Consider the following 144,179-nt stretch of genomic DNA (forward strand, 5'->3'; position numbering starts at 1 on the left):
CACATTAACTGCCATCTCGGAGATAGCCGGGTATTCACTGTTTATTGACAACCAAAATGTATCCAAAGGCACTTCGAAAAATTTTAATTTCAATATTCTGTCTGCTTTCAAATCTCCCAGTTCCTCTTGTAAGCGTAAATTTTTTGGAAGATATTTCGAATCCATACTGAATGGATCACGAACCCAGTCAAAATCTTCAACGGTCTCTCCAAAATATTTTTTGAAAGTCTGCTGCAAGAGTACTAAATGTTTTTTTTAATTAAGTCCATCATCACCTTGTTATCGTCAGCAAGGGGCCATACAGTTTGGAACATCTCACACGATCCATTTTCAATTGCCTGTATCCACAAGTTCATCTTGTTAATAAATCCTTGAATCTTATCCATACTAGTCAGAATATTTTCGTTTCTACCTTGCATTTTTCTGTTTAGTTCATTCAAGTGTACGCAAATATCGGAAAGATATGCCAACTTAGATACCAATTAATCATCTGCAAATAAATCCGCATACTCATGCCCCTCACTAGTCAAAAATGAAAGTACTTCCTCTTTAAGTTCAAACATTCGCGTTAACACTTTACCTCGAGATAACCATCGTACTTCTGTATGTAGCAGAAGTGTAGTGTGCTCTGATCCCATTTCTTGACACAAAACGTTTAAAAGCCGCATATTTAGGGGCCACGACTTGATGAAGTTCACGACCTTTACTACTTCGTCCATCACAATTTTCAGAGGAGATGGCAAAGACTTAGCAACAATGGCTTCGCGGTGAATGATACAATGGTCGGTTCGTAAGTTAGGATTTACTTCGCGTACTTTACCCACGAACCATTTCACTCGGCCTGTCATAGAAGCGACTCCGTCTGTACAAACTCTAACGCAGTCCTCCTATGTTGATTCATTACGGACCACATATTCATTAGTCCTACGAAATATTTCTTCTCGCTCGGGTAGTTCTTTCCAAAAAAAGAAATTACTTGCAATTACATCCCCATCAACATACCTTACGTAGGAAAGAAGTTGTGCGTGACCGCCAATATCAGTAGACTCGTCGATCTGAAGTGAGAACTTTCGACTGCTCTTTATTTTCTCCTTCATAATGTCTTCGATGTCACTAACTCGGCGGCTGATTGTGTCAGCATAGAGAGGAATTTTTGAAATTTCAGTAGCAGCTTCTGAACCCAGGACTATTTTTACCATTTCTTTGCACGCGGACATTAACAACATTTCTGCTATTGTGTGTGGTTTTTTGGCCTGTACTTTTTGCGAAACACATACCGACGTAGTCATGAGCGTCACTTGTTTTTTATTTTGTTCCAACAACCGACGAAAATAATTTACATCTTTGCTTAACAAAGAGGAATGTTTTGTTGACAAATGTAGTTTTAATTTGCTGGGAACCATAGCAGCATTACTGAGTTTTTAACCACACACAACACACTCAGGGATTGGGCATGTTTTGTCACCACACCAAAAAAAAAACAACCTTAAGATAAATAGTTATCACTATATTCCCGGTGAACTACTTTCTGTTTCTTTTTTTCGGGCTCGATGGTTTCACTACTTGCACTCGAGGATGGACCACTCCGTACAAGGAACTTATCCATATCGAAAAAAGAAAATAGTAAGACTGGTGTAGCAATCCAATATTCGCACTACTGCAGAGCACAGATGTGATAGAACTGAACTGAAATACAGTAATTGTTGTCTGACAATGTGTGGATCCTTCGGCGAAGGAAAAGAGCAATAAAGTTTAAGAAGCGCAGACAAACAGGCACAAAACAGCCAGCCGTACACAAAAGATGCAGTGTTACAAACAAAGAACTCGTTTGAATAGCTCTATTGTATGATTGGTGCGGGCCGCTAAAAGGCTTGCTAAATGTCTTACGCGGCTTTCTATGATGTGAACACAAAGCTTGCTGCCTGTAACCCATCAAACCGGCCCAATATTACAGGCGAGAATACATATAAGATGATCAAACTATAACAATATTGAGTAAATAAATTAAATTTAATTTCTATGAAAATATGTTATCAGCAAGAATAAACAAACACCTTCTTACTTAAAATCGACAATTAATTTCTTACAATATTCCAATAGTAGGTAAAAGTTCGCGTCACACCTTTCACCTTAGGACGGCACACCTGTTGCGGAACACTGCTCTAGAAAATATCACAGCCCCATCTGCATCTCCACTCGCCCCCTCCCCTTTCATTTTCTTGGTTGTTCTTCTGTTCCTCTCTATCTCTTTCACCGCTATATCTTTTCTATTTCATTCTTTCTATGTCCTTTTTTCTATTTCTTTCACCTTTTCTCGTAGTTTTATCTATTCTCTCTCTTCTAGCTTTTTCTCTTTTCCATTTAATTCTCTTTCTATGTTCTCTTTCTCTACCTATATCTTTCTTTTCAATTTCCTTCCGTTCCCCATCTCTCTGACTCTCTTTCCTATGTCCTTCCCTCTCCCCTCTCTCATTTCTATGTTCTTATTCTTTCTTTCCATCTCTTCATCGTATCACTTTTTCCTTTGTCTTTCTCGTTTTTTATCCTCTCTTTTCTCTTTTTATGTTTTTTTTACCACTTCTCTTTCTATCTCTCTCTCTATCTCTATTCATTTGTTTGCATAGTTTTGTGTTCTTTCTCCTGCCCTCTTTCCTGTCCATGTTTCGCCCTCTCTCCGTTTTCTTTTTCTAGATTTATTTCCTTCTCCGCTTTATTCTGTCCATTTCTTCCAACTCTTTCTACTCATTTTTTTTATCTGTGTCAAAAACGACCAGTGTAGAAGGGTGCAAGAATTCTCGCCCGAAGCTAAATAATATTGAGGAGAACAGTTGTGTATTGAAATTTCATTCGTAATGTTTTTTGATATCTAAATCGGTTTCGAAATGTTCCTGCGGTGTCAGAATGTAATGTTATAATTGTTTGTTTGACCATTTTCTTAATTTTTTATATTTTGTTCAAAACGGGCATTATTTTTTAAAACTTGACCGTTTAAAAATGGGGGCCATTTTTGTTCCAAGACAGTTGGCCTTTGTAGACAGTTGCAATAATTATGATAACTCAGCTAAGAAAAATGATAGAAGGCTGTAGTAAAAAACATTGTTTTCAATACATTTCAAGCTACATTTTATGTTCTGTACCTTTTTCACCATCTCTAATGCAAATGGCTGAAATTTATGGCCAAATCCGATTTGTTCAGTTTTTAACAAAAATAAAAGTTTAGGATTTTTTTTTTTAGTAGGGAAGTAATGTAATATCAGGGCTATAATTTTCTTTGCAGGGAACATATACATCGAAAGTTTTAGCAGAAAATATTTCATCTCTGTTATTGGTTTCCTCTTTGAGTTATAGCACTTTTAAAAGTTCTCATTTTTTTCTTCAAAATTTGTGCCCCAATAAGACTAATAAGAATGTGATATTTACAGCGTAAAGAGTACTCTAGCCTGCCAGCAGCCAAGGTGCAGTATACATGTGCCCTAAGTGCTGGGCACTCTACTGCATGTAGTGGTCCCGGGTTCGAATCCTGGCCTGGGCATGTATGTTTCTGAGTGTCCATTCAACAATTTCATCATATCATCCCTCATTCACATCTTCACAAATTAGCCCCAAGTGACACAAACAGCGAGGTAAAATAAAGCAGAATCAAATCAAATCAAACTGTACTGCATGTAATGCAGAGGTCGTGGGTTCGATTTACAGCTCGTTGCATTTCAGTGATCTGGACCCCCGCCCCTTTGTAGGACCAGTTTAGTGACTCCACCAGAGTGGGGACAGGAGGCTGAGACCCTAGTCAACACGTTCATTTCTCTACCTCCCCGCCAAACAAACAATAACATAAGCGTAACTTGGCGGGGGCAAGGGGGCACTTGACCCCCCCATTTCATGTTTATGAAAATATGTGGAACCTGAGGAGCAAATTAACGAGTAATTTTTATGACTTTGCAAATATAGGGTGCCGCAAAAAGAACGCATGTTTTTGTAACAAGTGTAGCGACGTTGATTTTCAAGATACAAACGTTTTATTAACACCAAAACCATCGGTAAGAAATGCAGTTTGGATAGGTATACAGTGATGATTTAAGTATGAAAGATGACATCATTGTTGCCCACCACGTAATCTCACGTTTCGGCGATGTATCTTGGCCCCCACGCTCCCCAGATTTATCTGTCTGCGACTTCTTTCTGTGGGCTTACCTCAAGTCGAAAACCTCGTTCAGTCGACGAGCTGCCATTCGTGAAGGAATTACCGCTGTGCCGGACGAAATGTTGGGAAGGGCAATGCGGAACTTTGAGGAGAGGCTCCGGATGTGTGCAGCAACAGTGACGTCATCTTTCCGACATCATCTCCCATACTTAATCATCGCTGTATACCTATCCAAACGACATTTCTTACCGATGGTTTTGATGTTAATAAAACGTTGGTATGTTATTCCAAAAACATACGTCACCCTGTATAACAGTTGTCCTTCTTCGTGGGCGTGTGGTTAGGCGCTGTGCTTTGGACTCCGCCTGATGGACGCCATGGGTTCGAGTCCGCCTGGGTTCAGTCTCTGGGCTCTCTGCCTGTGTATAGGACCGGTGGTAATGCACCATCGTGAGGCAACTGGGGAGCTACGAGTGAGTAGCGTAATCCGGTATGGGAAATCTCTTTTAACGGCTGAGGGTTAGACGTGCTGAATAACAGTTATTTATCGAAATAGTCCTGTATGATATTTTTATGGGCTTGAAAACTTTTTGATTCCAAAGTTAAGTCCAAAGCTACGCCAAACGTTTACTTCAAAACAGTTACATCCCGTTGATCCATCATCCATGTTGGCATATGATGACTGTTTTAAGTAATATTTTTATATTATTTTATTATTCCACTTTTTGTAAGGAAATTTTTAGTGTCTCGTTGCCTTAAAAATGTGTTGTTTTGTCCTGTGCAGGACACTTTAGGGCCTTACACTTTTAATGTGTCTGAAAGTGCCTTTTGGAGTCGCGGTGATCTATACCCTGTCTCGGCTATCTATGTACGTAGCAAGGCCGCGCGGTAGCTGCTCGAAGGCTGGTAACTGCAGTCGTTTTCCCTCTCCACGCTATCCCGTTCCCTCTCGCATGTATATTGGTGGAACCGTTCTCAGAGACTTCTTTTCGTTCGCTTGCTCCAGAGAAAATCGAGACAGGGCATAGTCGGTAGGGTGTCTGGGTAGACCCGAGTTCGATTCTCGGGGTGGGTGGTCGAAGATCCAACTTTTTCCGACCTTGTCCCCGTATAAAGCGGCTCTGGGTCTCACCCAGCCTCAAATCAGTGGGTACCTGGAGGCAACCCTGGGGAATAAAGGCGACCGGAGCGTGGTGTGGATCACATCACCTAAACATTTTCCGAGATCGAGAATGTGTGGGGCCCCACACCTTTAACCAAGTTTTTTTACTCCCCTTTTAAACTTAGATAAGGGGATTTCCCCTATATATTGAAGGTGAAACATGGCCATACGTGCCTGCAGAACTAAAAAAAGTAACTCATTCATTCGAACGAGTTGCAAATCAATTAGGGTACCTAAAGCTTATTTTGCAAACATTTGGAGAGAGTGAGAGAATATTCTGGTAGAATTTTCATTCTTTGTTATTTGTGCAAGGAAATTGACTTCTGATTGCCTCTTCAAACGGAAGTAGCTACCAAACAGGATGGTTGGGTTTCCTTTTGAAATCCACAGGAATTCAAGGTTTTTTCCCGTTTTCCTATTTCTATTTCCGCGATGTAGCGCGTGTCTGACACATGAAGAAGATGGCGCTTGTTGAGGAATAACGCAGAACGCTCGTTTAAAAAGATTATCGAATGCATTAATTTTCTTTCCAAGGTAAAATAACTTTCGAACGTAGTTATTTTTTGTGCAATTTCCTTTGCGTTCCTTTCTGTTTTGCTGTAGAAAAATATATATTAATCTACGAGGCCAGTTCAGTAAGTTATAGAAATCATATCACTGCAGTCGTGCGCATGCGTAAGCTGGACGAGTCCAGTTGCAAAATAAGGGTGAAGGCTACAAGTGGAATACTCTAGGTTTACTAAAAATCGACTTTGCTTCATTTCGAAATGGCTTGTTACGTGTTGCGCAACAGCCATCACAAATCACAAACAAAAAAATCGAACGGTAATAAACAACTGATCAAATAGAAGCGAAATGCCTAGCCCGAATTCACAGGGTTGTTTCGATTTGTTCATTTGAACTGAGCGTTTCTTTCGCGGTCGAATGTACACTTGGCTATTTGTTCCATCACATAACTATCTACAAACTAAATGGATTAGAAATTATCTTCTTTTAATTTCATGTGACCTATTTATTTAAACCCGTTGTGAACGGAAGATGAAAAAAATGGATGGTTTGAATTTTTAGAATTTAAACTGAATTTTGTTGCTACTTTCAGAGAATGTGAACAGATAGAAACGGGAACTGTTGCAATGTTACTTCTCGTGGAGGAAAAACCCGATTGTTTCCGGTTTGTTTGGTAAATTCTGCTTCCTTGTGTGTAGTTTTTTTTTTTGTTTTCTTTTTGCAGCTTTCGGAAATGCTTCTTCCTTGTTTACTTCTTGGTTTGCGAAGGATAAGAAAACTTGTCGGGTCTATTTTCGACAGAAATGAGGGGAAGAAATCAATCATTACATGTTGTTTCTTCAGTTTCAACAATTGGTAGAAAGACTCACAACGTGAAGAGTGGTGCGCCAATATGTAGGAATGATATACGAAACAATCGTTTAAAAAAACTTAGTTTGTTAATCATAGAGGGAGCTGTCTCTTTGGTCTTATAATTTTGCCCTTGCTCCAATAGGGTGGTTCAAGGAGGGTTACTTCTATACTCTCAGGAATAAGGAAATATTGCGTGCTTATTCTTCCATGTTATTTTTGTTTGTTACTATTTTCTTCTTTTATTTACCACTGTATTATTTCTAGCTTCCCTTCTCACTTTCTTAGACTTGGTATCTATTTATAGCTGCTTACTCGCTGCCTGGATCATTACATTTTCTGTGATTTGTCTTCATTTATGTTATTCGGTTTTTATTCTCTCTCTGCGTGTGTGTGTCTTAACTTATTTCTCTTTCTTCCTCTCATTTTCTATTACTATCTATTTTTCTATCTCCCTTAAAAATATTTCTTTCTCGTGATGACAAGTATGTCAATTGTATACTATACACCTTAAGGACAAAACCTTTCTATTTTGACCCTCTCTTAGGAAACCTTCTGGCGACTATAGTTTTTGCCTATGCTCAGGATCCTAACCCCCTACCATTGGTTTAGCAAACATTTTGCATTAATTGTGTAATCAAATAAACATCTGAAATTTGTTCACTGGTTGAAAAGATTTTGAAAGTTTATTTATTTATTTATTTATTTATTGCGTCTTGTTTATCATGGCGAAGTTAAGGCTTTGTAGCCTTTTCTACCACTTAACCATGTTTACAACAACATTTAAACCATTACATAGAAAGGTAAATTTTAAAATATAAAAAGAGAAATATAAAATTACAAAGAAAAAATTACAGAAAAAATATGATAAGAAAAAAAATACATACGGGAATAAAAACCTAACCTATACACACGAACATACAACAAAACACACACACACACACACACAATCAGATATTCATGACAGTAGTCAGGGATTTGAAATATTAAGGTGAATAAGGATTTTCAGTGTTGTTCTGCGCTTAACTGTATGCAATTTATCACTAAAATATAATGTGCTAACTATTTGTGCCCAATAAAAAATGTTTTAATTGCGTCTTAAAGACATATACTGAAGATGAGTTTCGGATTTCGATGGGCAGTGAGTTCCAAAGACGAGAAGTAGAAACGGTGAAAGATTTTGAATAAAAATTTGAGTTATGAAGGGGGATGAGTAGTTGAGTTCTCCCTCGCGATCTGGTGTCAAGGCTGTGTGATTCGGAAAGCATTGAGAATCTGCTCGAGAGATAAGCCGGTTCCTTTGAACTGATTGCCCTATAGAGAAGGGTGAGGTTGTGTACCTTTCGCCGATCAATTAATTTGAGCCAATTTAGCTTTGTAAAGAAAACGGATAAATGGTCCCTATATTTCAGATCGAAAATAAAGCGGACGCAGGTGTTTTGTACTCGTTGAAGACGTTGAGCGAGATCATCTGGTAATTCGGAATAGACAGAATCGCAGTAATCGAAGTGTGGAAAAACAAGTGCTTGCACCAGTTTGATTTTAATGCTAACGGGTAGAAAATGTTTAAGCCGAACAAGAGCGTGTAATGCAGCGAAGGCTCTTTTACTAGTTAAATTTACGTGATCTGACCATGAGAGATGCTGATTAAACATTACGCCCAGATTTTTGGCTGTTTTACTTAATTTAATAGCTTTCCCTAAGGCCATTATGGGCGGGAGGGAAGAAATTTCAAATGCGGAAAGCATTTTTTGTGAACCTATAATAATAGTTTGGGTTTTCGAAGGATTAATTAGTAGCCCATGATTAGCTGACCAAGTACTGATTTTGTTCAGATCATAATTTATATCGCGAATTGAATTTTCAATATTATTTGGAGGAAAGGACAAATACAGCTGAACATCATCTGCATAGATGTGATATTTACAGTGTTCGAGTGCGTCAGGAATATGGTTAATGTACAGAGAGAAGAGGAGTGGACCGAGGACGGTTCCCTGGGGGACACCGGCGCTGATTGATCGCCACGACGATTTCTCACCAGAGTTGAAGACGCATTGTTGGCGTTCATTAATATACGAGCGGAACCAAGCTACGGTTGGGTCAGATAAGTTGTACAGGAAGGATAGCTTGGATAGCAGGATGTCGTGGTCAATAGTCTGAAAAGCTTTACTAAAGTCCAGAAGTACAAGAATAGTTACTTCTTTAATGTCCATGGCGTGTCTTATGTCGTCCGTCACGTTGATGAGCGCCGTGCAGGTGCTATGGTTGCGCCGGAATCCCGATTGGAGGGGATTCATTAGATTGTTTCGTGATAAGAAATTACGCGTTTGGTTACTGACAACGTGTTCGAGAGCTTTGGACAGAGCCGGAAGAATACTTATCGGCCGGTGGTCGCCGAGGCTGAGAACTTTGTTTGTTTTCGGCAGAGGGCGAACCTTAGCCAGTTTCCAAATCGACGGGAATATGCCGAAGGACAGGGAGAAATTAAAAATGCCTGTTATAGGAACGAGAACGTACGGGAGAATTTTTTTAATCATTAGAACAGAGATTTCGTCTTTTCCCACAGCAGTGGATTTTATTTTATTGAGAGCTGACTGAACGTGTTCTGGCCGAATGGGCGAGAAGAAAAATTTTTGTGCGGTGCCGTGAACGGTGGTCGAAATCGTTCGTATTGTTTCTTCCCTTACATTATTGTCCAGTGTTTGAACTTCGCTGAAATATTCGTTCAACATTTCTATGGAGAAGTTTAATTGATCGTTCCTTTTTTGTTTACCAACCCCTAAAGTTTTCAGTTTTTTCCAAATAACATCCGACTTTTTCTCATAATTCAGAAGATCGTTCGCGAATCGACGCTTTGCTTTCCTGACCTCTTGGTTACAACGATTTCGTAATATTCTGAAACTTTCGAAACTGCCACTTGCCGACTGACCGCGCTTTACGTCCCTCCGATGTTTGCCGTAGGCGCGATCCCTGGCTGCCATGAGCTGCCGCAGGTCGTCCGTCAACCACGGACAAGGGGGGCGAGAGACGCGTTTCTTTTTCACCGGGGCGTGCTTGTTGTACAGCTGGAGAATGAAAGTGTTAAGGAGATTCACCTGTTGGTCGAGAGTGGGCAACGTGCTGATTACGTGCCATGGGAGAAGGGCGGCGTCGGCAGATAATTGCGCATCGTTTATGTTTTTAATGTCTCTGTAACATACAAGTTTGGCTTTGTACTTGGGAACGCGCAGCTCATAAGATAAAAATATCATGTCATGGTAAGAGATTCCGGGTACTGGGGTTTGTCCGTGACTTACTACGCGTGATGGGCTGGAAACAAGAATTAAGTCGATCCACGATTCAGAGGTTGGAGTGTGGTGAGTTGGGTCGAGAGGACAGATGGAAAGGTTCAGAGCAGACACCGTGTCCCGGAACGACGTGACTTCTTTCTTTGTGCTGCAGAGATCGATATTAAAGTCCCCCAAAATTATCGAATGTTCATAGTTGGGCAAGAAATTCCCGATTTCATTTTCGAAGTTGACGAGGGAAGTGCAAGGAGGTCGGTACACTACGGACAAAAGAACCTTTTGTTGTCTTACTTCTTGTCTTATTATCACACACACACACACACACACACAAATGTAGGTTTTTAAAAATAATAGCCAAAATTTAGTGAAGTTATGCATAGAAACAATATTGTTATTGGTTATAATTGAAAATTGTTTATTGATAATAAACTGTACCATCCTTGGTCTGCCGTAAGTTGTACCTCAAAGTGAATTTTGTAGAGTGTCAAGCGTTTGGAACAATAAATCATGACGTAATTACTTTAGCAGTAAGGTTTCAAGTAAATCTCCAACAGAAAGTAACTGGCACTTAGTTTCAAAGTAACAGTATCCGCAACTGATATATACTTTTCAAACTTACGTGATGTAAGTCGACTAATTATTTAAAAATATAAAGAAAGTTGCCGAACGCTAATACAAGCCACAAGGAGAAGAGGCGAAGAGGCTGGATGATATTTTCTTCGCGCCTTACGAAATATCCCGTTCTTCTCTTTTCCTGAAAGCATATCCGAGAGAGAGGCAGAGAGTTCCTTCGTTAGGTGGTATCCATGGCAACACACGGAAGTCGCTCTTAAATGCGAAGCTTCCGTGGGCCCACCTCGTGTGTTTATGTCATTGAGATATCCCCTTCTCCCTTATTTTTCTATTTTTCCTGGAAATAAAATTCGCAATATCGACGAGGGGAGAAAGGATTGAAAAGAAGCTCACAGCTCAATACTAATATTTCGCAACCTTTCGTTTCATACGCCTCGAGAAATCCGTGGAAACATCGTATTAGGAAAGGGTTATTCTAGAGTTTCCCTTCTCGAGGCGGAGGTAGGGGGAGGGTAAAGTTCTTTTTAGCAATCTCGGAAAGTAATGAGCTACATATGAAGTAACAATTACTTATTTTCGAGTAACTCTTTAACTAGTTACTTTTTAAACGAGTAACTGTAACTGGAGATCAATTTCTACTTCTTTTACATGTAAATAGTAACAAAGTTAACAGTTACTTTCACTGGCGTCGTTAGCTGGGGTGGGGGACTAGTCCCCCTTCAAGAATCCGGGAAGATGTATTGTGTTTATGGAAGATATTGGTGCATTATACATCGTGTCACACCCTCCTGCAATAACTCAAAAGTAACGTCGCTTATTGTTACTTTCCCTTACGTTTTTTCATGGATGGAAAATTTCCACTGCCATGAACCAGACAATCACCTGAAAGAATGGCGAGTTGATGGTTACCGAAATCGTGAGGAAAGCTTTAGACATGTCACAGCTTGTTGGCTTGGCTCAAAAGTAATTATCCAAATTATGATTTAGTAATAAATAAATAAAATGTTATGTTCATTTTCAAGTGTAAACCAAAACTTTTAATTTTTCTACACGCACACAAATGAATGAGTGTAACTGATTTAGTTTTCCAAATGAGCAACTGTAATAATTAAAAAGTACAATCAGTGGTGTGCCAAGGATTTTAGTAAAGGGGGGTTATGTATATATTTTAGTAGTCAGCCCCTCTCGCTCTTCAGTGCTCTCTTCCCGGTGTCCTATTAACTCGTAAAAACAATTACCTCGGGCGCGTGCCCCAGTTGCCCCTCCTAAGGCCAGCTCTGGATACAAAAACTAAGCCATTTTACCAACATTACATGTAATAAATCTCATTCCCTAAATGCATTTGCACCATGAGGACAAAATGATCTTATGGGTAGAATTTAAGGCGGTGGAGAAAAAAAGCATGGGTTTATCCAGAATTTTGCAAAAGTAAATTTAAGGGGGGAAGGGACAATTTCCCCTAGGCCCTTCTCTCTTCGGCAGCTGCCGATCACTGTTGCCAGCTTCGCTCTTTTGGATCCAGATCTGGCTCTTTCGTGCACTCGTTTGGCTGTGAACTATGGCACCTTCCCCCTGCCCCCTGCCCCACTATGATGCCATCACTGGCTTCGGCTTGCATAGACAACTTCTGTCGTAAGTATACATTTTGCACGTGACGTGATTTTGTTATATTGGCTGCGTCGCTCCACCCCATCTTACATCCCCAGCCACTTTTTCTTTATAGCGCCTTGGCTGACGTAAAGAGAACGTAATATTGTTATCCGGGAATACTTTATTTTCGATTTCATACGACCATCGCTGGATTATTGAGATGGGTGATGCCGCCGGATCTAGAAGGTGAAAACTTAGAATAAATTGCCATGACTTTAAAGCTAACGGTAATATCAGCGCCCCCTCACCCAGTGGCGTCGCTAGGCCCTTTTGGAGGGGGCTTCAGCCCCCCTAATCCCTCGATAAGCCCCCCCAATTTTTAGCTATTATAACATACAGTATTTCGGGAAAACATATTTGAACAATTGTTAATTCAGGAACATACCTCTAGATACATATTCTGGGAAAGACTCGTTTCGTTGTGACAGTTTTTTTAAACCACGATCTTACATCTGACACGTCACGTCTTTAGCTGGCAACAGTGCAAACGATCGCCGTCATTTGTTCTATTTTCACAACGGTTGCTACGCGAGGAAACGGTAGTGGTGCGTTTTGTGTTACGGAGTTTGTGATATTGTGTGTTTGTTATCAAAGCTTTTTGTGACATTTACTGTTGTTCATACAACAATGGACAAATTTATTATTCGAAGTAAGTGCCTGAAATCGAAAATCGGAAAAGGAAGAGTGTCATGAATTGTGCGCAGAGAACAGCTGATACATAAAGACATAGTTCACCAGCATTAGAAAAACAGAACAAGAATATCCATCTGTTTTCATAAAAAATAATGCAGTAAGTCTATGTTAGTTTTAATTCCTTATCCTTGTTATATATTATTGTCTTATTAATCACTTTGCTATTTTCAAACATTAAAAATATTTACAATAGTAGTAAGTCATGTATCTGGTTGTAGCACCCCCAAAGCAGATGGCCTAGCGACGCCACTGCCCTCACCCACACCCCCACTCATTTGACACGTAAAATTACCCCAGCAGGCACTTTATCCAGTTTCGTAAATCTAGCTCCTTGAAAGTTTTTCCTCCGTTTACGGTGAAATTTAGCTCTTTTATGTGCATCAGGTTTGGCAACACTGCCAGGATGGCCGTAGGAGACAAGGAGAAATACATTGCTCTTATGGAAGTATATTATTTTATTTGTTCTCTTGGGAATATCAAACTTCCGATGACATATAAAAATATATCAACGGAAAAAGGACAGAATGGAGTAGTAATTAACAGACGGAAATGTCGAAACTTCCATTTGATTAGCCTTAATTTTAAGTTGAAGTTGATTCCCTATAAGGAATACATGGGTTTCTGAAAATTCTTATTAATCATATTTTTCAACCATCGTATTTAGCTTAATAATCAACTTTAAAAAACACTCTCACTTGCAATGAATGGAGAAATTCATACTCTATTGAACGCCTGGTTTTTTCCTCAGTAGCACTTCCCATTCGGACGATATTGAAATAAATGCACAACTGGTGCGAAATTGTCCTTCATCCCCTTTAAATATAATGTCCCCCCCCACAATTGTTGGCGCCTCTGATTAATCACCCAGTGAAAGAACATTTTGGAACTTTTTTCTTCCATGGAAAAGATGGAGCGAGACAGGAAATTTCGTTTTAAAGAGTGCACATAACTTTTAGCTGACACACCCATCTCATTGTAACATACAAATCTAAGGAATTTTTACGATTGCAAACTTTTCCACATGTCCTTTCAAACGGGAGGCGTTCATATCGCGAGTTTAACCAGCGAGTTCCAACCTTTGCCACTACGTGGCGCTCCCCGTGAAGATGAGGTGAGCTGCCATCTATCAGGCAATGCATGAACTATTACGATTCACGTAATTTTTGTGTTCGTGGGGGAAGATAAATATTTTTTTTGATGCGCCTGGGAATAACAGAAAATCGAAAAATTATGTCTAGAAGTAGAATGCTGCGAATGCACACGTAAATACATACATACGTATAGAGGGAGGGAGAGAGAGAGAGAAAGTGAGATAGAGAGGGACGAGGAGAGCCAGTGTGAAAGATAGTGAAAATGAAACTAAGCCCCGCGACAGGTTAACCTTGCAGCAACTTTTCGCATATATAGACCCAAACGTGCGCGCAGAAAATAGTTCCGCTTCAATACTGCGGATTTTCTCACTGTCTGTGATATGAACAGTTCAGCGGTTAAGGTGAGACTGGCACGGGGATGCTGAATGTCGCTCTAGAGTGGATTGATACATACAACCTGCTGCAAACTTAACCTGTCGCGGGGCTTAGACAACGGTATGGAGGTAGCGAAATAACTAATGAACTCGGGAAATGGATTTTTTTACGAGAAGAAAGGAGAGAGAAAATCAGAAAATACAAGCTTGTTTTAATTCCAATTTTCGTGGTTACAAGAACAATTTTGACCAATTGATTCCCTTCAAACATGAAATATCAACACAAATATACACTCATAACATGTGTTTATATTTACATTAAAAACTGATGAGGTCTCACAGATACAGTATGTAACATTGTTATTCGTACACATAGAATTTCCGAGGAAAAAATGTCATATCTACTAGTAAATATAATCATTTTCATATGTACCTGGAAATTAATGTTAATGAAGGTTTCAAAAACAAATGTCAATAAATATGTGTGTTCAAAGTATATAAACAGAGCACATAATTTGTGTGAAAAGAGAAAAACACGCTGTTTCATGCAACATTGTTATTCGTACAGTCAAGAGTTTCAATCTTCCTCGCATACAACGCCACCGCTATTCGGGCGATTTCATGCAGTTTGCAACTTCGTAACAAGTTTGAACATGCAGGCGCGCTCCCCGTCAAGCTGAATGTTGGCGTAGGTATTGTTGTAGGCCTATCGTCTATCTATCAGCGTGTTCGAAATGGGCAAGGTGAAGGAATTTAGTTCCGATCTGAAGGATGTTATTATAAATTTGGCCCTTAGAGGTTATTCGTTAAGAAAAAATTGGACAAACAGTCAATAAATCACACTCCACAGTTCAATACAAAGTAAACAAATTTAGAGAGGAAGATTCAACACAGAATGTGCCGAGAAAACCAAAAGAGAGACGGTTGAATAAACGTGATGAACGCTTTATTTTAAAAAGAGTGCGAGAAAACCACCGACTAAGTGTTCCTCAGTTACGACCGTTAGTAGAAAATGTTGCTGGCAAGATGATGTCCGATCAAACTGCCCGACGTGCCTTGTGGAAGCATGGATATCATGGCAGAATACCACGAAAGAGGCCGTATGTAAATAAGGTGAATCGCAGAAATAGACTTTCATTCGCGAAAGAGCACATCCACAAGGACCAGGAATTTTGGGATAGTGTCATATGGTCAGACGAGTCCAATATTAATATATACGGGTCAGATGGGATAAATAGGGTCTGGAGAAAATCAAATATAGACAATGATCACATTAGCACAGATCCAACAGTTAAACACGGTGGTGGGTCATTAATGATTTGGGGCTGTATGTCGTCCAAAGGTGTTGGTTTATTGATGGTATCATGGATGCATATGTCTAATTGGACATATCGAAGAACAATGTAAAGCAGAGTGCCCAAAAAATGGACATTCCGCCCATCTACAGATTCCAACAAGTTAATGACAGTAAGCATAAGGCGCGAGTTAACATGAATTGACTAATATGGAATGTGCCCAAACTACTACAAACACCAGCTCAAAGTCCAGACTTAAATCCCATTCAGCATTTATGGGCTATTTTGAAAAGGCGAGTCCATAAAGCAGGCGCCAAGTCCAAACAAGAGTTGAAAATTGTTGTGAAAGCCGAGCGGAATAAAATAAGCTCTGAAACATGTCGGAAACTGGTTAATTCTATGAAGAACAGGTGTCAAGCAGTAATTAAAGCCCAAGGATACGCTTCAAAGTATTAGAACTGTTAGTCAATTTGCTCTGAATATACTTTTTTCTTTTACATTATTAAGTGTACGAATAGAAAAGTTGTACAAAAAATGGCATGTTTCTCTTTCAGTTTCATTTAATTTATTATTGTCATTGGTTATACAGAATGTGGGTAAGATTTTATGTTCCTAATGATATTAGTTATTGAATTGTAAAGAAACAATTTCGATAGAGTGTATTTACTTTCAGATATTAAAGCATTTTCTTTGAAAATCCGGGTGTACGAATAAGAATGTTACATACTGTACACCCCTACGACAAACAACAAGTAAATTATGTGTAATAACTTAGTCGATTTACCATCAATTTGAGTCTGAAACAGTTTCATTATTTTTGCAATCTTTTGTTGAAGTACACATAGAACACACCCAGGACCGTTTCAAATTAAGACTGAGTCAATACTGATATTGCAGTACAATATTTATGAACTTCGCAATGCCATTTCGTTGTCGTGTATTAGATGCTAATATGGACACCAGAGGGTATCTTTCTGATGCTCAACTGTCTCTTGTTCCCATGTATTGTCTATCGAAGCTCATGAGTACAATGCCGCTTTCAGTAAAAAACACACGTGGCATATACTGTCTTCAATGGTCATGGCTAAGTTTCTTACATTTCGTCGTTCACTTACTTGCCTTATTTTCGTTTATTTTGTACCTATTACTGTACGAATTCTCTCGTGTATTGGCAATGAGAAATGTACAGAATACAATGAAATTTGTCTTTGCTTGTTCTATGGCATTTGTGTTCTTTGTGTCGATGTTGTCATTGTGCGTTGTCAACCTCAAAGCCAAGCTTCTCTTGAAACTTGTTGGTCGAGTTTCAGCAGTGAACATGGATCTTGCTTTACCAACGACATTTCACCGTACGCTTCTTAAACGGAATGTTATTCAGATGTGTACAAGGCTTCTCATTTTTACAGGAGCTGTTGTTTTTGGTTGCTTGGAGACATTTATACACAATACATTTGTACCCCAATTTTGTATTTGGATGTATCTGACTTACTTCAGTATTTCTTGTCAGTTCTGCAGCGTTTGTTGTTTACTGAAAGAGTTCTTTTATAATCTAAATAAGCAAATAGAATCACTAACTGATCCTATCACTGTTTACTCGAACACAATATCACAACAGCAACATACAGGTGAAAGTTCTCAGCATATCAGTTTGTCTAATTTGAGAAATATTCATGGAAACTTATGTGACATCATTACGCGAGTAAGCTCATTTTATGGTTTTAATATGTTGTGCCTAATAACGACCTACGTTGCTGGAAATCTGTCAAGTCTCTATTTTGCTATTTTTGGGTTCCTTGGTCCACAAAACAAGAGAATAGTTATTGATATGTTGAACATAATCACGTGGGTTTCTTTCGTGGCAACTGAATTATTCACAGCAGCAGCAATTTCGTCTACAGTTGTTAAAGAGGTAAGGTATACTGACGGTCTCAGCTCGTCCTTCCGTGGATTGTGTTTGTATTTATTTTTTTTTGTTTTATTGTTCACTTAATATTGATTATTTAATATATATTCCTTTACGTGTATGTTTTATTTTATGTGCAGCTTACTGTTCTATACGAAGCTTATTATTGTATATGTAGACAACAGTGGCGGCGATATTGGGGGCGAGGGCATTTGCCCCCCATTTTTTGCCACGTTTGCCTCCGCAGTATGCTAAACCTTATCCACAATAATAATAATAATAATAATCCGTGGCTCTACAGCCCTGGAAGGGCCTCGGCCTATCTCCCGACTGCTAGTCTCCCTCCCACAATCCTACGTAGACCAAGTTAATTTCATTGCCTGTGCATTTTTTAGGATAATTTTGCACACACTCTAAATTAACTTCATCTCTTATGGCTATTCTGCCTTATGGAGATGGTTAACATACAGACATACCATAAAAATGCCGCGGTAATTTTGTGGAGCTAAAAATGTATTTTGAATTTAAATAGAAAACGTTTTTTTACTTGCACCTACCAGGAGCAATATGCCTTTAACAAAGAGGTCAGATGCACCACAAAAGACACCTGTCAGTATGACCAAACCAAAGATATTTTTCATCCAATAATCAAGGAAGTAAGCATTCAGGTGTCTTGAATTCAAAGTGAAAATATCATTATTGGGACTCAGCACTTTATTCATAGCCTATGACGTAACTTTTATCGCACTCCTAATACAATTGATTTTTATCTGTTACAGGCCAAACGTACTGGAGCACTCCTATGTCAACTAGCTGACATTTCTCTAGATGCAGAGACAAAAGAAGAGGTAAGGTTTGTTATGTTTCAAGTCAAACATACGCAGTGGCGGATTACCAACTAGGCCCACTAGGCACGTGCCTAGGGGCGGCAACTCTTGGGGGCGGCAAATCTTTTTTCCAGAATATCAAGAATAATAAAAAGTGTCTTACGTACACAGTGACAATTTAGACCTATGAAACCAATGTTTCAAATCAACGGTTTGCAACACTTACGCTTCATACGAAAGAAACCTTGATGAATCGGATTTATGTGTTATCAAGTAATGTTTCGTTGCTCTGCCTCCTTCAGGCGCCAATCAATTTGTTTTTAACCCGTGCTGTGGCTTTTATCGCTTACAATGACAATGCAAGCCTTTGTTGATTTGTTTTTGTAAATACATATCCCTCGATCTTCCACTAAGCGTTTGTTAATGGCCAGGCAGGAAAGAAGACTGATTGTTTGAAACTCGCATCTGTAACAATGCCAGTCTTAAAAAAAAAATAAACACATAAACACTGCTGTGAGTGAGTGAGTGCAGCTTTCGTGTGGACCGCAACTAGTGCGTTTGCGATTTGGTGTTTTTTTTTATGCAGCAGGTAGCATGAAGCGAACAAAGTTAAGTGGGGCGGCTTTTCGTAAACTTGCAAACGAAAAGCGTGAAAGAGAAGCAACCGTACAGAAAAAGCTTGGTACAGTGGACACTTTTTTTAGGCGAAAGGAACAAGTGATTTCCGAAAGCAGTCCAAAAATTGAAGTGGAAGCGGCTACATCGAGTGAACTCTGTGAAACGCAAAATGTCGAAAATATTGTGGGTTTAGTGGAGGAAGAAAGTGCACCTGAGATAGTGTCCCCTCAGTTCGTAGGAGTTCCTGATTGTGACAGTGAGAGTGCAAATTTCGTCAGTGACGATCCTGCCGAGTGGTGTCTGAATGAGTCTACAATTGACATTCTTCTAAGACGTGGAATTAATCAGAATGCTGAAAACGATTTTTCTAAATCGCAAAGACTCATAGCAGGTAAGACAAGATTTTTAAATAATAGTGTTTTTTTCGTAAACTTGTAAATGGAGAATCAATTTTGCGGAATTATTTGGTATATTCGTGCAGCACTGGTGCCGTTTATTGTGCATCATGCAGGTTGTTCAAGGGCAAGACAAACATCGCAACTCACGGCATTTCAGACTGGAAAAACATTTCAAATATTCTAGCATCACATGAAAATTCTGAAGAAGACAAAAACTGCGAGTTGGCACTCTTAACAAGGCAGAAATCTGTTCGGACCTTGGGGAACCATTTTCAATCACATATTCAGACGGAACTTACGTACTGGGTCAGTGCAAATTAGTTACTACTTTTCTTTTGAGAAGGGCGCACATTAAGTTTGTGCCTAGGGGCGGCGAGGAAGCTTAATCCGCCACTGAACATACGTTTAAGAAATTGAAGACATTTCTTGATGCAGGTCCGTACGCACGCACATACACACACACACTAACGTACGCGGGATTTTTTTTGTAGGGGTTTGGAATTACAAATGTGTATATTAATTACGGAAACGTGCAAGTTTACGGTGTTTATTATCATTCATTTTGCCACGGTCTTGTCTATCGGATTAATCTCTCTGCAGGTGCGGAGCAAGTTGCAACGGTCGAGTGAGTGACGTCACCTATCAGACTGAGGGCCATGTCCCGAGCGGCCAGCGTGGAATGGATATTTCCACTTTGACATGAAAAACGTTTTAAATCCATTCATTTTACAGATAAGGACACAAACATGAGATGTGCAAAATATCTCGGCGATATTTGTTTCGGTTCTCGAGAAACACGCCTTCAAACACGGCTGAAATTCACCTCCTACGTCACGGATTTGACGTCATCACTTAGAAATGCGTGCAGGCGGGGCTTCTGCTCGTCCCGTCAACTTAGCATGAGCCGCGGAAGCGACAGAAAATTCACTTGTTACCGTGTAAAACAAGTATCTTACAACTTCCAGTGCAAAAATCTGTGCTCCATTTCTTGGAGATGAATTATGCCCTAGCAGTATAGTAGTATTTACTATAATTCAGCCACTCGGTAGAGGGTTTTCCCATTAGGGTGACAAAGCAAACCTTGTAACAGTCAATGGCTGAACACGTAAACAGCCTTGTTCATTGCGAATACATAGGTTAGTTCTGACAGGCAAGAATTTAATGTTATAGGAATGCCTTTTCTGGAATTACATTTATTTTCGTCATAATATTTTCTTCACAAATTTTAAGATAATACTTTTAGAACACACTGGTTTACACGCCAATTTCTGCAATATAAGAGGCGATAATGTATAAATAGGTACGGTGAGTTTTTAAATTTCCTGCAGTAAATGACAGTTTTCTTCAGTTAATATATATTGCAAATTTTTGTATTTAGCCTACTTTTATTTCGCTTTTCCGTTCTCTTTGTTTAACCGCAACGATGAGAACGCATGGTTAATTTATTATGTATCATCTCTAACATCACATTTCTTCCCACTTTTGGCTAATCGCTACAATGAAGATGAATAACTACAAGCTGTATTCGAAGTCAGGGTGCAGGAGTACACCCCCCCCACACACACACACACTCTACCACCAACTGCACAATCTAAGTATCACCCAACCTGCCACGATAAGAGATGAACTTTTTCTTCTGTCCCATCTCATTTCGAAAACATTCACTTGTCCCATCTCCTTTTATGAGACGAGACGGAACATGCCTCGTCTCGTGAACAACATTAACAATAGAAGCATCCTCCTAGCTGTCCCCAAAGTCTCGAGCAAACATTCTCCCATGTAACAATTTCCAGTTCAATGAAATGTCACTCACAAGGAAACAGTCATGCCCAGGTCGAGTCAAACCTGGAACATGCGACTTCCTCAGATAAATCATGAATTTTGTGTATAATAATTACAACGCCAGTTCATTCCTGGTAATTCTGAATCTGCGGTTTGGTTTGCATATATAAGCAGGATAATATTTAGTTTTCGAGGGCTGTACCGTCGAAACGAGGAGAGTCTCTCTCTCTCTCAAAAAAAAAAAAAAAAAAAAAGTAAATAAGAAAGGTTTTCTTTTGGATTTATAATGATAAGCCTTTGCATACGTTGTTAATTTTATATTTTTCTAGACTTGAGACGAGAACGAGAATTGCCCTCCCAAACCGAGACGGATGTTTATAAATTGAGACGAGACTGTCAATGAGACATTTACAAATAAACACGAGACAGACATTTACAACTCTCAACGAGAACGAGACCAAGGCTGCCATGTCTCGTCTCGATAGGATCCTTAGTGGTGAAGTTGGGAACCAACCAATTAATGCGTTCGGGGTAACGAGATGAGGCGGCTTTTTTCGCAGTACAAAATTCAAAATAATTATATCGTAGCATTTCAGTATGGGATATTGTTATACACATGGGCGTATATATAGTTCACGGGGACGGAGGGATGGATCAACTTTTGGTATGATTAGGGTTGCTTTATTTCGTAAGTGGAAATCCAAGACGCTGCTGGTCGGAAGCTTGTTGGGGATCAGGGGGGAGGGGAAGGGGTGCTGGGCCCGACAAAGTTGTGTGTATGTAGTCACACTACTTATTAGTATTGATACTTTTCTGTTCATCTTGTGTCACTACGTTTTTAAGAACCAAATTTCTTTAATATGATTCGAGGGGGAAAAAATAACTGATTTGACAGTCTCAATGTAGTTTCTTATCGCAGAAATTCCGAAACTATCAGGAAATTGCAGATATTAGTCTGCAGTCCTATCTGGTGTGTGGAATTACGAAATTTCCTTCACATCCATATCCCGTCCTATACGTCTCCAATTTAAGAGAATGAAATAAGTCCGAAGGAATTTTTTATGAACAAGCGGATAGAACAAGGAAACTGGTAATTTTAGTGAACCAAAAAGGGGGGAGGTCGGACCCGTTCAATACGCCCATGGTTATACACATTATTTCCTTGTAATAATTATACATAAACTAAGTATAGATATGTACTGTGAAACTAATGTAATCTTCTCAGTGTATTTTCTCTTATCTGCACAAAGATATTTGATCATAATTTGCGCAACAGAAATGGAACACAAACTGAAATTGCTTTATGGAGAAGAAAGTTAAATAGGCTTTATAAATAAAGTGAAGAATGTGAAAATTCCTATTTTGCACTACATAGGTTGCGGTAAATAACGATAAATATAAGTTTAAAAAATATTTTTGAGTGTCTGGTCAGCAACCAATTTTATAAGCAATATTTTTCGCATTGCCTGAGAACACACACGCAGCTGAACCCTTTCATTTATCTTGCACGTGAGCAGCAGGGATATTTCATAGAAAATTATCATTACAATTTTAAAAACTACACCCTGGAAAAATGACCCCTGCAAGTTCTCGCGTTTCTCTGCGTCCAGTTTAAGGCAGAAACGAGACTTCCAAAGTTTTGCACGAAAAACTTCGTAAAAGTGTTGCAAAGGCAATGAAATTTACTTGGATCCTTGACGTCATTGCACGTAGTGCGCTGTAGGAAAGACATATTATGCTCAAACTAGATAAAAGTCGCCTGGGGTTCGGTAGAACCGGTGGCAACCCACCATCGTGAGGAAATTGGGGAGCTACGAGTGAGTAGCGTAACCCGGTCTGAGAAATCTCCTATAACGGCTGAGGATTCGACGTGCTCACCCCAAGTCAGGTTGGAGGTGTGGTTGAATTACTGGTTGAAGATCTCCACACCTCTAAACTGTGCCTCAAAAAAAAAAAAAAAAAAAAAAAAAAAAAAAGGCAGTTGGGAGGGAGATGGGCCAAGACCCTTACGGGCTGTAGAGCCACGGGTTATTATTATTATAAAATTTCGACTATAGTGCACAAATGAATAACAACTATGTTAACTAATTAACTTTTTTCAGACCGGTAAAATGTCACAAATAAATGATGTGCGTTTAGCGGGTTAAGGCGTTCACTCGTCTTGAGATCGTTCGCTGCGGGACGGCGTAGGTTCGAATCCGGCTCTGGTCGGAATTTATTCGGCCTACGTATAGGGCCGGTGGCAATCCACCATCGTGAGGAAATTGGGGAGCTTCGAATGAGTAAGCGTAATCCGGTCCCGGAAACCTACTATAACGGCTGGGGATACGTCGGGCTGACCCCCGACTATTTCAATACTGGTTGCAGATCTCCACGCGTGGGAGGGAGACCGGCAGTCGGTAGGTAAGCCAAGGCCCTTCAGGGCTGTTGCGCAAAGGATTATTATTATTGCCAAATATTCTTATTTGGTGTTTCTAATAAAATATGTAATAATAATATTTATTATATTATTTTTGATATTATTGTGTGAGAATGACATTCCACGCATCTGTTTGAGATGTAATTGATTGTTTCTTCCTTCCAGATTCAACTCTTTTCGATGCAATTGCTTCATCACAAAATTGAATTTTCCGTATGTGGATTGTTCCCTTTGGATTTCACACTTCTTTATTCTGTGAGTATATGGTCTATTTCTTTATTTAATGCACGAAATGTCGGCATTGTTCTCCGTATCGTCTTCATATTTAAGCTTGAGTCTCGTTTCCTCTCCGTCCCCTACAAAAACTTCTATCCGGTTCCGAATCTCGAATTTTTTTTTTTCATAAAACAAGTGAAAAACGAGAAAAATACATTCTATTTAATAGATGCACATAAACAAATACCTACATTCTCTTCATTGTAAAACAGCGGCGGCGCCAGGATTAATCATCAAGGGGTGCTGAGGGGGTGCGGAAAGAAATTTAGGGGTGCAATGTTGAAAATAAGGAAAACCATGAAACACGCATGCAACCTTTCAGATACACGTTGCAGCCTTATTGAACTATGTAGTGAAATAATAAAATAAATTATCCTTGTCTTTAAAAACACAATTTTTGAACCTTTTCAATGTAACCAATGGAGGTACCAAATACGTACATAGTACATTGTATACATTCCGTCTACCACTTCAGGACAAAACGCGAAGTGCACAGCAACTTCGTCTTAGTTATAATCCCTTCTGCCGCACTATCCCCAAGAACGAACTGTAAAATTTCTTCGTGAATATTGGGCCTCTTTCGAACGGGTTTTGAAAAAGCCTGAAATGGTACGTTTACTAGACATGTTACGTGGAACAAATACACAGAAAGTATTAACAACAAAACTACACTTCACGTTACAACTCGCGTTAATAATTTCGCGAGCACGACTTGGTCAGTGACTTGGTGAACCTTGACTTGGTGATACCTTGAAAGCAGCTGAAATTTTTGCTCCAGTGTGAGGAAGAACAAATAGACGGAAAGTAAACAGTTTATCAACAATGCAAAAGGACCGCTGATCTTTAGAAAGGCTGCCGCCAGTACAGGAAAGTATGTAGCCTATATCGGCATCTCTTTCAGATTATTGTATGCATCCTGATGCATACAATAATAACGGTCTTACTTCAGTATAATCTCTAACATTCGACGCTCGATATGACGACATGACATAATATGATATTAGGGTTAGTATTTTCAGTTTAACGTAGGGGGTGCTGAAGGGGGTACGGAAGAAAATTAAGGGGTGCGCAAGCACCCCCTCGCGCTCCCTGGCGCCGCCCCTGTTGTAAAACAACCTTTGGAGGAAAATTATCTTCCTTGTGATGTGACTGCTCTCTATTACAGCACAAAATAAATTTTCTGTCTCTCCTTGTTAATAAAAAATAAATGTGATTCATGACAGAATTTTAGAATTTTATTTCGAGAGAGGGGCTCATCCCTTATTAGCACGGGCGTCGCCAGAGGTTGATTAGTATAAATAATAACGACAATAATAATTATTGTTATTTTACAATAATAACTATTATAAGTTATTAAAAATATACCAATTTCAATCCAAATTTATTATTATTACATAAATGGAGATTGCTACTTGATCCATCCACCGTATCAGTGAAGATCTAACATAATTGTTGTCCATTAGTTGTCTTATATTTTGTACAGTTAGTGTGCTGAAAATCATAGTTTTTGCACTTTATTACCTTTTACACAATCGTTCAAAAAAAGGCCTTAACAGTTAGTGGTAAATTTTACTCATAAAGTTTATATTCTGTGACCTCTCGCAAAGAAAACTGTAAGTTTTGGAAGCTGTGGATCTTTGGATTAAGTGGTAGAATATAAAAAAATAACCTGGTCCCTCTATTACACACTAAATGTTTTTCGATGTAATGCAGCTTTTACTGTGGTTATAACTTTATTTCTGTTATTAACAGTACAAGTAACATTTAAGTTAGACATTAGTAGGATTTCTGGGTAGGTTTTAGCCTCCTTAGCTCTCCCCATGGCTGCGTGCCTGATTCATGATGTCTTTTAACTTCAGATGTGCAGTGTGCAATGACGTTTCTTTCTAACAACACTTAAGTATTTAGCAACATTGGCAACAAAAAATACCAGTTTGGATTAAAAATCAAAACCTGATTTGCTGCTGCATTTTCTTTATTAAAATTTCCACGTTATATCAGAATAGAAAATATGAAATGTAAAAAAAATGTAACTGGTGCATAACTTAATAGTTAAAACCAAGTAAATGCATTTTAGAAATTCCAGCTATCAACCTCAGAAGTTTGTTTCATATTCGCTAATTCATGGAATATTCGTTTGGGAAAATAAACTAAATTGAGATTAGAGTTTATAAGCAAGATACATATTATCAATTAGTGACAATCATATAGCACATCCTTGTATTCTAATTTTCAAATTCTTAGAATGAGACGAAAGGTTTCAGGTTACGTCTCGATTTTACAAATTTCGATCTAGGCTTGACATATCTCGTAGGACTGACGGTAGCTGTTTATTCTGATTTTTTTTTCAGGGGACAAGGGGGGGGTTGGAGTTTAAGGTTAAATTTAGAGCCAAAATGACCATAAATTTGGCCTTTGTGGTGATAAATAACTGTCTTGTGGAGTTCATGCCTGGATATTTTTTAAAGTGTTCTCGGTATAGTAATAATAATTTGTATTCATGTCCAGATATTATTAGAATGATTAAATCAAGAAGACTTAGGTGGGCAGGCTATGCGGCACGAATGGGAGTGGAAAGAACAGTTTACAGGATTCTTGTTGGGAAGCCTGATGGTAAGAGACCAGTAGGAAGACCAAGACGAAGATGGAGGGATAATGTTGATATGTACCTAAAGGAAATCGGTAGGGATGGGAAAAAGTATATAGATCTTGCTCAGGATAGGGACAGTTGGAAGGCCTGTGTTGCTGCAGCCATGAATCTTCGGGTTTAAGCATGCTAGGGAGTTAGTGATCTCTGTTTCGGTACTGTTATTAATGTGTGGTTGCAGGCCCGTAGCAAGGATTTTATTTCGGGAGGGGGCTCATTCGTTATCAGTAGCTGACATCTAAAGGTGAAAAAAAGGGGGTCTACAACCCTGAAGATAAATTTCTTAGCATGGTACAAATTACTATTCAAGATGTTTAATCCTGATAAAGAAGTAAAATTAATTACCACTATGCACTTTATAAAATATGTATTTCTTTGATTTCGGGTGGGGCTTCAGCCCCCTTAGCCCTCCTCCTGGGTACGTGCCTGAATGGTTGATATTAGTAGCGAGAGAAAAATGTCCCTATGTGACAGCTTGCACGCAGTAAAAATGTATATTTTTGGATGCTTGTAAGCATTTTTCTCATTATTTTATGACGTATAGATATTTCAGCGAAAAATTCTGCGTTGTGCATCTCCTGTGTGTAACATGACGTACTTCAATAAATTGAGAGGACTTGGGGGAATGGAAGTGAGTTTTCATGGTGGTATCGTTTGGATTCTGTGTGAATAGCGTGTTGAAGTGTTTGTTTTTCTAGTTTGAGATCTAATTAATTGAAGTTTGATTTGAGAATAATAGTTCTAGAGTTACAAGATTAAATCTCTCTATACATTTTACATTTGATATGTGAAAGAGAAAAGCGAAATAAAAACGCTTGTGATTTCCCAAGATGGCTCAGGTTGTGAAGGTTAATGAAGAAAATGTAATGCAAGCAATCCAGAGTGATATGAATGTGATTGTACCTGAACAGTTAGCGGAAATGGAAGTTAGTGATAACACTTCGGGTCGGGTACCCTATTCTACACCCTCGAATTAAGACTTCTTTCAAAAGAGGTCGATCTAATGAAGAATGCTCGGAACCTGAAGTGGAGAAAAACCCAAAAAATCCGAAAGTAAGTGCAAGTACAAAGGTTGGTGTTGCTAAATATAGAAATGAGGCATATGATATGTCTTTATATTATGAGGGACATCAAGGCCCATATATCGTGTTGGTGGACAGTACATTACCTGGATCACACAGCTTCAATACGGTAAAATTAGGTTATAATTTATGTAAGGAGAAGGTTGATGTTTTGAATTCGTTAAAGTGGTTTGAAGCAGGCAAAATTGATATTTCGCACAGCATATGATGCAAATAAATTTGCTAAAAATGAATTCATCAAGGAAAAATACCATTTAGAAGCCAGAATCCCTAAAGGTCTATTAGTGAGAGAAGGATTAATATATGGTGTACCTACCGACATCCCAGTAGACGAGATAATCGAAGACATTAGAGCTGAAGTTTCAATAATAGATGTAATAAGGATGAAGAAAACTTTTTTCAATGAAGAGGGGGAAGTAAGGCAAGAACCTACTAAACTGATTAGTGTAACATTCCAATCTCAACAGTTACCAAAAGAAGTGAAGTTGTGGAGCCAAATATTTGAAGTGAAGCCAAAAGTCAGATCTGTGATTTTATGTAAGAAATGTTTCCGTTTCTCACACTCACAAACACAGTGTAAATTCTCTCCCGTGTGTTATAGATGCGGTCAAGCGGAACATGGAATCTGCAATGCCAGTCCTAAATGTATTAATTGCAAGGGAAACCACTTATCTACAGATAAGCCTTGTGTAAGATGGGAGCAAGAGAGAGAAATACAAAGGCTGATTGCTTATAACAACTTCTCCTATCAAGATGCAAAGAAACAAGTACTTTTGGGAATTGATCCACGAAATGAACGGCGAACATATGCGACCTCTGCTAAAGACTTTCCTAAATTGCTGGAGATAAGAAAGGAATCAATAAACAAGGAAAGCCCTTGCACATCAGAAAGTTCTACTACAAACAGATTTAATTCTGTTACAGATTGGGAAAATAGTAGAAATGACACATATCTGAGTAACCTCTGTTGGAAGAAAGTACCACCAGAATCTGACCGGTCTTATGAAAGTTTTAAAAAACAACACGGGGAAAATTTTAGACTGCATTCTGCTTCACAATTGAGGAAAACAATTAAACCTGTTTTGATAAAGGACAAAAATAAACACAAGGATCCACAAATTGCGTCAACATCATCGGCAGTGGCTAATTCAAGTGAACCTGTGAGCACGACGTGTTCCTCTAAGGAACAGGATAGAAAATCAGATTCGATTGGATGCCGGACAACAGCAGAGAGTCCTTCTCAGAAAGAATCTCTAGTAAATCTGCTACATCTAATAGCAGAACTAACTACAACAATTTCAGTGAGCGATGATTTATTATATATTAGGAAAATAATATTAAAATGTAACGAAATTTCTGTACAAATTTTAAAACTAATTCAAGGCTTACAAGCTTTCGGGGACACCCCCTAATTTAAAACAACAATGTGGTGTTACCAGCAATGAAAATTCTTGCCATTAATAATACAATGGAATTTAAGATCCTTTTCTGCAAGGAAACTTCAATTAATTAAATTAATAGAGGAGTGTCACCTGTTAATTATTTGCGTTAGTGAGGTATGGGGTTTAAAATCAGAAAATATTCATATTGCTCACTATCATACTATATTAAATGATTATAATCTGGGAAATAAGGGTGTGGGAATTTTTGTTCATGAAAGTGTACCATTTCAACAAATTCAGTTTAATTCAACACATGATTTATTTTCCAAATATAATGTAGAAGTGGTCGGTTTAAAAATGCAGTTAAACAACTTACTTTATAATATTATTAGTTTGTATATTCCATCTCATTATACTTCTCAACAAATACAGAGCTCTCATCTAAATTCTCTTTTGTCTGGCTTTCAACATCCCCTTATCATAACAGGAGATTTTAATTGTCATAATACATTGTGGGGTGATCATAGAATTGATACTTTGGGAAAGACAGTTCAAGATTGGATGGATTATAATAACTTGAGAGTCATAAATGATGGATCTCCAACACATGTACCACCAAATGGAAACAATATGTCCTCAATTGATCTAACTTTAATATCTGATAATCAGTGTTTTGAATTTGTGTGGGAAATAGACTTTGATTTACGAACTAGTGATCATTTTCCATGTTTCATCACGCTAACATCATCTCAAAAATTTCCAAAATTAATAAAACAAAAAACAATTCGTAAGTGGAGCGTAAAGAGGGCAGGTTGGATGAAATATAATTCAGTTTTAGACTTACAATTTTCAGCTAAAGAATATCAAAACCAATATACTGTACAATATGAAAAATTTGTGGATATAATAACTCAAGTTATGGATTATGCCTGTCCGCGACTGAAACCGCAATATGATCGAAATTTTCCTAAAATAGATTGGTGGAATGAAGAATGTTTTCAAGCAAAAAGGAAGCGAATACAAGCATTGAAACAATTTGTAAGTGCTCCTTCACCTGCAACTTTGATAAATTTAAAACGAGCTACTGCAAAATCTAGAAAAGTATATATAAAGACTAAGAGATATTCATGGAAAAAATATTGCGAAAAAATAAACCCTAACACAAAATTAGACGTCATATTGCGCAAGTTCAGATCACTTAGAAAAGCACATGTAAGTCGGACTTTACCTTTGTCCACTGAATGGAAAACTGATTTTATTAATAAAGTAATCCCTACACCCTTTACATCAGCCTGCGAACCTCCTAATATATTCTACACGTTCTCATCTACATCAAAATACTCAAAGGGGTTCACATCCTCTATCACTGTAAATGAAATTCTTCAAGGGTCTAAAGATTCTGCTCCTGGCATTGATGGAATTACGTATTCTATGGTACGAAATCTTCCACAGAATGCACTAAGCATTTTATGTAAAATTTACAATCAAATATTCCTATCAGGTAAAATTCCCGCTGCATGGACCTGTCAAATTATTATGCCAATTCTAAAACCTAAAAAAAAAACCTTCGTTGGGTCAGCCATATCACCCAATAGCTCTTAATTCCGTACTGGCAAAATTTTTCGAAAAGCTTTTATTAAAAAGATTAGAGTGGTTTATGAAAGGTCAAAAGGTATTTTCTCCCAGACAAATGGGATTTCGTAAAGTTTATGGAACCCAAAATGCATTAGTAACATTATCTTCTCATATTTATAGCGTTATTAACAAAAACCAATCAGTACTTTCAGCCTTTATTGATATTCAAAGTGCATATGACAACGTAGATATTACTGTTCTATTGAGACAACTACAATTACTAAAAGTGCCACATTGCAACAATTAGGCTGAAAAGTTCGTAGGCTAACATAGTAAAAAATATTTTTTTGACAAAATTCGATTTTATTATTCAATATAGTTGCCTTTGAGGGCGATACAATTTTTCGATGCCATTTTTATAGTACGATTTCTCTTTAGCCTCAAAATAGGCCTCAGTTTAGGCGATTACCTCTTCATCAGTGCTAAATTTCTTTCCAGCGAGCATTCTTTTAAGGTCTGCAAACAGGAAAACGTCACTGGGGGCCAGATCTGGAGAATATGGTGGATGGGGAAGCAATTCGTAGTCTAATTCATATAATTTTGCCATCGTTTTCATTGATTTGTGACACGGTGCATTGTCTTGATGGAACAGCACTTTTTTCTTCTTCAAATGGGGCCGTTTTTTCGTGATTTCATCCTTTAAACGCTCCAACAACGCTATGTAATAATCGCTGTTGATGGTCTGGCCCTTTTTGAGGTAATCGATGAATATAATACCATGCGCATCCCAGAATACTGATGCCATAACCTTGCCAGCCGACTGTTGCGTCTTTCCACGCTTTGGATTCGGTTCATCACGTGCAGTCCACTCGGCTGACTGTCGATTGGACTCTGGAGTGTAGTTATGGAGCCATGTTTCATCCATTGTAATATATCGACGGAAAAATTCGTGTTTATTACGGTTGAATATCGCTAAACATTGCTCCGAATCATCAAAACGTTGTTGCTTTTGATCGATTGTGAGCACGCGGGGCACCCATTTTGCACACAGCTTTCGCATGTTCAAATATTCATGCACAATATGTCCAACACGTTCCTTTGATATTTTTAAAGTCTCAGCTATCTCGATCAACTTCACTTTACGATCATTTAAAATTATTTTGTGGACTTTTTTGATGTTTTCGTCGGTAACAGCCTCTTTGGGGCGTCCACTGCGTGCATCGTCTTCGATGCTCATTTCGCCTCGTTTAAATTTAGCAAACCACTTCTCAACGGTTGATTTTCCTGGTGCAGAGTCCGAATAATGTTTATCAAGCCAAGCCTTGGCTTCAACAGTATTTTTTTTCGCCAAAAAGCAATACTTTATTATCACACGAAATTCTTTTTTATCCATTTTTTCACAATAACAAAAGCTGCTTCACTCACAATGCTATATCTCACGAACTAATTATCCGGCAGCTGTGAAATTTATACACGTATCTTTTGAAGGTTAGTTCTAAGTAAAAATCACATGGATTTAATTCTAGTAACGCCATCTATGAGTCAGCCTATGAACTTTTCAGCCCAACTGTTATACTCATATTGACATGGAAATTGTTATCTAAAAGACAACTTTATTTTCATTTTGGTTCAGAAATGGTAGGTCCAATATATATTGGACAAGGACTACCACAGGGAAGCCCTCTTAGCCCATTATTATTTAATGTTTATTTATCAGATATTAAAACAATAATAGATTCCCCATTTCAGTTTCTACAATATGCTGATGATGTATGTATATATTTAGACTCAAACAATCACTTGAAAGATTTTTCAATGTTTGAAGATAAATTAATAGAATTTAACCAATGGTTAAAGCAGAAAAAATTATCAATATCTTTAGAAAAGTCCAAAATAGTAGTATTTAAACATAAGGGTCTTCAAAATATTTTCAACATTATTCCTAGGAGATTACAAATTCCAATTGTTTCAGAAGTAAAATATCTAGGTGTATACTTTGATGCATCATTATCATGCCAGTATCAAATAAATATGATGAAAAATAGATCCGATAAAATATTTAATTTATTTAAAGCTATGGCGAATACCAAATGGGGAGCACATCCTACCAGCATGTTTATGTTTTATAAGAATTATTATCGAGCAGTATTAGATTATGGATTAATGGTCTTGTGTAATCTTCCAGTAACAAAACTTTCTCCACTAGAAGTCCAGCAACGAAAAATCCTAAAAAGATGTTTGGGACTAATGAACAGTACTCCTAATGTAGTGGTATATATGGAGTCAGTAGAATGTTCGGTTTCTGTGAGGATAAAGTTAATTGCAATAAAAATGTTATTTAAAATACAACATTCACCATGGCATCCATTCAATAATGTTTTATTAAATCTTTTAGAGCTGCACGATTCAGGAATAACCAATCATAAATCAGCTACGCTTTGGGTACAACTATTTAGTAAATATCACCATGATTGTAGTCAAGTACTCATAGCAAGAACATTGCCAGTATACTCGTTAGAATTTTCCACACAACCAATTCAAAATATATATTTCCCGAAATATAATAATTCAGCTGAGTTTAGAGAATCTTGGGAAGACTTTTATCATATATATACGGATGGGTCTAAAACTGAAAGTGGAGTAGGATCAGCTCTTTATGATACTGAAAGAAATATATCAAAAATGTTTAGGTTACCAGTGGAGGCATCCATATTTACAGCAGAAATATATGCGGTATATCAAGCTTTGATTTATATTGGTACAGTTCCTGAACAGAAATTTCTAATACTGGTTGATTCGCAAAGTGTTTTACAAGCAATACAATCTAATTATAAAAAAAAAATTAAAATATCACCATATGTCATCAATTGTATTCGTGCAACTAATAGCTTAATTAGCAATGGAAAGGTAGTTCATTATGTGTGGGTAAAATCACACATTAATATTTACGGAAATGAACAAGCAGACAGATATGCAAAACAAGCTGCTCAGATGAATGAAACAATCCAGTTACCATTGCATTACACAGATCTTTTGCCGAGGGTTAAGAAGAAAATTTTTGAAGAATGGAACTTATGGTGTAATAATGCATTAGAAAGCGTTGGTGAAAGTTATCGTCCTTATGTTGATTACACTAGGAAAAAACCTTAGTTATATAATTGTAAAGATTCAAGAAATGCAATTGTTTTAATAAATAGACTAAGAAGTGGTCACGCGAGAACATATCATCATTTATTTAAAATACACATTTCAAAATCTCCGAATTGTGACTGTGGTGATTTAAGGGGTGATGCTCATCATATTATTTTGGAATGTCCAATTCACTCAGAGAGAAGAAAGACTTTATACAGAACATTGTCAAAAATTAATGTTCCTTTCCCTATTAATATGACTTCAATGTTGTATGCTCCAGATATTAGAATTGGATATGTTATACTTGCTTTTTAGAAAAGCTGATATAAAATTATAATATACTTCTGTTACTGACTGAGTTAATGTAGTTACATAAAATTGTATTTAAGAGCGTTTATGAACTTTGTGTATAAAATTTATATTAAAAATGTATCTTATGTACTTATAATGTATGCTGGGCATAAACAGCCATCTGTAAAGCTGTAAGTCCAATAAATCTTTGTTGAGTTGAGTTGAGTTCAATAAATTGAGTGTCTATTTCAGATTGCAGGAGCAGTGACCACGTATCTCATCATTTTAGTCCAATTCCAAACGGATGAGAGACAGGCAGAAATGTCTACAAAGCCATCGTAACACAGGACCAACACATGATGTCGTCTCAGCAGCGACCAACAAGGGGGGAAGAGGGGAGATCGCATTCTTGGACGTCACAGAGGGTTGAAGGGGGCAGACAAATTAATGTCCAATGTCGGAAGTGATAGCAAGAATATAGGGTTCGTACTTTCCTTGCATATAATTATCTTACACCCTTGTAGTTTAATATTATCTCATTATACTTTGTTGTTTATTGATCAACAATAATGAAAAATACTCGCCCCCCCAAAAAAATCCTCCATTGTAGAAGAATTCTAGGGTGATGAAAAAGGCCAAAGGTTTATCTAGAATTTTGCATGTTATGGGGTGAAAGAACGATTTTAGGAAGTGCAAAGGCTCTAAATGCTCGTACATAGACCTTTTTGTTTTTATGATGAAAAATTATAAGGTGTTCGGAATAATTGGGAAAGGTGTGTGAATAATTCACTCGAAAAGAGTGAGTAATTGCCAGACGAGAAATTGATTGATTGAATGGTTTGATTTATTTTACTTCGCTTTTCTGCAACTTTTGGCTAATCGAGAAGATGGGGATGAGTGATAATATGCCGAAAGGGCACTCACAAAAAAAAAAAACAATGCCCAGGCCAGGATTCGAACCCGGGACCCTTAGCCAGTTGAGCAACAAGCAAGGTAGTAATTTATCCACCCCCAAATTTTTTTACAAAGACCCAATTTATCATCAGTATAACTCTAAAATCACCCTTACATCATGGCCATACCCAGCGGGTGATGAAGAACGAGTGAAAACTTTCATTCTGTTCATAGTGCATTTATTAACATGGAAAGTAAAATAAATGTTATTCCTATTTTAACTTCGTTGACCTTAGTGTGTCTAACGACGCTCCGGCGGTACATTACATGGGTAATGTAAACAAACAAGAAACCAATAAACAATAGGTAATGATTAATACAATATTTACCTTTTGTGTCAGGGTAAGTGCCATCAGTTGGAGCCCAAGAGATTGTATAGGGTAGAATAGATGATACAGTTGAAAATTACACATCACAGGGTTAGTTTACTTTATATGATATAATTGCTAGATAAGAGAACATGCATAAAACACTTACATTAATGCCCCTTTCATTCCTACATTTACTCTCTCGCGCATACTTCGGCATTTCAAAAGACATCATTAATTAATACAAATTTAGTTTCGGGTGATGTTTAAAAACAGTAGCATTGATTACATCTTTTCTTATTTTTACATTCACGTTTCCGTTTCCGGGTATCTTATGTTCAGGTAGGAGTTTAAGCATGGACGAAAACACTACTCCTTTATGCAGGTATAATTGAATGTTATTAGGTTTACCTTTATATTGTTACTTTTTTTAGGTTAAATTGGAACACCGTTATATAATTACACCGACAATTTATAGTGTAGGACAATCTGAAGGTTAAGTACTTTGCCTAATTGAATGAGTGAAAGTTGTACTCTGATTTACGTAGTAAAATTATCGCTGGTAGGATCTAATCACCCTAATAAGCAATGTCAATGAGTAATTTACACGTAAATATGCAAGTTCATTGGGCGTTTATAGTTACGACGGGGCGAACGAAGCTTCTCCATTTACAGACGTCACACTCTTTCACTCGGCTTACCTTGCTGGCTCTGTTTGATGTAATTCTCTTGGCTAGGGTTACCAGACGTCCGGTTTTTCCCGGACATGTCCTTCATTTTAGCCTTATGTCCAGCGTCCGGGAGGAATTTGAAAAATATCATAAATGTCCTACATTTTGAGCGTCACATAATGTTAATTAGGAAAATACATGTTTCCATTGAACAATGAAATCATGGAAGTTACTCCCAAATTTATTTTAATCCAGTAATTACCCAAAAAGAAAATAAAAATTTGTGAACAAAGTTTTAGGGTCGCATTCTTATGATGTCACTGTTCAGTGCCTGAATTGAAATTATTGCTTTGGGGGTTATACTGATGGAACAAGGTGTTTCGAATTCTTATTCAATGAATTGTTAAGCAGGGGGTATAGTGAACTCAAAACTATCCCAGATGAAACTTCTTTAACCATTTCATGTTACGGTAATTGCTGAATATTTATTTGCCCTTCAAGGTCATAATGCAAAAGTTGAGAGAGTACTTTCATTAGCATCAGCAAGCAAGCAAGGGAGGGAACTTGTCTTCCCGCCTCCCCAAATCCAGATTCACTAATTTTTTAACCTCCTGCCCCCTGTAGAACAAAGAAATAAAGAGTATTATTTTTTATTTCTCAAATATAACAGTTATATAGAAAAATAGTTTTGGATGCTTTTTTGGAGGATTGTTATCTGTGCATAAAGTTCACTTAATATAACATCTCAAATTTTATGGGATGAAAATTTTTTCATTCTGCCTCCCAAAGTTAGCCTCCAAGTTCAATTCTGCCCCCCATAAAGTTAGCCTCCAAATTCCATTTGCCCCCTCCCAAATTTTGGCCCAAGTTCGATTCTGCACCCCATCCCCCCCCCCCCCCCAAGTTATGCCCATGCATCAGGAAAACAGACTCATGAGAGAGATTTTTTCATAAAAGTATGTAAAAAGTTTGGTACTGGTTCAGCATAGTTTCAAAGAGTTTTACTGTTCAGTCTCTCTGAAATACATTTTGACTAAACCTGAAAGTTTTATTACACTTGTAGTCTACGGTTATTACAAGCATAAAAACAGTTTTTCGTTGTGACGTTTCAGGAGAGCACACGCTCCCTTCATCAGACATTTATTTTTTTTGACTAAAGATACAGTTATAACAATGGTTAAGATTTTTAAATAAAAAAAGAGAATCCATTATACAATGGATGTTGTCAATGTTACATTGTTGTAATGTAGCAACAACTGTGAAAAAAACAAGCAGTCTGTTTTATTTTTATTTCAGATAAAAGAATTTTTTTTTTTACAAGTTTTATAAAAATTGACTCCTCTGAGAAATAGGTACCAGTTAAAACATGGGTTAAAAAGAGAGGTATTGGTTATTGATTGAAAATTTGGAAATTTTCCATTTAAGAATTCATTATGAAATCATATATTTTTAAAGCTGAAAAGTGTTAATTTTAAATTACTTTCTAACATGGTCTAGAAATGTGTATTGCTTATTCCGAATGTTTTGTGTCCTACATTTTGGAACGTTATGTCCTACATTTCCTTTATGGCGATCTGGTAACCCTACTCTTGGCGATGTTGATGCCCCTGGTGGCGTGATGAATGTGATGACTTTTAGACGGTAAGGCTTCACACTTCTAGATCTCAGCATCTTCGAGAGAGGTAAGGGGTTGAACGCTCCCATGTGGGCTCTTTCCCACTCTCTACTCCATTGTGATTGTAAACAATCCCGGGCGAACTAAACACTAACACTGATTGGTTAGACACAAGAGGCGAGTACTTGTAAGTGCAGATGGTTCCCGAGAGGTTGTGTAAGATAAACTGTGTTTTCCGCTTCCCCGCTTGTCTATTTATGTGCTATTCCAAATGTTTGTTATGATACCCTTTCGGTCTAAGCCTTGTTAAATCGTACTCAAACCGTGACATCTTACCCTTCTTTCTTTGCCCGTGAAATTTGTGTTCCTTGACTTATCTCCAGAGACTCCTCGAAGGGAGGCTAGCCTCTCGCCAGATCCATTGTATTCTGCATGGTCGCTCCATAGAGAGTGACCTGTACATATTGTCATCCACTCTCGCTCTTTAACCTTTAATATCTCCCTTAATTCACCTCCTATCATGTTGTGTTTTTGGGATTTTTCCGATCAGGATCTGATACTGGGCTGTCTTAAATTTCAATCGAATCCGTTCATTGGCTCCAAAGTTGTATTTTTTTTTACCCGAGGATCGGCCTCCTCGCTCGGGAAACTGGCTTGTCATCCGTATTCCACAGTGCAACTCTCGGGTAACAGCCAGTCCAATTCTTTTTATTGCTTATTACAGTGATTAATCTATTTACCTGATAGTTGGCAAGATTTGATCGTTATACTATCGAATAATTAAAAATTTAGCAATGCCCTTCCTTAAGAAGTGCTGCTTGCTTCCCTCCCCCCCTCCTCATGAAGAAAAAAGGATTGTTCGTCCCAGATGAAAAATTCTAGATAAACCTGACTCAAGGAACCATGGGCATGTTGTGCAGATGACTAGCAGGACATACCTGTGCTTAAATGAAATAACAATGCTTCATCTCAAGTGTTTGTTGCATTGACATTATCCGTGTTAACTTTTCACAATCACAATTGTACTCTACCTCTGACTACTTGGAATATGCATCTCTGCTTCAAGTATGAAATGGTTCAGGCACCATTGTAGTGGTACCTGGTACGATATCAACATAAAAATCGTAAGTGAATTAATAAATGATGACTGTAATGATTATTTTTTTCAGCACCAGGAACAAGCCTTTTCCCTATGGCTGCATAGTCGTCTGTAAGCAGAATACACAATGTAGTCTCTCCTTATGTGGAATTAACACTATTAATGTAAATAGTATTTTCAACTACTCTACTTTGAAATTTGTACTTATTTATTAACTTTTTAAATGTAAAAATCTTCATGGCGTGTATTGCTTGGAGCAACAGAGATACATTCATGGAGGTCGTATGTTGAAATGTTTATATTTTTAATACTCATATCTGTTTCAAAGTATTGTAATTTGTGCATAATCCTATTTATATTGATAAGAACAATTCCACATAGTGAGATACTATATATTTTTTTTTAGCAATTACCAATTGGCAACATAAGTAGAAGTTCCGAAATTTTCTTCTCTGTGCTCTCAAGTAGCTCAGTCAGTAAAGGTGTCGTCCCAGAATACCAGAGGTCCCAGGTTCAAATCCCAGAGCAGTTGGAGTTTTTGGTTGCTTCCAATACGTCACCTCTTCTAGCCAATCCTATACCCTATACATTTCTAAGTCCTTTCCAGCTTCTCCGATCAGTGCGGAAGCCAACCACCATTGCCTGTCCTAGGGGGCCGGCGGGAGGTGAAAGCAAGATCACCAAGTCCAAAGACCTCTACATACCTGCACCAAGCAAAGGGCTCGTGCCATGGCCTCAAATGGCAGGATGATCTCCCCTTCACTGACTGAGCTATGGGAGAGCTATTTTGCTTTTTTCTTTCCTGGAGATAGTTCAGAGCTCCACCAATAGATGTCAGGTCATCTAGTGGTGAGGCTCTGAATTACAAGCTTCAGAGTCCTACCAATAGATGGCAGCACTTTGCAGTTGTGTGCTGCTATCTGGTAGCAAGTTGCTGAACTACGTCCATTCTGACACTGCATACTCCCAAGATACCATGGTACTATGGTCTCCAGACCTGTCCCCACCTCCCTCCACCCACACATGTGCTCATATATTATTTTTTTTATTAACAGATTAACAGTAATTTAATTTCTTTCTTTTTTATTCCTTTTACTTTCTTTCTAAGCATTAGCTTAATTGTTCATTAACATTTCAATAATAAATGGGAAAAGTTTTCAAATCAAATACACAAAATGCATGATTGATACATTTATCTAAAATAACACCAGGAGCAATACAAGAAAATGCAACATGTAACAAACAATATTTTTTGGCTAAATACAAAAAAAATGTACCAACCTTTTACATTTCAAGGAGCAACATTATCATGGCTTCAGATAACAACATCCATTTTTGAAAGCTACAAAAACATTTACATTCAAACTCAAGTATATCTGCTAATTCTCAATGTATTCTAGTTTATTCTTTTCACATCCTCCACATAAATTTTTATGTTTACAACTTTTTGTGTGTATCTATTATGCAGTGTCATGGATTATAGTTACCATTCAAAACGTAAACCACGAAATGTATAATGAATAATAATAATAACCCCTGGCTCCACAGCATGTAAGGGTCTATCTCCCGACTGCCAGTCTCCCTTCCACAATCCTACCTAGTGGTGTAGAGAATACTTTGACTAATTACAAAAAAACACTAATTGCATAATTATCATTAATGCTGACTGGTACTCTTACTGTTGGGTCATTCCATGTCAAATCATCCAGAATTTTGTGAAAATGTCACCCACCATCTCCGATTTTGTTTAAATTCAGTATACTTATAGAACTTTTCATGCTGATTACAAAAATGACAACTTTTTTGAGATTGGTCAAGGGGTTCAGAAATTACGCGTTTTTAAAAATCTCCGTGTACGCCACGTGCGGCTCCACTTTGAATGACACGCATTAGGCTATAAATTATAGTATCTTCTCTCAGGTTTGCCGTAGAAACTTCAAGCTTGATTTCTTTTGTTCCGGATAGTGTAAGCTTTCATTTAAATAAGGTTTCTGATCAGTGTATCAATAATCATGTATTTTATGTATAGTTTCATGTATTTTTTTAGAAAAATAAATGACTAACTTCAAGAGCAAATTTCGTGCAATGTCCCCCCTTCAATTTCACCCAAATTTTATATACAGGTAGCTGAGAGTGGGTACTAATGCTTGATGGAAAAATTGGGATGGGCGGTTCAGAGACAGGGTGATAAAAAAATCATTTGCATTAAAAATTAATCTTATTTAAAATACTTATGTATTTAGCACAAAGTCTGAAGTACAATATGTTTTGAGGTATAATATTCAAAATTTCTGTTCACTATGTGTGAAGGTAAGCATATGCGTAACCTGGTGGGGGCAAAGGGAATAATTTTCCCTATCCAAAATTTATAGATTAATTAAAACCTACAAGTTAAATATATTTTGTGAACCTCCTGGCACTTGAGGAACAAACAAAAATAGAGTAATTATTGTGATTCTTCAAATGTATTTAGCAAATAATCTTTGACACTATTTTTATGGGACTGAAAACTTTGATTCTCTCAACCAAAGAGAGTTCCCGAGTTCCCAAGTTAGGCCCATGAAGGTAGTACCGAAAAATACTTACTCGATTGTATTCTATGCATTGCCAAAATTTCATGCACTATAAATTGTGCCGTTCACATTTTCTGTTCACAACTGTAAAAAAAATATATCTGTACCTTCTCTGGATGCTACGTAAAAGGATTTTCTTGGAATTGCTGGCCTGTCAAGGAAGCTATGCTTTGTTGCATGCTAACTTCATCCACGCTTTACTTCAATTCATATCTACTTGTATGTGAAAACTTCAGTGTTTTAGGTGGACTATCGAGCTAGGAAACAGTCATCGTTGAAGGAGTGGATCTTTGGATTTTGTTGAACTTGGAATGGAGGAGAAAGAAATAGGTGCAAGTGGAATCAATGACACCATATTCAAAATACCGTGATCAGCATACAAATGATTTCTTAATTAAAATCATTCAAGCATGTTTCATCATTTATTTGCAGTAGTAATGTAGGTATATGAAGACATACGGATTATGTACTAGAAACACAATTGTAATTTTTACACAAATCAATGATCATTAACTGTAAGTTTCTTTCACAGTAACTGTAAAGTAACTCAGTTACTTTCAAAGTACCAGTAACTGTAACAGAGTTACTTTTTAAATGAGTAACTGAAACTCTGTTAATTGTAAAAAGTAACTTACCAAACACTGTAAATAGCCTGTAGCCTAAGTTCAAAATAGTGCATACTTAATCTTCCTGGTGCTGTTGTATAGTACTTTGCAATCGCTGACACATTGTACTGCAGTTTGTCATCATTTCACCTTACGTGATTAATAAGAAACTTATGCCTCTAATACTAATTCTATGGAATTTGGTACTTCATTGCTGCACTTGTTACTTGATACTGTAGATGTCTATACAAGTCTTCTAATTGTTCCAACCACCCCATCACAAGGAGATTTTCTGTGGTATGTGGCAAGAAAAGCTCCATTTGGAAAAACTTCAATCAGCACAAATGTGTATTATTAATTCTTACTTCATATTACGTATCTCCGTGAAGAGTATCAAAAAAATTCCATATTGAGATAAAATGCACAAAAAGAAGAATGTTCTCGAAGAAAATTTGCTAAGTTTGGGAATGCTAATGACTATGTGGAACTTCGATTTTACGTTGTTCAGGGGACGAAGCTAAAAAAACCTAGAATGCGAGAAAATGTAAAACCGAGGAAAATTTGCTATGTTCGGACCACCAATATTGAATGCAAAATGCAGGGAAATGTAAAATCGAGGAACTTGAAATCGGGGTTCCACTGCAATTATTATTTGTAGGTTTTAATTAATCTATAAATTTTGGATAGGGAAAATGATTCCCTTTGCCCCCACCAGGTTACGCATATGCTTACCTTCACACATAGTGAACAGAAATTTTGAATATTATACCTCAAAACATATTGTACTTCAGACTTTGTGCTAAATACATAAGTATTTTAAATAAGATTAATTTTTAATGCAAATGATTTTTTTATCACTCTGTCTCTGAACCGCCCATCCCAATGTTTCCATCAAGCATTAGTACCCACTCTCAGCTACCTGTATATAAAATTTGGGTGAAATTGAAGGGGGGACATTGCACGAAATTTGCTCTTGAAGTTAGTAATTTATTTTTCTAAAAAAATACATGAAACTATACATAAAATACATGATTATTGATACACTGATCAGAAACCTTATTTAAAGGAAAGCTTACACTATCCTGAGCAAAAGAAATCAAGCTTGAAGTTTCTACGGCAAACCTGAGAGAAGATACTATAATTTATAGCCTAATGCGTGTCATTCAAAGTGTATGTGGTGTACAGGGAGATTTTTAAAATCGCGTAATTTCTGAACCCCTTGACCAATCTAAAAAAAGTTGTCATTTTTGTAATTAGCATGAAAAGTTCTATAAGTATACTGAATTTCATCAAAATCGGAGATGGTGGGTGACATGGCCTGGATGATTTGACGTGGAACGACCCTGTTCTTTAAAATAATTCAAAGCACAAAAAATGTAATTTTGGCTTGTCGATACATAGTGTATTGTTACTGTACTTTTAAAACATTATTGAATACGATGAGTTGTTTCAGGATATCAGTCACTTCCGAATTGTCGAGAGCTAAAATCACTCTCATCTTCAGTGATTGAAATGGAGATAAGGATGACCTACGCTCTCAAAAGCTTGGACCTGACTGATATCCCGAGAGAACCTGTTTAACATTACTGTTAGAAAACTTCAAGAATTATTTCATTTTTGAGTGTTTTAACAATGTGAAAGTTGAAGCCAAGACAGTCAAAATATGACTCATGACTATTGAATGTGCACAGTTTCTTTCTCATACAAAATTTTGTTTAAAACACATTAATTTTGATTTAATTTTTGTTGTTGAGCGCCACTTTTCTGCCACTTTGGCTAATTGTGCAATGATGAACAAACACTCACAAAGAACACCAATGTCAAGGCCAGATTCGAACCCATGACCCTTGTTGTCATAGTGTGCTGTGCTAACCACTCTTCCACGCAGGTCAGCACACTCATTTAGCAAATGCTGCACATGATTACTTCCTACTATCCATCATGCATGGATCGATACAAAATTGTTGCCAATACCAATAAAATACCATTATTATACTGATGAGATAAAAAAAAAAGTGCATATGTTCCTTGAAATATGTTAATGGTTCATTAACCTTCTTGATTTAAGTAACTAAGCAACTGCAATGAGTTTTCATAAAAAAGAAACTGTGTATTTCGTTTGCACTACTTTTCCAAGTTGTTTATAAATAGGGCTCGGAAGTTGATGACCTATGACCTTACAAATGACCAAAAAATAATTTTCTCTTAAAGCTAGATTTTTCATAAATTGTGTTTCGTGTACAAGTACATCAGATTACATAATTATATAAATATATTTTATATATTGTTACTAATTTTATTTTAAAACTACAGATTAAAGATACAATAGTGGCCAGCAAAGGAACTGGCAAACATTTCAATGATCAATAATATTGTGCTTTTCCATTGACCGTATTTTCGATTAATAGCGAACTTGCTAAAGAGACCATGTTGGGGAATTTAAATATGCAAGTTATGCTAGCAGATGCATTTAAACTTCACGAAACAACATTCTCAAAAATGGAAAAAATACTAAAAATGACCCAAAGCCAAAAATAGGTCAAAAAAAAAATTGAAATAAAAACAATGTTTTCTACTTCTAACTGAAGGAAAACAGACTGATATCAGATTTAGTATAGTTTTCAAGGATCAGGAAAAAATATGATTTTTCATAAACTTCCAAGCCCTATTTATAGATATATCTTATTGATAATTTTACTAATACATTGGTATGTCTATATTGGCAAATTCCAATTAAAGTGCCTCATCCATAATTTGCATACTACTTCTTGAAAAAAAACAACACATTATTTAGTGGCACAGGAACCAAAGAGGAGGAGGGATCACAAATACCCGCAAATTCCCCCCCTCCCCCACCACTAATTGGACAGATGTGACATACTGCCATTCAGACAATCTAGTTCTATAGTAGCTAAACAAAATGCATCTTTGTCTACATTATTCTTCTACCAAAATAATTCAATCCACATTGTATTACATTGTACCAGTTAACTCACTTGATCTTGCTTTTCTAAACTTCTAAAAGAAGTGAAAGCTATATAAAAGTGGGTACAGATCGATGGAATAAGATAAATTTTAGTTCAAAAAAGTTAAAAAAATGGCAAGCTTTGTATAAGTGGGGCACACATTTCTAAAGAAGCAAGCCAATATATGTCTGCTTTATTCATTGATATTCACTTTCGATGTTTTTTAAAGGAAATTTTCAGGAACTAAATGCTTCCACTATAAAACATTTACAGTTTACTATACTAGTCACATTTCAGGAAATAAATTTAATTCTAAGCTTGTATGGCAGATAAAACACCAGGAAATCAGAGAACATTTTTAAATACTGAAAACTATTTGAATGTGGAATGTTCAAAATTAAAGATGTAAATACTCCTCTGCCTAATTCATGGATATGTTCATCCCAACATGATTCTACTGTTTTGGTGACATTGGTGTCATAAGAAATAAGCAGTTTTTTATGCTATTCTCCAAGAGTTGGAACTTATGTGTTGCTTATTCTAGCCTTTGCTAATAACAGACAAAAGCAGGGACTATGTAGTGTACCCCCTCAAAACAAAAACGTTCCACTGCCACTGTACATATGTATGTGTGTGTGTGTGTGTGATGTAACAATTTCAGCATTTGTAACAGAACCTGCTGCCTTCAATAACATGCTGTTAGCGTGGAATTTCTTGATGTCACAGGTTGATCTTCTGTTATTGGTTGTTCTTTTCACATCAGCTGTTCTTCTTCTTCACATCTACCAGAATGGAAGTCCTGGTTGAGGATGACAGAGCTGCACCTGCTTTCCACAATCGCTGACAAGCTCCGACATTCCAATCACCACTCCATTGCAAAAACCTGCAAATGCAAATATGGATTAATGAACAGATTCATAATTAGTGCATTTGTTTATTAAACTAATTATACGTACAAAGACATGCAAGTTTCTGTACTACAGATGTAGTGATATAGTTCTAGTACAATTTATTGATTCTGGTAAATGATAGTGTACTAATCCAACAAAAGGTTTCAAACTCACAGTCATGGGCATCACTAGTAATTTTTGTAGCAGAAGGGGGGGGGGGGGGCAGGCCATTATAAAACTTGAACAGTAGAAAAAATAATTATTATTATTATTACTATTATGTTTATTACAATAAAATAATAACTAAAAACTAAAAAGTGATTCCAAATTAATTATTATTATATCCCCTTGGAAAGATTTGTCTGAATATGCAGCTTTTATTCATGGATTGATTTGGTTCATTTTACTTCACATTTCTGCCATTGTTGGCTAATCACAAAGATGAGGTTTAGTGATGATATGATCAAATTGATGAAGGGACACTTACAAAGAACATCCATTGTGTACTGAAAGGCATAGTTATTCTATTTTGTTATTAAGTTCTACACACCTCATTCAAGTAAGAACATTAAAAGTAATGTAAAAGTTATTTTATTCAGTGCATGCTAAGTTGCGTGACATATCACATAGAACTCTCATTTGTAGAATTATGAAAGCTGTGAAACAAATATTCTTTGGTTTAAATGGTACAATATATACTGGTTCCTACACTTTACACTCAATTTATTCCCTTTAATTGATATTTTCCTTCATGTGTGAATCTTTGTCCAAAGAAGACATTACAGGGTGGAAACATTACATTTATATTGTATTATGATGTTTATACACGTAGTGTGTTATTTTACAATAAATTCTGCCTTGGTCACCTTTTTGAGTGTTTTATTCATTGTTCTGTTCAAATACTAAATTACTGAACTTTATTTCTCTTATTAACAATAAAAGAAACAAGCCTTCCGATTGTTTTGGATATTATGAACTACCGTTGTGAACTACTGTTCTACTTAATATGGTCTCTTTTTCACAAGTGAATTAATATTCAGGGGAGCTAGATCAAACTGAAATTCCATTTTTGTAATACTCACACTTTTTGAACTTCTTCCATGGTTGTTGCACATGGTATGTACAATTTTGGAAATTCTGCTTCCATCATTGCAACACCTTAAACTCAGAATATCTATAAAGTGTGACTTTCATTTAATTTTTGTTATTTGGATTCGCTTTTCTGCCACTTTTGGCTAGTTGCGATGATGAGGATGATGATGATATGATTTCATTTGAACTGGGCCACATGAATCTAACAGTTTTACTCAAAATGTGCATAAGCTCACATATAAGATAATCAGAATATTAAGATACATTTCTCCCCCCAAAAATACTGGTGCAAAATAAATATAAATTGTGAATTTTTGGATATTTCCACAATATTTATACTGAACGTAACTCCAACTGGCAGGTGGGAAACAGCGAATCAGTGATCAGTTGAATTTTCCTCGACTGAAATCGGGCATTTTTGAGTCACAAGGTACCGAACGTTGTTCGTGGGACAAAACAAATTAGCGTTGGGTACACCACATGTTGCCAAACGTACTGTAAAGAGAGTAAGTGTTTTCTCGGTCAGCACCAGAAATCAGCAGGTTCAACTGCACACGTGGTTCTGCGCGATGAAGCTTCCGGAAGGACCACCCACAGGTTGGAATGCAGGCGGATGCACAGTCATATAAAGACAACTGGTAAAAACAGAAGTATGCTTGGCAATGTTGCTTCGGGAGAACGATGTGACCCCTTCAGCTGTTACTTCACAACTGAGTCTGTCGACACTCATCGGGCCACATGCCCCCAAAAATGATTGGGGGACAGGATGCACCAGAAATAGCCATCAAGGTCAACTGCAAGTTGGAGTTGCGTTCAGTATAGACTCGTGAGACAGTGTCGCATGGCATTCTGCAAACTCCACGAGACTAACTGCACTCTGGAAAAGTATCTGCAAGTACCAGTATTGGAATTTGAACTAAATGGTCCAGTCCTAGTTATTAAACTTTGGTGAACTGGCCACAAGTACAACATGCAAATTGACCTAGAATGAAACAAAGTCCTTGGAAGCTACTGTTAGAACCAAAAGTGAATCTTGTGGACAGCAAGGTACATCTTACCTATGCAGACACCCTTAAAACTGATGTCCCACAGCAGGTTCATTTATATACAATAAATAATAATTACAACAATATTAACAATAAAAAACGGTTTCTTTTTGTAGGGAAGATAAGCCAGCAGTATCAAAATTCTCTCCTTACATAACACACACAAAGTAGCTATAGGAGGCATGATACGTGTGTGATATGTGTTCATACGAGTTGACACACCCAATTAGTTTGTATGCTCTACAGGAGGGATCAGTGATGACTAGAGATCGGATTTTAAAGGGAAGTACTTTTTTATTTTTCAACAAGGATCATGGAATAAATAACAACAGTGCTGATAATTATCTTCCAGCAACAACATTACATGGTTTTGACTTCCCTTTTTCCTCGTTTTCAGCCCACATTCGCTTTTTTTCCCTTTTTTAAAACATTTTCCTTTCTGGTCCCTTTTCAGCCTACATTCCTTTCTTCCCCCTTGTTAAAAAAATCTTCCTTGGTCCCTTTATTGACAAGTTATCAAATATTTTGTACAAATGTTTTATCCCTGAACAAAACATTCAACAATGGTCTATTTGGTGTAGTTTAGAGGAAAGAAAGAACAAGCACCTTCTACCTTCCCTTCATGTGTGTAGGGAGTATGTTACAGCGATTGTTCAAACAGTGCGATCTGGGCATACGCAGCAACAAACGCATTGTAAGCGGCACACCTGTTGGTTGAAAGCATACTTATCTGCTAGATTTAGACTTTTATTGTGAAGTGGGGTGTAAGGTGACCTTCCACGTAGTACACCCAACTGTCAACCTCACTTCCGCATTAGTACACCCTGGACTGCATTTTGCAGACGAACGAGGCTCTGGCGACTGGCACTATGGCCAGTATAATTTTGTGTGTCTTGTCCTGTTTTTTGTCCTTGTGTGTGCCGAGTGCCCCTTTACAGCCTCAGCTTTTAACGAGAGTCAGAAGATTTTAATATTTTAGTAACACGACACTGCAATTATGCTATTTTAGTTATGGACCCCATGTAATGTGATGGGTGCAAAATAGCGTAAGTACGCACCCAAAATTTTAAATTGAAATTCAAAATTTTATTGTGAAGTTTTTTTTAGAATAAACTGAACTTAACTGTGTGACAGTGATGACAGTATTGAGTGTCAGTGAAATGGCGAAGCCAGGTAGAAGTGGCAGCAAGCTATGGAATGTGGTAAGCTGTTGCAAGGAACATTTCATTGAAATGGATGGTAAGATTATTCGCTGTACTTCACCTTCAAAAAAAGGAATTGAAAAAGGAACTGTAGTTTATTTTTGCACTCCACTAAAAATATTATTTTAAATGAAAGCACAATATATACACCATTCATATAAAAAAAGGGATACATTAATATGAAATTTAATGTGTTCACTTTTATATATGAATGGTATATATTGCACTTTCATTGAAAATAGTACTTTTAGTGGAGTGCAAAAAAAAAACTAGTCCTTTCCTCTCTTTTTTTTTTGGCAACAATTTTCCCTTTTTTTGTTCATGAAAATTTTTCCCTTTAAAATCCAGTCTCTAGTGATGACACTCACTGCTTCCTAAGCAAGGGGAAGGTTTTGGTAAATATTTTACATAACCAAGAATTGCATCGAAATAAACTGCTTAAAGGAATTTTGTAAAAAAAAAATATGTGTGATTTAGCAGCGACACATAGTTTCTTCCATCCCAGTAACGTAATTGCATTCATAATCCTCACCTAATTGTTGCATTACTACATTGCATTGTGTGTGAAAGCATTTGTTATCCTGTATGTGTTATTACAAGAAATTTCTGAACATGAGAAAAGGAAATGAACATGAAGAAGTGAAGGAAAAAGAAAACAGGAAGGAAAAAGTGAATTTCACATGGAAAGAAGTGGAGGAAGCACTGAAAGTCAATAAAAAATCTAGAAATAATACTTCTGGTGAAGAGTTTTTGCTATCACAATGATTGATTGATTGATTTAGTTTCACTTTGCTTTTCTGCCTCTTTTGGCTAATCGTGAAGATGAGAATGAATAGTGGTAAGATTAGGTGGATGAAGGGATCACAAACATATAGGGACATCACGACATGAGCCTCACAAAGAATTATCCTGACTGTGAATCTACATACCAGAACCTAACTAGTCTGCAAAATGCAGTCCAGGGTGTACTACGTGGAAGGAAACATGAATTATTACATGCATTAATACATATAGGAAGTCTAATTATCTTGTTAAAGTACAGCTTCATTTTTCGTCTTTCTTAATTCCTAATATCCAACTTTACCTAAGTAGGGGGTCACATAAATAAAGGTTAAGAAAATGAAAAAAAAAAGGGTCAAGAACCAGTTAAGAATTCTGGATTTGTTATTTTAGTAGACACCCTGTATACATATAACACACTATGTATAACAGACAGAAATATTTATGCTCAAATTACCCTAGGATTTTTTTTAAAATACATAAATACTGGCAGTAAGTTAATTTGTATTAAATTAATTTTGTATAACAATAAAACATAACTGAATTATTGTATTTTCTACATCACTTCTCTCTCTACTTGTCGAGCAGAACAGTAGCTAGAGATTTCTGTATCTGGAGCAAGGAGAGATTTTGCCACCTATCCCTGGTTGGGACAAATATTTCTATGTTACAGTTACAGTGTTTAAATATTCACATGTAAAGAGTTTCCCTACCCTGTAAGGAAAGTATAACAAAACTGACATTAACTTCGTCCTAAGTGCGCGAGGCTCCTCTAAAACAAAGAAGTTTTTTTTTTAACTGCAGTAAAGCTCACGATAATGTTAACTTAATAGGGTGTTATAATTTTTCTTTGCTCCTTGCTCAGAGCTACGAAATACTGCTCTGATCTTGGCAGTGAGAATGAATGCTGAAATGGTAAAACAGAAGAAGGGACACACACGATGAAACAATTTTGCCTTGCTCAGAAATCAACACTACACTGCTATACAGGCAGGCTATCATGCATCTGAATGTAGAAATAATATTTTTATGGAAAACTGGCTCAACAAACATTATTATTATTTACAGCAACAAAACGCTTACAGTATTAAGATACGTTATATCCGAACCCTTCCCAATAGTTATCTACATATGTATATGTCCTTGGAGGTTGGTATTGCATATTCTGGACAATTTCCTGTTCACAGAAACTTATCGTGACAGAAATCATGGTTCACAATGGATCCAACAGTTATGCTAAATGCTACCCACTTTTATCATACGTTTGATTCTCTGTGAGGATGCATCTCAATTATCTGGATGTCCAACAGAATCGGTCTATCTGTGCATAAAGTGGAACACAAACTCATCACTAGATTCCAGATTTCAATGTAATGCCAAAGTACAAAATATGTACATAAATATGTAACAATAATTGATAAAATATGTATTATCAAAAAAGGATATGTAGCTAATTATGTAGTAACAAAGAATATGTAATATTTATAATAATCGAGTATTCAAGCAATTTCACGAATTCTGCTCGATATTTATTCTATTGGAACATATTCGCCATAATTTTAAGGACATAAGTTGTTCAAATTAAAATTTGTATCAAATTTATAAACTCAAAAAGCACAGCAACTGTATGTGTTTAAGAAATCAATTTTGTCATATATTAATTACTTTTCACATCACAAATTATTGTAGAATATGTAAGAGAGCTTTTTGTAACTTTCGAAAAAAATTGTACAAAAGAAAAAAAGTGTCTACAGAAAGAACAATTGAATGAAAATACATAGCTACTTTTGTACTTTTTGTACAAGGGAACATATTGTGTAACTCGCTACGTACAGGAAAGTAGCTTTCTTGTCCACTGATGCCAAGTTTCTAGGTGCTTTGCCTAAACCTAAAAGTGAAACGAAAATGTGTAATCAGAAAGGAGAGGGGAGAGAAACTCTAGCTTCTTTCGATTATTAACAGTTCCCATATTTTTTTCTTTCTTTTTCTTCAGCCTGTCTTTTGAGTTGGCAGTCAATTTTAGGTGACCGTAAGCACTATGAATCTCACTGATTACAAATATGACATCACTTGAGCTACACATTTTCTTCATCATGTTTCAGAGATCGAAAAAATAGGAAAAGGATCAAGATAAGGCAAAATTACCGAAAAATGTTCTTGTTTTAAAGTAAATTAGCAAATATGTAAAATATGTAATATCCTGAAAAAATATGTCAAAATATGTAACATAAAACTTATGCAAAATCATGTCAGTTATATAATTCGTTAACATTTTCCTGTTCAAGGTATGTATCTAGAAAGAAATAAAATATGTAATTACATACAAATCTGTGCTCTACTCATCACACAGTGAGGGAACACCAAATGTGATTTACCCACACACCCACACCTCAAATTTTTTCACAAACGGCCAATTTATAGTCATTTGGGCTCTATTTTGGATAAACCCCTCAACTCAAGTGTCTGCAGCCAAATTCAGCTACTACTAATGAAAGGAATGTGTTAACTGTAAACATAGCATATATTTAATATAATTTTGTGTGAAACTAGACAACCTATCTAGTGATTGTAGTTCCTAGATGAAATCAACCAAACTTGCTTGCATACCTGTAAATAGAAAACATGATACAACTGATGGTATCAAGTTACCACATGGTTAATTGTTCTCATACATGCTTAAATGCAAAAATAATTTTGAAAAACACTTTCAAGTGTATTTTTTGATTTATCTTATTTCGAGAAATTGCTGAACGTGTAAAAAGGAAATGAACATGAAGAAGTGAAGGATAAAGTGAATTTCAAATGGAAAGAAGTGGAGGAAGCACTGAAGAGAATGGAAAGAGGTAGAGCACCTGGAATAGATGAAGTGCCAGTGAAAATGATACTAGGTGCAGGAGTGATTGGTGTGCAGTGGCTGTACAGTGTGTTGAAAACAGTGTGGTAAGAGAGAAAAGTGCCAAGAGATTGGACAAAGGGACTAAAGTAGTTCCCATATTGAAGAAGGGGGACAGAAAGGAATGTAAAAACTACAGAGGAATAACACTAATGTGCCACCCAGCAAAGGTGTATGAGAAAATATTAGAGAAAAAATAAGGGAAGTAACAGAGCTGAACATGAGAGAGGAACAGTGCGTTTAGAAGAGACAGATCAATAGTAGACCTGATATTCACCATAAGGCAATTACAAGAAAGGCATCACAAGTATGGTTGACAGATTTGGTGTTTTAAGTCCACTTTATACAGAGTAAGGCTAATTGGGACTGGACCTACAGTTTAAAGTGGGATCTGAACCACTATGTGCCTCTATTGGGTATCGAACCCTGGACACCTTCATTACAAGAAATCAACACAACCACTGTGTCATCAGGGAGTATGGAAATGATTTGATTATTGCATTCCTAGATACAGAAAAGGCACATGATAGCATGGACAGAACAAGGATTTGGAAGGCTCTAAGAGAGAGAGGGGTTGAGGAAGAGATAGTGTGTCGAGTGGAGAGCACATACAAGGCCAACCAGAGCTGTGTGAAGACACCAGTGGGAAGAACGGAGTGGTTCAGTATAAGTAATGGACTAAAACAGGGAAGTGCTCTTTAGCGACTGCTCTTCATGATTACAGTGGATATAATTAACAAAGAGGTGAGGAAGAAGATGAAGGCCCTGTTGTTTACTGATGACTTAGTAATATGGGGAAACAGTGAAGGAGTAGTACAGAGACAGCTTGATGAGAAATGAGGAAATCAGAAGAGCAGGAATGAAATTCAGTGTAGAATAACAATAAGTAACAGAGCCAGAAATGTACCATGAATAAAGATGGACACAGAAGAGTTGAGGGTAGTGCAGTCAAATATGTACGAAGTATAATTGAGAGAAGTGGAAGAATAGATGAGGAGGTAAACAGAAGAGGAGAAATGGGTGCTGGAGTAAATTAACAGATTCAATGGTCGATCCACTGTTTCACTGTCTCAGTTGCAACACAAACTGGCCTCCCACTCCGGTGTTCATCACTGACATTTCATCTTCAAATCTTTCCACCCATTCACACACTCTCCCCTGACTTAAACAATTGTCTCTGTACTGAATATTCATTTTCCTGTAGATTTCAGAAGGTTTAACTCCCTCTGACCACAAAAAACTCATTGCTCTTCTACTGTGCAAGTCAACAGTGGAGCGGCCATGTTGTAGCAGCTACTGCGCAGGTGCATTCTGCTCGATCATCACATCATCTTTGTGGCATGTTGCTAAGTAACCATTTTGAGTCCCGTAATATAAATTTTCATTGTGCATAAATCTCCATGAAGTTTAGAATAAAATTCCTGTTATTTAATGACTTCCTCTCGTACATTTTTCAATTTGCTTACCTGATATTAAAAGTGATAAATTTTAGGTATTTTCATATTATTTGTAGTCCAAAAATTATAAAATAGACTAACTAATATGAAGACTTCATCATCAACCACTCAGCTTATAGTTATGGTTTTAACAGGGAAATTCACAAATTTTGCAAATTTCACATACATTACAATACAAAAACGTAATTTCCCATAGGAACCCATTGCCGTCCCATTATGAAATTTTGCACACAAATAGTCAATTGATGTCTTTAAAATGTATATGTTCTTAAAAAAAAATGAAAAGGTTGTTTTTGAGATATTCAAAATAACTTTTTTTTCTAGTTTTTGAAAAATTACACAGTCATATTGCATTTCAAATTAATGCTCATTAAGCTGAAGAGAATGACACAAATTCGAGCTCTCAAGGTCAGGGTTTCTTAACCTGGGGGTCGCAAGAGGTTTTCATGGGGGTCGCGAAAGGATTTGAAAAATATTAATGTAATTAGGGTTCTTATCCATTTTGATTTTTCATTAATAGCACAGAATTAAAATCACGACACTATAGTACACAATAACACAAGTCAACCGACAACACTGCAAAGCCCGTGTATTAGCTATGTTTGTGCACACAAAACTGGCAATGCAGACGGAAGGCTAAGCACCAATTCGTAATAGCTGTCCTGTGTTTGTTAATAAATCAACAATGGAGAAATGATTTCGTCGACAATTGGAAAGGGATTGGTTTCGTTTGGGATCCTTTGTTGTTCTTCGCAGTTGTATATGTGCTTACACACATAAACGCTTATTACAAACCAGAAGTTACATATGGGGGTCGCTGGCAAGTTTTTGATTTAAAGATTTCAAAATGTAACATTTTGGGATTTTTTATTTTTTTGAGTCAATATCTCAAAAACTAAGAGCCCAAAAAATTTGAAATTTGTCAGTTTTTGTCCTTTTGATAGGTGAAATGAATAAACAAAAAATGTTAAAAATCTGAATCCTAAAGGTTCAAAAATATTATTTTATTGGTTGATTTGACATTGAATGACCCTTAGACAACAAGCAGTGAAATTAATAGTTACTTTTAGTTTTTTTTTCATTTTTCAACAGTAGTGCAGGGAATCATGGTTTGCTAAAAAAAAAGTATGGAATAACATTTTAAATTTATTTATACATTTACTTTGAACAAATGTTTTCAAATTTTTTACTTTCAATTTTCTTTCCCTTCATTTTCACATATTTAAACATATGAGGTTTATTGTAATTTAGCAAAAATTAACTGAAGGTTAAGGTTTAGATGGGCATGAGTAAAAGAGAACAACCAACTTGCAGTACATGCACCTAACACGTTCTACGAGTTATAATGATAATCTAGTTACTTTCTAAAGAATGTGCACAACACAGTGGCATATTTTGAAAATTTGACCTGGTTGACAGAAACAATTATTTATTGTGTATATTTATTATACACCCATCTAGATGAATTATATGTAATAGAAATAAAACACTAATGCAGACATGCCAGTCAAACAAAAGCAGAAGTCTGACAACTTCGAATTTTCCAGCAATTTCTATATTTTTCATAAAATCTCCCATTTTTACCTAAAACTAGACCTATTTCCCTGCACAAAGGGAAATGTGCCTTCAGTTAGCAACACTGCCTCTGCCAAGCACAGAAAACAGGAAGGAACAAGCAGTGTTCTTCTGCCAAGGGTGGAAATGATGCCACAGGCCATGTGTTTATAAATAGCTACTTGCTTTGACTCCCTCACCCTCCTCTGTGTACAGTCATGGACACTCCAGGATTGTAACAATACCATTTGGTCTCAATGGAATCATTACCGGGCACAATTGTCCATGACTGTACAATATGGGAGGAAACCAGGTCGTCAGAAGGTTTCGATGGAGAACGATCAGTGGCATACATAAACCAGTCTTTAACTTCTTTAAATAATTTACTTAAATTCAGGTTTAGAAGCTTGTTTTAATTCAAACTCCAAACGGACACAAAAAAAGTTTGAATTATCCAAAATTCAAATTAACAAAAAATCACGTCATTAAAGATAGTTTCAAGGGGAAAAAACTTAAAACGTGGTAACATGGAGAATATGCCACTGGTAAAACAATGTATCATATTTCCTACATCAACTGTTAAATACAGGAATGCTTGTACATTACCTGGTGATGCAAACGTGATCCGTTTTAGAAATTAGAGATGACAGAAGTATCTGCTAGGATCCTTTGCCAATTCATCTCTGGCTGGGTCAGCATGGAAGTCAAATCTCTTCATCTTCCACCATTCCTCTCTTTACATTGTGTTCCCAATCATGTTCTCTTCTTACACTCCTCACTCCAATGCCATTTTGGTCTTCTCCCTTGGTCTCAAGACACTTTTTCCGGCTTCATCCTCTTCTTTCGTCCAAACCACCTCAATACCATCTAGAAGAAAAAATAACCAAAAATAATTACATGTTGAAAAATATATTTCATGGCACTGTTGATATTTCTAGATATTCCTACAATTCAAACTGAGGAAACGATTTACGAGGTGTGGCAATTAAATAACGAGACTGGAGTCATAACTGTGATGTATTGCAAGAAAGTTACAATTGACTGGTATCCCCTTCAATATACTCCCCTCCCCTATCAATACACCGCTGCATACGTGTCTTCCATTGTTCAAAGCAATGCTGTAGGTCATCAGATGTCACACTGTTCAACAACTCTGCCGTTTTTCGTTTCACCTCTTCCACGGAGTGAAAATGTGTTCCCTTCAATGCACTTTTCACTTTTGGGAAGAGATAAAAGTCACAGGGGGCCAGGTCTGGGGAATACGGAGGATGGTCGAGCACAGGAATGCGCTTGGCGGCTAAAAACTGCTTCACAGAAAGGGCATTATGGGCAGGCGCATTGTCCTGGTGGAGGATCCATGCATCGTTCTTCCACAAATCCGGTCTCTTCTTCCTTATTCTTTCCCTCAGTTTGCTTAGGACTTCTTTGTAGTAGGTCTGATTCGCCGTTTGACCCTGAGGCACCCATTCAGTCATGATGATACCCCTGATATCGAAAAAAACGATGAGCATTGCCTTCAGTTTCGACTTGCTCATTCGTGATTTTTTCATTCTTGGCGATGTGGGAGTCTTCCAGTGCATGGATTGATGCTTGGTTTCGGGATCATATTGGAAAATCCATGTTTCATCACATGTGATGACACGTGTTAGCAATTCTGGGTCTGCTTTGAGTCGTTCCATGATGTCACAGCAAATGGTCTTTCAATTGTCTTTTTGGTCCTGAGAGAGGTTTTTCGGAACAATTTTTGCATACACTTTTGTCATGTTTAAATTCTCATGCAAAATTTGTCTTACTGTCTCTTTGGTAATGTTCATCATGTCTGCAAGCATCCGGATGCTCAGACGTCTGTCTTTCCGCACAAGTTCATGAATTTTTTTTAACATTGTCGTCCTTTCTTGAACTCACAGGGTGGCCAGGACGTTCATCATCTTCAACCTCCTCCCTCCCTTCTGAAAATCGTTTGTGCCATTCGAACACTCGCGCACGTGACATAGCATTATCACCATACACCTCTTTTAACATTGCACAACATTCCGTCGGTGTTTTTTTTAATTTCACCAGAAATTTGATGTTAATGCGCTGCTCAACTTTATTGTCCACCATGATTCCGGCACTACTACAGAACACTGTCCTCTTCAAGCAAGCCTGCAAAGAAAAGAAAAGCTTTCAGAATCATGAAACAAACAGTGGGTGCGCATGAAGGTTCAATATCAACAACACATCAATAGCTACCTCCCCCCCCACTATCCTACGCGACAGGAGGTGCACAGTCTCGTTATTTAATTGCCGCACCTCGTATATGTGATACTCAGAAATAAAACAGTAGCCTTATATTGTATATATTTCAAACATTGCACATGTCTGTTCATACTGAAGAGCATGACACTATCTGCCTTTGATTTACATGAATTTTTTTAATGTTTTCCTAGAAAGAGGCACTACTACAATAGAAGTTAATGATGTTGCAAGCATACAGTGCAACCTAGATTACACGATTTCAAGGTCTGACAGCAAAGAAGCCACAATGTTGAAAAATGTACAATCTGGAATTTTTTTAAACACATTAACCATGTTTGACTGCCAAAGGTTCAGTCAACTTGAAGCTGACTTGCAGCCATGTCACGTCAAGGTAAAAGTCTTGCTTTAACCCTCCATCTGTCGCACCATATCTGAGAGATACATGCAACTAAAATTGTTTATTTTCTAGGAAACGATTAGGCATGTGGTTGGTTCTAAGTTTCTTAGCAGCAGCTTTCCTCTTTGTCTGAAAACAGATGACCACAGTCTCCGCCTGGTGTCGCTTCGTGTCTGGACTGGGCTTAGTAGTCAGTTTGTATTTGTGAGATACAGTGTGACCGATTTTGTTTGGGTTGATGGTAGCACATTCTGCTTGCAGAATTTACTGTTAATATCCAATAAAACGCTGAATTCATTCGTTCCATGCTCTGCAGCAGTGATGGTGAATGCAATTATATTTTTTGTTTTCTAATGAAATAAGTGAACTATACTGAACCCTCCAAATACCAATGTATATGGTTATATGGAGAAACAAATTCAAATTGATATTTGCCGACGTCTGTGGCACAGTGTAGTATAATGCCTGGGGTCCCAAGTTCGAATGGCAGCATGGGCATGAGTGTTCTTTTGTGTCATTTCATCCTCATCTTTGCAATTAGCCAAAAGTGGCAGAAAAGCAAAATGAAAGAAACCAAATCAATCAATCCATGAAATCGATATTCTTACTTATCTCCTTTCTGGAAACAGTAAGAAGATTTTATATTCCATCGGAACTAAATATTTATTTCCACAGTTTTTGCCTTTTCAGTTTGAAGGATAGTTTTTGCATTGGTGAGTTGCTTCTGCAGATATTGTCACTTTTAGTCTGAAAGCTTCCCAAGTGCAGTAGAACAACTAAGATAGTCTTAAGCCAGAAGTATGATTGACATATTTCTTTTCAAAAATATCTGACTCGCCAAACTCGTCGTGGGAGTGATAGGAATGTATAATAAAGGAAAGTGTAAAAATGGGTTACACGATATTTACTTAATGTTTCCCTGGGTGCATGCTATAAGCTTTGCTATCCCATAAGGAGTAGGGAGGATTCTACATAACACACACAGCATATAGCATAGCAGCAATGTAACAACTGCATAGCAGAGAAAAAGCTGGGCTCAGTAGCCAAATATGCACCACATGCTGAAACATATAAAATATACACAAAAAGTATATATTTCTGCACATTTTTGGACCACACAAGAAAAGGAAAGAAAATTCATTTATCCAGACCATTACAAATATTTGCATTTGCTTAGCCATGTCTGTGTTTGATTGATTGATTTGGTGTTTTAAGTCCACTTTGTGTACAGTGAGGCTAATCAGGACTGGACCTACAGTTTAAAGTAGGATCCGAACCACTATGTGCCTCCACCGGGTATCGAACCCGGGACCCCTTCCATGTCTGTGTTGAAAGGTGAAAATATTTAGTGAATAGGCCTACATCCCTACAAATCTCTACCAATCCATTAAATTCCCATGTTTGACATTTTAATGACAATTGCTTGTATAAATTATGTAAGGACAATACAATCTTTGACCTACTATCCGTAAACAAAACTGCCCTTTCTGCAAATGTCAGAAAAATAAATATTTATGTTAACATACAAATTTTCTTTCATCTAGCTGAGAAATGTAACTGTACACTCTCAAAATCGACAACCTGTTAAACTGAAATACACTAAATAAATACAAGAAAAATACCATATTTACTCATGTATAATGTGCACTTTTTTCCAAAATTTTTGCTCCCAAAAACTGTGGTGCGTACTATGCATGGAATAATTCAGACAGCCAACATGAATCCGTACAGGGTCATTCCATGATTTCGGACACTTGCATTGATTTTTCCAGCGGCGGCTCTTGATTTTTCAGATGCGTGCTACAGGTAGACGTTGTCCCCCCCCCCCCTTACACACACGCACACACACTCAGTTCGAACCGCTAGCGTACGCAGGGTTTTCTCCCCAGGGGTCTGGAATTGTAAAGGTCTGTATCACATAGCTGCTTTCTACGTACGGCCGGAATAAACTATAAAATATTTTGCAATCACCGATTTAAACCTTCATTTTAAAAGTTATTCAAAGACAAAAATAGTAATCGGAGATCATTTTAAGGGGTGTTTACATTTAACACTGATTTTTGTTTCAGAGTTCTTTGCTGCTTTCATCCAAAACTCAAAATTTGGAGATGGGATGTAGCCCCAAGCTCACGTACGCCACTGCTTGGAACAACAGAGCACAACTGATCCTTTACAATTACTGCTCCATATGTCAAAAATGTCTCATTCTGTAAAGCTATCCGCAAACTTTCTTCTTATACTGAGATGACAACACTTAACGTGCTGTGATTATGATTTGCTGTTTTAAGTCCACTTTATGCACAGGAAGGCTAATCGGGACTTGACCTACAGTTTAAAGTGGGATCCGAATCACTGTGCCATGTGCCTCCACCGGGTATCAAACCTGAGACCCCTTGATTACAAGGCGAGGACATTACCTCTATGCCATCGGGGATGCCTTACCGTGCTGTGAATCTGTGTAGCAAGCTAGCAGATGGATTTCCCGAGCTGATTTGCTCAGATCCTACCTCCCCCGTAGAACTGAGAGGCATTCGGCCAGATTCGTGCTATGAAGCCAATAGTCCGGTGTTCATTGTAGCTTAACAGCATGCGGAAAATACATAACGTGCTGCAAATTTTTGAGCCTCTTAACGTGAGAAGTTTAATTTCATTTCAGTGTTTTATTAAACTTCTTCAATCTATGAAATGTGTCCCTTTCTTTCTTTTCATTTAAATTGAGTAACGTGCTATAGCACGGTAGCACGTATTAAGCAGCTGCCACTGACGGACCTCTATCATGTTATATATCGTTGTAAAGCTTAAATCCTGAAGTTTCTGAATATTCCAACAGCATTCCATTCAAGATAATGACACTAATGTGAAATGCGGAAATGCTGTTGCCACTTTGGTGGCTGAACATGATAAGTGATCAACTTTCAATCTCATCACCAAAGTTCCAGCCTGGGCAAGGGTGTTCTTTGTAACTGTCCCTTCATGAATTTCTTCTAATCATCACTCATCCTCATCCTCATCATCGAGATTAGCCAAAAATAACAAAAATCCTGACACAAAATACATAGTTTCTGTTAATTTGCATAATATATTACTCGTTGTAGGTTTAAATTAGCTTGAGCTGATGTCTCGCTATCTAAAGTATTTGGTTGGAATTTATTTATTTATTTACCAGCCAATAAATACTTTTCTGGCATTTTGGTTTTTCACAGGGCCAACAAAAATGCCTTAACACTTTCACGAATCAAATTATCCTGAAAATTATGCAAAATCCAAAGTTTTTATGTGACTGCAGCAGCATTATGTTGACAAGGAGATTTTGTGATTGCATAAGAGATTTTAATATTCTGATGTAATTTTTTAATATTTTAAAGCAAAATTCTAGTAAATTGATGCAAATAATTGGGAGTGAAATAGTTGCACACTGAATATTTAAGCAATATTTTGAACAACTTTTGATTGTTAAACACTATTCAAGAACCGGTATTTAGTATGGGTATCTGCTTAAAGTGGTATTGGCTCAACCCTACTTTTTCTGAATGTAATGGCAAGGGAAACAAAGTCCCACCTTCGAATCATCTAACTTATTGCATCATCAGACATTAACCCCGTCTAGCTCGCTGCACTTTTTGACATTCGGATTCGGTGTAGTGCAGGTGTATTCCAGTGTCAGGGTGGTGCAAGGAAATGACGTTCAACCAAGGAGACAGAAAGCGGTGTTCAAGTTCAGAATATTCAACAAATGCCTCTCTGCTGTTTTCAACGTTCACTTGATTAGTTACCACTTACCACATGACCATACACCACACATAACACATACAGAAATCCCAGAAGGTAGTGCAAAGGGTGCAGACACCAAATACACTATTTGACTCCAAATCAACGAACTAGACACTTTGGTGAAGAGAGTCAGAAAGTGTAGCTAACACTAGACAGGGCTATTTTCAAATATTTTAGCTAGTTAAGCACATATTTCCACATTCAACACATTTTCTTCTAATTTGATTTTAACACCTATTCACCTAGAAACAAATTGGAAAGCGTCAACTATCACATACCTCCATGTCTTATTTTCAATAGACATCTGCCATATTTGAACATCCTGTAGGTGGCTAATGAAATTAACTGTTGATATAGATGATGCCAGACTGCAGAAGGACTCCATTCTTGTACAAATCACAGTTTCAGTTACTTCAGCTTCAGCCCCTTCATTCGGTCTACGCAAAACATAAATAATAATAATACACTTTTATTGAAGCAGGCATGTATTGAGTAACGCAAAAACCACAACTGTGCTACATTTACTTTTGAGATAAAAGCTTTAAATATTCAAGGTACTGGAAGAAACAGGGGTACCCTTGACCCTCTGTACCCCCTTGAGAATGTGAAATATTTTGCATGGTTTATGAAGATTTTGTTGTTCATGAATGTTTTCAGTTGATTTTAGCTGTAGGAAATGTGTTCTTGTTTAGTAAAGTATGTCTATTACCTTAGCGTGTTATTTTACCATGTAGCAGAACAGCCCGAAGGCTTTGCGCAAGTGAGTATAACACCCAAACGATTTTCCACAACAGCAGCTATCATTTTACGTAGTTAGGTTAGAATTGTTAGGTTTGATGCTGATAGTTATTTTCGACATGTTCTTTTGCTAATTTAGTGTGTATACAAACAGTTTTTACTAATAAAAAGCAGCGAAAATACCCTGAAATTGCAGGTTTTAACTTACGTGGGCTATTCTTTGCGATCAAATATCTCTGTTATTTGTGCTTTCCTAAAGCTGGAACCACTTTTATATTACGTAAAGCATTGAAATCTGTTGATTAAAAGAAAATTCGGTGTAATTCTCGAGGGGATACAGCCGCGGTGGCTCAGTCGGTAACGCGTCTGACTACCATGCTCAAGGTCCCGGGTTCGATCCCCGGCCGGTTCAAATCCGGGAACTTTTCTAACAGTGGAAGCGGCCCCGGCACCCACCCAGCGTCGAATAACATGGGTACCTGGGGGAAACCCTGGGGGGTAAAGGCGGTCAGGGGCGTGATGCTGATCACATCACCCCCAGTCACGACCAGATCAAGATAGTGTGGGGCGTTACCCCCACACCCCCTATACGCCTTCATGGCATGGTGCTATGCACAGGGGAACACTTTACCTTTTTTTAGACAGTGGGGATACAGCCCCGAAACAGATTTTACATTTGAATAAATGTTGTTACCAGTAAAATATGTACTCTTTATAAGGTTATATGAGTTAGCATAGGAATCTATCAACAAAAGGTAGTCAGAAACTTAATTTTAAGGACATAAGTTGTTCAAATTATTTTTTTTTAAATTTATAAACTCAAAAAAAAAAAAAGCACAGCAACGTGTACGTACATATTCAAGAAACCAATTTTGTCAACTATTAATTACTTATCACATCATAAATTATTGTACTTGTATAATACATAAATATGTAAGAAAGCTCTTTGTAACTTTCGAAACAAAATGTAAAAAGAAGAATGTACAGAAAGAACAATTGAATGAAAACACTTAGCTACTTTTGTACAAGGGAACATATTGTGCAACTCGCTACATGCAGGAAAGTAGCTTTCTTGTCCATCGATGCCAAGTTTCTAGGTGCTTTGCCTAAACCTAAGAGCGAAATGAAATTATATGACCAGAAGTGGGGGGGAGGGGGAAGGTATAATTTAACAATACAGGGAATTTATCCAATTTGTTTAAAATTTGGGATACTTACTAATTTGGGCCTCGTAATCACGAATCTGCACTTAAAATTTGGCGCTTATTTGGGGGCAGGTGAATCCGGCCAGTTTCTAACATGCCTTTAACAGTGACTCTATAGATATAGGCGGGGCCGCGATAGTGGTTGGGGGCCGTAGGTCAATTACCCCAGGGGCGGAGCCCGGAATCAGCTGGAAATTTGGAAATCGAGGGTGTGGAAATAAGAACTTAATTTAGATTATTTTGCTATTTCCACGTGTGAGCGCCAAATTTTGACTGCTGATTCGTGATTAGGGGGCCAAAATTAGTGAGTATGCCGAATTTCAAACAAAATGGAGAGATTCCCTGTATTGTAAAATCGCTCAGGGGGGAACTCCAGCATCTTTCAATAAATATCAGTTCCCCCTTTTTTAGTTTTCAGCCTGTCTGTCGACTTGACAGTCAATTTTAGGTGACCGTAACCACTAAACATCTCACTGGTTAGAATATATGACATCATACGAGCTACAAATTTTATTCATCATGTCTCAGATATTGGAAACGTAGGAAAAAATGGTAAGAATTTACAATATAAAGGAAGTCTCTAATTCACTTCATACTTCTTATACTTACTTCTTATGCACTCCTAGTGACGTATCTCGAGTTACAAGATGGGGGTCGCATGTTAAAATTGTACATTTACTTGTAGAAGTTATATAATGGATGTTGTCAATGTTACATTGTTGTAATATAGCAACTTAACTGTGAAAAAAGCAGTCTGTTTTATTTTTATTTTTGTTTAAAAAATTACTAACCATTGTTATAACTGTATCTTTAGTCAAAATGAAAATAAATGTCTGATGAAAGAAGCGTGTTCTCCTGAAACGTCACAAAGAAAAACTGTTTTCTTATGCTTGTAATAACCGTAAACTACAGGAAAATAAAAATAATACTTGTAGAAGTTGTAAAATAACGTTATTTACTGCGATAATTTTCCATGAAGAAACACGGGCACCATCTTCCATGTCAGAACAAATGACATTCAAATCCTTGCCCCCATCTACAGCGTTGCCACACTGTTCAGAGCATTGGTCATTGAAAGTGATTTAATTTAGGCGGGAGAGAAGATTATTAACGTGGGAAGTCGTTGAATAGTGACAAGTTTGTTAACCTGGTACACTTATTTCAGTGGAGTGTGGAGGAAGAAGGTTGCAGTCTCATTAACAAGTTAATGGATTTCGGTGTCTTGCCAAAAGAAGGCACTTACATGTGTCCTCGCGGGCACGCATTGAAATTGTATAAAAACTGTACGTCCCTCGATAAGTACTCATGGAAATCCCACAAACGGCAAGATGAAGATGACGATGTTGACCCTGAGAACCCCGAGGTAGAGGAACATGTGGAATGCGGGCTTTAATTACAGGTAAGTATGGCAACAGTGTTAACGTTGATTTCAGGAAAGTATACCGAAAATTAAAAAAAATTGGGTAACACTTTACTATACCGGAGACAGATTTCTTCAAATTTACAGGAGAAAGTACTTACGCAAATCATTTTCTGTAGCGTTGTTGATGTTCGGGAATGTAGTTTTGATCCATTTTAATGCGAATGCATGTGGTTTTCTACGAAAATCTATTTCCGACGCGCTATTGCTGCTGCCACCATTTGCTTTCTGCACGAGAGCACAATACGCTCTCGTATTGTAAGTATATGCTAAATTGAACGAAAGGAGTGCTAATGCAATCTAACCTAGTAGGCATACCTCGTCCCCATGATGGTTCGTGTGGCTATCGTGAATTTTTGGGCTAACGTCAATGGTTTTTGGGGCTACCTGTGGATGGGTTGTGGGTAATATAAGGAACAACGTAAGTACTCGTTAATGTAAGAAATATACATTATTTTCGTTAGAAATTCATTATTTCACCTAAAGAAATGTTTGGCAATGCAGAATAGTACGTTAGCAATGTAAAAAATTGCGAAATAAATCGTTGATAGGTGTCTCCGGTATAGTAAAGTAGTACTGTTTTCTGTTACATATTTTTACATATTTGCTAATTTACTTTACATAAAACAACATATTTCGGTAATTTTTTCGGAGCGAATTTACAATATAGAGAAAGTCTACCTAAATGTAAATAACATTAACAATAATATTTCATTGCAAGTTACATGTATGTGTTTCACCGATATATTGTGTGCCACGTAAAAGTAAAATCACAAGACAACAACGATGGGTTGCAACGAAAACACAATTTACTATACCAAATATGTTGTAAATAAAGAATGATCTGTAGATCAACAAAAACAAACATCGCTGTTTGATGATGTTGATGTAGTGCCTCCAGTAACGTTCACCGTTGGAGCAAAGTAAGGTAGCAAGATTGGTGCTAGCTACCTTCGGTCAACATGGGGCGCTTCCAGTAACGTCCAACGTTCGAGCAAGGTATAGATTAGTGTTGGTAGCATTTCCTGGATGCAGAGTTACGTAGCAAGGAATAACAGTTTCTATAACAATTTTCTTGCGACCCATGCTTTTCACATCACTGTATATAACATAAAGAGTTTAGAATAGAATACATCGCACTACATGGTATAACATTGTTGTCTGCTGTATGTTCATAGTTCTCTGCACTGTCGGCGATTAGGAGGGCATGGGGGCAGTCGCCCTCCACTTTTTGCCACTTTTACTCCCACACTATTTTAAACCGTATGTACCATAAGAAAATTCCTAATGAATTGGTGAATACTAATATATTTTCTAGTTTAACTACTGCTACTAATAATAACAATAAAAATAGTTTTACTTGTCCCGCGCCCTTAGTTTTGGAACCCAATCGCCGCCACTGGTTCTCTGGAATAATTGTAAAACATGTGCCGAAGCAAAGTCACAACCACAGACAGATTGTCATAATTCTGCCCGTCAAACAGAGATTCAAATTTCCAGAGTCGCCACATCTACACCGAGGGTCAAAAGTCACGATTGGATACTATTTACAGTGCAAAGAAGTATTATACGCAAGCGAAATTGACGTAAAATGTTATTGTATATTGAGAGCAATGTCTGTCCTCACATACGTTGTGTGGTAAAAATTCGTATATTTCCGATAAAAGTCAGTCAATCTCAATTCTATGTTTGGAGTCGGGTTTTCCGATGAATGTGTGACAACTGACTGACTGACTGATTGTAGTCCTCCGTAAAGGAAAAGATTAACGGAATTCGTATGAACTCCGTTGAGGATCTGAAAGAAGAAATTGCCCGTGTCTTTATCAGAATGATCGCTCCCGTAATGTCAAAGCGGGCAAGTCGACTCACATGGCGGTATCTCTTAGGCTCCGGGTGAATTCAGCTGTCCACTGAGAATGATGGTCAGTAATCAGCATACAGAGAAGTTCGACCATCGAGAGTTATACTGACATTAATCTTACACGTATTCTTGTCGTATTTCACAGTTCAATACAGTTTCTGCATTGATTGACGCTTTCTGTCCCCCGTCTTCCCATGCAGCGTTGCCAAACGTAAGACCAGTCTGTTCCTCCTCCCTAACAACGCTTGTCACTACACCCGATGAGGTGAAGGATCTATTGTCGTCTCTTTCAGTTCACCGTGCCCTAGGACCGGACGATATCAACACCATGTTCCTCAGGAAAACTGTGCAATCCCTGTGCTATCCCCTCTCCATTCTCTTGAACAGATGTTTTTCGGAAGGCATCTTTCCTCACGCTTGGAAACAAGCTAACATCACACCGATTCACAAAAGTGGTAACAAAAATTTTGTTTCATCTTACAGACCAATCTCCTTGCTCTCTCCTCTGTCCATCATCTGTGAAAAAGTAATCAAAGACAGACTGTACAAATTTATTTCTCCGTACTTAAGCTCTAAGCAACATGGTTTTCTTCCTGGTAGCTCCTGTCTTACAAACCTGTCTGTTTTACTCTCACATGCTATGAAATGCATTTCAAATAATTCACAATTAGATGTTGTGACTGTCGTCTTTTTATAACATTCACAATTAAGTTGTGTTAATGATAAAAATCTTTGATAAGAAGAAAGACATTTCATTATCACTGTTACTGTTCTAATTATGTATTATGGGATATAGTGTAATATATATCAATTCGTAAGTAGATTTCTGTATTTTCTTTCATAAAACAAATAATATATTTTTACTAGTTGCTAATACGAAACTAACAGCAACAATTATGGCGACCTTCAGCCAGGATTCGTGAATATATAGTGTGGAAGTTATCTTCTGATTACTTTAAATAATGGATCGGAAGCAACATTCTTACAACTTAAGAACGGGAGTTTTCTTAAGGTCCGATGTCGTCGATAGTTTCAGGGAAAATGAAACTATTGAAGAAAATGCTGACCCAATGAAGAATATTATTTGTTGCAGTAACATTGAAGCAGATTCTCGTCTTGTGAAGTGCAATAGCTGCCATAAATGGGAACATTTGGAGTGCAGAGGTTTGACTGTAATGCACTGGGTAATATTTAGCTCTTCTAATGAAAGCTATTTTTGTAAATCTTGTAAACCAGATTTCGATCCTTTTTTGTTAAAATCTTATACAAGTACAGTGAATCCAAACTTGGACAAGATTATTGCTGCATTTCAAGTAACGGTTACCCAAAGTTTGCAGCAAAATAATGAAAATCTTCAAGAAAAGTTGCAACAGAACATTCGCTGTGAATTGCAACAAAATAATGAAATGTTGCAAAAGGATATGCAGAGAAATAATGAAAATCTTCAAGAAAAGTTGCAAAAGGATATGCTGCAAAATAATGAAAAACTTCAAGAAAAGTTGCAACAGAACATTCGCTGTGAATTGCAACAAAATAATGAAATGTTGCAAAAGGATATGCAACAAAATAATGAAATGTTACAAAGGGAATTGCAACAAAATAATGAAAATCTGGAAGAGAAGTTTCAAGCCATTCGAAATGAATTACAGCAGCATAATGTTAGTTTTAACGGCCGGCTTGATCATATTGAACATTCGTTACAAGATGTTGCCCAAACTTGTCAAAATGTTAGCAGTGAGTTGAGGTGTAAATTGGATGAAGGTATTAGTACAATGCATGTCGAAGTTTCAATTATTCAAGAACAAATGAAGAGTCATGACGGAAAGTTGGCAAGGTTGGAAGTCTGCAATGAGGAAATTATGGAGAAATTTACTCAACATGAGGTTAGGTTTGAAACATTAAAGACGGAATTAGATAGAATGAAGGTAGTTCAGACTGCTACATGTAGCTCTGAAACCTTGGTAAATGACCTTAGAGATAGGGTTATTACTTTGGAGCAAGGCAATGCCATCAGCAACAGTGTTGCTAACGAAACTTTGAATGGAAGACGAGAACTGAGCGAAGAGGATGGAAATAGTAAACAAACTGAGCATGTGGCTTGTCAAACAAATAATGCAAATTCAAATCGAAGATCACGAAATGTTAAATTTCGGGCTAGTGACAAACGTGGTGTTGGTTCTTCCGGTTATGATTCTTCTGACATTGATGTACCTGCAATTACTAAACGTAAATCAGGTCAGAACGCTACTTCTTTAGGAACTGATTTTACCTATAGGCTTTCCAATACATCCTATTTGTGGGATCCTCCATTACGTGACGAATCACCTGCTCATTTCACTACACATCCGTTGGCCAATAGGGACTTCGCACTTTCGGAGAATGCATATAGAGTGCATTACAATGAACCTTGTTCTGCTAACCATTATGGTTATGGAAGTCCTCTGAATGCCAGTTTTCATAATGAAACTCAGTGTTGTACAACGAAAGCTTATTCAAATAATCCAATTTCACAAATGTGTTTTCAGCATACACCTTCATGTGAGAAGCCAATATATACTGTGGCTGGTAATACAAATGCTACAACTTCAATGAGTCCGATGTTTTGTAACCAAAATTACATTCCCAGAAATAACATTTTGAATGATCCAATTAACATTGCTTCTAGGGATTCTAAGTCTCCAAATTTTGAATCAAACCAGTTTTGTAAACCTGAGCGTGCAGAATGTAATACAAATATTTCTACAGGAAACCCATTTGGAGAATGCCCGGGTAAAGTTATTCGTGTAAATGAGCTAAGCCAGTTACCACGTTTTGGAGGTGACGTCTCGAAACAATCAGCTAGGGAGTTTATAGACCAGCTGACAACAATGTTAAATTTGATTGGTGTATCTTCTCAATATCGCCTGCAAGTTATTCACAAATGTTTCTACAATACTGCAGCGTATTGGTTCAATACTGAAAGACGGAATTTCTCATCATATGATGATTTTGTGAGCAAGTTTCTTGAACAATTTGCTTCGAATGATTTGTTAGAAAGCCAACTGGCAGTTTTGCGTTCTCGTAAATACAACACATCTTCTGGTTTATCATTAGAAGCGTATGTATTGAAGGTATATTCATCTTATTGCAACCTTGTAGAAAAGCCTAAACAAGCTGAGATAATAAGAGTAATTCTGAAGCAATTGCCAGAAACAGTTTCTAAGAATGTGGGTTGTCACGAAATTTCCAACCTTAAACAATTAACACAAAAACTCAGGACAATAGACTTATATTCTAGTGATAAAACTAAATCTTTGTCACTACCTGGTGATTATATAAGTGGGGAGTACAACTCGAATAGGTTCGAAAAATCTAGGCATTTTGTAAGGCAAGTGTCTATGGAAAATAAGTCATGCAGTGATTCATCTACCCAAACAGTAGCTTCAGAGAGACTTATGGGCCAACCAGCTGCTAGGAATCCCAGAAACAACTATAGGCAATCTGGAGCTAACCAAGAGAGCTATAGGTGACAAGGTAACGATCGAAGTTTATACTTTCATAACAACAATCGAAGAACAAACACTCAAATAAACGCTAGTAATGGCAATAATACAGATGCACCTAGATACAACAGGAATAGAAGATTTCAAAGTCCGACTAATACAGAATTGCGAGGTGACTCCAATATCACTAACTCAGAGATTTCAGCAAGGAACAATGGAAATTTCCGAAATGGAATGAATTGCAATGACATTAGTTTAAATCAAGAATGTTCCTCAGTAACTAATGTTACTAGTGGGAGCCCTCCGAGAACATTAAACAACTAAGGCGGGGAAATGCGCTCCAATTCGCCCTGCCAAAGGAAGCCCACATGGAGCTTACTTGTAATTATGATCCTTACCTTTTGCATGTTAAGTCTTGTCTCGGTGACTTTAAGAGAGTTAAATATTTAGACGTTGATAAAGATGATGTTTTACCTGTTGCATTTTTGCTGGAGTGGTTTGATTCAGAACCTGAGTGGACTGTTACAGATAAAGGAACTCCTACACCTTTACTTGAAGCACCAGAAATACAGGGAAGAATTTGTGACTTGTTTCTTAATTGTTTAATTGACACTGGTAGTCAATGTAATTTGTTGGATTACAAGGTTTGGATAACTCTAAGTTCTTTATTGCCAAGTATAAAGCTGGAACCAATAGAAGGAATTCAGTTGACTTGTTTCGCTGGTGAGCAACGTATAAAAGTTGTAGGTTTTAAATATGTCATTATGCAGTTGGGAGATGAATTTTTCCACGTGGGTTTATATGCAGTTAAACAATTACATGCCGATTTGATCTTGGGAGCACCATTTTTGTGGCAGTACAAGGCTATAATTAATTATCGTATGTCTACTGTTGAACTAATTCATTCAAGTGGTACGGAAGTATCAGCTCCTTTTGTTCCGAGTTCCACAAATAATACTTGCTCGCTAAATTCCGTAATTGGATCTTGTAAAACTTTGACATTTGAATCTTCTCATGTTAATGATTCTGCTTATCTAGCTTCCGAAGAAGATATCCATAAGAAAGTTTATGGCAACGAATATTGTGAAGCTGGAGTTGCTGATAATTTATTTAATTTATTACTGAAGTATCAAGATGTGTTTTCGGACAAACCAAAGGCAGCCAAGGTGGAAGCTTATGACATAGAGCTAGATACGAATGAACCTATAGTGGCATCTACGTACCCTATTCCATTCGCTAGGCGAGATGATATGGAGAAAGAATTAAAGAAATGGAAAACGTGGGGAGTAATTCATGAAAGTAATTCTCCATACCGGAACCCTCTCCACATAGTTCCAAAGGCAGGTGGATTATGGAGTCCTGTTGTTGATTTTAGGAAGCTGAATGAACATGTAATTTCACCCATGACACAGGTTGAACCTATATCTGAACTTTTGCCTAGGTTGAGAGGCGCAAAATTCTTTTCGACGATTGACCTAACTTGTGGATATTTTCAAATACCACTGACACCTAGATCTTATAAGTTCACATCTTTCTCATATCGTGGAATTTTAATGGAATTTCATTTTTTGCCCTTTGGTATTAAGAGTGCTGTTAGTGTTTTTGTCGACAGAATGCATAAAGTGTTTGGCAATGATACTAGTTAATTTCTTATTGTGTATGTGGATGATATTCTTATATTTTCATCATCACTGGAAAGTCATTTAAAACATTTGGACTACGTGTTGAAAACTTTGAGACAAGTAAATATGTCCATCAAATTATCGAAGTGCACATTTTGTAAAACTGAAGTGAAGTTTCTTGGTCACATAGTATCAGGTGAAACCATCGCTGTAGATCCAGAAATAAATCTAGCAATAACTGAATATCCTACTCCAACAAATAGAAAAGCGTTAAGAAAATTTTTAGGAATGGTAAATTGGAGGAGAAAATTTGTGGATAAGTTTGCAATGATTGCGGCTCCTTTATACGATTTACTTAAAACGAATAAGAAATGGGAATGGAATGAAGCACATCTCCAGGCATTTAAACGTCTGAAGGAATTGGCTTTGTCTCCGGAGATGTTAGCTCAACCTATCTTGAACAACACTTTCCATGTAAATACTGATGGCAGTAAAATAGGAATCGGTGGAGTCTTATGGCAATATTCTGACGATGGTGAAACTTTGATTATCCAGTATGCGAGCAGAGTTTTGCGAGGTTCAGAATTAACATATTCTGTGCATGAAATAGAATGTCTTGCCATCCTTTTTTCCGTGGAAAAATTTTCAATATATCTATTGGGCAGACCATTTGTAATACATTGTGACCATCAATCACTTTCTTGGTTAAATTCAGCAAGATCGTTAAATCCAAGGCTTAATAGATGGGCTTTGAAATTGCAAAATTATCATTATACAATTCAGCATGTTAGTGGTTCTGCAAATACGGCCGCGGACGCGTTAAGTAGATATCCAATTAAGTCACAAAACAATGTGTTTCCTTCCACTTTACATGTAAACGGCACAGATATTGATTTACTTGAAGAAGAATACTTTTTGTATTGGATCAAAGTACAACAACACGATGAATTATGTCAACGTATAATTTCTATGTTAGTCAAGGGTGATGACCATTTCGAAATTCAGGGAATATTTAAACTACATAAAAATATATTGTTTTATAGATCTACCAACTCCAATCATTGGAGAGTTTTTGTACCTGAAGCAGCTGTCAAGAAAGTTTTGTATGAACAACATGATTTGGCTGGCCATTTTGGGTTTTCTAAGCTTTATAAGAAGTGTTCTAAATTCTATTTCTGGCCTAAGATGAGAGGAAGTGTCAAGTCATATTTAAGTGATTGTGTGGAATGTGCAAGGACGAAACAAAAAACACAACATATTACCAAAGAGGAGCTTCACGTGACTTCTTACAAATTACATCAGTTCTTATCTTTAGACTTGATTGGCCCATTGCCATTATCTCAAGGATATCAACATATTCTGACTATTGTAGAATTAACCAGCAAATATGTTATGGCTTATCCTCTCAGGAAGGCAACAACTCGAGAAATTATCAACAGAATTAACTCAGGTTATTTCCATCATTATCCTATGTGTACAGTTATGTTAACGGATAATGGATCACAATTTAAATCCAATGAATGGGAAAAAATTTTGAAGTCAATTGGTGTAAAGCATATTCTCACTTCACCATATTCGCCTCATGCGAATCCAATTGAGAGATATAATAAAGAGATCATTCGTTTGCTTAGACTCTTTTGTAAAACCAAACACAGATCTTGGTCCAAAGTTTTAACAAATGTTATAAAATTACTAAATTACTCATATAACGAGGTTGTTGGTTTCACTCCGGCTGAAATTTTCCTACACGAGGAAGTTCGGGATAAAATAACTTCTGCTATTGACTGGCCAGAAGAGATGAACGAATTGTCTTGGACAGCTAAATATATTCAGTTAATTGAAACAACTAAACGTTCAAAATCTAGGAAGAAGAATCATTCAAACGCAGAAACCCCTACAATTGTTCAAGGTGATTTGGTTATGGTTAGGAATCATGCAAGAAGTTCTGCCTTGAACAAAACTATCCATAAATTTTATGACTTATATGTGGGGCCATTTTTGGTAGAGGAAGTGAAGAACAATTTCGTGAACTTGGTGTCTTTAGATGGACAACAGATAAAGTGTAGACACAATTTACAAAATATCAAACCCTTCCACTGTTCATTGAAGAAGAAACACGAGTTGTTGTTGAATGTTAACAAATAGGTGCGCAAGGGTAACAACGTAGTTTTGAATTGATTGTCATTCTTTGAAAGATTTGTTATAGTATTAAATGTTGTTTTGAATGTTGAATATTTTAAAGTTATGTAACTGTTCGATGTGCATATTTAAGATCTTGTATCTTTTTAAGCCACCAAAGTATGATGTCTATATTTTCTTCACCCCAGGAGGGGAGGTTATTGTGACTGTCATCTTTTTATAACATTCACAATTAAGTTGTGTTAATGATAAAAATCTTTGATAAGAAGAAAGACATTTCATTATCACTGTTACTGTTCTAATTATGTATTATGGGATATAGTGTAATATATATCAATTCGTAAGTAGATTTCTGTATTTTCTTTCATAAAACAAATAATATATTTTTACTAGTTGCTAATACGAAACTAACAGCAACAATGTAATATACTTTGATCTGGCCAAAGCCTTTGATACTGTTAGTCATCGTCTTCTGATTCACAAATTATGCAATAAATTCAACATTCATGGCAAATTTCTCACCCTTCTCACAGATTACCTTAACGATCGCCAACAACGTGTCGTTCTTCCTGGAACTGTTTCTAACTTTCTTCCTGTCCTCTCTGGAGTTCCACAGGGTAGTGTTCTAGGACCTCTGTTGTTCATATTATTCGTCGATGACCTTGCCGACCATCTCACAGCTCCCTCTAGCAATTACCTTCTTTTCGCAGATGACTGTAAAATTTTCAGGGAAATCTCCACTTCCGACGATACTCATCTTCTTCAGAATGACATAGCAACATTTACTTCCTGGTGCCTGACATGGAATCTTACATTACATCCTGACAAGTGTACTACTCTAACTATCTCTCTCAAGAAGAATCTGTTAAAGTCATCTTACTCCATCTCTGGCAATAACATCAAAGCAGTATCCTCTCATAAGGACCTAGGCATTGTTTTCGACCAAAAGCTCACATTTGAGGAACATATTTTATGCACCACAAAAAAGGCCATGCGTCTCTTAGGTTTACTCTACCGTTTCACTGAAATTAGTGACATCTCAACCCTCACTTTGTACTTCAAATCATTCATCTCCCCAATAATAGAATACTGCTCTCCCGTCTGGTCCATGGCATGTCCCACTCACCTCTCCAGAATCGATTCAGTCTTACACTTCTTCCTAGCTATCGTCCGTCACAGGGTTCCCTCATTACGCAATTTTTCATCTCCACATCTCTTGTCTTTTCTAAACTTACAAACTGCTTATCAGCGACGTTTGCAGAATGATTTCAGTTACTTATACAAAATTGTGAATGGCAAAATCCGCTGCAACACACTCCTTGAGGAACTCCACTTTAGAGTACCTATGCGCACAACTCGCAATACAAGGTTATTTTATACAAAAAAACCTAGACTGGAAATTCAAAAAAGATCTCTCTTTTATAGACTTCCCACACAATATAATGATCTCCCCTCAAATATTGATATATTTTCCTCCGAGTTTGCCTTTCGGTCTTCTATCAGAAGAAATACTTGTAATTAATATCACATAGTGCCATCTCTTACTTATTTTTTTGTTCATTTTTTGTCACTTTTATGTTGTTTTGTTACTCTTAATTATTTCTTATTTATTTTTATTTATTTATTTTATTTTTTTATCTTTATGCTTATTATAATTATTGCTTTCTCATTGTTGACAATTTCAGTGTAAAATGGCCACCTGTGCTGTATCTGAAATTTTCTCAAATAAATATATAAATAAATAATATTAGTTCAATATCCAATTGTGATATTTTGCTCACTCAGTTTATTCTTTTCCGTTTATGGCGTAGTTTCTACTTATTTTTGTATTTTCTTTTCAAAAAAATCTCCTGCACTTTTTCACGCTGTATAAATTATCTACTATTATAACATAAACATCCTGTTTCAACCATCAATCAATGACAAGAACCTTGCGGATGATGTGTACACCAATTTTGATATGTAAATATAATAATACATTTCCCAGAAATATGGTTGGATGATTGATTTGGTCCATTTTATGCACAGTAAAGCTAATCGGAACTGGAACTATAGTTTAAAGTGGGATCCGAACCACTACGTGCCTTCACCGCCTCGAAACATGGCTCCAAGAGCTTGCACAAGTGCAAAGAGGAGATGAGCTCCTACTTGGGCCCTAAAATCCCTGAGTGAGAAAAAAATGGCAAAGTAACGTTACACGCAACAATTCTAATATACACAAATTGAACAGTATGGATTTACCTTACAGCAGAATTTCTTTTGAATCTTTAATACGCTGTTGTGATGTTTCAGGACCCCCACAATTCGACAGTTACTTTCATTGCCATGACTACTATACATTCCAAGGAAGAAGGATTATAATATCTATTTTACAATGCTAATTAGTTGATAATATTATTGCAATGTTCTAGAAAGAGCGCACCATAATAATCATGGTATTTATATTTATAGATTTCCCAATAACATGAGAAATATGAGACAAAATACGCAATTCAAACATTTTGCTGCAGACGATGTCCAGGAGGTCCGAACCCCCCTGAAAGAATTACCAAGTTCTAAAATTAAAATATAGGCTACTTATTTAACATTTGTTGTTTAGTCCATGATTATTTCCGCCGAACTTATTGGAAGGCAAGGGTTATATTGGGATCATAACTTTGAATGACAGTTCCAAAGAAGATTTATGCACACTACCACTTATAACAATATGCATAAAATATTAATCATGAACTCTACTTTTCGTCAACTGGATCTAATACTCTCTTTTTGTTATTGAATAGATATTCAATTCTTTATGTATTTAAGAAGCATTTACACACTCTCTGCCATTATCTTTGAAACACGACTGTTCCCCTGTTGATTTTATGCTTACACTAGGAGTGCATTATAGAGTTAACAATACTCGATCGATCGAGCATTATTGAAGATGCAGCTACCATGGTTGGGCAAATATGGCTCGAGATAAGGGTCTGGTATTACTATAAGGCATAGAAATGGCAAAGCGTTGTAGAGTGGAGAATCCAACTGAAAGTTTGGTAAATCCACCTCTTAATGTATAAGAATTTTTAGAGCCGTAATACGAAATCAACCGATTTCTATGTATATAGTGTGTGAAATTACTACATGGAGACTAAGGCCGTGTCCGAAAGGTGTTTATACGAACACCATCCTTGGAGAATGGTCTTGCAGTTCAGTCTTGTATCCTTGGACTGGAAGCGAAAATCTTTCGAATTACTCTTCGACTGGAGCGCCTAATACGGTCAGTAGACAAAGCTAAGAACACATTCTTTTACCCGCGTCACAAACACTTATTTTCACCATAGAACCCACATAGAACTTTTAAAAGGTCTTGTACTTACATTTCCACACAATAGAACTGCAGCCAACATCTGGCTGACTTCCATGATTTCAAACAAATGGACAACAAATGGGCAAGTGTGGATTGTGGCGCACTGCATTCTGTGGACTCGATTGCTCCTTAAATTAGCATTGCGAGCGAGAAAATTTTACGAAATTTATTATTATTTGTATAAAATTTGAAATCGAGGGTGGCGTAATTGCCCATCTGTGCCCCTTGCAAGTACCCTTTGCTGTCTGGAAGAAAAATACAAGGACACGTAAAAACTAATTCCATCCTGAGTATCCAATTGTCCTGCTATTCTTAGATTCTCCTAGTCTTGTTTTTTTACTTCAATGTTTGATTCCCCTAGAATGAACTTCCGTCCAAGGTCGGGGGCGGGGGACAATGCCCCTTGCCCCCCTGTGGTTGCGACACTGTTTATGAGTGTCTCATCATCAATTTCACGTCATCATTCATTGTTGCGATTAGCTAGAAGTAGCAGAAAAACAACGCTAAGTAACAAAAACCAAATATCCACTCCCTCCGTCTACCACATGAATCACTATTACCAAAAGGTAGACTTGGGAAACAAAAATTAAACAGTTCAAACTACATAGCAACACATCCAAGAAAAACATCCAAACACATTAGGCACCTTTAACATAATACTACTCAAAATGTCACAACTGTTCTAGATACTGAAAATTGCAAAATCATTTTCCGAAGTCTGAATCTGTAGGGGAATTTTTCCTCCCAATCCTGATACGACATTATACGGAATCCCATACACCCTAATTAACCACAAAATCAATAAGTGTCTTTGTTATGTTGCTAGTAACACATGATATAATTGTAAAGATAGTGAGAAGTCAAGGTAGGAATGTGTTCTGTATTTTTCACAGGAGGAAGCAGAGCAGGCTCTCAGTGGGGGCAGTTGCCCCCATTGCCCCCCTCTAGCTACGGGCCTGATTCCAAAAGGTTATTTAGGCATTTTGTATGTATCTTTATAGCGCTAGGGTGTACCAAACAGACAGCCTACTCAGAAAAAGTACTCTTGTCTATGTCTGTTCATGTAGCTAAGTCAACTGTCAGTAGGTCTGAAGGTGTCGCGAACTAATAGATCTACAAAATTATATTTCAATGTTGTCACGTAATGAAGGTATCGATGATTCGATTTCCTGTGGACTCTAATAGCAAATCCTCAAGCAGGGTTGTTTCACGTCAGAAGATAAGTTTGGAGGCACATTCTACAGTCGGAAATAACTTCAAACTGTGAACCTGGTCTCGACTAACACATCCGAGCATAAATTAGAATTCAAACAAATATTTCAATGTAACAAAATTCTCCCCATCGGCCCATCTATCTGTCCGTGAGAGGCAAGTATCATCAGGCAGGAAGGAACTATGTTCAAACATATATTGGAAAGTCTGAAAACCTGATTAAAGTATGCGAAAATTGAGAGTGTCAGGTTTCCTCACACTATTCTTACTGGCATTTTAAATATAAATAGTTATTATGACTGTACTTACTTCTTTCCAGCTCGATGTAAACAAATTAGTTACTGTTTGGCTTGAAGTGAAATGCTCGCAGTGTACGGAACAGGCTGACACGTTCAGCCCATGCAGCCAAGGACACATAATATGCAACACCTGCAAGAATATTTGCCCAAGATGCAACGGGGAGTACACGACAAATCAAGATCTCACCAGAAACACAGTAGGGAAGATACTTCCTCTCCAAGAGCAAAGTTCAGCACTTATAGACGGTGCTGATTTGAGAAGAAGATACTACGCTCTGAGTTCGAACGTCAACTGTCCGGAAGAAAGCTGCACCAAAATCATCAAGGACTCTCAAGTACTAGATCACCTCAAGAAGGACCATCACATGTGTCCCATGCGAAAAGATCCGTCTTTCGGAAGAGTGTACTGCGAGCTGCAAAAGACAAAATGTTTTGATGGGTACTTCGTGATTGTCGATGTCTCCGAATGGGGCACTTTCCTGGTTCGTGAAGAGAGGATAGGTGGCTCCAACTTCATCTGCAACTGGGTGTCTTACCTGGGGAGCAGAGCGGAAGCCAACTCCTTCAAGTACAACATCACCATCAGCAGGGACGACAACGGTCTGTTGTTCTACTTCGGCCCAGTGGAGCCACTCTACATGACCTCGGATGATGTACTGAAGACGGGCAACCACTTAGTGTTCAACGAGATCTCAATTCGAGGATCCAATGTAGCTGCAAGTATTGTAATATTCAAAGAAACCAACGCCCTCTACAATGTATTTACTAAGCCATTTTAGGAACCTGAATCCCAACGGGAAACAAATTTTGAAAAGAAGTGTCTGTACCAAGATAAGTTTTTTTGTATTGATTGAATAAAAACAAATGTGCAACTATATCTAATTCTTACACATTAGCCAATAGCACTTAAAGAAATAAATAGAATATAGGACAAGCTACTTATAAAGGGTGTCTCAAAATGATGAGACATTTTGAAAAGGGGGCACAGAGAAGAAAAACATAGTTGCAAGAGGTTTAATCATGGAAATGAATAGTGCAGAGGATACAATTTATTACATTACATGATGTTGCAGAGATTGGTAGGTTTGTGTCTTGAAGATGACGTCTAGTAGATGACGACTATTTCTGCGTGAACACACGTGTAGTCGTAGAGGGAAATTCTGCATAGCTTGACGTAACATGTCCAGATTATTCATGTGGACATGTTACGTCAAACTAAGAAGAATTTCCCTCTACGACTGCACTTGTGTTCACGCAGAAATAGTCGTCATCTTCAAGACACAGCGTAGGTGGCGTTGCCGACATATACCAACTTATCTATCACCTATTGCCTAACATAACAATATTCAAAACTTTTTGTGCCTAATATAACAATATTCCAGACTTTTTGTGAGGAGATATTATCATCATTATTATTGTTATTATACCACGGTGTCATTTATTGACATATTTAAATCTATATGTAGGAGAATCAACAAAATAATAGTAGGAAAGTTTTCAAAGAAATGGGTGGAGTAATGAATCAACAATAATATTATGTTATGTGCATTCTTTCGTTTTAAATTTGTATAAGAAATTCATTCAGTTTTCTTCCATTCGCGAGCCATTTTGCGATCACACAGATTTTGAAAGGTGGAATGTGGTTATGTGTCTGAAACATACCTCTCAAGTAGTTTAGAGCGACATGCCGAAAAGAAAAATTACATGCCGTATTTTCTTGATAAAGCAATCTAGTTCGCTTTTGCAATTACATATTTTGTCTTCAAACAAGTTCAGGAGAGAAACTTTGGAGGAAATCATTTTAGTATTTTTTCATTCCGGAAACAGGCAATTTCCACGAGCACTGCTGGCCAAATGAAATTTACTTTTATTGTTTGCCTCTTTGGCTTTTTCTTCGTTGTGTAAATTGAATCACGTTCGCTTTCAAAATAATAATAGCAAAGGGAGAGAGAGAGAGAGAGAGAGAGAGAGAGAGAGAGAGAGAGAGAGAGAGAGAGAGAGAGAGAGAGAGAGAGAGAGAGAGAGAGAGAGAGAGAGAGAGACAGAAATGAACGACTTGTTGCCAATGCTGCCAGTCGAATATATTGTAATCGGTTTTTTTAACTTTGTTTTTTTTTAATTCAGGACTAAAATGGTGTTGTGTTAGGGTTCCTTACACATGTTTCTTTTGTATGTACCACATTACTGATAAAACTTGAAAACATGGGTTTAGGCTCTATTAAACTAGCTGTGATAAAACCAATTAGGTATTGTATGTAGATATAAAATACATCACTTTCACTCAACATAATACCAATCTAACTCTGATTACAATAACACGTGTAATCTAAGTATAAAATGCACTTCTAATGAAAAATGTATAAAAATGTATTACTTGAGTTCTAGTTTAACATTTATACTGACAACTTATCAACATTATGTACAATATTATAGTTGAAATAACATCTCAGAGGTCCGGCCCCCGTGGCGGAGTGGTTAGTACATCGCGCTACGACGCCAGGAGTCCTGGGTTCGAATGCCGGCCTGGGCATGGATGTTTGAGTTAGTCCATTCATCAATTTCATCATGTCATCACTCATCCCCATCTTCGCAAATTAGCCAAAAGTGGCAGAAAAAGCGAAGTCAATCAATCAATCAATCAAACATCTCAGAGGTGTGTTTGAGGTGTCTATCGGGCATGAGCCCTTTGAGCCTTTTTGTAACTAAAATGTTATGTCTATAATAATTTGTTGATTTAAAATGAAAGCAAGTCTCTGAAATAAAAAAACAACTTAAATATACCACTTATTTCACCGAAAATTAAGCATGGTATCAGAAAAATATATTTTACAGCTACAACTTTGTGTGTTATATGGTGTACGTCGTGGGATTATTTTTTAAAAATAAATTTCCCGGTATCCAATCCTGGTCTATCTCGAAGGTGGCACTGTGACACTATAAACATGTTGCAAGGTTATAGTTTGTTGTGTGAAAATGACTCACTGGTGCAAAGTTAATGTATCACTTGAACGTGAAACAATAGAATGACAGTGTCGCAATATGCAGATATTAAAACAACTGTACAATAACAATCTCTAAGTAAAGATGTTTAACATAACCTATGGAGAAGCAAATGTAGAAGTCAATAGCACCATGAAACGTTTCGACGGCAACTTCAAGTCATTTTGTGATTATTCCGCAAAGGACAAGACACTCATACAAGTGATTTAGTAAATTTCATCAAATTACAGAGTAGAGCGTATTATTTGTATCACATTCTGTGTTTATATTGTAACATCTTCATGTTGGTAATTTTAAACATAGGGCAACAGTTGTTATTACATGTTACGTAAGTACAATGAGTTTCCATTAATATCTCCAATTTATCTGAAGCCTGAAACTGTAAATTGGTTTGTTGCTTATGAAGAAGGCATCACATTATATCAGGAAATGCGCAATTGTGTACTCGATTTCGTGTGTTCAGTTATCTAGCATCTTTCCTATCGGCGTAGTGCATATATTTCGTATCAGTTTCAGAGATAAGTTTACCTTCTACCATCGTTACGTCATCAGAACAATCAATCTGCCCAACCGCAATACTTATAATAACCTTAATTACACCGTCCTCTTTATGTAGTTTATATGACAATATATTGAAGATAATTTCATGATAGTATTGAAGCAAATGTTTGAAATTTGATACTCAAAACAATTATTATTGCTCAAGGTATTAATTAGTACGTTAAGAAAGTTGAAATTAGATAGACTTGGCCCAACTTTCCATTGATGTTAAAATTATAAATTTATTTTTATGAATAGTTATGCTTAGAAAGTCTAATTTTTAGTGTACTTACTGTTATATAATGGTGTTCGAATCACTGGAATGGGCTTCCATCGAGAATCGAATACTGGAACCTTTAGCGAGATTATTAAGTGAGCTTACACAAAATTGCTCTGAAGTAAGTACAAATGTTTTTGCCATTAGCTGAGATTTTTCCAAATGTGAGCCGACGAATTTCTAGTCAATGTACTTTATCATCAAAATATGACGTTGATTTTACATGGACACATGGTAGGGAACATCACAGAGTAGACATTTTGGCGCCAAAAATTTTCAATTTAGATTTTCTGTTCAACGGAATCAGTAGAACCGATGAAACTGACCTCGTACCAACATTATACATAATATTATCAATTTATTACATAATAATAATAATAATAATAATAATAATTGCAAGGTGTCGTCCAACTGACGGCACCTGAAAATTTTTGAACACAGCGATTGTTTGGCGGGATCACCTGTACTTATTACACCTTCTACTTCGAAATATCGAAAAATTAATTCATATCGAAGAGGAGGTCAGTTTCAAGGTAACTTAATATATAATATTTTGGCAAAGGACATTGTTGTAATTTGTACTGAAAAGGTTACCGTGGAAACGTATTTAGTGAACTTGCTGAATTCCTTTATGTGAAACCAAAATGTCTGGTATTAAACGACCGAGATCACCTGAAGTGAGTATTTTCATATCATTGTAATGAAAATTATGCTAAACTTTTTGGGTCGGGTACCCTATTCTACATCCTCGAATTTTCAATTTTTTTTTCTTTCATTATGAAGATTGTGTGATCCTAATTGTGAATATAAAAAAAATTGAGCGCGGAAAGAAGTATTTACGAGTGTACAGCTGTTTAAAGTCGAGATTTTGTCGTTTGAAATTGTTGAGTCCAAATTTCCCAACGATTCCGGGCTCCGCCCTTGGAGTAATTGACTTACCGCCCCCTACCTCTACCGCGCCCCGCCTTTATCTATAGAGTCTCTTTTAAAGGCATGTTAGAAATTGACCGGAGTCACATGCCCCCAACACTATTTCTCACTGTTTTCCGCATTGACACATGAAGATACCAAAAATGAAGGCTAAAACTGAACCTAAGAAGGTAACTTACCTCTTTTTACCAAGGCCAGGTATTGAATTGTGGGTCGAAGTTCAATTTGTAAGTCCAAAAATGAAGTAATTTCTACGTTGAAAGTCCTTGTTGTCCTTTTCCACATAATACCACCCTCCACTCCCTTCCCATCACAAAAATAAGAAGTCGCAAATTATCCCAGCCCACAAGTCATTTAGAAAAAACAACCCTCCCCTTTACGGCCTGCAGTTGCCAAAAAGAAATAATTCTTTCCAATTTCTGAAGTCGCATAAATGAAATCCAATGTCTGAAATGTCCAATCCGCCAATATATCACACAAAAAACATATCGCAATCGCAAATGTTCTAATTGCACAAGTCAATCATAAGAAGAAAAAGAAAAAATCAGACTGCGCCTGTGACATGAATCGATGATCCGAAATCTTCAGACTTGCGCCTGTGACATGAATCCATCATTCGCCATCATAGAAGTTCTGAAAAACAATTTTTACGTTAGGCAATGAATTTTAATTTAATAAAAAACGTAAGTTTCGTAGCACGTAGATCTAAAAAATTAACTTGCAAACACTGTTTGTTATGAGGAACTAAATATTTTCACGAAAATATTTGAAATGTGCCTGAAATCGAGGGTGTAGAAAGGGGTACCGGAGCCAACCCAATTTTTAAAGTTTATGTGTAAACATGAACAATATTTTCATGGTTTACTCATTAATATGCCTTTAAACGAATCAATGCATCCAAATGAGTACGTTCCAAGTAGGCTTGCATGTATATTTTGGATCAGTGGCGGATGACTAATTTTTTACCATCACTCGTTAGGTTCGACGGGGAAGTACTGTTAGTTGTACAATTCTTTGGCGTGGTATTTATTTAATTTTAGGCCCATCGCGGGGAGACGATTACCCCTTCTGCCCATATTTTGGAATAACTTTACATGTTTCGGTACTGTATTCGGCAGTGTTGAAAATCAACAAGTGTTGGGTGGGAGGGGCGGATCACAAATTTCATAAAAAAATATTAAAGCCTAAATCTACCAAATAGAAGTAAATTCACAAAGTGTCTCATTAAAATAACAACAGCAACATTTTTAATTTAGAAGATGCAATATTGTATTTTTATAATTTACAGTTCTATGATTTCTATTTATTTTAACAAATATTTGACATAAGAGTAGTAAATTGATCACGTTCCCATCTTTGAAATAGGTTCTAAAACTGAAAATTGTTCATAAATAATAAAGCAAAATTACTATGAGGGAGGAATTTTTCATAGTGGGGAAAAGATTTAGAGATGTACAGGCTGGAAAATAAAATTTAGAGGAGGATTGCTTTACATTTCCATTTTCCAGGGTTTATCTAGGGGTTTTCCATCGTGGGTAGTTACTTTTAGGTGGTGTAACGAGAAATTTTAGCGGCAAAGTGACCATAAATTGGGTCTTTGTCAAAATTTTGGTGTTGACGTGTGTGGAGAAATCTCTTCTCCTTGGACCAATATTAGTGTGACGTCACACTGCAAGATTAAGTCCAAACAAACTTCTCACGTGGTTTTGTCCTATGCGATAGCATACATATTACACATATATCTTACTAAGGTAAGATTAACTGGAGTAAGAAATCGAGTAAAATAATGCTCCTGGCGCCGTCCGATCCGGAACCGCAGCCAATAGGCGGAGCCACTGCAGTCACGTGAGATTGCTGCACTCCCAACATCCAACGCAGCAGCGCACCTTCAGAGCTGGAATTGCTGTATTTTCTTTAAAAATGAACGATTTCCTTACTCCAGTTATTCTTAACCCTATGCTCTGTAAGGTATGTGTGATATATCGACGTATTCTTCGAAATCTCATCTTTCACACACACATTCCAATTTTGTTTCATAACTGCTGTCACAAGTTTAAAAGTCACTCCTTACGATGGAAAATCAATTCTATCAGATAGGTTAAAACCACGTTACAAGTTTGTTTGGAGTCAATCTTGCTCAATTATCTGCTGATGACGTCACCACTAATATGGTCCATTTAAACACTGATATTAGACATTTGAACATGCTTATTCTCTCTACTTTCAGTTGACAGTGACGAACCTGGAAAATTTCTGGAAAGAGCTAAAGTGTTCTCAGTGCGGGGAGCTCATAATCTGTGAGATCCATGTGTGCGAAGAAGGACACACCATGTGCTCAAACTGCAGGAATTCCTGCCCCGTATGTTTAGGAGGATACCAAACTCCACATCGAGTGCTTCCTAAAGTGGACATCCAAGATGCACCAGTGGAGGAAACACCTACGACCTTCAAGTGTCCGAACCAGACATGCAGAGCAATTATTTCGGAAGAATCGATACTGGAACACCTCACGAAGGTGCACCAGATGTGTCCAACGACCAAGACTCCTTTCTTTGGGAAGGTGACCTGGTCCTTCTCCATGAGCAGGATCTTGGACGAGCGGACGACCATCTGCTTTGTACCTGAATGGGGTTGGTTTCTGCTTCGTGAGGAAAGGGTATCTCACTCCCATCTTGTGGCGTGGTGGGTGGGGTACGTGGGAAGCAGCCAGGATACCTTCAACTACAAGTTGGTGCTCGGTACTCCTAAGACGACCATCGCTTACTTCCAGGCTACAGTGGAACCTGTTCACGTGAGTCTGAATGGTTTGTTGGAAACTGGCAACCACATGGTTTTCAACGATAACTCCTTGGTTGGCGTCAACGATCTTACGGTAACCATTAGCATTCAAAAATAACAGCCCCAACCTAAAATACACATCGTTGCAGCCAAGAAATTCATATCTATGCCGCGGTTTTTGTGTTCTGGCTTATTTTCGATTCCTTGACTAAATCAATATACTAGCTAATGAGTATCTTCGATATTTATGAAATTTTCTTATTGTTAATTTTAGTATTATCAATTAAACCCGTCTAAGATGATTATATTTCTTGTGTTCGAATATATTTTGTAAACAAAAATGACAAATTCTTTGAAAAATAGATTTGCAGTTGTAAATCACATAACGTTTCTATTTATTTTTATGTAATAAACGTAGTGTTTGAATCATTCTGATTGCACCATGTTCATTTCTTCATACAATTACGTTAGATTTTGCACTGCAAACTGACATGTTATCATCTTGTTGATATGTTTGTTTCATTTATACATAGAATCAAAGTTCGAGTTTCATGTAAATATTATACTTAGGCTTATTTGGATTCTTCGTATTTTTGTTAGTATTTAGCAGTCAAATGAAATAAGAAATATATATTTTATCGATTTACCTAGTAACCTGGCTAGTCCTAAGGGAATACATGGGATCGTTTCTACCTTGCTTATATTTTCACGTGATTACGTACAATGAACACTTTTTGTTTTGTTTAAATGTAAGGGAACGATGGATTTAGCTCCTACCACCAGTCCTAATGGATTTGTAAATGCATCGCTCCAGTTGCTGCTTTGAAATTTCAGGGAAACCTTTTTCCGTGTGAACAAAATTATAATCGTTATGTAATTGGTCAAACAAGGCACGGTGAAGATAAATGACTGGATTCAGAATGAACTGCACTGAACAAACACTGCAAGACAAAATTAATCGCTGTTGTCATTCCGAAAGCTAGAAAAAAAACGTTTCTTTTTCAAAATTAAAACACTTGTCATTCTAGTGTGCAAACAGGAAACTAGAAATTCCGTTCTTCCTTGTTGACATCTTTCTTTTCTCGACTTCATTTATTTCTTTCCAAAAAGACTATTTCTACAACCCCCACACGTACAATTTCGAAGAGAAACCTAATGGATGTTTCTTCACTTCAGAAAGAGTTGAAAAATGGTGAGCGTTTACAGCGAGAGGAAAAAAAGAACATCTACAATGAGCCCCATTCGACGATGCACTCTCGTTCTTGCATTTCCCCCAACATCCAGAGTTTGGGAGGGAGGAAATTGAGACGTTTCTGTTCCATTATTTCTCGTTCGGCGTCAATTTACCACAGAAACTGAGCCTTGCTGCTGTCGACGGCGCCATGCATCATTTAGCCACGAAAAAGAAGGACCATACAGTGTAGCCAGGTCAGATTGAATTCTACGTCTTTTCCTTCTGTAGAGGTCAGCAGAATCGCATTTATCTTGGCGCTAAGGATTATACTGGACATTCGTAGCCTTCAACTTCATGTTTCGAATGGTAGCGTCAGAAATTGTTACATCATTCCTCAACTTAAAAGAAAAGGCGAAAACTTTCCTCTAGTTACCTGAACTCGCACACAAAAAGTTATATTTAAAAAAAAAAATCTTTTATTTACCTTTGCTCTGTATGAATTAAATATTCCCTATAATTTTCAGAGAAAATATGACTTACCGATTAAGAAATTTTCAAAAAATTTCAAATTTCATAAATTTTTGTGCGCTCAGAGAGAAAATATAGACTACAGGTTAAAATAATTTTTCAGTTTGTGTCGCCCATCTGTGACAACTTTTTCAAAATTACTTCCAGTTATGAAAAATCACTCGGATATTTAAATTATGGAAAAATTAAAAGTATAGAATTTCTTTCAGAAATGGACATAACTAAGATTTACGGGGGTTAATTGGTATAAATTTGATTTTGTAGTGTATTAATATTAGTAATAACAATAATAGCATACTTAAGACGGTAATTTAGTATAATTATTGTTTAATGGTACGTCAGATTGGTGAATATCTTACACAAAATTTTCTATTTCTCATTTTCGATTTCAAACCAGTAAAACAACTTTTACCCACGCCAATAATAAAAAATAAAATTTGAAGGTTGGGGAGGAGTTTTAGTGGAGAAATTTACGCTACGTTACATAAGAATCTAGTTTTTTGAAATTTGTAAAACTCTGTTATAGGACAGTTTATTCTTTGGAGAAAAGTGGTAGAAAATTCAAATACCAACATCCGACCATGGTTTTTATATTTTAAAGTAAACATTGTGATCTGACAGATTTCTTGGGTTATTTCGATGGAATACTATTTAAGTAAGTGATAGATTCACCAACCTTCAATCGAAAACCCTGGGCCTCTTCCTTCGGGACTCTTATTTAATTTCATGTAATTATCATTCATTCTCGTAGTTGAGATTAACCCAGAGAAGCAGAAAATGCAATGTAAAAATAAGGCTACACTAATCATTTTCTGGTTTCATTGCGGGTTGTAAGGGATGGCCCCGGAAGAAACCCAGATGTCAACTTCACTTCCACGTAGTACACCCTTGACTGCATTTTCCAGACTAACGAGTCTCTAGTATCTGGACTCGCAGCAAGTATAATCCTGTGTGGGGTTTGTTTTTGTACTGTCCATTCCTCTTTGTTTCATCAATTTCATGCTATCATCATCATTCATCTTCGTCTTCGCGATTAGACAAAAGCTCAAGAAAAACGAAGTAAAAACAATCCAAACCAGAATAAACCCAACAACATCTAATTTCATTGACAAAACTTTCAATTTCAGATTTCATATTCGGATCATTCCATGCCAAATCAACCTTAACATCTTAGAAATTGATAATTTTTGGTACTATGGTAGTACCAGTAAAGTTGACGAAAACTGCCAAATTTCAGATATTTTCCGCTCTTAGTTTTTGAGTTATTGACTTTCAAAAAAACAAAAATTCCAAAATTTGATGACATTTTGAAATCTTTAAACAGCTGTAGATCAAGAAGTATTTGACCTAGAGAGCTAAAATTTGTGTCATTCTCTTCTGCTTTTAATGAGATTTAATTTGAAATGCAACATCAGAGTGGTATTTGAATTTTGTAATTTCTAAAAACTTGAAAAGAAGTTTTTTTTGGAAATCTCAAAAACACCATTTTTAATTTTTTTAAAATAAATATATAATTTGAAGACATCAATTGACTATTTGTGTGCAAAATTTCATAATGGGATGGAAATGGGTTCCTATGGAAATTAAATTTTTGTATTGTAATGTGTGCGAAATTTGCTAAATTTGTTTACTTCCATGTTATAACCACAACTATATGCTGAGTAGTTGATGTTAAAGTCTTCATATTAGTCTATTTTATATTTTTTGGACTACAAATAACATTAAAATACCTAAATTTATCACTTTTAATATCAGGTAGCAAATTTAAAAATGTACGAGGGCAAGTCATTAAATAACAGGAATCTTATTCTAAACTTCATGGAGATTTATGCACAACGAAAATTTGTATTTCGGCACTCAAAAAGATTCATTAGCAACACGCCATAAAGTTGTCGTGACGATCGAGTAGTATGCGCCTGCGCAGTAGCTCGTACAGCATGGCCGCTCCACTGTTGACTTGCACCGTAGAATAGCAACGAAGTGTTATTCGTTTTTTGCGGCCAGAGGTAGTGAAACCTTCTGAAATCTACAGCAGAATGAAGGTTCAGTATGGAAACATTTGCTTAATTCAGACGAGAGTGTCTGAATGGGTGGAAAGATTTTTAAAGACGAAACGTCAGTGATAAGCACCGGACTGGGAGCAACGGAAGCAGTGAAACAGCAGATCGACCAGTGAATCCGTTAATTTAGTACACTCTCCCCTGACTTAAACAATAGTCTTCGTACTGAACCTTCATGCTGCTGTACATTTCAGCACAGGCGTGCGCAGACCCTCTATTAGGGGCGAAGGAAGCCTTGATGAAAGTTCATTTGGAAAACGAACAACCTCATTTTATCTCACTGTTTTATTGTATTGATGTGTATGGAAAAGGAGCGTATATAGTGTGTGTCCGGAACCACTGAAAATCACCGTATTAGAAGAATACAAACTTCTATGGCACCAATGTTCTTTAACCCCCTCCTTTATTCTCCCTAATTTACATATGAACATGGTTTCATACAGCAGACTCAAAACAACTGCACATAATTTGTTATAATTTCGAACAGTGATGGCCATTAGTGGGCGGTTGCTTCCTCACATTTTGCCCCTAATCTACAGCCTCTTAATGCTAACCCTTGTCTACAAAGAAAAAGTAAACAGTTCCTTGCCCCCTCCCCACTTTTGTTACCCAATCGCTGCTACCGATTTCTAATGTATGGGCAATTTATCTTGCAAACACATAGGTTAAAAAAAACTAACGAAAAAACTGTATGCGAGTGTTAATAGCAAGAAATTTGCTACAGAACGAAGTTGGATAGTTCAATTACATAGGAAATAATGCACCTTTCATAGTTGCTGGGAACTTTTGTCGGCTTGAAAATACTTAATAATGTAAAGAGCATAATATCGTTTAATAACGGTGATAAGATTCCTCTGCACTAAATTCATAAGCAAGAGTATTAGAGGGGACAACTGCCCCCTCTTGCCCTTTCGTGCGCACGCCTATGGATTTCAGAAGGTTTCACTACCTCTGGCCGCAAAAAACGAATAACACTTCGTTGCTATTCTACGGTGCAAGTCAACAGTGGAGCGGCCATGCTGTACGAGCTACTGCGCAGGCGCATACTACTCGATCGTCACGACAACTTTATGGCGTGTTGCTAATGAATCTTTTTGAGTGCCGAAATGCAAATTTTCGTTGCGCATAAATCTCCATGAAGTTTAGAATAAGATTCCTGTTATTTAATGACTTGCCCTCGTACATTTTTCAATTTGCTTACCTGATATTAAAAGTGCTAAATTTAGGTATTTTAATGTTATTTGTAGTCCAAAAATTATAAAATAGACTAATATGAAGACTTCAACAACTTCAACACTTAGCATATAGTTGTGGTTATAACATGGAAGTCAACAAATTTAGAAAATTTCGCACATATTACAATACAAAAATTTAATTTCTATAGGAACCCATTTCCATCCCATTATGAAATTTTGCACACAAATAGTCAATTGATGTCTTCAAATCATATATTTTTTTAAAAAAAAATTAAAAATGGTGTTTTTGAGATTTTCAAAAAACTTCTTTTCAAGTTTTTTAGAAATTACAAAATTCAAATACCACTCTAATGTTGCATTTCAAATTGAATATCAATAAAAGCAGAAGAGTATGACACCAATTTTAGCTCTCTAGGTCAAATACTTCTTGATCTACAGCTGTTTAAAGATTTCAAAATGTCTTCGGGGTGTAAAGGGTGCTCTTTCCACATAGTGCACCCAATAGTCAACCTCACTTCCCCGTAGTACACCCTGGACTGCAGACTAACGAGGCTCTGGCGACTGGCCCCATGGCCAGTATAATTTTGTTTGTGTTGTCCTGTGTTTTGTCCTTATTTGTGCTGAGGGCTTCTTTACAGCCTCAGCTTTTAACGAAAGTCAGAAGATTTTAATATTTTATACTTCATGCTTTTAGTTATGCAACGTTAGAGTTGTTGTTTGTAACGATAAGCGGCTGGACCCCGAATAATGTGACGGGTGCAAAATAGCCTTAGTGCTGACGCACCCAAAATTTTAAATTCAAATTCAAATTCAAAATGTCTTCAAATTTTGGGATTTTTGCTTTTTTGAAAGTCACAAACTCAAGAACTAAAAGCGGAAAAAATTTGAAATTTGGCAGTTTTTGTCCTCTTGATAGGTACAATGTAAAATTAAAAAATCTAAATAATCTGAACCCTTAAGGTTGAAAAATAATTATTATCGGTTGATTTGACATGGAATGCGCCATTCCTTATAATTTGGTACAAGAGGCCGGTTTTACTTATGCGTTCTAATCACATGAGAGAATTTGGCAAGGGAAACGAATCCTTTTAACTGGATACAAAAAGTTTCACTGCTAACATTTCAAAACAAATAAATATTTTCCTCTTACTACACAGAATTTCCCTCATGAAAAATAGCTAGCTTTAAACTGGAGTGGGCGAAACTGGATTTCCCATCTCGCCTAAAATGGTGGATGTCTGTCGAATTTGATTATCTTATGATGAAAATCAATTAGGCGAAACGGGAAACTACCCTTTATACGTACAGTTACTCTGACAATTTCGACACAGAAGCCAGCATGCAGTACATAGTAAAAGCAGAAATATCTGTAGATCCACAAAAAATCAAACAAGAACTTGAAAATAATTTGAAAGAGTTTATAAAAGAGGGTACATCGTTAAGACATTGCATAAGAGAAATAGTGTTTAAACGGACATCCACAGTCACACACATATTTACTTAATAGTTATCAATAGGCCGTGTATATAATATAGTTAATCAAACAAACTGTATACACTTAGCAAGCCGTGAAAAATTACAAGCTTTCTATTTTCTTTTTCAAAAATATTAATGAAGTGGAATGGTGAAACAATAAAATACGAAGGCATTGTTATGAATTATTGAGATGCAGCTTCCTCTGTATATTCGAAATTAAACCTTCTAATCGAATTATTTGCAACAATTTCTGCATTGTTGCATTGATTATCTTCACTTTAACTCTAAATGTATGTAATTGACAACAATATTATGTAAATTATTTTCCGACACCACCATACAATAGTGTCGTACAATTTAACAAACTTCTCGCATATTAAACGCAGTGGCATATCCATGAATTTTATTTATATAGGATGATTATGTCTTTTATTCTTTTGTTAATAATATCAACATTTTGCTATGTGTACGTGGGGAAACATTTTTTGGTCTGAAAAGCAGTGAGAGCGCTGTAAGATCCTGTCCTTTTTCTTAACCAGACATTGGGATATGGCTGAAAAATTTCCATTTATAAGTTGCTTTTAAACATTTTGGGTAGGCATTGTGCATTTCGTCTCCCTTGAATCACCACTGACGATTTATTTAGCGTTTAAAAGTATTGAGGCAGATTGTGTAGCTGGTAGTAGAAGGAGGGTCATAACCCCCATTTTGAAGAAATAAAAAAAAGAAAAACGAATGCAAGAAAGAAAGCAAAATATTGAACTGACTTAATAAGGCAAATCTACAATAATAGCTTTTTTTTTAAAAAAAAAGCATAAACCCCCTTAAAAAATTCTGGACATGCCACGGGTAGTCATCTAAAAAAGTGATCATAACTAGCCGGTTTTAGCCGTAGGAAAAGTAGCCATATCTATTACGAAACATCATACTTAAGTTCAAGCCAAGGCAGTCTACAAAACACAATCCATAAAAGATAAAAAGAACAGTTGAAAAACATGTTCTGATTGAATGGGATTCTGATTCAGGGCTACCAAGTTAATGCCACCCGTGTTCATGAACTGTAATTTACGAGTTTTTCCGCGGGCCTCCAGCAGATGGCTCTCGAATCAAACTCAAGCCAAAAATCGATAGGAAGGAGTCCATACCATGAACGTAGGGAACACGACGGTAAGGAAACGCATTTTCTAATGCGTCGCTTCCGTTTTGTTATTAAATGTTATTCTTTCAAGTATGCGCAAGAATACACGATAGACACAACATTACTCGCTCCTGAAGGTGTGATTTCAATTTATTATGAACTATTCGGGTAAAAGGCATGTTGCGTATAAGATTACCTCATTATAATTCAGGCTGTTCTTGAAATTAACGTCATTTATGTGTACATACGTAACCAGGATCATGAAGACCAGAGGACGAAACAAGGGAGCTGAACTTGGTTTAAGGTCGCTTCATGATCTGATAGGTCAACTGGGACTGGACCTCCAGTTTCAAATTACTGTGCAATGTGCCTCCATCGCGAATCAAACCGGGATCCCTTCATTACGTAAGAGGAACCGTCCGTGATCTTCCTTAAAGGTAACGACCAGCATTCCTCTACAGTGACTCAGTTGTAACAATAAGTGCTGGATTCGAACCTTCGACCTCCTGACTCTCTTCCCGATAAATCTACTCGCGACAGAACTCGTGGATTCAAGTAAAATGGAAACCATTGAATTATGCTTCTGTTCGAAATGAACTCGGCGTGCCTAGATTACAGAGGGTCCGAAACAGACCCTGCAGTGAAAAAGAGGATCCCGAACCAAAGAAATGTGCCCCATCGGCAAATACAACACGAGAACACTTGAAAACAGGTACTTGTCTGAAGTTTCTGCAAAGCACTTATAATTATTAACATACATTACTGTGACTTAAATTAAATTATATGTGTGAAGTATATTTTAGGTTGACATTCATTTTTCATGGGGGTTGTGCTCCCCTTTTGCACTTCCTCCAGACATCTATGTGAAATGTGAAATGTAGACGAATTCTGATCACAGGAATGTATTAGACAAGGCCACTGTTGAAAATTTAGCATTTTTAAAGATGGATCTGGACTTTTGCCCTTCCACTCAACTCTTAAAATCACGAACTTCTTCTCAGCTACGCGAGGGAAGTTCCAGTTTTGGTTTCCTAGGTTCATTTTTTAAAAAGATTTGGTAAAAGTAAAAGCAGAGAAATTTATAATTTGACGTTTCATATTTAACCGAAAAGATTTGTATAAAGTATCAAATTGTAATCGGCTGAGAAAACGCGATGAAACGCCGCTTTTGTCTATGATAATGGCCAGGACACGAAATCAGGTTCATGAAACTGTAAACCTAGCTTGTTGAAATTGGCTTTTTATATTAATCCGGTCTGGTAACATTGGAATTGTCGATTTTACGACACGTTCAACATTTTTTTTTAACAAACTGTCGTTTCATTGTTTTGTCAGTCCAGTACATGTTCATACACACTGGGACATGCATTTTACAAGGTTAGATATGATTGATGTACTTTCCTGACCATACGCCACCCAAGAACACTGATCGCGCAATGCACTACCAATCACCGATAACCGGTTTGACAAGTTGGAGGGCTAAATCAGAGAGCAATATAGCTTAACCGTTAATTGAGGGCCAATACATAAGCTTTCCTGTAGCAGCTGGTCGACAGATATGGCGATTAAGTCCATATATCATAACAGGAATGTAATGTACATCTGGGACATTTAATATTGCAGCCCTCGAGAGAAAGGGGGAAGGATTCATTTCCAATCAATCCGTAAATTCGCGTACGCATGGAAAAAAATCCCATAGGATAAATAAAATGGACGAGTAAATTTGTACTTCAAATGATGGCTTCTTCGGAAAGCTTGTCAGTTCCAATTGTTGAGTGTGCATTGTTTCTGATTGTTTACCTTATCGATTGCATACGGTTTGCAACACTATCTCTTTGCGCGATTGTTACATTATGATTTAACATCATGGATGAATTAAGGAGGGGGGGGGGCGGTGTGACAGTCCCCGAGAGTCCAACACTAACAAAATATGTGCAATAATTACTTCACTACTAGTAAATAGCTATCACTCTCAGCCACTATCTTTATTGGCTAAAATTAAACACCGTTCTCGAAACATCTAAAAAGTCGTAGAGGGTTCGGACCCCCGGATTAGTGTTGCCCACGGGACGAGACGGGACAGGCTTTTAAAAATTCGAGACGAGACGAGATTGACCATGTGCCATAAGACAAACGAATATTTTCGAGACGAGACAGCATTTCCACGAGACTCCACGAGACGAGACAGGCCAAAGTCTCGTCTCGTGGGCAACACTACCCCGGATCCTGTTAATTACTTACACCTACGCCTATCTACGTTAATTAGATCAACTCATAGGTGGCTGCCCTTATAAACTGATTGAAAATGTGAAAATGCCGAATGAGAGTAATCTAAAGATTGGTAGTTACGTCAATAATATGAACAGAAACAAGGAACGACAGCAATGTGGCAATAGGATAACGCACATAAATTATTTCAAATATGATGAAGATCTAAACCAAGTAAACCACATTACACAAAACCGTAACAAAATTTTGTACTTAACTTCTGCCAGTTCCGTACTGCAAACCCTGTTAGATTTAAGTACAAGGGAATACAATACATCAGTTCAGCCTTGTGAATCACGTCAACCCACTAAGCATGACGTCATTTGTATGTAGCGTGCTGCCATCTACACCAGAAGTACAAAATGCGATCTGAAGCCGAAGGCAAAACATAGAGGTGTTTATAGAAGTTTTTTTGTGATTAAAAGAAACGTAATTTTTAAATATCAAATGATATAAGTGGTGTTCACTCTGTTGTTTTGCAAGATGGCGTAGTGATTATGTTTGCTCCTTGTGGTTAGAATTTCACTTTTAAAGTGTAGGTCCAGTCGTAGCTACTTAGTTTGTTTGTGCATTAAGTAAACCCAAGCCTTGAAATTCTTTGTAATGTTGCATGACGGGCGATAACGATAATGATATGATAATATCTGTAGAAAGACAAAAGTAAGACTAATGGCCATGGTAGCGATTCGAAACCAGAACCTGAATCTTGCAAATGCCAACATGTACACAAATGTGAAGTAGTGATAAAATAATTTTCACTGTTGGACCTGATTTTTGTTTAATATGGAATTGCAAAGAATATGAACATACTAAACTGAAGGTCACAAGCAAGGTGCGGCTCATACTGCATTGAATAAGAAGAAATTACATTCTCTCTTCTATTTTGTTAACACTTTTATTCTGTTTTCTGGTACCATATAAATATAACACGCTCAAGGAAAAGAACTCTATTCAAAATCTGATTGATTGTATAATGTGTTTAGCATCAAGTTTCATTAGTTTATTTGACTTGGCAGCGACGAAATGAGGAAGCAACTTCTAATTTTGCCCTCCAAATACCCTTCAAGTAATTAACTCCAAAAACCCTCGATTTATCCTGTGACATAGAGCAGGATAAAAATAATATCCTCCATCCTTTGCCATCGCATACATCTGCAAATTGCATGTCTTAAAGAGATTGCATTACACGAGCACTCTTTTGTCATCAATTGCAGAAGCTGTGAGCTTTTGTGCACCCTTCCAGACAAAATCAACAAGCAGCTAAACTTTCAAAAAAAAAAAATACTCAAAAAAATGATGAAACACGCATGAGACCTCGCGGACATTATTCTTCGACATCAAAGAGCATTTTGTAGAGTTCAGTACGAAATTCTATCACGAGGAAAGGATAGGATTTATTTACATTATAAACACTATTGCTTCAGTTTATTCTTCAGGCTTAGGATTTTATGTCGTGCATGCAAGCGATTACTTTAGCTCATACAGCTTAGAGGCTCTTGGGTAAAAATGGGATAGACCTACAGCTCGACCAATATGTGGCGCTGCTGTTGCGTGGCTCACAGGCACAAGAGAAGGGGAAGCGAGAATTGAAAACAAATGACTTCACTTTAGTTCGCGAGTTTGCTGGGAGCATTCTTGTCTGTACAGTGGGATCCATGAGTACTACCGTGCAAATTGCCCATCACCATGTTCGTGCACACTTTATTTGACCCAATATGAGCTTCAACAATTTAAAGAAAACTCAAAACAAGCTGTTGACAACTTCTGCACCTGCATACATTAAAATACATTGCTCAAAAACACACAGGATGTAAGATGAAAAAAGAAAGAAAATAGCCATCGACAATTTGCCGAGCAATATTAGTGGATCCCAAACAATGTTGTCGACCATCTTGACTGACGTTTTTCGTCATTCTACTTCTGTAAATGCTGAGATTGGACCTTAACGATACTATCGTTCCATTTTTACTCTCGTGAACAGATAAGCGAGAGAAGGTTGTGTCAACAGCAAGAATAAAACTAGTAAGAAAGCATTTACCCCATAATGGATGATATTCAGTGAACAATTTCACCCATAATTCATTGCTTCATATTTCAGGCAAACATATCAGATCCTGCATTGAAAACATGTGCGTATTGTCTTTACCAAAGTGATTCAAGGTATGATTAACGTGATCATAGGAGGAATTTACACTTTTTACATGTTTTGAAGCGCTACAGAAACCCGTGAAAAGTGTGCAAAGTGGTGAAATGCAAATTTGCTCTCTGTATGAAGGCTTTCATGAGCTATCCTTAACACACGCGAATCTGTTTGTAGGATTTTTTCCTGCAGAATAGACTGCGGGATGACAAGTTGAATGTCATCCATTCCTATAGATTTTCAATTCGGAATTTAAGTACTTAAATAATTAGTTGCAGTTATGAAAAACTTTAAAATAAATCTCAGAATGAGATGCCAACAATAAAGTACAGAATTATCAATGCGTAAGTTCAAATTGAAAGTTTGGAAGCAAAACTATATAACTAGTAAAATTTACAAAGAACTCGTCATTTAAAAAATAAATCGTAGGTTGAAAACATGATAACCTCATGGAACAAAATATCGTTCTAGCCACACCGGAAGCTGCATCTTCCACATTGAAAGCATAAACATCTATTACATATGATAGTTTCTAGTATAAAAACACATAATCAAATTAGATTTCGCATATAAAAACTATGCAAGACAAAGTATAAATACCTGTCATAACATTGGTAACTCCTCTCTTAATACATATTTACAAACAAAGTTGTGTTATAACAGGCAACAAAACTTGCAAATCCTGAGTTTTTCTTCATCTTGGCATTTCATAAATGTCTCTTCACAGTTCACTTAATAACAAAAACAGCAAGGTATTTACTATTATAGTATAATAGATTTTAGTTTTATCTTAACACGATATGAAACAATATGTATAATTATAAACAAAATATGTTGTGAAAGGTAAACAAATATTATAATAATTAAAATAACATTTAGAAGCAAGTGTCTTGAAGAATTATACATTTCTTTGTTATCACTTCAACGTCCACGAATTGTTTATTATTAAGAAAAACATATAATGCTAAATGTGCAACTATATAAACATTAATAACTACTTTTACTACAGAAGCTATAATGATTAATCACATTGTTTCAGACGAGCGTTTTGACTCTTGTACTTTTATGTACAACTCCTTATTTCCATCCCTTCCCCAATTTTAAACATTGTATAAATAATGCATAATAATATCGCCTAACCTATGAAATAAAATATTGTATATCTATGCACTGTCGACATCAAAAGTATGAATTGACATTCTAGGAGAATCATGTAGCTTTGGTTAAATACAATGTATGAGAAAAAAATAAGATTATGGTACTACAAGAAAATATCTACCTTGCTATAATACGTATAACAACACTCACCACATTATTATTATTGTTATTTTTTTTGGACATAACATATTCTGTTCCCTTTGTTATTACAAAAGAAGATTTGTTAATGCTAAATATATTGATGAAAATATAAGTCTCTAAATTCTAACTAAAGGGATATTTATCACGTATTGTCAATATATGTATAAACCCACTACTGGCTATTTGCAAAGTATTTTAGAGGATTTAAGAAAAGAATAGAACACCAACTTAGAAAAAACATTATTTTTATCAGAATAAGGTGAAATTCCAGACACTTTAGTGAAAGCAAGAACATCAGAAAGAAATATTTGCTTCTTTTAAGTTTAACACTACAAACTTTGTGTCAAAGCTACATTAATGGTGACGAATTAACTCTCGCTCTCTTACGTAGAAGAGCAGTTTTTTTCTTTGCAATGAAGTACTGAATGCATTATCAGTTGTTTGCTACAGAATCAATCAGCAATTTTTCGTGTGATAATTTTGCAAAATGCATTCACAATGGAGAAGTAATAATTCAAATTGCTATCTTTGCATTTGCTAACTCAAAATGCTTAATTTAATGCTTAGGTATAACAATATTTTGCAATTTACACTGTCTTTGGCACAAAGTTAACTAATGCTATTACAAAATACTCTGTTTTAAAGAGCTGACAGCCTTATTTTAGGAAATTCTGTAGAAAAAACTGGTACAGCACCACAAGTAAATGTTTGACACTTAAAAGATATAATTGAAATATAGTTTGAATTTTATTTTAAATATAGAAAACTATAATCTGTGTTCATTTGCTTACAAAGCATTGTGCAAGATAGGCAGGAATATTCAACGTCAACAGCATACAGTGCGTTTTAGTGCATTGAATATATTCATTTAATGCAGTGAGGACTAAACGTAAGAGAAAGAAAAATATTTGAATATCAGTTGGTCCCAAGAATACGGAATCAGACAGACTGGCGATAGCACAGGATTAATACAGTTACTTATTGTAAAATATTTACAATAGTAAGGAGAAAGCTTGAAAAGGCGAAATTGCAATTTATGAGATATCTCTCTCACTTTGTCACATATTATTTTGTTATTTTTCGTTAACTTTTACGCATTTGCATGTTTTCATTTCCTCTTGAGGGGGATTAAATAACCAACCAAAGTTACCTTTTATCTCTCTTGTTTGTCACAAATTAACGAACTGAATACATATTAGAATAATGGTAATATCAGTCTTTACCCCCTTAATTGTTTTTTTTGCATATATATCAACGAACTTCTATAATGTTTTACTTTTAACTATTTGCCAAGATATTCTCTTCTGTATAATGAAACATATGCTTTCCTTATATCATATCCTAATGCACTAAGTAATACCAAATCGCCAACCATCAACACTAATAACCCAAGTTTATCTGCCATCATTTCAATTATGCAATCATTTCAATTTTCCAAAGGATGCAAATCTTGTAAATTACACTTTGCCACTTTGACGTTAGTGTTTTATTCCAAGCATCAAATCTCCATGTTTTCATAAAAATCGTAAAGACTAGAATTTAATGTTTAACCAAATGAATAAGTTAAACTTTCCGTCCTTATATATAAAAAAATTATACTTATAATCTATTTTAGTGGTTGGTACTTGTATTTCAGTTATTTTCTTACCAACACATTGGATGGTGTACATGTAATTTGGACGCTCTTGCATATGGAAGGTACTATGGCAAAATACGTACTAATTTGTAACAATGAAATTAAATTTTCTGAGGTTCTCTTAAATAGCTGTTATGTATGCTATGATTATATAAGTGTTTTACCTGGCAGCATTTTACCTATTTATTTGTACTTATTTATATCTTCGACGAAGGATAGTTGCTAACTTCACATCTATGTTATTATTGAGAAATCTGGTAATCAGTTCATTATCACAGAGTTTCTTTCAAACTCTTCCCCAATTCTTGCTACAAAGTTTTGGAAATAAGGTATTTATTATGATTTTGATTCTCATGTGGGCATAATTTTTAAAGGGGTACTAAAGTTATTTCATTAACTTCAAAAATGGCGGTTTTAGTGTTTGAGATGTTTCATATGGTCATTTACGCATCTGATATCGTCATGTGTGAGAGGGACTGTGAGCATGTGAAAATGATTGGATTTTTCTGATCCTCTTTTGACAAACGTGTCTTCGTTATGCACATTTCAGCTTTGACCTTCCGAAGAGACTGTTTAGAAAGGTTTTGTATTCGAAAAACCTTCAAAATTATATTGCATTAACGGTTTCTGGACACTATATAATTCTGACTTCGATTATGAGACGAATGTTCTACCTTACATTTAATCTTTGTTGAAGCTATATCGTGAGTTGATCATAGAGAGATTGTCTTGTATGGCAAGTTACTTCAGGACACATTTCTACAACTACCCACACACTGTGAATCTATGTGTAATCAATACCTCATCTTCTATTAAGCAATGCTACAGCAGTTATTCACATACCGATCCGATACTGTTGTAGGAGCTGCAAGACTGCGACCAGTGTTACCTTAACAGACATTCAGCAAAATATCTGCGAAGGCTTACTGTTGCAAATCCAAAAACATTTCAATTTTGCACTGTCCTAGGAGTAACCGGTTCTTGAAAGAGCACTTTCTGCGGTGGCTTCATAGATTTGTCCTTCTTCTTCATGGCCCCGAGAAGCAACTTCTCAGGTTTTTGTGCAGATGCCTGGCTTGGTGATGATTCTGTAGACACGGACGATCCAAAAGAGCACACTAACGCAGTCAGGTCGGTCAAGCTAGTCAGCAGCTCCCACACTTTGCGCCGTCCATGCTCGGGCTTTCCTCAGGCATACTCTGTGTCCGTAGACAAGCTCCTGTCCCCTAGCGAGTACGCCCTTTCGTAGTATTGGTCGTCCTCCTCTTCCCTGTGGTTGCTCGAGTAGCCGTCAGGTGTAGCCAGTTCGTCCGAGTATGTCCCTCTCGAATGAGCGTACGCTATGCTCTTCTGGTAGCTGAACAGCTGACGCTCGAGGCTGTAGTTCTCAGCTTGGAGCGCAGTGATCTCCCGCCTGCAATCATAAAACGCAGCATTAGTTGCGAGAACAAAAGCAATTCAAGTACAGTCGCCAGCAAAAGTGTGGTGCGAGTTCTGGAAATTTCGGTTATACAGGGTGGGCCATATTGATGGGTCACATTTCAAATGCTTATGTGGAGCATGTAGGAAGTAACATGTATTACCAAATATATGGAAAACACTGCCAAAGGACGGGAGTTTTGCACTGTGTTCAGTGTTTGAAGATTACATCCCTGAGATGGACACCACCTCGACGAGAACATTCTTTGGCTCTAACAGTCATGTTCAGCATAGTTTTGCGCAGGGTTTCGGCTAGGATGGCTGCTATCTCCCTTCGGATGTTGCCCTTCAGTTCATTGATGGTAGTGGGCCTTGTGGTGTACACCTTGTCCTTTAGGTAACCCCACAGGAAGTAGTCCGGTGGAGTTAGATCCGGGGATCTGGATGGCCAATGGACATCACCGAAACTTCAAATGAGCCATCCCGGGAAGTGTCGTCGAAGGATTGTCATTGATACTACTGCTGTATGACTAGTGGCACCATCCTGCTGAAGCCACATGCCCCTTAGGCCAAGCCGTATCATTTCTGGTATGAAGACTATTTGTAGCATCATGTTGTACCGCTCAGAGGTGACTGTGTCATTCTGTTCATATTAACAAATGTTCTCGTCAAGGTGGTGTCCATCTCAGGGATGTAATCTTCAAACACTGAACACAGTGCAAAACTCCCGTCCTTTGGCAATGTTTTCCATATATTTGGTAATAAATGTTGCTTCCTACATGCTCCACATATGCCTTTGAAATGTGTCCCATCAATATGGCCCACCCTGTACTATCCTGACCAGTAGGCAATCAACAACACAAGCGAATTCTCGAATTGCATATGATAAAGGATACGCTGAATTTACTTCACAGCCAAAATGGTCCACAATTTTTTCTTCTTCCAGAAACGAGTACAGTGGGATCCATGAGTATTACCGTGCAAATTGTCCATCACCATGTTCGTGCACTTTATTTGACCCAATAAGAGCTTCAACAATTAAAATGAAACTCAAAACAAGCTGTTAAAAACTTCTGCACCAGCATACATTAAAATCCATCGCTTAAAAACACACAGGATGTGAGAAAAAATCATTGAAAATGGTCATGGATAATTTGCACGGTTATACTCATGGATCCCACTGAATACCATGCAAATGCTGCTTGAATTTGAAATTCTAACTTGCTTGTGTCGAACTTTCAATATTTATTTTATCTCTGTTCTTTTACGCCCCTGTCGTGCAGTTCGATGCACAGGTTTTGCTCGTCAAATTGTCCATGACTTTTTCACTGCTTAAAACAAAGATTGATTTGGTTTATTTTTACTTCGCTTTTCTGCTACTTTTAGCTAATCGCGAAGATGATGATTGATGATATTGACGAAAGGACACTCACAAAGAATACAAAGGTCCAGGCAGGGATTCGATCCCGGGACCCCTGGCATCGTAGCGCGCTGTGCTAACCACCACGGAGGTCGGCCTTAAAACAAAGAGAATAAACATGTTGATGGACAATTTGCTTGGTAATACTTATACATTCCCTTTCTATCTCTAACGTCTTATATTTTCAAATAATTTCAACATATTTTACTGCGAAAGATATGACTGATGTCACAGGCATTAATATTTAGAAAGAAAACCCGTTATTTAAACCAGGTGCCTGCAGTCTCGTATCACTCCTTGATTTCGTTTTGAAGCCAGTAGGCGGAGCTTAAGTTTGTCGGAGTAAGATGGCCGCATCTACTTCAACCAATGACTTCCCAGACAGAAGAACATCGCATCGGCTGCTGCAAGCGCACGCGGGTTGGAAGGAGCATGGAAGTAGGCTCCAAGATAGAAACGCAAACTTAAGGTTTACTATACACTTAAATACTACAAAATAAACTATAACTAGCTTTATTTGCATATCGAATATTATTCCTTCAGGTTTTCTGTCGCTTCTGTTAGTACAGCCGTGTGTTGAGCAGGCACCATTGCTTCCTAAATATTATTCAAATGTACACAAAATTACATGCTTTCTTACGGAGTCTTCGATTGTTTTCGTCTGACTTCTCCGGTTCTGTCACGTGACCAGACTTCAGAAAAATCGCGCGATGCTTGCTCCTCTCCCTTCTTAGCTTCATGATTTAAACCACAGACATCCAGTTACAAAAACGTTGGCCTTTTAACATGGGTTAACTTGAAGTAAAGAAATGCCTTGTATCACACCGGGCTACGTGCGGGAAAAGATGCGCGACTTAAAACAAAACCACATCGTTTCTAGTCTGCTAATTAGAAGTATGTGATTTAAACAAGTTTGACCCACGCTACATAACCTTTTACTGATATCAAGGGGCTCCGGGTTCTATGCACGGTGGAGTCAGATAGTGCTTCGGATCTTAGTTTAAACTGTAAGTCCAGCCCCGATTAGCTATACTGTGCATAAAGTGGACTTAAAACACCAACTCAATCAACAGGTGTCTAGTAGAAATGTATAAATACATACGCGAATTCTGATGATAGTTTTTCATCTCCCCCGGCCATAGGGCTTAATGGAAAGAGTGCATATTGTAGGAATAAATCCATAGTTAATGTTTTTGTATGCATTCTAGTTATTACCACAACCTGACCAAGCTCAGTGCTGCTTATCTGATTACTACAGCATGCTTTGAGTAAACCCCAATAAAAGATACAAAAAAATTAAATGCAGCATACTGAATTTCCCTTAAAGCGGTAGACTTCAGATTGTTTGAATGTAGCTACGAGGAATTATGAAAGGACCCAAGATCAAGCTCCATCTCTGTCAGATCATCAGCGTTACCAAGGAAACCACAGAAAGATCAACATTTCGCGAAATACAATTAAAAGATACGAACCCTCGATCCTTCCCGAGCCTTACAGGGAAATTGAACCGAGATTGGTGTCGTTGGGATTTAATTGCAAAGTGGGTTTTAAACCCCGCCGAAGAAAGAAGCAGTTAACGTCATGTAGATTGTCATTTCAACAAGGGCTTTATTGTTTCTGCGATTGCCAATCTGATGATGTTTATCTGGCATGAAACAACAAAGAAAAGAATCAGATTTCTGAACCTTTGTTCACTACAAATTCAATTACACAAGCCAATTAGAAGAAACTATTCGATAATGTGGCAACTTATTTTTCCAAAAAAAATGTTCAAGGTGTGCAAAGAAATCTACAATCGCATAAAGGATGGGTTTAGTTTTTTCGAAATTATTCGCTGCTGTCTAAATTTAATGCACATGTAAATTATTTTCACAATTTGGCACAAATACGTACAGTCAGCCGCAATAAAACTTGAAAACCTAGATCCTGAAATACTCACTTCCTGTAATGTGTTATGTTACTGAAGTTCGCTCATTGCTGTAGAGTTAGGCAACACGTATAACACATAATTATTGCTTGTGACTGTACATGTAATGAAACGAAAATCCAGGCAAACTTTTAACTTCATTGTACAGTCAAGAGTTTTACGATAACTGCAGTAAGATAACTTATAAGGAACTGATATACATGTACACTGCCTTTTAAGTGCTGAAACGTGAATCTCCTCCTGTTGTCCCTAAAGACAGGTTATATTGATTGAAACTGATTTCAAAATCGCTTGAAGAAATGGAATTATATTTAAACCATGCAATGGATATCACCGCAAAGGTTCATCTTGCATTCTCTATTGTCGACAAGAATGGTAGAATAACAGATTCATTGTCTATTGTCAAGATTAGAAATAAACAGAGAGTGCATAACGAACAGAACACAGATGAATAAACTGAAACTCTACTTTCATTTTGTATGATTTTGCGTCGGTTTTCTGCCACTTTTAGTTAATCGCGAAGATGGTGATAAGATGAAATCAATAGCAAACGCACATGGACAGGACGTTAACACGAGCGCTACAGAGGTTTATACTGGCGTGGTTCCAGACGCCAGAGCCTCGTTAGTCTTCAACAATGCAGTCCAGGACGTACTACGTGGAAGAGAGGTTGATTGCACCTCAAAATCTATTTTCAACATACCGTCTTGACTGGAAAACTGAGAAATATCACGTAAAAAACTTAAAGAACTTGTTTTTTGAACAGAAGCGCCATGGAAGCGGTTTTATGGTCCTTGATACAGGCCATCAAGTCCCAAATCTGCCACCGCGCTTGGAATTACCCGACGTTCAATAGTCGTTCTGGGAACTCTAATAATCGATTGAAGCTGAAATGAGTCGCATCCTGCCGAGTCAATATGAATTCCCACGGGACTCCCAAAGCTCCTTTCTGCTCCTAAAAGGTAATAATGGCACAGAGACCCATTAACGCGAGTCACTTAAGGGTGTTATGCAATGGGGAAGTTAATCCAGAAGTCGATGTAGACATTATGGTGAAGAAGCTGGCCCGTACCTACATTAAAATTAAAGATTTAGTCCCAATTCAAAGTCAGTAGAATATTGAAATCATCTGGAAGATTGTTAATCGGACTATATGTTCCCACAGTCCCTCACAATCTGCCTGGCCACGTTTTTGAAGAGGAAAACTCGGTCCTCAAAGACATACCGTATAGAGCAGGGCCCACCGCAAGTCTACGGAGTTAACTCCCCTTCCCCTCCCGCAAAGTCTAATCTTGGAACATGTGCGCCTCCAGAATTTTTTTGTAGAAGAGGTTAGGTCAGTGGTATTCAATCTGTGAGGCATGCCTCCCTGGGGAGGCGCCAACGTTTTGCAGGGGAGGCGCGAGAACTTCCGAAAAAATATTTCTGTTTTCTGATAGTTTAAAATGTGTTAATAAAAAAATATCAATATCTTATGGATTTTTGTAACTGTAGTATTATATGGGTGTGAAACTTGGTCCCTTACATTGAAACAGGAACATAAATTGAGAGTATTTGAAAATAAGATCCTTAGGAAAATATTTGGACCTAAAAGGTATGAGGAGACAGGTGAGTGGAGAAGGTTACATAATTTAGAACTACATAATTTGTATTCATATCCAGAGGGAAATGATGTGAACGAGTTAGAAGCCAACATTGAAACAAACAATGGAAGAAATGAAATCTTGGTTTGACAGTAACAAATTACTATTGAATGAACAGAAAACAAATTACGTGCTATTTCACACTAAACAAAACAATAAAATTAAAGATGTACTAAAGAATAGCCATCTTACAGTAATATTAGTAACATTTTTAGGAGTTACTATAAATGAAAATCTAAATTGGTCAAACCACGTAAAAATACTTGTTAAAAAACTGAATTCCAAAATATTTGCACTGAGGTTATTAAAACAAACATTTCAAACAAATTCACTAATTCAGGTATATTATACATTGTTTCATTCACTAATAAATTATGCAATAGAATTTTGGGGGAACTCACCGGCAAGTTTAGAATCATTTAGAAAACAAAAGCAAGCCATTAGGATTATAGCAGGTATAAAGCCTAGGGAATCGTGCAAAACGTTGTTTAAGAAATTTAAAATATTAACCCTCCCTTCTCTGTACATATATGAAATGTCATTATATGCGAGAAAAAATATTGCGCAGCGAAGTTCAATGGAACACACATATAACACCCGAAATAAACAGCTCTTAAAGTCTTACTTCACCAGGCTAACATTAGTTCAAGAGGGACCCCAACAGATGGCAATTAAAATATTCAACCATTTACCAAATGATTTAAAAGCAGAAAGTATGACAAGTTTCAAAAATAAATTAAATAAACTATTAGTTAATAAGGAATATTATAGCGTTAGTGAATATCTAGATTGTAAATTATAGAAATTTTATAATTATATATTTTTTTATATGAACTGTACTGAACACTCCAAATACCAATATATATGGTTTACATGGAGTAATAAAATTGAAAAATTGATATTATTAGAATAATTAAATCAAGAAGACTTAGGTGAGCAGGCCATGTGGCACGAATGGGAGAGGAAAGAGGAGTTTACAGGATTCTTGTTGGGAAACCTGATGGTAAGAGACCTGTAGGAAGACCAAGACGAAGATGGAGGGACAACGTTGAGATGGACCTAAAGGAAATCGGTATGGATGGAATAGAGTATATAGATCTTGCTCAAGATAGGGACAGATGGAAGGCCTGTGTTGCTGCAGCCATGAACCTTCGGGTTTAAGAAGGCTAGAGAGTTAGTTAGTTAGTTGTTTGTGCTTCGGTGTTATCTACCTTCCGCGTCGTGTTTTTCAACTGAGACAGGAACTGCACTCGAACCTTGTCGAAGAAAACTTTCCCAATGCTGAAAACTTCTTTGATAGTGTCTTTGTACAGAAATTGGCATACCATTTTGATATTTTCCACAAATCGAATGTTCTGAATGTATCCCTACAAGGGAACCCTGCACCTATCAGACAAGATGTCAGGCTTCAAAGAAAGCTTCTGCTTTGTAAGAGAAAGATTAAACATGAAAGCATTGCTGATTGCTTTCGTAATAAAAAGGACTACAATTAAATGAAGAAATCTAAACATTGCTGTATGCCTATATCCAGCTTTTTTTCACTGTCTGCATTTATTCTTATTGTCTCGTGAGTAGAGCTCAGATTTTTAGGTTCTAAAAAGTATGCTTTTAGGTTTCTAAAATAGGCTCTTAAAATCCTAAAATAGGTTCGAAGAACCTTAAAATAGGTTCTAAAAATCTTAAGTTAGGCTCGAAAAATCCTGAAGTAGGTTCAAAAAAAGTTAAAGTAGTTCAATATTCCTGAGAAATGCTGATTAGGTATAGTCACCGGCAATGAAAATGGGACACCTATATCCTGAAATATGCATTATGAAGCATAACGTTATGTGTGTTGCCTAACCCTACAGCGATGGCAGAACTTACCATTGGAAATTTGCTATTAAAATCCATTCTTCGACGTATAGTTAGGAAAGAATATTTTTTTCATGTTATCCAGTCGAACTCCACAATTTTGTCTGAGGATCATCTCATATGTTGAAAATAATCTTTCAACAAAAACATAGTCAGTGTGCAAACTTCAATGCTGAAAAGTTAGTTTGCAAGGCGTGAAGGCCACAAAACACCTAAGTGACGCGAAAGTGAGCAAGACCACGCAGATCAGACCACTTTGGATTGTACAGGTAACAGTGGCACCAGACATTTTGCTTTGTTTAGAGTTTTGAATAATCACCATGGACTTGGAGGAAGGGAAATCGACAGAGAGTACGTTTCAAACACGTTCGTCATTGAATATTTTGTGACCAAACAAAGCAAATGCCTCCGAGTGACACAAAAATCCTGTAAAACCTTTACAAACATATGAAAATCTAAAAAAAGGCTTGATCTAGGCACATAAACCTAAAATAGGTTCTAACAAGCAAAATAGGTTTTCTGAGGCACTATAAAACTTCATCATTGTTGCTTTTTTAAATCAAACGTTGACATAACTTATTATTTCTTACATACCTGTAAAGGAAAAAAATAGGTTAAAACATAAAATCCGAGATCTACTCATGAGTAGTATGGCTTAATGAAGTGACACCAGCCCATAAACATAAAAAAATATGCATTACCTGTATTAATTACACACATTATATTTTCATTACTTGTATGTGTCCAAACAGAAATAAACGCATGAAGAGAAATTGTGTTGATCTTTCAAGGTTACACACACCACATGTATTCTTCCGTTACCATTCAGAGGAGGCGCGTGCAGATTCTAGCAGCGGAGGGGAGCCACGACTGCTAAGAATTTGAGAACCGCTGGAATTACGTCACCGAAAAAACTTGAAAAGGAGGATAACTGATTAATTGTTTGGTTTATTTTACATTGCATTTCTGCCACTTTTGGCTAATCGCGAAGATGAGGATGAGTGATGATATGATGAAATTCATGAAGGGGCACACACAAAGAACATCCATGAATTTATACTCCATACAGTTAGTGTACTATTTTGTTATTAACTTTTACACAACTCGTTCCAGAAAAAGATTTAAAAGCTAGGGGACATTTTAGTTATAAAGTTATGTTGTGTGACGTTTCACATAAAACTCTAATTTTTGAAATTCTGAAAATCTTAGAACTATGTATTGTTCGGATTTAATGGTGGAATATGAAAACATTAACTGGTTCCTGTATTTTGCGTAATATTTTTTTCAATCTAACGCACTTCTTACATTGGCTATTCTTTCCGATTTTTTAACTGAACTTTATATCTGTGAACTATAAAAATAATAAGATTTTTCCTTTTTTGTAACTTGAAATAAACTATGTCAATAGCTAGGGGGTTGAGGTTAACGGATTGGTTCCAACCCTCCCCCCCGCCCGCATTCCGACGCGGAGACTTGTCACACTACTATAGTGGATGGGCTTCTGTTCCTAAACTGGTTGTGTGTATTTTGACACGGGAAACGTAATAGAAAAGAAAAGGAAAATTACAAGAACACAGAAAAGTAAAGTCTCGACGATAAACCAAGCAAGCTAGTAAACCCCTCCCGCGTCATGTACTTCATAGATTTCACTACGTAGGATACTGATGTGTGGAAACCCTGCGAAAGGTGGGGGAAAACACATTGTATTGGTTCCTACAGGGGTATGGAGGATCTGCATTGGAAAGTGGGGAATTCAAACGTTAAGGGTGTACAACAAAACTCCAATTGAAGTTGCCTATTGTCTGTTCTGTGTAAGAACGAAGTCAATGTAAACAGAAACACGTGGCTTCTAAGAAATCCTATTGGTTGTTCAAATGGCAGCCGTGCAGGAATGTTGTGCGTAGAAATATGTGTATGTGATAAAGTCATACAATTCAACGTGGCCGCTATATTTAAGCTGTGGAGCCTTATATTACAAGCTGCACAGCTACGACCAATATATTCATGGACAAAATAATACCAAAACTACACATTTGAAGGTTTATTCCGGTACCGCTCCCACCACTCGGTGCTCTGTCGTTTGCTGGAAAACCTTGACAACCATGCCGTGAACGCTTCCACCCAACAAGAAGAGCGCTGGAGATAGCACGTGCTCTTCTCTCAACCAACCAGAGCTTGCCGTTCCCTTTGAGAGGGGAATTTGAAAACTAAAACAGCGAAGGGGAGGAAGACAACCGTTGCATAAGTAGAAAGTATTGTGGATGACGAGAGGGGAATAATTTAGCCTGTAAGGGCTTGAAGAGCGAACTCTTGAACTCGGCGAACTCTTGAAACTCGGCGAACTCTTGTAACAATAGAATTAGTCGCCATGGATAAACCTTCTGGCCTATGCCTACCTAGGGACCTTGATTTTTTGTGCCCCTCCCCAAAAAGGGAGGCGTAATTTTCTTTACTTTACAGAGTTATTTGTGATTCTAAACTAGTATTTTAGCTTGTAGGTCACATGGCCTGTGGCTGTTCGTCACAATCTCATACATTGGAAACAATTTTTGAGGAACTTGTTTTCCATTACTTCTCGCGCGAAAAATACCGATGTTACGGCTCCAACGTGTCAGTAGATGTGCACTCCATCTCCCGTCAAAACGCTGCCACTTTGCTCGGTGATGCAAAACGTCCCGACAGATAGTGTTAAACATCTAGTTACACGTTGTCTCGTGAAGCTGTAGGAATTATTCCATGTACAACGCGCACCATATGTTTTCTGATACAAAATTTTGGGAAACGTGCACGCTACACATGCGTAAATATAGTGCATTTTATTTATGAGCCTAAAACACAACACATGTAGTATTTCTATTAAGCGCAAAATAAATTGAAATTAGTGAAAAGGGAACAATTCGAATTCCTTATCAAATTAGTGTAATTTCGCGATTTCGAATGCATGAGAAATGTGTCGAGAACACATTTGTGACAATTACTTTTGTCACCAGTCTTTTTTGTAGTTTATGTGAGTGTATTTTAGAATTTCGTAAATACTGTAACAACTTTCTGTAGCCAGTTGTGCTTTTTGGCTTTTCTTGGATTTTCGGTTCTAGACGGCGAGGGTAGGAAAACAATACCGAGTTGTGGAATTTTTGACATTCAGGGTGACTTTTACTTGTCCAGCAATAGGAAGAACGTCCAAGTTGCCGACCGAGGGGTAGTTCTGTCGCAACACGTGTGAGGACTGCTCTGTTTTTTCTTCGCCCTCAAACCCCCCAAGTGGACAACGAGCCTGGAAGAAGGACCACCGTCCAGCATTTTTTCTAAGCTAACGAACTGCGAGGCGGTTGATTTTTGAAGTTTCAAGTTTTCCTTCAATACCCCTGGACTCCAGAGGACCGACACAGTTTAGCGCCATAACCAGACCGAACACCATCTCCGCGTCACTTTGCGCGAGATACGGAATTTTGCTTTGTTTTAACCTTTCGACCGCGTCGTGTTAATTGTCGTGAGTGTGTGATCACAGTGACAGTGCCAGGAATTGAGGCCGTGTTAATTACGTGTTTCACGTGCTCCAGTTGTGTTTTCCCTTTTTTTGTAAGGAGGGACATTGAATAAATATGGGCGGCTGAAAGCTACGAGAGGGACGGGACCTTCGGGTTTCCGATTACTGCTGCCATGAAGCCAAGAGAAGAAGCCACGACGCCTGCTTAAGTATACGACGCCTTAAGTCAAGAGAACCGCACCACGACGCTTGCATAACGGCGTCTGAGATGAAAGCCACGCCGCAGCGACAACTCGCATTGCCAACCCAGGTGAGAGACGACAGTACCACATCGGTGAGACGGATGTTACGCCGAGAAGAGGAGAAGAGATAGAGAAAAGAGAGAGATGAAACGACGTCAGCCCTTAGACGACCCGACGCCCTGCGTATCCCCGAACGGCCATTGAAGCCACGATCGGATGCAACGCCCCGAGCAGACAGATGGAAGCGAGGTGCTTTTTCCGCCCATCTTCGTCGCCGCGATGGAAAAAGGGAAGAAAAATTAATGTTACGTCTAAGTCGTCTAAGTCGATGAGACAGTTTTCGCCCGCCAGGAGGACAGACTGGCATAGCCACGAGTGTCGTCGGGACGCCGCAACGAGGACCGTTGACATCAGCGAGGACCACGCCGCCAATGACTCGGTATAGTATCCTCCAGTTATCTCTTTATGTGTGAGAGCGAACATTTGTCCACCTACGTCGCCACTGTTTCGTCATAAGACAAAGCGAGATGAAATCGAACAATGTTGCCTGCAATTACTAATTATTTTGGCCAATCAAATCAAAAGTACTATAAATCTTCAAAATTTATTTCGCTCACCCTTCGAAATTCTATAAATGTAAAAGACCTACGATTTGTTATTCTTTTTCCTATTCTCGCGCCGAGTATTTAAATGATTAATTATAGGTTTGTTTTAACTTTTTACCGTGCTCTTTGATATATATATATATATATATATATATATATATATATATATAGGTATCAGAAAAGCTAGGTACTAATTAGTATAGCCGACTTAATCACTTTTAATATATCCTAGTTTATATTACAGTCGTTTGTATTATCAGCACTCGTGTACTTGTAATCAAGTTAATTTCCTCTTGTCACTCATTTAGTGTATGCTTATTCTTTTTGCATAGTAGTGCCTCAACAGGTGTAATGTCAATTATTATTTACTTTTGGTAACTATGACGCCTAGCTAATCGCGTCTCATACGTGACAGAGCGCTGGCCGCGCGTATTTACATTGAAAGCAAGCCTAAGGGGCTAATAGAAATCTCAAATGTTCGAAGGTACACGGGAGATAAACCAAAGAGAGGGTTAGATATTTTATCATGTAATGGTATATTATGTTCACCCCTGCAGCGTGTGTGTGTGAGTGCATGATTGAATGAGAGTGAGGGGATATGTAAAGGGTTATATTATCATTGTTGTGTTTATTTTTGCCGAATACACGTATATATTCGTTATCCTACAGGTGTTCTTGATTCATTTATATATATATGTATAGATGTATATCCTCGTATGGTCGATATTTTTGGTTTTAGTCCTGAGTTTGAAGCTGTATAGCTTGTCTCCATTGACCAGAAGGGTTATAGTTTTCTATTATTACAATTATTATTATTATTATTATTATTCCTATAAATGAATAACAGCACCACTTTATGCACGACGTGGCTTACCGCCGGAGGTGTAAATAACCGACCCGGTGACACGAACCTGGAATTAAACCGTTAGTTGGTGGTAGGAATCGTGTTTCCTTAACCGGAGGCGCGAACCAAGGACCGACGACCGTCCAATCGGGCGGCCGCGGAACCCTGAACCTACGGACCAGCGGTAGAGTTGTTTGGCACCTCGAACTGGGGACTTCGATCTCCCGGACGAATTGTCAAACCCTTTACACATTTCTTCCAAAAAGAACATTTTTTTTGGTGTTATCGCGTTTGCAAAAAAACATATAAAACATAGGAAAGGAGCTACAAGTCACGTGGTATTGCTTACATTAACTTTGTCCTCACATAGGATGGAGAATAGCTTAAGCCCTATGCGCTTGTCTAGTCTTTCGCCCTCCGTGGCGGAGTGGTGAACGCAGCTACGAAGCCCGGTTCCCGGGTTCGAATCCCGGCTAGGACATGAGTGTTTGTGTGTTTGTCTGTAATGAGAAATCAGAGAATATAGTAAAAATTGATATGTGTGAAAGTTGAGAAAAAGGTGAATGACGAGGAATACTACCACTTAGGGCTATTCCTTTAGAAAAAAGTCGTTAGGACGTCTGATTTCCACTCGGAAGATTCGGGTTCGATTCCTGGTGTTGGTGATTTAAGGTCGGAATTCTTATGGCCTTGTTTCCAGCATAATGCCGCTCTGGGGGTCACCTAGACTGAAATCAATGGGTACTTTGGATCAACCCTGGGGAGTAAAGTCGGCCGAAGCGTGGTACTGATCACATCACCTCCAAATGGTCGAGATCGAGAATGTATGGAGCCCTACCCCCAACATCCCGTAAATGTGGCTTTGAGATGGTGTTTTGTTTTACGTCCACAGACTGGACCTACAGTTTAAAGTGGGATCCGAACCACTATGTGACTTCACCGGGTATCGAACCCGGGACCCCTTGATTACAAGGCGACGACGCTACCACTGCGCCATCGGGGAGGCTATATGCGCGCGGAACTTTACATTTACTTTACCTGTTACCTACAGGGTAAAGGACCTCGAAACGACTGCTTGTTCTTAGAAACCTCTCAACACCGTTTCAACCCTTAGTCTCATGTTTGATGCAAAGCTTCCACTGAAGGTGCAGGAGAGATAGGCTTTTCCGTCATCGATCTAATTCAGGGCTATCGCCCACTGGTTTTTACCTAACAGCCCTGGGGCTCAAACCGGTAAATGAATTTGCTCTTTGATCGATTCCCGACAAGGGTTGGGTATTGGGGGAGGGAAAGAGGTTGCAGACCATCAAATCGCATTTCCCCCCAAGGGATTTTACCCGCGAGCTCAATGTAAAGTTGGGGAAGACACCCATCGGCTGATTTTAGATGAGAGGTGGCGGCGTGGGATACGCTTGTTAGCTCGGGAGGTTGAAATTAAGCTCCGGTTACACGAGGTATTTGGCGATGCTGTTTGTTCAATGGCTTCGAGCCTCTGTCCACTTCAACAGGATTCCTGCGTCATTTGTTTACAATTTTTGGCTAATCGCGACAATGAGGACCGATGAATTGATGAAGGAACACTCACAAAGAAAGAATTATGCTCACAGTGGAGTAGAAACGGAGGGGTAGGGGTACATTATACATGCTAAAATTTTTGGGCTGGGTGTACAGCCACAGGCAAAAAAAATGGGATACGTAGATCCTGAAACACTTGTTTTCATGCAAGGTGTTGTGTGTTGCCTAAAACCATCTTATCCGACAAGACTACCGGAGATCTGGAAACGATATTTTAAGTCACGATTATGTAAAATAGGCACTAAACTTTAAATTATTCCTTTACAGGCAATATAAAAGTTTGTCATCAATTTCCAAATAACGTGAAACGAATTTAGAACATCAGAGCCTATGTTTTAATACAGAGGAATAAGGCTATATCCTGTCCCAGCTAACTGTAGAGCAGGGCCGCGCATAGCGGCAGAGGTGGAGGAGGAAAATCGAGTGGTGAAAGTGCAGCGTTGCCAACTGTACGGTCCTGACCGTACATGTACGGACGTACGGTCTAGATATTAGACCGTATGCTAAATGCACGGCTTGTCAAAATTTGAAGTTGCCGTTTTATCCCTAAGAATATCTTAAACCAGGCGTACGATCTGGAGACAAAAAAATACAGTCCGTTTGCCATGTGCGTACGGTATTATCGTTTTCTAAAGTTTGCAACGCTGACAGGGCAAAGCAGCGAAAGCGGGTAACCCCAGTGGTCCATTACGCAATCCAGTTTCTCTCACTGTTCATTGGTGGAGCCCTCTCGCGTCACAACTTGCGCAGAGACTTGTTCTCGTTCGCCTGGTCTATAGTTAGCTGGTACAGCGTTTAATAGACAAGAGTCTGCACTCTATGCATTACATTATCGAAAAAAAATAATAAATAATATTCATTTGCAAGTTTTAACACACAATCAAAGCAACACAGAGTGAACATAAAGACAGTACGTTAACCTTCGTGGCGTGGTAGTTGGCACAGCGCTCTACAACGTCCTGGGTTTCGGGTTCGAATCCGGTCTGTCCGTGAGTGTTCTTTATGAGTTTCTCTTCATGGCTTTCATAATATCGTCACTCATCTTCATCGTCGGAATTAGCCAAGAGGGGCAGTAAACAAAAATACACACACATAAAGATATTAAGAGTTGATAATAATCATTTTAGTTTGAAATTAGCTAAGTGAAGGATCCTCAACAATTTAGGTTAACTACCTTAAAGTTTTTTGTTAAAATATTGATATATTTCATCTTCCATAAAATCAAATTTTGCATAGGAAATGTAAATGTTAACCAACCTAGGTTACTTTTTGTACAAAGGTCAACTTCCTTCCTATTATTATTATTATTATCAATTGTAGGTTAGGCTAGCTATGATTAGTTCTCTTAGCCTAAATAATAATTTTTCATTGTATTTATGTTAATGGAACCTAACCTAACAGGCCTAACCTAACCTCGAAGACATTCCTTGTCTGACGTCAGAACACAAGGTAGCAAAACTGTTGTGCGACAAGGTTGACCCGACTGAAGAATTATCAGGGGTGAGTCAGGTCAGGTCAAGAGGCACCAGCCACTGAGGTGATTCTCCACGCAAGTTGGCTCATCACTGGCAACACTTGCATGATGACCAGTTTCAAGGACAAACAAGACAGGACAAGTTTGCGTGTTCGCTAACAGCGCGCACCTGCAAATCCTTCCGTAACTGTGTTCGCTAAGAGCACGTTCGCTAACAGCACGGCACCGACTTGCTAGAGGATGTTTGAATGAAGAAGATCCCATGTTTTAGCATCCAGATAAAAGTTTTGGCCGCAATAACTCGCATTGGATTTTACGTAACCCTAAATCCTATGTTAAGAGCATACAGGAAATTGTATCCACTTTATATAAAACATTTTTGAAATTTACTTTTCCTTCATGCACACCGTATTTAGAAACCTTGTATATTTTTAACTGCACCGTGGGATGTTTGTCGTATCTTCTAGCCTCTAACAATACTGTGAAACCTTAAACTTCAGTCCCATTCTGCTGGCGAACAATAACTTTCGGTTACAAAGAGGGAAAAGGAAGTCTTCTTATCTCTCGTAAAAATCGTTAGACGCATCTGCTGCGCTGAAGAAATAGGAGAGGAGGTGCTCTAGCAAAAACTCGCATCATTTATCCCAAAAGAACGTCATAACCAGAAGCTTAATTACAGGGTTTTAAAAAAGAAACCTGCTTCATCAGGACCCTCGCTACTCTAAGCTGTCTTGCAAAGAAAGCTTTGTCTGTGGGAAGGGAAACCGGAAACGCGATATTTAGTCCCTTGGCTCTTTGTCGCGTTCTCTCTATGTTGTTCATATGTGGGAAGATTTTCCGTCGTCTGAGCATTTTCTATTTCTTGTTCTCTATGTTTTCCTCCACAGCTTGGGTCAAGATCTCACTTATCGCACACTTCTCAAACACTCTCATGATCAAGCCCAGCCATTCGTCTCCTGACGTCAGCCTAAATGCTTTCGTTGTTAGTTTAGGCATGTTAGCGCAAATAATGTATTTTTGGTAAAGCCCTGCCTTTCGACTGGTTATGTCACAAACACTACAGCTTTTATGCAAAGAGCCCTAAACCTAGCATGCCTAACCTAACAAGGAATGCAACCATCAGAAGACGAAGGGCAGAGCTTGATCAAAAAGGTGTTTGAGACGTGTGCGATAAGTGAGACTCTTGGGTTGATCGGGACGGTGAGAGATGAAACGGGATAAATAAATTAATACATCCATATATGACCCGACCTCCGTAGCGGAGTGGTTAGCGTAGCGCGCTACGACGCCAGGAATTCCGGTGTTCTTTGTGAGTGTCCCTTCATCAATTTCATCACATCACATCACTCATCCTCATCTTTACAATTACAATTACCAAAGCTTGTAAAGCTTCGAATATGTATTTGAAAGCGAGTCTCCGATGCTCAGCATATGGTTCAAGTAAAAAATATAATAAAAAGCAACAATAAATTAAAACTGCCAACTTGAATGAAGTTTCCTCGGCTCTGTAGTTATCCTTAGTGAGCCATTATGCAGCAGGGTTTCTATTGGTCGTCAGTAGTACAGGTGGCCGGGTACTGGGCCCTCAATTGGCGCTCGAATCATCATTCGGCGCTCGATCACCTTAATGGATTTCTCTCGTAAGGCATGTGTTGCCAACTCCTTACCCGAAAAAATCACCAAGATTATGACGCTCGTCGTAGCTTTTTATGATGTAAATTTTGAGAGCAGAGTTGGCAACACTGTGGGGGCACTGTAGCTTTTTATGAGGGGGGTCTATTGCTTTTTGTTTACATCTGGCAACACTACCGTAGATTGATAGTGTTGTTAACCTACTGGGTTTTTTTTCACTGTAAATTTTCATCAAAGGACCTGAGGGGTCCATGTATTTTTTATGTCTGGCAATACTGTTGGGGGCCTAGTGTCGGCGACACTGTGGGTTTACTGTAGCTTTTTATGAGGGGGGTCTATTGCTTTTTGTTTACATCTGGCAACTCTATTGGATGTTTCTTTTTTGAGGCTCGAAATTATTATTTGAGGCTTGAAATTATTATTTGATGCTCGTCGGTGTTGCCTACCCACTCTACAAAAATTCTACTATATCGTAACGATATGATCTTTCACTGGCTAAGCTAACCTACAAATAGGAATTGGCGGCACTGACTTATAAACCAACTGGGTCCTCTTGGCATGTTTTTTCATGATGTGTTGCTAGGCTATTGAGCATCTTGGCGTATACAATGTATATATTTTGAGAGGGGGGTTATAGCTTTTTACGCTGTACGAATACTGGAAGCTTGACAGTGACAACCAACAGAGTAGGTAACACTAGTTTCTGACAGTGAATTTGTAATAAAATATTAAACAAAATACATGAGTAAGCACTGTAATTACAAATAGTACCAGTGTTATGCCCCCCAACTCCAACTGGACAACTGGGGAAAATAATTGTACAACAATTTGTACCTAATTGTACAATACTTGTACCTAATTGTACAACATATACACAGACATAAAAGAGAGAGCCTTCCCGTAACTTACTTCATGTACAATTTATATGTTTTTACAACTGTGAAAAGAAAGCATATGTGTTCTGTATGCATACATTTATTCTTATTTTTCGAAGTTGAATGAAAGCACGTGTTTTTACGTTCTTGTAATACTGACCTTGCTCTACTGATTTTAAATTGCTTCCGTCCGCTTTTTTTTCTGTGTTATTTCCGCATGCACGCAACATTCGCTTTCAATAGACAGAAGGAGTGTTAGTATAGCAGGCTCCGAGTTTTACAATTTATTAAATTAAACAATAATTTATGTAAGAATATACTTGTACTTACCGAACACAAAATAATAAAAGCACATGTGAATATTTGCGTGTGTTCATGTTATATGACGACTGAGTAAAAAAATAATGTTGACTCCTCGAAAGATAAAGTACTCCACGTCACCAAAAAAAATATCTTTTTTTGTCGATAAGTTGTCACGTTGTAATCAAAAGGCCCCGGGTTCGATACCTACTGGATTCCGATTTTATTTTAAACTGTACGCCTAGTCCTCCGATTAATCTATCTGTGCATAGAGTAAACTTAAAAAGTCGGTCAATTATTGTTGCGATTAAGAATTTTAAAAAAAAAAGAGTGGGTGAAGTCAGATTCAAAAAGAATGCCACGTGATTATTTTGATTCAATAGCTTCGTCTAGTTTGCTGCATTTTTTAACTGCACTCACGCGTTTAGTTGGTTACACGGTGCAACCTACCTTGTTGATTTGGTGTTATGTAGTGTATTTGGTGTCTGCACCACGTCTTGGAGAGGTGTAATATGTGGTGTGGTGTATGACCACGTGGTGAGTGGTTAACTAATCAAATGAATGTTTAAAGCAGCAGACAGGCATTTGTTGAATCTTCTGAACTTGAACACTGCTATTCGTCTACTTGGTTGAACGTTATTTTCTTTCACCAGCCTGACACCGGGATACACCTGCACTGCAAAGAAGTGCAGCGTACTAGACGAGGATATTAAATTGCTCTGTTGTAAATGAGATGCATGATGTTTTCTCGTAAGTTGTTAATATGAATTGATGTTACTGTGAAGAAACTGAAGGCAGAATAATGCCAATGCTATCTGGACTCGCTTAGTTAATTCAAGATAGTCGCGACAAACGTAAACGGGCTGTGCAGGACTTGGAAAATTTTTTCGATTGATGAAAATTTGGTTCTATGATGATGACCTATACTAAATTTTTGGTATGGGAGGACAGAGGATACCGAGACTCGACCAACACACTAAACCCCAGACTTCTCTATGGCTACATGTTCGGAAGTTACGAGTGATTAAAAGTTTTGGGAGGGTGTGTGCAAACATCTCTTACCCTTGAACTCAGGACCACCAAACTTTGGCATACATACGCTACATCCCCAAAATCGACAAGGGGTGGTGTTTGGGGGAGATTTTTCGATTTATTTTCGCGCAATATCTCACTGTTTTCGAGTTATTTGCAATTTTTAATGCCGGACTTGGAAAGTAAATAATTATCTACCTCATCAATAAATTGAAATATAAAGGAATAATGATACTACATCTACGAAATGTCAATATCATGCTGCTGCTTCAGACAGAAAGGGGGGGGGGGGTTCAACCATGATAACCTATGTTTATTTTGTTAGGAGCCAATGCTAGCGCATGTCTCTACGATGATCCTATCGAAAAGAAATTGACAATTGGCCCACTCTTGACCTCCAAATTTCGTACACGTACTCTACATCACCAAAATCGACAAGGGGGTCGACCCTATCTTCTGCACAACTCTGACGTGTACGTCCTGTTTCGCGAAGAGACGACAACCTTCCACAGCTGTTTGTATTATATTACATCAGATATTATATTGCATGAGTGAGTTGGCTGTGTGTATAAAGACTAGTTTCAGACATGGACGCGAATATAATGCCATGATAATTAGCTGCTGTCCAAAGTTATTGCATAACTTAAAATATTTATATATAAAAAAAGGATATTTATTGTACTGTGCTTTCTAGCGAAGGTATTATTGTAAACGATATTGTTTGTAAATGTGGAAAGTTAGAAGCTCAGTCCCCGGCCTATCAATGATAAAAAATTTCATCACGGACAACAACCAAAAAAAGGGTGTGCACGTCACAAAAGCATTGTCATATGGACTGACGATTATTATTTTTTTTAAAAAAAACAGACCTAGTTACGATGGGTTATGATCTGTGCTGTCTTGCAATTGTTTTTGCTTATTTCAATGTCAGCGAGCGTGATATGAAACATGCATGCGAAGAAGGGAGGGAGATCATAACAAAATAATTCACACTTCGATTTTATTACTTTTGCTAGTCATGTTTCACCTCCTATCTAGAAGGATACTGGATGCTACTTTATTTGAAGATGGCTAAAAGCGAGGGAAGGAGAGAAATGTTACTTTTTACTTTTTTGCCTGTGTGTGACGAAAATAGTTTTACATGCATACGGCTGTATCGTGATCTGCTTGAATCATCATTACGTCTGTGAGTTTTCAGTATTGCTGAATATATTTACATATCAACCAACGGTTATGAATTGCGTAGAAATTGGCTTTTGTTAAGGGTCCAGTGGCGAAGTTGGAAACAGAGAGCGGTCACATCAGACAGGTGCTCCTGGTATCTAAAGAAATGCCCCCTCTTACAGAAAAAAATGGAGTGTTAGAAAGGAAAGATGTTATACCCGAATGAACGGGGAGTCTCGAGCATCTTCCAATCCTCATCTTCGCGTTCAGCTAACGAGGAAAAAAAAGAAACTTTACATATGGGGGACTCAACAGCTGCTGTACGGTATTGTCCATGGATGTTAAAACTTTTGTTTTTTTCTGAATAGACGGACATATCAGTGTTGCAATCTCCAGATGAGACCGGAGCTTATTATTATTATTATTTTGGACAAGGGGGATCAGATCAATGTATGGACTAAAACTTTTCTTTACATCAAAATAAAACAGAGGATTTTTTACTCCACCGCTTACTTATTATTGTAAAGAATGAGGTGCTGCGTCTTATTGTATAGTCTTCCAACAGCACACCTCGGGGCGTAAATTTCTGCTTCTTCATGTATGCAAAATGCACTTAACTTCTGTTGTGAAGCGAATAGAGAGTTTGTTTTGCTGCTGTGATTAAATACTAAACCAAAATCTTATTACATAATTTTGAAGTATATTTGTTAATACGATCTATATTATATGTCCTCCTCCGTAGTCGAGCGGGTTAAGGCGTTCACTCGTCTTGAGATCGTTTGCTGCGGGACGGCGTAGGTTCGAATCCGGCTCTGGTCGGAATTTATTCGGCCTACGTATAGGGCCGGTGGCAACCCACCATCGTGAGGAAATTGGGAAGCTCCGAGTGAGTGAGCGTAACCTGGTCAAGAAGACCTACAATAACGGCTGGGGGTTCGTCGGGCTGATCACTCGTCACCCCAACACTGGTCTGAGACCTCCACGCTATAACAGGTGACGGCGGAACAGTGTGGGAGGGAGACCAGCAGTCGGTAGGTAAGCCAAGGCCCGCCATGGTGCTGTAGAGCTGTAGGGTTATGTTATCTATATTATATCATCGCTATAGGTGGTCCATGTTATGCGCAGGAGAATTTTTAAAAAATGTCTTGTTTCTCGAACCTGTGGCCTGTAGATTTGCTTTGTTGGCAACAGAAACAGAAAATGGCACTATGTTATTCTATACTGATACAGGTGTACTGTAATCATAACAATTTTCTAGTAACAAAACAACAACTATGTCGGAAAGAAATGGTGGGGGGCTTGTCTGTGTGGGGTCTTATTAACTACTTCACATCTGTACCCGCACAACTCATCGACTACAAAGCAACAATGTTAGGAAGTGTGTGCATGGTCCCAAAAATACAAATTTAAAATCACCAATGAGACATGAACTCTTTTTACTGGTGTGTATTTGAATATGCGAAAATAAAATACTTTGAATAACCACAAAAAAGCTTGCAACGGTATAGAGAAGGGTCACAACTTCAAACTTTAGACGATTTTTCGTTAATCTGCAAAGGGGTCAGGGCGTACGGTAAATTGATTTTATTGAAAAGTATGCAGAAGCAGTGTTGGAAGCAGTTTGAAGACTGAAACGGCTATGGAAGGACACTTATTATAATGTTAATATTTCAGTATAATGTTTTCAGAATTGCTTTTCGATAATGTTCGGTACTTAATTTAATCAATTGTTAGACAAAACACACATTCGAATTCAAGGACGGAAAATATGAACAGCGAATGAATGCTTTAGAGTAGATGTGATATTTAAAGGAGGTGATTATTTTTTTACTTTCTCAATTCAAACAAAAATTCATGAATATTATTATCATTGAATGGTTGGTTAGGTGCTCGGTTTATCTTGTTCCTCCGAACGAAAGATGGAATGTATACAAGCCTGTGCCTCCTAAGTTTATCGCGGCTATGAGGATGAATCGCGAAATGAAACGAACTGGAAACTTTCAATATATATATATTTTTTAGAACATGCTTCGCTAAGGAGGTCAAATGACAAGTTGGATTGCTATTTTTTTTATAATTTGTTAAATTTTATTACGAACGAGGAAAGAATGCATGGCACTTAATGCTGTAATGTTATTGATTAGATCATCGTTTATCTTGTCCGCATTGATTAATCTTCTTATGTTTTTTTTTGTTTTTTTGTCGCGTCCATCTCTTCTGTTATCACAATCGAGACTTCTAGATTATTATTTTTTCTCCCTGCAATTTTAGAAATGTAATTTTTCACGATCATCCAGCGAATGCCTGAGACATTTCAGCAAAATGTCGATTATTCAATGCGTGTCATTCTAAAGAATGAAGAGATCTGAACCAGTTAATGGATGGGGTGATGTAAACTACTCATCATTCATCCTCTTGATGAGACCACTCGTCATTGACATGACGAGTTATTACTTGGCATGCGAAAGGTGCAAATTACACAAAGGAATTAAACTACTGAAAAGACAATGGACACTCGTTGTGTTTTGTGAACCGTTGAACCTGTATCATGGCTGGGTGTAGGATAATTACCTGTCTAACTGAAGTCTCTTAGCTGAATGAAAATAGCGAAGTCCTCTGTAAGCTTCTCTCTTATCCTGACCAAAGCGTGCTTCCACTATCGACCTCCTGCCTTGCTGACCACCTTCCTCTACCAACTCAATTCCCAAAGTCCGGTCCCTTCCCAGCTTGTCTCACCTCTATATTCACTGGCCATCGAGCTCTTCCTCGATGCCGAATCGCCGAATCGTGTTTATTATAATTGCTACCATGCAAACCGCTGACACCATAACCAGAAGTGTTACCTGTTCCTGAAAGCTCAGGAAGTTTGCATGGCACAACACAACGCATTGTAAACATGCCTAAGAGGCTTGAGACAGCTGAGAAAAACAAGTGAATGCCCTGGTCAACATGAAGCGTTCAGAGAGACTTAATAAAATAAACATACAATCTTAGGGATTGATACGAATGGATGTTGTAAGGTTCCATGTTTTTTTTTTTCACTATCTCTTGTTTGGTCGATTTTGAATTTGGGAGTTATTTTTTTTATTTTGCTTTTCGCGACATGTTCGACTAATCGTGACAATACGTTTCAACCTTTCTGCATAAACGTTGAAACGTTTCAACGAACGAACGAACGTTGAAACGTTTCAACGTTTATGCAGAAAGGTTGAAACGTATTGTCACGATTAGTCGAACATGTCGCGAAAAGCAAAATAAAAAAAATAACTCCCAAATTCAAAATCGACCAAACAAGAGATAGTGAAAAAAAAAAACATGGAACCTTACAACATCCATTCGTATCAATCCCTAAGATTGTATGTTTATTTTATTAAGTCTCTCTGAACGCTTCATGTTGACCAGGGCATTCACTTGTTTTTCTCAGCTGTCTCAAGCCTCTTAGGCATGTTTACAATGCGTTGTGTTGTGCCATGCAAACTTCCTGAGCTTTCAGGAACAGGTAACACTTCTGGTTATGGTGTCAGCGGTTTGCATGGTAGCAATTATAATAAACACGATTCGGCGATTCGGCATCGAGGAAGAGCTCGATGGCCAGTGAATATAGAGGTGAGACAAGCTGGGAAGGGACCGGACTTTGGGAATTGAGTTGGTAGAGGAAGGTGGTCAGCAAGGCAGGAGGTCGATAGTGGAAGCACGCTTTGGTCAGGATAAGAGAGAAGCTTACAGAGGACTTCGCTATTTTCATTCAGCTAAGAGACTTCAGTTAGACAGGTAATTATCCTACACCCAGCCATGATACAGGTTCAACGGTTCACAAAACACAACGAGTGTCCATTGTCTTTTCAGTAGTTTAATTCCTTTGTGTAATTTGCACCTTTCGCATGCCAAGTAATAACTCGTCATGTCAATGACGAGTGGTCTCATCAAGAGGATGAATGATGAGTAGTTTACATCACCCCATCCATTAACTGGTTCAGATCTCTTCATTCTTTAGAATGACACGCATTGAATAATCGACATTTTGCTGAAATGTCTCAGGCATTCGCTGGATGATCGTGAAAAATTACATTTCTAAAATTGCAGGGAGAAAAAATAATAATCTAGAAGTCTCGATTGTGATAACAGAAGAGATGGACGCGACAAAAAAACAAAAAAAACATAAGAAGATTAATCAATGCGGACAAGATAAACGATGATCTAATCAATAACATTACAGCATTAAGTGCCATGCATTCTTTCCTCGTTCGTAATAAAATTTAACAAATTATAAAAAAAATAGCAATCCAACTTGTCATTTGACCTCCTTAGCGAAGCATGTTCTAAAAAATATATATATATTGAAAGTTTCCAGTTCGTTTCATTTCGCGATTCATCCTCATAGCCGCGATAAACTTAGGAGGCACAGGCTTGTATACATTCCATCTTTCGTTCGGAGGAACAAGATAAACCGAGCACCTAACCAACCATTCAATGATAATAATATTCATGAATTTTTGTTTGAATTGAGAAAGTAAAAAAATAATCACCTCCTTTAAATATCACATCTACTCTAAAGCATTCATTCGCTGTTCATATTTTCCGTCCTTGAATTCGAATGTGTGTTTTGTCTAACAATTGATTAAATTAAGTACCGAACATTATCGAAAAGCAATTCTGAAAACATTATACTGAAATATTAACATTATAATAAGTGTCCTTCCATAGCCGTTTCAGTCTTCAAACTGCTTCCAACACTGCTTCTGCATACTTTTCAATAAAATCAATTTACCGTACGCCCTGACCCCTTTGCAGATTAACGAAAAATCGTCTAAAGTTTGAAGTTGTGACCCTTCTCTATACCGTTGCAAGCTTTTTTGTGGTTATTCAAAGTATTTTATTTTCGCATATTCAAATACACACCAGTAAAAAGAGTTCATGTCTCATTGGTGATTTTAAATTTGTATTTTTGGGACCATGCACACACTTCCTAACATTGTTGCTTTGTAGTCGATGAGTTGTGCGGGTACAGATGTGAAGTAGTTAATAAGACCCCACACAGACAAGCCCCCCACCATTTCTTTCCGACATAGTTGTTGTTTTGTTACTAGAAAATTGTTATGATTACAGTACACCTGTATCAGTATAGAATAACATAGTGCCATTTTCTGTTTCTGTTGCCAACAAAGCAAATCTACAGGCCACAGGTTCGAGAAACAAGACATTTTTTAAAAATTCTCCTGCGCATAACATGGACCACCTATAGCGATGATATAATATAGATAACATAACCCTACAGCTCTACAGCACCATGGCGGGCCTTGGCTTACCTACCGACTGCTGGTCTCCCTCCCACACTGTTCCGCCGTCACCTGTTATAGCGTGGAGGTCTCAGACCAGTGTTGGGGTGACGAGTGATCAGCCCGACGAACCCCCAGCCGTTATTGTAGGTCTTCTTGACCAGGTTACGCTCACTCACTCGGAGCTTCCCAATTTCCTCACGATGGTGGGTTGCCACCGGCCCTATACGTAGGCCGAATAAATTCCGACCAGAGCCGGATTCGAACCTACGCCGTCCCGCAGCAAACGATCTCAAGACGAGTGAACGCCTTAACCCGCTCGACTACGGAGGAGGACATATAATATAGATCGTATTAACAAATATACTTCAAAATTATGTAATAAGATTTTGGTTTAGTATTTAATCACAGCAGCAAAACAAACTCTCTATTCGCTTCACAACAGAAGTTAAGTGCATTTTGCATACATGAAGAAGCAGAAATTTACGCCCCGAGGTGTGCTGTTGGAAGACTATACAATAAGACGCAGCACCTCATTCTTTACAATAATAAGTAAGCGGTGGAGTAAAAAATCCTCTGTTTTATTTTGATGTAAAGAAAAGTTTTAGTCCATACATTGATCTGATCCCCCTTGTCCAAAATAATAATAATAATAAGCTCCGGTCTCATCTGGAGATTGCAACACTGATATGTCCGTCTATTCAGAAAAAAACAAAAGTTTTAACATCCATGGACAATACCGTACAGCAGCTGTTGAGTCCCCCATATGTAAAGTTTCTTTTTTTTCCTCGTTAGCTGAACGCGAAGATGAGGATTGGAAGATGCTCGAGACTCCCCGTTCATTCGGGTATAACATCTTTCCTTTCTAACACTCCATTTTTTTCTGTAAGAGGGGGCATTTCTTTAGATACCAGGAGCACCTGTCTGATGTGACCGCTCTCTGTTTCCAACTTCGCCACTGGACCCTTAACAAAAGCCAATTTCTACGCAATTCATAACCGTTGGTTGATATGTAAATATATTCAGCAATACTGAAAACTCACAGACGTAATGATGATTCAAGCAGATCACGATACAGCCGTATGCATGTAAAACTATTTTCGTCACACACAGGCAAAAAAGTAAAAAGTAACATTTCTCTCCTTCCCTCGCTTTTAGCCATCTTCAAATAAAGTAGCATCCAGTATCCTTCTAGATAGGAGGTGAAACATGACTAGCAAAAGTAATAAAATCGAAGTGTGAATTATTTTGTTATGATCTCCCTCCCTTCTTCGCATGCATGTTTCATATCACGCTCGCTGACATTGAAATAAGCAAAAACAATTGCAAGACAGCACAGATCATAACCCATCGTAACTAGGTCTGTTTTTTTTTAAAAAAAATAATAATCGTCAGTCCATATGACAATGCTTTTGTGACGTGCACACCCTTTTTTTGGTTGTTGTCCGTGATGAAATTTTTTATCATTGATAGGCCGGGGACTGAGCTTCTAACTTTCCACATTTACAAACAATATCGTTTACAATAATACCTTCGCTAGAAAGCACAGTACAATAAATATCCTTTTTTTATATATAAATATTTTAAGTTATGCAATAACTTTGGACAGCAGCTAATTATCATGGCATTATATTCGCGTCCATGTCTGAAACTAGTCTTTATACACACAGCCAACTCACTCATGCAATATAATATCTGATGTAATATAATACAAACAGCTGTGGAAGGTTGTCGTCTCTTCGCGAAACAGGACGTACACGTCAGAGTTGTGCAGAAGATAGGGTCGACCCCCTTGTCGATTTTGGTGATGTAGAGTACGTGTACGAAATTTGGAGGTCAAGAGTGGGCCAATTGTCAATTTCTTTTCGATAGGATCATCGTAGAGACATGCGCTAGCATTGGCTCCTAACAAAATAAACATAGGTTATCATGGTTGAACCCCCCCCCCCCTTTCTGTCTGAAGCAGCAGCATGATATTGACATTTCGTAGATGTAGTATCATTATTCCTTTATATTTCAATTTATTGATGAGGTAGATAATTATTTACTTTCCAAGTCCGGCATTAAAAATTGCAAATAACTCGAAAACAGTGAGATATTGCGCGAAAATAAATCGAAAAATCTCCCCCAAACACCACCCCTTGTCGATTTTGGGGATGTAGCGTATGTATGCCAAAGTTTGGTGGTCCTGAGTTCAAGGGTAAGAGATGTTTGCACACACCCTCCCAAAACTTTTAATCACTCGTAACTTCCGAACATGTAGCCATAGAGAAGTCTGAGGTTTAGTGTGTTGGTCGAGTCTCGGTATCCTCTGTCCTCCCATACCAAAAATTTAGTATAGGTCATCATCATAGAACCAAATTTTCATCAATCGAAAAAATTTTCCAAGTCCTGCACAGCCCGTTTACGTTTGTCGCGACTATCTTGAATTAACTAAGCGAGTCCAGATAGCATTGGCATTATTCTGCCTTCAGTTTCTTCACAGTAACATCAATTCATATTAACAACTTACGAGAAAACATCATGCATCTCATTTACAACAGAGCAATTTAATATCCTCGTCTAGTACGCTGCACTTCTTTGCAGTGCAGGTGTATCCCGGTGTCAGGCTGGTGAAAGAAAATAACGTTCAACCAAGTAGACGAATAGCAGTGTTCAAGTTCAGAAGATTCAACAAATGCCTGTCTGCTGCTTTAAACATTCATTTGATTAGTTAACCACTCACCACGTGGTCATACACCACACCACATATTACACCTCTCCAAGACGTGGTGCAGACACCAAATACACTACATAACACCAAATCAACAAGGTAGGTTGCACCGTGTAACCAACTAAACGCGTGAGTGCAGTTAAAAAATGCAGCAAACTAGACGAAGCTATTGAATCAAAATAATCACGTGGCATTCTTTTTGAATCTGACTTCACCCACTCTTTTTTTTTTAAAATTCTTAATCGCAACAATAATTGACCGACTTTTTAAGTTTACTCTATGCACAGATAGATTAATCGGAGGACTAGGCGTACAGTTTAAAATAAAATCGGAATCCAGTAGGTATCGAACCCGGGGCCTTTTGATTACAACGTGACAACTTATCGACAAAAAAAGATATTTTTTTTGGTGACGTGGAGTACTTTATCTTTCGAGGAGTCAACATTATTTTTTTACTCAGTCGTCATATAACATAAACACACGCAAATATTCACATGTGCTTTTATTATTTTGTGTTCGGTAAGTACAAGTATATTCTTACATAAATTATTGTTTAATTTAATAAATTGTAAAACTCGGAGCCTGCTATACTAACACTCCTTCTGTCTATTGAAAGCAAATGTTGCGTGCATGCGGAAATAACACAGAAAAAAAAGCAGATGGAAGCAATTTAAAATCAGTAGAGCAAGGTCAGTATTACAAAAACGTAAAAACACGTGCTTTCATTCAACTTCGAAAAATAAGAATAAATGTATGCATACAAAACACATATGCTTTCTTTTCACAGTTGTAAAAACATATAAATTGTACATAAAGTAAGTTACGGGAAGGCTCTCTCTTTTATGTCTGTGTATATGTTGTACAATTAGGTACAAGTATTGTACAATTAGGTACAAATTGTTGTACAATTATTTTCCCCAGTTGTCCAGTTGGAGTTGGGGGGCATAACACTGGTACTATTTGTAATTACAGTGCTTACTCATGTATTTTGTTTAATATTTTATTACAAATTCACTGTCAGAAACTAGTGTTACCTACTCTGTTGGTTGTCACTGTCAAGCTTCCAGTATTCGTACAGCGTAAAAAGCTATAACCCCCCTCTCAAAATATATACATTGTATACGCCAAGATGCTCAATAGCCTAGCAACACATCATGAAAAAACATGCCAAGAAAACCCAGTTGGTTTATAAGTCAGTGCCGCCAATTCCTATTTGTAGGTTAGCTTAGCCAGTGAAAGATCATATCGTTACGATATAGTAGAATTTTTGTAGAGTGGGTAGGCAACACCGACGAGCATCAAATAATAATTTCAAGCCTCAAATAATAATTTCGAGCCTCAAAAAAAAAACATCCAATAGAGTTGCCAGATGTAAACAAAAAGCAATAGACCCCCCTCATAAAAAGCTACAGTAAACCCACAGTGTCGCCGACACTAGGCCCCCAACAGTATTGCCAGACATAAAAAATACATGAACCCCTCAGGTCCTTTGATAAAAATTTACAGTGAAAAAAAACCCAGTAGGTTAACAACACTATCAATCTACGGTAGTGTTGCCAGATGTAAACAAAAAGCAATAGACCCCCCTCATAAAAAGCTACAGTGCCCCCACAGTGTTGCCAACTCTGCTCTCAAAATGTACATCATAAAAAGCTACGACGAGCGTCATAATCTTGGTGATTTTTTCGGGTAAGGAGTTGGCAACACATGCCTTACGAGAGAAATCCATTAAAGCGATCGAGCGCCGAATGATGATTCGAGCGCCAATTGAGGGCCCAGTACCCGGCCACCTGTACTACTGTCGTCGCTGTTGGGAGCACCAATCAATCAAACGCTGAAGAAGTGGATGTCAAGAACAAGGAGTGCTTTCCCTACGGTCGATTAAAGCAGCAGATCTATAGAAAGAAGTTTCCCTTTCTTACAGGATCATAATTAACGATGACCTACCAGTTAATCGATTGAGAAACAGAGGAACTCTATTGACGTCATTGTAATCTGACACACGTTTACCTGCACAGGCACGTAAGAGGTTGAAACTGAAATTAAAATGGATATATAACTAGAGACGTTGATTCGTCATCCAAATTAGCCCAGAGGCGTAGCCACCGGCTGGGCGAGGGGGTTATAGACCATCTGGAAATAACCTCAGGCCAACCCTATACACGCTCTGAATAAACTTCGATGTTAGCAGTGGGGATATCAAGTCGTAGTGTTCATAGAACCTTACAATTACATCCGTACAACATACGGATTGTGCAGCATTTATATGAAAACTAATTATGAACAGCGAAGGAAGCTGTCTCTTAACACTTTAACTGCCAGACCGAATTTTGCCCAACCACATGACCTATATGGCACACTTTTTAAAATTTCTTCTTCCCTAAGCCGTGAGTATAGTTTATTTGTACGTAATATTGATTCAGAAACTTAAAACATACGACTACAGTGCAAGTTTCAATACTTATATCAATAATACTAAAGTAAGGCAGTTGTACAGAATATAGTATAGATCCAGATGTGCTGTGTATCTTGTGGAAAGTACAATGGTAAATCATTATATAACCTTCTAAACTTCATGAATTTTAGACTTAAACAATTGTCTTCGTTCTGAACCTTCATTCTGCTGTACATTTCAAAAGGTTTCACTCCCTGCTAACACAAAAACGAATAACACTTCATTGCTCTTCTACGGTGCAAGTCAACAGTGGAGCGGCCATGTTGTACGAGCTACTGCGCAGGCGCATACTGCTAGATCGTCAGGCGTCTTGCTCAGGAACCATTTTGAATCCCGAAATACAAAGTTTCGTTGTGCATAAATCTCCATAAAGTTTAGAATAAAGTTCCTGTTATTTAATGACTTACCCTCGTAATTTCCGAAGTGAAGATGAATTTGTGACAAGTGTTTCACAAACATATATTTGATTTCTTTATTCCATTGCAGTCCTGTTTCTTCTAACAACATGCTCTAAGCAATCATCATGTTTTCATCTTCAATCTTTCTCTTACAAAGCTGCAACTTAATTTCAAGGCTGACAGAGTTTGTCTGATAGGTGCAGAATGTGGGATATAATTCCATTGTAGAGATACATTCAGAACATTTAGTTCGTGCAAAATATATGAAAAGTATGCCAATTTCTGGTGAAACTCACTTTCAGTGAAGTTTTCAGGATTGGCATGGTGTTCTTCTACATGTACCAATGCAGTTCAAAAAACGGAAGATTACATTGCAGAAGGACAATCATCGTGATTTCAATAATCCAGAAGAAGATACGAAAATTGATCATTCCATCGGCGGTATGGTCTTCCTAAATTTCTTCCGGCTTCTAATTTAATAATTTTCGAGGTGGACGGGTTGCATCCTCAGAACTTGTTTATTCCACTTAGCTGATATTTTTTAATTACTTCCACCATTGCGTCGACCTTCCATTAATTTCGAATTTATTCACTTCTAATTCTGCCTCGTTAGGTTTCCCCACATAAATGCAGCAAAACTCTCATTTGTGAACAATTTATTCTAGTTTTATCACATGTTGACGATGTCCAACATTCGCTACCATTTAAAACAGCCGGTTTTGAAATTCTGCTATGGTATCTAATCTGAATTTATTTTCCAAAATTTCTTTTCAGAATTCTATTTAATCTAATCCCTGACGTTCGCTACGAGACTCGGCGATAAGCGGCCCGGCATCAGCGCTTGTCTTTCCCGGTGAACGGGTCCGCGACAGTCGGCAGAGTCGGATATTAAAATTACAGTTTTCATATTGTGTACTAACCTTGACTACAGAAGGTGTTGAAAATGATGTCCCTCTGCTCCAACACATTCCTGGCATCTCCGAAGGAAATTGGCATTTACACGTGCAAGTTCGTCTACTGTAATTCTCGTACAATACTATCTTTTAACTCACGGATGGTGTGCGGATTGTCTTTGTATACTTTATTTCTTAGATTTCCCATTTTTCTTTCGAGGTTTAATATAGTGGTCCTATGTGGATCGCGAACACGAGGAAATTTCGTTGCAAAACGTCGTTGCACTTCTGCACAATTCCTCTTTCCGAAGAAACACTCGACAAGATAAATCCTTTGTTGTAATGTAAACTTTTGTGGTGCCATATTAAGCCACAATCTTCAACACACGGACACGACACAACACGACTTCCGAGGGAGGATTATACTGGCGACAGTCTGCAACGTCAACAGAAAGGGAAAGAGAGCGAAAGCAGGGAGAGCAAAAAAAAACAGACTGTAGCGTGCGACTGTCGCGGACCCGTTCACCGGGAGAGACAAGCCTTGACGCCGGGTCGCTTGCCGCCGAGTCTCGTAGCGAATGTCAGGGAATGCTCTGTATTATTTTATTAAATTTTTCTTAACATCTTTAGAAGAAGATATTGATATTTTATTTATATATATATATATTAAACTTTAAGAAAACATATTTCCCCGAATGTTCCCTCGTCACTTCACTGAATAGCATTGCTATATCCCTTAGAACACTTCTTTCTCATGCACATGCAAACATTATGCCAATATATCTAACTTTAGGATCCCCTTTGGAAATTTTTTCGCGGGCTCCCATGCATTGGAGCGTAATTAGTTGAAGTCGATATTTAAGCTCTTTGTGACTGACATTCAGATCCTATTGAAGCATGAAATAATTACAGAAAGAAAGGGACAGGACATGCTAACCACTACACCACGAAGACTGGAGATACAAATTAGTGACAGTGCACTCTTTGACGCGGTTTATATATTTTTCCACACCTTCCTTTCATCATGAGAACTTGCGGGTTTAGCTTCGAAATGGCAATTCTTAATTTATTTTGACTACAATACTAATTACTGTTGATGAACGAAAAAAATGCACACTGGCCCTTTTTTTTCAACAATAAGACCTTTGACCTTTTGCAAACGAGCTCCTACACAAAGGCATGGTTTCATTTTATTTTCGTTCATTAAATTTTGAGTTAAAAATAATAAATTCTTCGCAAACGTGAATATTTTCCGGATCCAGTGCTTCCACCTTTTTTAAAAAAACGTCAAGCAGTGTTTCCATATCTGCAAGCAAAGTATCTAAGAGAAAGTATTTTGCAACTTGAAAAGTATACTGTTTCTGTAAAAATAATAGGAAAAATAAAGATTTATTATACTTTCGTTGCTGTTAAAGAAAAGACGCACAAAACTGTTATCTTTAATAAAATTTCCAACTGGACGTCGTTTTTTACTTTTAGTTTTTAAGTCCACTTTATGCACAAATAGGCTAATTGGACTGGACCTACAGTTTCAAATGGGGCTCGAACCACTATGTGCCCCAACCCGGAATCGAATCCGGGGTCTCTTGATTACGACGCGACGATGTTACCACTCCGAGTTGAACCTTAGAGCTAGAATGCAACGACAAATCAATGTAGCCAAGTTTCCTGAGATTAAGTGTGCAAAAAATTTCAGCGGACAATACTATTTTCATCTTACGTTAAAACACGTTGTCTTTGTAAATTTAATTGATTGATTTATTTACTTCGCTTTTCTGCCACTTTTGGCTAATCGCGAAGATGAGGATGATAAGATGAGACGGATGACAGAACAACACAACACGAGCCCCACAGAGGATTAACTTGGCTGTGAGTCCAGACGCCAGAGCCTCGCTAGTCTGCACGTGGTTGTACCACGTGGTTGACTGGGTGTCATTAGACACCTTACACACCTTACACATAAACGAAGGAAAAGTTCCTTGACTAATTAGAAATTCAAAATAGCATTTTTTACCGTTCAGAGCAAAGTTCAACACTTCCTACGTCCTTGAATCTCAGGCTTGTTCTTTCCATTGTGTAAAGTTAGAGCCAGTGGCGTGCCCAAAGAGAAGGTAGGGGGTCATAACTCCCCTTTGATCCAGGACTGATAAAAATAGAACGTCAAAGACAGGAAAACATTGCAAAATGAAGGCTCATACAAAAATAATCAAGGTTGTTAAAGGTTCAGGAATATTCAATAAATTCAATTCCGGTCCAGGAACCTTTTTACGGATCAATTTAAATACGGTCCAGGAACGCTGTTTCAATGCAACAATACACAAGTTGGACCGAATCTAGAGAAAACGTTCCGGTCCTGTTGTGTAACCCAGTAGAACCCATTAGAATTTATGAGATCATGAACCTTTAACAACCATGAAAAAAGTATACGTACCCCCCACCCTTTTAAAAATCCTGGACACGCCACTGCCTAGAGCTCGTTAGAATAACAGCATCAGGTGAATCGGTGTTGGCCTTCCTGCGAGAGGTTGGAAACATTGATTTACCGTTGGATGCAACTTGTGTGCTTTCCTTCTTGAAGCCCGGCCTCCGAAAAATCCATTTTGGTGTTATTTCAGCTGACCACTGGCCTGCTAGGTCTCTCTGTGTGTGAAGGGGAAGGGGGGCAAAGGTCGGGAGACGAGGATTTACCCTTTATTGGTCTCTCCCTGGTGTTAAGCCCCCTTCCAAACCGCAGCTCTGAAACGAGACCTAGGGATATTCGACCTCCCTCTTGACTTTGCTGTCTCTAGTATTTGCAACATATGCAGGAATGCAAAAATCGTCAAAACGGTGGGACGACGCTTTAGCGAATAAATATGAGAAAAGGTTTCGCGCAACTGCTTCGACAGAATAAGCCGAACGCAAAGCGTGCGATAACTCATGAAAAGAGAATATTGTTTTTGTTATAATTCATCTTAAATTTTCACGATCAAATCGTACAGCAGCGGCTACGAAATTGCGCATCTGGGCAGAATTGCTCTGGTGCCATCAGGGCGCGAAATCCTGGGGGGGGACAGGGGGATTTCCCCCACCAACAATCGTGTTATAAAAAATCCCCCATCAAAAACATTCTGGAGGAGAGTTTTTGCTATAAGCGACAAAAATTAAGCAATTAGTTTTAATTTAACATACTTTCATACCAGAAGCACGAAGATGCCCTAATGCGTCTAACCTATCCTGAAAAGTAGGCTATATTTTTTTAAGAGGGCGATAAGACCAATAGATCTTTATTTTGTTTTAATAAAAGGTAAGAATGTACAATACAGAGCATGACTCCAATTTCTTTGATACTTCTTATACACACTAAATATGCAGTCCTGGTAACGTATCTGGAGTTAAGATTTGGGGGTGACGTGTAGAAATTGTGCACGTATATGTTGCAAAATTACGTTCTTCATTACCGCGATCATTCTCCATACAGAAACATAGGAACCATGCTTGATGATATGAACAAGTGACGTTCGGCATTCGTTGCGCTGTCTACAGCGTTGCCACACTGTTGCTTCGTTATTTGCAGAGCATTAATCGTTGAAGCATGGTGGGACAGAGGAGTGATAAAATTGTTAATGTGCAACAGTTATTTAAGTGGAGTGTGGAGGAGGATGGACGTGGCCGGTAAGCTTGGCAACGGTGTTCGAGCGTTCTTTTTTAAAAAATGGCGTCTTGCGCAGTGAGGAAGCTAGTGCTACAAAACTTATATGTTTATATCCCACGAACCATGCACGGGTAGCCCCACAAACCATTCACGGATAGCCCCACGAACCATTTCCGGTAAAGTTAGGTTAGTTTAGGCAGGCTTAGTTAAAATTTTGTTCGTAAAAGAATGCGATACAGCTCTAAAAAAAATCCACTTATATCGGATTTTTCCCCGATTTCCACACGTGACACCCACATTTTAACAAGAGATTCGTGATTAGAAGTCCAAATTTAGTTAGCATACCAAATATTAACAAAATGGAGACATTCTCTACATTGTAAATTCGCTCCTAATAAAAACACTCACTTTACTAAAGATAATATTGAACACACAATAACGAAGGATAAATATCGAATAACGAAAGATAATGAATGTTTGTGTGAGTTGCATGATTTCTCTCTCTCTCTCTCTTTTAAGAGATCATTCACAGATCTTCACCAATAAGAATATATGAATAATAAAATCAAAACAAGAATGCAAGACAAATATTAGTATAATTGATTTATATCAATATAAACCAAAAACTAAATAAAAAAGTTAACAAATTAATACCATAATAAAAATGTATGTCATAGTACACCGTGTCCATAAATATACTGTCATACTTTAAAGTGATATTACGTCGCTTTGGATAATCGTATTTAAATGAAATTGGTGACATTTGAAAGAAAAACAAAATATTTTTGTGCATGTCAACAATGGACACCAATATCAGCAATGGACAACAATGAACGATATCAAACATAGAAACTGAAATAAATTCACTCCTGACAACAATGGACGATGCGGGTTCATTGTTGGATATTTAGCAGGCAGGCAGGTTACATGTGAATATTTTCCTTTAAAATTGTGTTGTTATTACAGAAGATTTAAGAACGTAGTTGGTGTGTTTTAGAATATCATTACACGCAGAGTTTGGTGAACGTGTTGGTGTGTTTTATCATTCCACGCAGAGTTTGATGAAGGTTCAGCGTACGGATTGAAGTCGAGGTCACCTGACTTGACGGTCTGTGACTTTTTTTTATGGGGTTACATAAAAGATTGTGTCTATGTACCCTCATTGCCTCAAAACCTGCAAATTCGCATCACTTCTGCAATCCAGTCCATCCCTGTGGTTATGGCGTGTGTGGCATGAATGGGAATATCGCATTGATGTCTGCAGGGCCACTCGTGGGGGGCCACATTCAATGTCTATGAGTTGTAAAATAAAATATTTGAGTTTTTCTTTCAAATGTCACCAATTTCATTTAAATACGATTATCCAAAGCGACGTAATACCACTTTAAAGTATGACAGTATATTTATGGACACGCTGTATAATTCACACACACACTCACGTATGTGTGTATTTGACGGTGTACCTCTAGATCTCTCTCTGCTACCAGTTGTCAATAATTTTTCCTCCAAATTTGGAAACAGGAAGGAGCCATCCCCTTGGTTGGAATGTTCGATCCACTATCGCGAGAGGAGTCTCTTTTATTACAGACGAAACCAGAAAGAAAAGCCATCGATGTATGTGGTTGCTAGATTATGATTACGGGAAGTTAAGAGAATCAGTTTTATTGAAGTACTATTTATAACACGCAAACGGATAATTGCAAGTATTACTCAGCTAACCACCCGTACGTAGGAGAAGGAAATTTATAGTGGCCACTCTAAGGTTTGATGAATTCTTATCATACCTTTTTAATCAGCAAAGTTATAGAAACAAAGACCAATAGTAAGTATAATAACTTTACTTCCAATTTCTATTTAATTTTTTAAATTCTTGTTGTTTAGAAATGTACACGTTACTTTTTTTTAAAAAAAAGTACTAAGTGGCCACTTTGCCCGCCTAGGTTGTGTAAAGTGGCCAGCTCCTTCCCATTTTACCTGCATAGGTAAATGAACAAATCACATTGATTCAGAGTGTGTATTTAATCAACACCAGCTGAAGTAATACACATTAAGAATAAGTATTATGTTTTTTAAGCATTATCTTAAGTATGAAATCTTTACAAGATAAAGAAATAATTCGTAATCAATAGTCTATCAATAAAGGATTAGGAGTAGGCCTATTTGCAAAATTCACACTCAATCAATCATCTTCTTCGTCACAACCGGGGCACTCTTCATGTGCACACTTCTTACATTTTAAATACCTAATCCATCCTTCATTGCCTTTCGAGTCTGTCTGTTTCGTGGCCATTTTGCCAGGAATGACGTCATTACAAAAACTGTGGTCTAACGCCTAACCTACATGACTTAGCGTTGTCAAACACACACAATTTAAAAGGTTATTTAACGCTGATCAAACAGCACAAGAGCATAGGATAATTATAACACTTACTATCATTTAGCTATAATCAACAATTTGTGCCACTTAGCTAAAATCAGACTTGCGAAAAAACAATGAAATGAGTTCACATATAGAAAAGTGCAGCCTCCCGCTTCAAAGTCAGACAACACTGACAGCATCCGTGGCGACTGTTTCGTCCGGCTCCCGCGTGGCGGAAGCGCTATACAGCGAAGAAAACTCACATGGCCACTTTGCCCGCACTGGCCACATTACCCTTCCTTCCCCTACATACTTCCGCATTCGGAAGTAACCTTGAGCTGCTGCCACAGTTTGACCTATCTCTCCATCAGCTGTTCAAACTGCTCGAGCCGCGAGGCGATGAGAAGCTTTGAGGTGATTCAGCCGACCAACACGTCACAGCGACGCTCCCACCTCAAGATCTACCTCTCCCCACGAAGAACTCGGCACACCTGACTACAAAAATATTCAAATGGCAACTAACATGTATAATTGTCATACGTTTAACCTTAAACGCCGAGATATGACATGTGCAAGGGCGCACGCGGATTTTTTTTCAGGGGGGGGGGCAGAGTCGTACAATTTATTATTATTATTGCTATAATTTTTCATAATATCATTTTTGTTATTACCACTACTACTATTAGTATTTTTTAAAATTACATACATTTTTAATTTCCATATTGTGTATATCTACGAGATAATTAACGTAAAATAGACTGTAAGCTTAAATGTAACCATACTTTAAATAGTAATAATAATAATAATAATAATAATAATAATAGTTGCTGTAATTTACGGCTTATAAGCCAATTTCACCATTCGAATTGCATTAACTTTTTTCAGAATTCCCAGGGGGGGGCAAGTGCTCCCCTAGCCCCTCCTTGCGGGAGCCCTTGCATATGTGTCACATTCAGGTGAGGTCGTTGACACCAGGGATGAGACATACTGTGCATACATCACATTTGATGTTTTCCATTTTCCTTTGGAACATACTGTGACTTCGGTAATGTTCGGAGCTACATGTTTTGAGTGCTACATGAGCCTTGAGATATCCTATTAGTAATTAGTAAAGTTTTCTTTCATTCTGGCTATATTTGGGAGGGGAGATTTTCCACCGAAAACAAACAAGGGTTTTACATTAGAAATATTTCTTTGTCCGAATGTATCACCAGCAAGTGTGTTATTCTTCCTTTGATGAACACTTCTTAGGAAATATGCAGATACGGTTTTGACCCTCTCGTCCTTTCCTACGTGTGTACCCATAAAAAATAGGTAGAGTGAGATTACTTTCGTAACATCTCTGGCTGTTTTGCATTGGCAGCTTTGGAGCGAGTCATAAGTCCCGGAGCAACCAATCAACAAACGAGCCGCTTGCGTCATCTCTACCCAGCACCTATCGCTATCCCTGTTGCTCAAGCACTGGACGGTTGGTAGGCTCACTTACTGGACTCGCGCGATCAGCTGGAGTTGTTATCAAAATAATCTGACTCTATGTACATTGCATTGAAAGGTTTAAAACTTTATCTTGTAAGCAGGGGGATTTATAACATTTGGACCGCTTGGCTATCCTTTGTTTTGGGCCCTGCTGACACTTTATTATTATTATTATTATCATCAACACTTTCGTTATCATGGTACTTCACTTCCATTAATTGCATGTTCTGTATTAATAACACTTGTAGACTAAAATATAGACACATCTTATTAAAAATGATTCATTAAACTTAGTTTTCGTTTTAAGCGCCACTTGCACTATACATTTCGCCGCACAACACTAATACAGCACACGCACCAAAGAAATAGAAACCGACACTACATTACGGTAGCCACTCTGCCAGAAACAACTTCCTTCTACCTTCTTTCATGAAATAAACAAGTAAAAGACCATGACATGTTTAATTTGCTATTGGAATGATTTGGTGTGTAGAGTACACTTTATGCACAGTAAGGCTAATCGGGACTGGACCCACAGTTTAAGTGGGATCCGAATCACGTGTCTCCACCGGGTATCGAAACCCAGGACCCCTTGATTAGAAGTCAACGACGCTACCACTACGCCATCGGGGATGCCCTTTAATTTGATATTATCTCACTATTAAGGTCTTTGTCAATAATTCTGCCCCTTCAGCTTCTCATTTTTGTGCGCTCCACCTGGACTTGCTACCCCTAAGCTGTAGCCTAGTGGCAAATCCCCGCCCCCTGCTTGTAAGTGAGTGTTATATTGTTTTCGGAGGGGACGAGAAAGGGATGAAAATGTACCCTCGTTACCGGTGGATGCTTAGCGCAGTGGGTAGAGGGTGTGGGAGGATTTCTGGCAACCACCTAATAATTTGGAAGTTGGGTTTACTGAGAACTTCTATGCTGTTTTCTACTATGACAGGAGTCCCCAAACTTTTTCGTTTCACGGTGCCCTTAGTGTTTCAAGATTCTTCCGCGGCGCCCCAGTCAGAATGTAGGCCTATTTAACACTTTCAACGCTCAGTTAGCATGGTTGGGTTGCTTGCCTTAAGTTAACAAAAAATTATCATATTTCAAATTCAGAATTTTTTTTAAAAAAAATTAATTGAAGAATCCTGAACACAGAAAAATCCATTCGCCGCAACCGAATTGCGCACACTTTAGATCCAGGATTGCGCACAAATCTCACTGACCTGTTTTGGGCACAGATTTTGATCGAACGTTGCCACTTTGATAGCTTTAAAGTCTGTGCGCAAAACTGTTTTTTTTTCTTTAGACAAGAAGAGAGAAAGAAATTTGAAATAAAATAGTAAATCATACCAATTTAATCAAACTCAAAAGTTAGGTTAGGTTAGGTTAGGTTAATGACTGCAAAAACACGTGTAAGTCCACACACAAACACACCCACAATCAAACACAACAGAAGTGAGAACGGCTTGAGAACATTTTACATCTGAAAACATCGCCTCATTTTTTTGTGCGCAATCCTGTACATTGTGACAGCTTGTCAACGGCTTATCAGATACCACTGATAAAACCGGAAAAGTGTGCGCAATCCGGCTGTAGCCATTTTACATCAAGATATCAACAGGAAAGGAAAAAGTAAAATTAAAAAGTACTAAATATGGA

The 144,179-nt window shown here is 37.6% G+C and overlaps 5 protein-coding genes across 11 annotated transcripts in view; 3 read left to right on the forward strand and 2 right to left on the reverse strand.

Annotated features, from left to right (window-relative positions):
• The first annotated feature begins 17,447 nt into the window (after nucleotides 1-17,447).
• On the forward strand, nucleotides 17,448-45,728 carry LOC146001361 (putative gustatory receptor 28b). Its single transcript, XM_083138676.1, has 5 exons — nucleotides 17,448-17,531; nucleotides 18,305-18,373; nucleotides 23,735-23,824; nucleotides 34,207-34,436; nucleotides 45,472-45,728. The coding sequence occupies exons 1-4, from the start codon at nucleotides 17,448-17,450 to the stop codon at nucleotides 34,294-34,296; spliced, it is 333 nt and encodes a 110-aa protein (XP_082994802.1). The 3' UTR covers nucleotides 34,297-34,436; nucleotides 45,472-45,728.
• Nucleotides 44,330-65,273, reverse strand: LOC146001362 (uncharacterized). Its single transcript, XM_083138677.1, has 5 exons — nucleotides 65,252-65,273; nucleotides 64,618-64,741; nucleotides 62,344-62,502; nucleotides 56,266-56,526; nucleotides 44,330-45,628 (listed from the first exon to the last, which is right to left on the reverse strand). Exons 1-4 carry the CDS (start codon nucleotides 65,271-65,273, stop codon nucleotides 56,517-56,519), a joined length of 315 nt encoding a protein of 104 aa, XP_082994803.1. The 3' UTR covers nucleotides 44,330-45,628; nucleotides 56,266-56,516.
• A 12,186-nt stretch (nucleotides 65,274-77,459) lies between these two features.
• On the forward strand, nucleotides 77,460-80,258 carry LOC146001263 (uncharacterized). 2 transcript variants are annotated; one of them, XM_083138567.1, is made up of 2 exons: nucleotides 77,460-77,567; nucleotides 79,413-80,258. In XM_083138567.1, the coding sequence occupies exons 1-2, from the start codon at nucleotides 77,526-77,528 to the stop codon at nucleotides 80,169-80,171; spliced, it is 801 nt and encodes a 266-aa protein (XP_082994693.1). In that variant the 5' UTR covers nucleotides 77,460-77,525; the 3' UTR covers nucleotides 80,172-80,258. The 2 variants fall into 2 exon arrangements, with proteins under 2 accessions (XP_082994693.1, XP_082994692.1); XM_083138566.1 differs by lacking the exon at nucleotides 77,460-77,567 and adding an exon at nucleotides 77,583-77,791.
• A 2,809-nt stretch (nucleotides 80,259-83,067) lies between these two features.
• Nucleotides 83,068-87,250, forward strand: LOC146001264 (uncharacterized). 3 transcript variants are annotated; one of them, XM_083138570.1, is made up of 2 exons: nucleotides 83,068-83,098; nucleotides 86,367-87,250. In XM_083138570.1, exon 2 carries the CDS (start codon nucleotides 86,469-86,471, stop codon nucleotides 87,033-87,035), a length of 567 nt encoding a protein of 188 aa, XP_082994696.1. In that variant the 5' UTR covers nucleotides 83,068-83,098; nucleotides 86,367-86,468; the 3' UTR covers nucleotides 87,036-87,250. The 3 variants fall into 3 exon arrangements, with proteins under 3 accessions (XP_082994696.1, XP_082994695.1, XP_082994694.1); XM_083138569.1 differs by lacking the exon at nucleotides 83,068-83,098 and adding an exon at nucleotides 83,398-83,443; XM_083138568.1 differs by lacking the exon at nucleotides 83,068-83,098 and adding an exon at nucleotides 83,806-83,886.
• An 8,106-nt stretch (nucleotides 87,251-95,356) lies between these two features.
• Nucleotides 95,357-144,179, reverse strand: part of LOC146001672 (uncharacterized) — a 713,225-nt gene continuing 664,402 nt past the window's right edge. For all 4 annotated transcript variants that reach the window (XM_083139297.1, XM_083139295.1, XM_083139296.1 and 1 more), the window contains one exon: nucleotides 95,357-103,246. In XM_083139297.1, coding sequence (XP_082995423.1) covers nucleotides 103,021-103,246 — 226 coding nt within the window. In that variant the 3' untranslated portion in view covers nucleotides 95,357-103,020. The remainder of the gene's footprint in view (nucleotides 103,247-144,179) is intronic.

This window comes from Lepisma saccharinum, chromosome 17 (assembly GCF_977018435.1).
Source record: "Lepisma saccharinum chromosome 17, izLepSacc3.1, whole genome shotgun sequence".
Lineage (NCBI taxonomy): Eukaryota > Metazoa > Arthropoda > Insecta > Zygentoma > Lepismatidae > Lepisma > Lepisma saccharinum.

What these genes read in the sequence shown, in the direction of transcription:
- LOC146001264 (XM_083138568.1), top strand. Translation starts at nt 83,854, where the DNA reads ATGTCTGGTATTAAACGACCGAGATCACCTGAA. An exon ending in AACGACCGAGATCACCTGAA is followed by an intron (nt 83,887 to 86,366) that starts GTGAGTATTTTC and finishes CTCTACTTTCAG; the next exon opens with TTGACAGTGACGAACCTGGA.
- LOC146001362 (XM_083138677.1), bottom strand. Translation starts at nt 65,273, where the DNA reads ATGCGTGCCCGCGAGGACACAT. An exon ending in GCGTGCCCGCGAGGACACAT is followed by an intron (nt 64,742 to 65,251) that starts GTAAGTGCCTTC and finishes TTCACAGTTAAG; the next exon opens with TTGCTATATTACAACAATGT. An exon ending in TCACTAGGAGTGCATAAGAA is followed by an intron (nt 62,503 to 64,617) that starts GTAAGTATAAGA and finishes TGTTTTGCGTAG; the next exon opens with ACCGAATGAAGGGGCTGAAG.
- LOC146001361 (XM_083138676.1), top strand. Translation starts at nt 17,448, where the DNA reads ATGTTGAACATAATCACGTGGGTTTCTTTCGTGGCAACTGAATTATTC. An exon ending in CGTCTACAGTTGTTAAAGAG is followed by an intron (nt 17,532 to 18,304) that starts GTAAGGTATACT and finishes TATCTGTTACAG; the next exon opens with GCCAAACGTACTGGAGCACT. An exon ending in ATTTCACACTTCTTTATTCT is followed by an intron (nt 23,825 to 34,206) that starts GTGAGTATATGG and finishes TGTCTATTTCAG; the next exon opens with ATTGCAGGAGCAGTGACCAC.
- LOC146001263 (XM_083138566.1), top strand. Translation starts at nt 77,630, where the DNA reads ATGTATATAGTGTGTGAAATTACTACATGGAGACTAAGGCCGTGTCCG. An exon ending in CGACTGGAGCGCCTAATACG is followed by an intron (nt 77,792 to 79,412) that starts GTCAGTAGACAA and finishes ACTTCTTTCCAG; the next exon opens with CTCGATGTAAACAAATTAGT.